The 121,896-nt window shown below is 40.6% G+C and overlaps 5 protein-coding genes across 7 annotated transcripts; 1 reads left to right on the top strand and 4 right to left on the bottom strand.

Moving 5' to 3' along the window:
• Positions 1-72,773: 72,773 nt before the first annotated feature.
• Positions 72,774-82,830, bottom strand: enc1 (ectodermal-neural cortex 1). Its single transcript, XM_030743217.1, has 3 exons — positions 82,536-82,830; positions 76,223-78,038; positions 72,774-72,909 (listed from the first exon to the last, which is right to left on the bottom strand). Exon 2 carries the CDS (start codon positions 78,030-78,032, stop codon positions 76,257-76,259), a length of 1,776 nt encoding a protein of 591 aa, XP_030599077.1. The 5' UTR covers positions 78,033-78,038; positions 82,536-82,830; the 3' UTR covers positions 72,774-72,909; positions 76,223-76,256.
• A 5,795-nt stretch (positions 82,831-88,625) lies between these two features.
• nsa2 (NSA2 ribosome biogenesis homolog (S. cerevisiae)) lies at positions 88,626-91,800 on the bottom strand. The gene is made up of 6 exons (XM_030742044.1): positions 91,642-91,800; positions 90,045-90,232; positions 89,778-89,928; positions 89,484-89,663; positions 89,157-89,349; positions 88,626-88,895 (listed from the first exon to the last, which is right to left on the bottom strand). Exons 1-6 carry the CDS (start codon positions 91,642-91,644, stop codon positions 88,828-88,830), a joined length of 783 nt encoding a protein of 260 aa, XP_030597904.1. The 5' UTR covers positions 91,645-91,800; the 3' UTR covers positions 88,626-88,827.
• Positions 91,801-91,843: 43 nt separating this feature from the next.
• Positions 91,844-99,395, top strand: gfm2 (GTP dependent ribosome recycling factor mitochondrial 2). Of its 2 annotated transcripts, none has more exons than XM_030742038.1 (21): positions 91,844-92,082; positions 92,165-92,279; positions 92,421-92,505; positions 93,163-93,208; positions 93,301-93,398; positions 93,505-93,630; positions 93,706-93,794; positions 94,264-94,352; positions 94,446-94,506; positions 95,617-95,802; positions 95,901-95,981; positions 96,086-96,234; positions 96,813-96,953; positions 97,073-97,172; positions 97,261-97,447; positions 97,538-97,614; positions 97,697-97,835; positions 97,935-98,120; positions 98,660-98,775; positions 98,856-99,038; positions 99,133-99,395. In XM_030742038.1, exons 2-21 carry the CDS (start codon positions 92,238-92,240, stop codon positions 99,259-99,261), a joined length of 2,310 nt encoding a protein of 769 aa, XP_030597898.1. In that variant the 5' UTR covers positions 91,844-92,082; positions 92,165-92,237; the 3' UTR covers positions 99,262-99,395. The 2 variants fall into 2 exon arrangements, with proteins under 2 accessions (XP_030597898.1, XP_030597899.1); XM_030742039.1 differs by having other exon boundaries at positions 91,844-92,034.
• Positions 99,396-99,426: 31 nt separating this feature from the next.
• Positions 99,427-107,985, bottom strand: hexb (hexosaminidase B (beta polypeptide)). 2 transcript variants are annotated; one of them, XM_030742040.1, is made up of 14 exons: positions 107,637-107,985; positions 107,348-107,499; positions 106,279-106,344; positions 105,104-105,150; positions 104,873-104,983; positions 104,684-104,785; positions 104,466-104,598; positions 104,140-104,320; positions 103,968-104,054; positions 103,793-103,865; positions 101,759-101,939; positions 101,283-101,373; positions 99,969-100,073; positions 99,427-99,791 (listed from the first exon to the last, which is right to left on the bottom strand). In XM_030742040.1, exons 1-14 carry the CDS (start codon positions 107,885-107,887, stop codon positions 99,728-99,730), a joined length of 1,644 nt encoding a protein of 547 aa, XP_030597900.1. In that variant the 5' UTR covers positions 107,888-107,985; the 3' UTR covers positions 99,427-99,727. The 2 variants fall into 2 exon arrangements, with proteins under 2 accessions (XP_030597900.1, XP_030597901.1); XM_030742041.1 differs by lacking the exon at positions 101,759-101,939 and adding an exon at positions 102,446-102,620 and having other exon boundaries at positions 99,429-99,791; positions 107,637-107,984.
• Positions 107,986-110,507: 2,522 nt separating this feature from the next.
• On the bottom strand, positions 110,508-115,122 carry tor1 (torsin family 1). Its single transcript, XM_030742042.1, is given in 6 exon segments — positions 110,508-111,884; positions 111,968-112,095; positions 112,525-112,630; positions 112,633-112,699; positions 112,798-113,063; positions 114,781-115,122. Coding segments are annotated over 6 exon segments (1,011 nt in total). The 5' UTR covers positions 114,980-115,122; the 3' UTR covers positions 110,508-111,639.
• Between the last annotated feature and the right edge of the window lie 6,774 nt (positions 115,123-121,896).

Genomic DNA, 121,896 nt, shown 5'->3' on the forward strand with positions numbered 1-121,896 from the left:
CTGGACAACGGTTAACTGGATCTAGATTTATTGTTCTCTGCATGACTCACTGTTTACAGTCCTACTATTACATAGATTTTTAAAAAGCCAAATCCCACTCAGACGTGACTGACCAACATCTCTATAAATGGAAAACAAAAACCTCCTAGAGATTAAATTTTTGGTCCCAGAGAGGGAACATTATTAAAAATGCTCCAGTGAATTGGTTTAGAAGTGCTGCTTTTTACAATGTCGCATTTTGAAAACACAGATTTATGATAGATTGCTTTCACAGATATGTCAGATATGCCTCTTCAGCAGTAACATTAAAAGGACAATTTTCTACATTATCTTTATATTCATGCTATCAGACCATCACACACTTTTGGATTATGGATCTTTTGAGTGGTTGCCCAGGAGTTACTGTTAGCTTTGGCTAGCAAGACACATTTATTACCCTATATATGCTGTTTAATGAAAGTGCAGACCTTTTCAAAACAGATGTCAGTGACAGAATCTCTGTTTTATGGTCAGCTGAATTAAAACACATAATATGTCACCACAGAGAGTGCGACTCCAGCAGTAATTTAGCCTCTGGCTGTGTCTGTCGGAGCAGCCTGATTCACTCCCATTGCCATGTACACTGTTGTTGTAAGAAGAAGAAGAAGAAAGGATCTGACTGTTTGTCTAGACATTAATGTGTGTGGATGTTGAACTTTAAGAAATCTAACCGAAGGCCAGTAAATGGAGACAGAAAATTATCTGAGATTTATTCACATGGACGCAGCTTAGGTTTCCACTCTTGTACAGAAAGAAAAACATCGTCCACGGAGCGCGATAATCCATCACAATAAGCACAGCGCTGTTATTGGGTTTTCTTCTTGGGTTTTCTTATTTGTTTCTTACACCCGAGCTACTTTCATAGCACGCAAAGATGTTATGCTCTCTCAACCGTCACAACGCCCACATATAAAAAAAAAAATTAAAAAAAAATCCTTCAAATCACCTGACAGGCAAATATGGGTAATATAAAGACATATTTTAAAATATGCTCATTAAGAAACTCAGTATATCTTATAATAAAACTCACCTTTTTCCCATCATCTCAACTGCAAGAGTCTCTGCTTAAACATGGTATTTATAAATAAGTTGCTCTTCACTGGGTGGGAATTTAAAGTAAGAAAGGCAACAAAACCTAGGCACCTTCTCTGACCTCCCAAGCAGTGTAGGTCACTACTCACAGCTGTTTATTGATGTGAGATTACTGGTGGAGAAATCGGAGCCCATTTTTCCTCAGCATAATTTAGAAGCATTACGAACATCCCATATGGAGCCAGTATGTGCTAACAGAAACAAACATAGGCTCTGTCTTGATCCTGCAGTATCAGTTCTGTCCAGTCATACGAGTGCATGTTCTTTCTTCCCCCACAGATCCAGTGGAGAATCCTGAGGGCTCGAGAAAGTCTGTATGTCTGTTTTCTGCTTCACTGCTGCTTTGATTGACACTTTTCATATTATTCTCAAAAATAAAAAACCCTGTTTCCAGTCTCTCTTGGCTGAGTGCTGTGCTGAGCCAGTAAAGTCTCTCCAAGTGTTTTTAAAGGATCAGTGAGAAAAATCTGCCTTCCTCAGTTCATAATCCCTTTGAAGCATTGTGGAAATGTGTTGAGAGGCTGTCATTTCCTTCGTTTTTGTTTCTATAAAAGGCGTGTGAGGACAAATCAGTCATCTTGCTGCACACATGTCTCATGGTTCCGGGAGGCCCTGCCTCTTTTTTCTCCCTCTGAGCACAATTCAGTGTGTTCTTCGGATTCAGTGGAAACACCGCTGACCCATTCTTTCTTCTTTGGCAGTCCTCTCGCACTTAATTGTTCGGCCCTTCCCCGTGTGCTGTGACATGCTTACCTGGGATCACTTACCTGAATCCTGATTGCATCCGTGCTTGTATCAAAGAGTAAAACTTGCATTGATCTCTTTGGGTCTTTCTATTAAATCCTCTCATTCTTGTAAATGTAACAACACGTCCAACTAATTCTGCGTGCTCTTTCTCAAATGACTTGCGTTACTATCCTCTCTACATTTTGGCTCACTGCTTTGAAAGTGATTGAAACATCTGGGAAATAGGAATGAGATGTTTGGCTCTTGTGATATTTAACACAGCTGCATACATTCAGTTTTGTTCTCATGCAAAATGCAACCACTTTAAGCTATTTTATAAAATTACATGATTAAAATAGCTTTCGCTTCCTCAAACTCATTACTTTTAACCTTTGAAGAGTTTCAAAGTTTTATGACCACCATGCTCATTAAAGGATCTTTGTTGTTGTTGAAAATGATAGTAACCTATGGTATGTTATGCACAGCATATACTGTGTAAATAACAACCTATTAGAAAAGTTTGTGCCTTGATTTATTATGTTATAATCATAAACTATTTTTATGTGTAACATTTTACAGTTGATGCACTGCAAGCTTACTGATGTAAACTATTGTTTATGTTTTGATCTGCCAAGGAAACAATCAGGTTACAACATCCCAACTATAATTCAATTTAACCTGAGGCTACATTACTGTATGAAAGTCTTGAGCTACCCCTCATTGCTTAATATTTTGCTTCCAATCTGCAAGAATTTCTTCTTTAGACACTGCCTTCTTTTTCACCCATTTTTAGTACAGTCCCTGTACCTGACCATTTTCTGAGGGATGTTTTTGTTTGTTTGTTTAAGCCATTTAACACTGACCTATGAATGAAGGGTGGCTGTCAAGAAGCCATTCTTAAGGAAGGTTAACAGGGAGAAAAGGCTGAAATATGCCATATCACACAAGAACTGGACTGAAAATCAGTGGCAACAGGTCTGATGGAGTGATGAAGTTTGAATTTTTTGTTCAAATTGTCATCGGTATGTATGGAGGAGGTCAGTGAGTGTCTATGGCCACATGATGGACAATCTTTCATAATTTGGGGCTGCATTTCAACCAGTGGTGTTGGGGATCTTGTTAAAACTGGTGGAATTATAAATGCTGAAAATTGCTGTCACATTTTGCTACATCATGAAATACTATCTGGAAAGTGTTTGATTGGCGAACGGTTAAGTTTTCTGCATGAGAGTGATCACAAACACATTGCCAATGCAGTCAAAGCATACGTGGATGGAAAACTATCAGTCATGGATTGGCCTCCCCAGAGCCCGGACCTCACCATTACTGAAGTAGTGCGAGATCATCTTGACAGAGTACAGAACAAAAGGCAGCCAACAGCCAAAGAAGAGCTTTGAACGTCCTTCAAAAAGCCTCGAGAACTATTCCTTAAACTACTTAAAGAAATTACAGGAAAGCTGCCTCATAGAGTTCAGGCTGTGTTGAAGAATAAAGGCGGTCACACCAAATGCTGACATTAGAACCTTGTTCCTGTATTTCCATTCAACTTATTTATAGTTGCACATTTCGCTGCATCTATTTCCCGGTATAGCAAAATATAAAGAAATGAGGGTGGTTTTAGACTTTAGCACAGTAACGTACACCCACATGTACACGGAGAGTTTCTGCTGTCTTTCTGAAAAATACCTCCATCCACATAAAAATGCAAAAAAAACCAAAAACCAAAAGTCAAGCACTGTCAAGAGCATGACAAAGCAACAGGTGGCAATATAACGATAACCATATAACTATCAGCAGGTCTAAAAACAATCACATGTGCAGAATTGAACATCAACAAAAACAAACTCTTCATTTTCCCAGGTGTAAACGGAGAAACGGAGTTTCGGAAAATCTTCACCCCGGAAGGAGCGACTGAAAACACCACATATGGATCAAAGGCCAAAAATCATAGAAAAGCATCATTTTCCAAGATACCAATGAGTGGACTTTGTAATGAATTCTTAAAAATGCACAAACAAAACCACTGAAATCGACATAACAGTCTATAATATCATTCCTCTTCTTTTCCTTCTCTAATTGGCGTTGCTGCATTTCATTCATGCTCTCCAGCTGTCTCTTCTGAAGTCAGTAGTGCTTCAAATAAACTATTCATCCAGGATGTCCACAAAGCGACCCTTTCATGTTACCTCGATACATTCAATAAATTAACATATATATCTATTTACTGGCAAGAGTTCAGAGAAATGTGGTTTCTTTGGAAACAGTATCTCATGCTTTGTACTCACTCATGAGGTTATCAATCTCCAGGTTGTGTAACACTCTTTCAGATCTGCTCCTTCATCACACCATGTATTACTGAGATAAATGAATACAGATGGCACATTCCTAAAATATGCATAGACAAATTGCCTTAAACAGATACTTATAAAACCTCATTTTTGCAAGAATATTCATCTTGCCATAGTCAACAGCTTTCTCATATTTTAAAACCAGCTTTTGGCTCAGATTTCCACTCTGAGCTTGTCCCCCTACATTTGTGATGTTCATTTTTAAAGAAATATCGCACAGTTACTTCTAAATATCAACTTAATTTTTTCAGGAAAGTGATATAATCTGGACTCAAACTGCTCATTCTATTTTGCATATCAAATGTTCACTTTTTCATTTTCTTGTTTGTCTTCCCGTAAGCCCCGGGTATGCAGGGTGAAAGATCATTTTCTGTCTGGACCTTGAATAAAGTAGATTAGAAAGAATCAGTAAAAGGCTCGCTGGTTTTCCTGGAGTCACTTGGTTGGCCCTTTAGGAGCACTCTGTGCTCAGGACTGTTGATGTCTTTGCTGTGTATCCTTGACTCAGAATTGCATTGTTAGTGGATGCACCAACTAAAACTGCAGGTCAAGGCACTCGGCTTAAAAGCGAGTGAAGAGCAGTCCAATTGTATGCTGGCTGAAATTAAATCTTTGGAGCAGAACGCCTCCCGACCGCAGAGGAATGAGATGAGACAGAGGAGAGCTCCTGCTCCCAACTGTAATAAAAGCTGTGCCCCCAGCTGTGCCCCACAAAATACCATTTAGTGTAATATAAGGACCAACTTGTGGATACAACTGGTTCATTATTCATAATTAATAACAAGGCAGCCACGTATGTGAATTTTAAACATTGCCCACAAATTCTGCTTTCTTTAGTGCCTAAAATGCAGATTTTATGTTTTAGCTGGCTGAATGGATCGACTTCTTTCGACCATTGTTCAGACAGCTCCATATTTACATGTATTCAAATTTAGAAGCTGCACTGTACAATAACAATGTTCACAGCGCACACAGGGACCTGCAGGCACGGTGAGAGAAAGGAAAGTGTTTATTGTCTACAGGCAGCCTGGGAAACAAAGTATAACCACGGCATGCAGTCTCTGGGCTCCCACTATCATTTTATTTACTACAACAATTTCTGCTCCCTTACGAAAGCAGCTTTCTGAGAGTAGAGCAAAGCATTATTTCATTTTTAATGGTTACTGCTGGGGTCAGGACTGAGTAGTCTTCACATAATTATTTGTGGGCATGTTTGTATTGTTTATAGATTTTTTTTTTTTTCCTGCCTGTGCTGGGCATCTGAGTCATTCATAGCAGCATACTCAAGGAGATATTTCTGTTTATACTGCATCTACTTAATGCTCTTTTTTGTGAGCTATTGATTAACAAGGGCGTAATGGTTGCATCACTGAATCGATACTGAGCTGGACAAAAGAGGCACTGAGATAGTTGTAGAAAAATGTAGTAAAGCATTCAGCCCAATAACCATTAAACAGGCGCTTGAGCACATTTACTTTTGGAACAGTGTTATTTCATTTCTCAGGCTATGAGTATGCCGCAGATGCTGTAAAAATCAAATTCCGTGTGTTTGCACAGGCAAGGAAAAAAAATGGGAATGGGAACAAAGAGGCGCCGCAATTTGCACACACTGTTCAGCTGTGCCTGGCAGTCTGTCACCACAAAACATATTTGCACCTTACTTATACTTAGTTATTTACAGTAATATACTTTTTTGTCTTGCAACACTGAATGCGCTTATATTTGCTTGTGGCACCTTATACACTACAGTTATTATATATTGTACCCACATGTTTTTCTGCTGGAGGAGTAAAAAGAAATGAATTAAAAAATATTAAATCCAAGCATCAGAAACATATTTGAACAGAAAAAAAAAAAACCATCATCAAACACTGTTTCTCCATAAACATAGCTCCTGTAGAAGTTGTCAATATGAGGGTTCAGTTATGCAGCAAAGTAGCTATCCTGCTCCTGTGTTTGCATTTTTCTCTCGGCGTTTGAAGTGGGTAATATGCTTTTGGTTGAGGCCCAGAGGCTTGATGGTAATTACCTTGTTCTTATTCTGACTCTCATAATTGCATGCCTCCAGGGGGCCATTACAGAAGCCTCTACATCTAATTCTGGTGAAATAAAGAAGGGATATGCTGGAAGCACTGCTGCCTAAACTTATTGTCAGGAGAAGAAAGAAATGAAATATTTACTTTTGACTGCTTCAGAGGAAGGCAAATGATTTGTATTTTTGATAAATGTATTTGCTAATTTGTACATAAGCCAAAGAGTTTCATTCTGATTTCAGGCAGTCATCTCAGCAAAGCACAGAGACTAGAAATGTGTAATAGGAGGCCTAGCTGAAGGTGACAAAGCTGAAGATGCTAAGAGTTTCTTTTGGGGGTGATCAGGTTGGACAGGATTAGAAATGAGTGTATCAGAGGGACGGCTCCGGTTGCGCGGTTGGGAAACAAAGAGAGGCAAATGTGAGATGATCTGGACATGTGCAGAGGAGGGATAGTGGATATACTGGACAAAGGATGTTGAATTTGGAGCTGCCTGGCAGGAGTAGAAGAAGAAGACCACAGAGAAGATTTATGATTATAGTCAAGGAGGATGTGCAGAGGAGGATACTACAGATAGGGTGAGATAGAAGCAGATGACCTGCTGTGGTGAGCAGCCGAAAAAAGAAGATCAAGTGGTGACAAATCTACTAACTAGCACATGTAAAGCTTGCTAATTATCACCATTATATCTTGTCTGCTTCATCCATTATAAGAAATATAGCCAGGGTCTAAACTTTTAGCATTTTCCAACCTCAAATGAGCACAGAAAACCACATGCATGAATTGCTGCATTGTTCAAACACTGGATCTTGGTGTTGAGAGGAGTCTTGCTGACCCGGCCACTTCACAAAAACTTGCATTTGGAACACTGTCATGAAGTTTCATGATTCCATGTCATGGCTGCAGAAAGACAGAAAGCAAGGTGCATCCAGATAGACAAACTTTTATACACAAATAAGAAATATTGTGTGTTAATTAATGAGCTAAATTTGCCAGTAGGTGGATTCTGTTACTGTAGGATTACATTTGCTGTAGGTTTTCTTAGAGATTTTGCACCAAATGGAAATGGAAAAATACAACAAACTATTTGGACCCCTTGATAGAAAAACATCCCATTGGAATTATGGTCTGTTAATTCTGTGGATTATGTGCACCATTGTACTCAGCAGATAACCCTACCAGTTATTTTCAAACTAGTAATTTTAGTGACCTGATCCTGTAGCCTGGAGAGGATGGAGTGGTGGTGTATTTGTGGTGACTGAAAAAGTTAATTACAGCCTCTGTGTTCTTTGTCCTCGCTGTTGTGTTTTGGACAAACTCTGATACTGTCATTTGGAAAAAGGTGATGTAAGCCTACTTAACCTTTACTGTTATTTTTGAGATCTCAAGATTCTCGCAGAGCCTCTCCAGCTAAGCTAAGCTAATGAAGTGCTTGCTGAAGCCTGAAATTTCTTGGACAGAAATCAGAGTGTTGTGTTACACAGGTTTGCGGCGTAGCAGCTGAATCACACAACATAACTGCAATGCATTGCTTTTTTAACAGTAAACTAACTTGGACCTCCTAAATGCCTCAGCTGCTTTAAAAGCTGATAATTATAGGTGTCACCTTACGCCAGCTGCTTTCAAGAAGGCAAATTTTCAAGATGACTGACAAGTGCTCAGGTAGGTACTTGATCAGACTGTGGGTGGGGCAGTAACCACTAATTTTGCTACACTGAAGTCAATTACAACCGTAGGTTTACTTTCAAGCTTCCACATCAAAACACAGTGATAGATGTGTTCCATTCAATGCCTCGGGGACACAGGCCTAGAAACCGGTCCTCGATGCCTAACCTAAAAAATGTGAAATCCCCAGCTGGTTGGCAAGTGGTTGTTGAAGGTTGTTGGGTGAAATTGGTGCTGCACTAAAAACCTCCCTTTTCATTAAAGTCGAATAGTCTCCATTTCTGCTTTGCTTTGCACTCTTCACAATCTCATTACTGATCAGTGAGTATTTGATAAGTGGAGAAAAGACTAGCCTCTCCTATTTCCATCCTTTATATTCAGTCTTTGCTGAGACACGGAAAGGAAACAGATCAGACACCATCACCCTCCATTTCACCAGCACAGAGTCATCAGGAAAGTTTGTTTTCTAATATGCTGAAGCAGTTCATATATCTTCATAGAGCATTCATCACGCTTGACAGGGTTATTATCCATGATAAAAGAGGAGAAAGAGAAGGAATGCAAATGCATAAATTATTTGACAGTGTCCAGTTTGGACCTCCCAAACTTCACCTCTCTGACTGTTTCCTGCATGAATCAGAGTGAGTCATTAGCAGTCCAGCTCACTGACCAGACTTTGTGAGAATATATCGGTCTGCTGAATAGTTTGTCAGTTGCATCTGACTGCTTTCAGGTCGGCTCAAACCTGAGTGAAACTTTGACGTAACTGTCCTACTAAGATATGTTCTGGTTCACTAAGAAAGCTTGTTAACATGTTAAGACTTGATATTTCAGTGACATTCTTGCTGCATGACATCAAGGTAGATGTGTAAGATAGAAGACTATGTGTTTGTGCTAATATGCACCTATCGTTCACCTAAATAATACGCTTCCAGTTAGTTTGCAGAAACTAAATGTGAGTTTACATGGTAATGGTACATTACCTTGAAAAGTCAGCCAGCCTTGTGGCTATGATATATTCATAATGCCTACTAATGATTTCACACTGTGTGACCAAGGTTGTTTTCACAGTTCAGTCAGAAAACTATAACAGAAGGATGTCTGTTTAGAAACCTTGTGATATGAACTCCTTTCCAATATATCCACTTTAGTATGTATTTGCATTGCCACTGCACTGTGGTCTCAGTGGCTCAATTCCTTAATTCATGACAAACCTCCTGTGGCAGGTTTTGCCTTTCAAGTTAACCAAATCTATGAGAGCAGCTATATTTTTCTGTTTGAGCACTTGAGAAAGCATGTCTTCTCCTAAATATATTCAAAATTTAGCATAAGACACAACTGCCGGTGCTGCTTTTTTCCAGAGTGTGTAATATTCTTGGTTAAATAGGAGGACCGATGCATACAGGAAGACCTTGCAAGCATGAAAAACAAAAATAAAACAGATGCATAGGAATCTAAAATGTATTGTAGGATATGGTTGCTTGGCCATGAGGGAACTTGTAGATCACTAATGAATATAAAATGAACCCAGAGGATTTAGCTTTCTGTCTGTATACTTTGGAATATCTGCAATGGCTCATTTAGTCTAAAATGAACAACACTTGGAGGGATTGTCTTGCAGGCATCAATTCAGGCTCTAATGGTCTCTCTGGGTTTCTTTCTAGTGACAACTCTGACATGTCTGACAGCAGTATTCTCTGAAGACCTAATTAGCCTGACCATTAAACTCAAAGGGATGATGGAAGGTGCTGAAGAGAACACTGCAAAGCAACAAATATTTCTCACTTTGTTTAGTGGCTAAAATGATTAAGACAGCTTGTCTATGTTTATTTTACCAGCTCTCAAGAGTCCAATTTTATTGTATTTTAATATCTAACTCTCCATGGTGTTTTTGTGATGTCCCATCCATCCATCCATTCACTTCCGCTTATCCTGGTCAGGGTCGCGGGGGGGCTGGAGCCTATCCCAGCTGTCATAGGGCGAGAGGCAGGGTACACCCTGAACAGGTCGCCAGCCTGTCACAGGGCCAACACAGAGAGACGAACAACCTTTCACACTCACATTCACACCTATGGGCAATTTAGATTAGCCAATTAACCTAACCCCAGTAAGTGGTGTTTTTGTGATGTCATATTACATATATTGCTTACAGTGCTCACCATAGGAAGGATTCTAAGCATGTGTATGTGCTTTTGTGTGTGTGTGTGTGTGTGTGAAGAGAAAGGAGTTGATACATTTCTTGAGGCAAATGAGGAGGGGAATTCAAGAAAGGAAAAGAAAAGATGTGATCCCTGAAACATGCGAGCGCTTGACATAAACAAACATACTGGGAGGATTTCAAAGCGACGGCCGCTCAATGGGAATCCTCTCATGCGCCGATAGCATATAAGGAGGCAAATGCACCGCGGAGAGGCATGAAGACATACTGTCTGCCCACACACACAGTGCCACTGCAAGGACCCTTTCTCTTTCATGTGTTAGCAGGCGAAGACTCAGTTGTTTGTTTACCGGCAATTTATGCTGTCAGCAGCCCACACACTATACCCATATCAATGCCAGACCAGGAATGTAACCATGTAATGGGGGGAATTTCCCCTAGCTCTACTGATAAGCTCGATGAAGCTTGCCATGTCTTGTATTCAGAAAACATCTGTTGAATTCCTCGGTCATAACGAAAACTGTTTGTACTTAAGTCAGTGTGAGAAATGCAAGTATGCTGTAAATAGCTGTGAATGTGTCTTACATCTTGGTGTTCTCTGTTTCTGTATCAGCTCTGTTTAGGTGATTGGATGTCACTTGTGCTGGCTTGCGGGCTGGGCTTAGAGAGGCTGGTCCTCTGTTTCTCTCTCTCCAGCCTGCAGCAGCAGCATGCTTGAGGTGTTTGGTATTTGACTTTTCATTGATGTAATTATCTGCCTACAATAAACAGTGGCATATAAGCTTTCACTGGGGTATTGTGTCCATTAATGCGTTCCGTGTTTGAGCCAGCTGTAACATAATAATGGAGGCTCGTCCTTGTGATCTAAATCTAGACCATTGCATTGAGCTTATCAAGGTCATGTATGTGTTACCACATCAGTTTGTCAGGTTCGAATGCTAGTTAAGATTGTTAGCTGTAGCTGTTTGAGGCCTACGGCTGCTACAGCTGCAGCTTCATCATTTAGTGGATTCCCTTTCTTGCAGGTTTGACGTCACATTTTCTTATAGTTTGATAACATCTATTGTTAGCACACTGCATTGCCTTGCTGGGTAAGATGTCTGTTCTGTGGAAGACCAGTATAGTGTTGGTGCTCAGGGTAGTTTAACGAATTTAAGGATTTTTGTCAAAATAATTAATGAGTTTGAGTTGCCCTGTGGACAAAGTGGCTTAACCACTGAAGAAGAGAAATACGAGTTGCAACAGGGTGAAAAGATAAAGGACAGAGTTGTAGGATTAAAGGAGCTGGAAATAAAGCTACAATTGAAAAAAAAAATAGAATTAGAAGTTGAGGCAAAAGGAAAGCAACATGAGTGAAAAAAACAAAGGCTTGCACATGAAAGAGAAATGAATTAGATGGAGCTTAGAGCTCAAACCCAAAGTGCTATGATGCAAAAATTTACTTCGAGTAGTGCTAAGTTTGATATATTTTTTTAAAACAATAATCTGGTCCCTCCTTTCAGTAAGATGTTGAAATGTACTTTCTGCACTTTGAACATGTAGCGAGCGCTCTGCAGTGGCCAGAGAATTGCTGGACCTTACTGTTGCAGTGTGTTCTAGTTGGTAGAGCTCAGGAGGCATATTCATCATTAAGTTTAAAGAAGAGCACAGACTGTGACCTTGTAAAGCTGCTATCTTGCAAGCTTATGAGCTGGTGCCAGAAACTTACCGGCAGCATTTCTGTTGTTATTCTAAAAGTGAAACATAAACTTATGTGGAATTTGACTGAGAAAAGTAGATATTATTTGAATGTTGTTCTGCAGCTCCAGCAAACTGTTCCTTCTGGAGGAGAAAAACTGTATTTGAAAGGTAGTTTCCACTTACTAGAGCAAAGAAGACAGCAAAAAAGTGTAGAGAAAGCTGCTGTGGTAGCCGATGGCCCATAAAGTCACCATTCTGATCCTAATGGTAGCCCTATTCCTTTTCTTACCGTATTTTGCGGACCATAAGGCGCACCGCATTATAAGGCACACGATAAAACATATGTAGAGCCAAACAAAAGCGTCAGGTAAGTCGAACTTTATTCAGTTCATTCACAATAACTCAGAATATTGTTCAGTTGTAAGAAATACAGAAAAATACACTCACATTTTAAATCATTCATCTTCCACACATCCATCAAATTCCTCATCTTCAGTGTCTGAGTTGAACAGTTGGGTGAATTCGGCATCAAGCATGCCGGGTTCCTTCTCGTCATTATCCGAGTCAGTCTCGTTGTTGTTACTGTTTTGTTTTGGTTGCGTCACACAGCAACCATTTAATTATTAATAAAAGGGCAACTTTTGCTGGCAATCTCTCGCCATCTTCTTCAACATCTTAACAGACGCTACAATATATTCTTTATTAATGAGGGTAAAAACAAGTCATTTCTTCATATAAGCCCTTCATAAATCAGGTGCACCTGAGTCATTTTGTGAATCGATGATGGCCTATTTTAATTCAATGAGGCCTTTGAACTGATCTGCCAGACCGGAGGTCATATCGCTGCAGACCACGCAATGGTGCAGTGGTGTGGATGCCTCGGCCATCGGCGGTCAGACGGCAGGCTCAAATTACACAGACCGACCGACATTTTCTAACTTTTTGAAAAGCGTGCGCTGGGTGTTACACCCCTCTCCTTTGTCGTACACTTTGTTCGCTCTGGAAAATGTCGATATTTGTGAAGCGTCCCTTTCAGTGTACCACATAAAATTGGTTCAAGGTCAGTAAGGACAACAAAAATTCATACATAAGGCGCACCGGATTATAAGGCACGCTGCCGAGTTTTGAGAAAATTCAAGGATTTTTAGTGCACCTTATAGTCCGAAAAATACTATAAGGCTAGCCTTAGCTAGCTTTACTTCTTCTACCTCAAACGGCAAAGCTTCTAGTTCCAGCAAAGGGAACTTGGAGTGGAATTGTTTCTATTCTAAGCTTCTATTGTTGAAGTTTGGTCATATTATTGCTGACTGCCCTGCTTTAAGTAAAAAAGCAGGAAGCTAAATCTGTGGCTTTAATTGCTTCTGTGCATTGCCAGCTCTCCACTCAGACTCAGAGGAGAAACCACGTTGCCCTAAGAATCCTGATTCAAGTTTCCAACCCTTTATGCTAACCCTTTATGTTTCCAACATCTGTTGTGACAGATAACTCTGTGATTTTGGAAACATTATCAGATTGATTCAACATCTCCTGGCACTGTAGTATACCCCCCTCCAAACTAGTGCCAACTGTCAGAAAGTTGAAATGCCAGACAAATTCTGCCTGACAAGAAGGGACAAATTCTGTCCGAAGTATTCAGTCAAATGCTTGAGGTTATGTCTATAAAGCACCAAGTGTCTAGTACTTTCCACCCAGAGAACCATGCAGCCCTAGAGAGATTCCACCAAATGTTAAAGTCCATGTGTGTATTGCCTTGAGCATGGTCCAGAGTGGGGTTAAGGAATGCTCTTTTTGCAGAGTGCTATTCATGATACAGTCCAGGAGTCACTGGGACTCAGTCCTGCACAGTTAGTATTTTGTCACCATTAGGGTTCCTCTGAAGTTGCTGCATGTGCAGTTGATGGCAGATCGTACGCCTAAAGTAAATGTGCTGGATTATGTGAGCTAGCTATGTGAAATAGCTATGATAAATTAAAGGATAAATTGTCCATCAAAGATGAAGCAGCAGTTTGACAAAATTGCAGCACAGTGCACTCTCCAGTCTGGGGAATCAGTATTGCCAGTACCAAGATCAGTATTGCATGCCAAATGTATTGGTTCTTATGCGATTGAGAAAAAAAGTAAGTGACTGACTATGTCATTTGCATTCCAGACAGAAAGCATAAGTCTCTGGTATGTCATACCAATATGCCATAGACTCTCAGGGCCAGAACAGGGACAGGTCCTCAGTGATGCATGTTATGTTGCTTCACTGTCAGTTGTCTCCAGTTTTACTGGTGATGATGATCTATCCAAAAAGTCATGAGCCTTGGCACAGTTGAAAAGTCATTTGTCTGATCTTACCAACTGTCAAACAAGTGACATCACCAGGATAATACAGTGCATGATTCAGATGTGCCCACAGACACATACACATGTACTGTACTAGAATATGACACTCCAATTAAGCAGCACCCCTATTGTGTTAACCCTATCAAACGTGCAAGGTTGCATACTTGCTCAAAAATGGTCTTGCAGTCCCAAATAAAGTTCCTGGAGCTCCCCGTCTCTAATGGAACCAAAAAGTGACTTAGCACCCACATTTTTTGCTGACGACAGGAATTTTTATTTTATTTTTTTTTTGGGCCACAGCAGCTTTTTTGTGACAGTGGAGAGAGACAGGAAATGGGGGGAAAAGATACAGGGGAAGACATACAGGCAAATTGGCGACAGGCCGGGACGCGAACCCGTGCCGCCCGCACCGCAACGCGGCATATGTATGTGGTCGCCGACTTCACCACTAAGCCACCCAGGCACCCCAACTACAGGAATCTTAATAATATTACCAAGCATGATGCCTTTCCTTTTCTTTAGTGCGTAGAGGATTGCATTCCTATACTGTAGGTTCAGGTCATTATGTGACAAAGCTAGATTTTCTAAAGGGTTACTTGCAAGTGCTTTTGACAGAGAGATCCTCTGGGAGCTGATCTGTAGAGAGAGGAAGGAGCAGGTGGGAGAGAGCCTGGAGAAGAAGAATGAAAGTCAGTAGAATCAAGCCTGCCATGATGCAGTGGCAAGGCTGGTTTGGACATATACAGAGGAAGGATTGTGGATATGTTGGACAAAGGATATTGCAGCTGCCAAGAAGAGGAAAACCGCAGAGGAGATTCATAGATGTGAAGGAGGACATGGAAGTTGCGCTGTTGTGGCCCCTGAAGGAAGCAGCTAAAAGATGGAGAAGATGTATGTTATTATATTGTTACGTAAATCTTTAAAAATATAACTAAAGTGACTGAAAGTGATCCTCACTTAGTTGGGCTAAGTCAGTTAAGATTTTTGAAGCAACAAAAAGCATCAAACATTGCAAGACTAATCTAGATGAACATACTGTACAGAGTGACAACACTAAACACCAAAAGCAGTTGGAACATGGAGTAGAGCCGATGACCTGGCAAAGACAGAGAGAAAATGCAGAGAGGGAGGGATAATAATTCAATCAAGGCCATAACAATGCTGGGAAAAGAAACAAAAGAGAGAAGTAAAAATACAGAGCGTAAAATAAAGCAAGTAAACAAAAGAGTACCAAGAATAAACATAAATGGACAGCAGTGAGACACTGGGACACTGCTAGGCTGGGTGGAAGTGTTTTATCACTACAAAGCCAATTCATCAGTAAATCAGAGATGCAATGCTCTCTGATTTAAGCCTCCTGCAAGCCTGAGATCCCCTTACGTTGGAATTAAGCCTTGTGCATTCAGTGTTTACTCTTCTACTCATCCATTATTCACCACATCACTGCATTGAAAATGATGATAAAGTGTCAAGTGCGTATTCCAAAGAGCTGAAGAACCACAGTACCAAGAGTTTGGTTAACTTTCGTTCCCCCAGAATGCTGACAGAGCGTGCAGAACAAGTCTTCTTTTTTTTTTTCTTGGTGGGGCAGCCATAAAGGGTTCACACAGTCAAATGGTTTGAAACCTTTTTGGTTATGTGGCTTTGAAATACCACAAAAACAAATTCTACTTTTTCATGTGTCCTACAGCTGGCTTTAAAGACGGATTACTCCACAGGACTGTTTAAATAGCACTCCATGACTCACACGCATAAACACATGGCAAAAGACTCAGTTAATAACCATACTGTTGGACGAGTTCTTCGAAAACTGCTGTCTCTTTTGCAGGAGAAAAACACAAATTACTTTGCCCTGAGCTATTCAGTGAAAAATCGAGCACAATGAGCGTAGGTGTACTGTAAGTCAATAATACAGGAACACAGGTACCCAGAAGATAAACTGTCAGGGAGAGTACAAAATGAAAAATGCTCTTCATACTGATAATGGTCTATAATGTTAAATCCAAACAAAACTGAACTCAAATACATAAAGAGTCTGTGGAATTGCCTTAGGAAAGGTAATATTTGCTAAATGTGTTGATCCTTTAAAAGATAAGTTGAAGAAAGAGAGTGAAAACTGTGATAATAAATGTGAATTCCATCATTCTCAACATGCCATGTGAGGGTTCACACATGGCAGGAAGGCTGTTAACCTGCTCCACCCCAAAGAGTCAGTCAAAAAGTAAACCTGAGAAATTATCAGTCGTATTGTTGCACTGGCACAAGTGTAGCATTAGAGCATATGACAGTTTCATCTTTGTGGCATATGTACTAGTTCTAGTAAAGCTGAAGGTATCATTTTTCTTGATTACTGTGTGCATGAATTTGTATGGCATGCGTTTGCTCATGGGATGAGCCAGAGATGTTGATCACTCTGGAATGAGCCACTGATGAAGCCATAATATTGTGAAGTCTCAACAGGTTTTAACATTTTTTTTTTTTTATTTATTTCATTTTATACCTTCTGGCTGCACATTTCAATTCAGACACACAACATCAGATGGAACAAAGATGAACCTGACATAACTTTTGTTGTGTATTAAAGGTCGAGCGTTCAACGGATCAGAAGCAGCGTTCTTTTTTTTAGGCTCTCTTTTTTTGTCTTTGTCAGCCAAAAACATTTGACACTATTTGTCTTCTGCACCATTCCTTCCTGATGTCTGTGCTCTCCTTGGCTGAAGGCTGCCTCCACAGTTCCTTACAGATACCTTCATATTTAAAATGGTACATAGATTTTTTTTCCTTTTTCTTGAACCGCAGTCATTCATCTTTCTTCTCCTGCCAGAGGATCTTTTCCTTTCTCTCTTTCCTTTTTTCTTTGTTTCATTCCCAACACCTTCCTCCTAGAGAAATACCCTGGGGGGGGGGGGGGGGGGGGGGGGGGGTTACTCAATTGAATTAATATGCTTCTCACCCTTGACCTTAATCAGCATTAACTTTAATCTTCTTGGTTACCCCACTATTTGTGTCATTCTTTACATGGGAAACTAGTAACATCCAAAAAAACAAAAAAAGATCACAAAAACACTTCAGGTGTGTCCTGCTGACAAATCAGTGCTTATTCTGTAAATGTTCTCAGATCTAATTTGGTTTTGCAATAAATATCACATGATTATATCCATACCTGCCCAGGGCTGTCCATTCGAGTAATCACCACTACAATAGAAACAGCCTACACAATGATGGCTGAAAAATCATTACACGACCATCATTAGGTGATTAATCTTAATGGTTATAATTCTGTGGGTACTTTGATGATATCTTTGGAATTATTGTGTAGTAGACAGAAGGAATTGCTTCACCCGCCTTGAAATAAATGGATACAGATTGAATTAACGTGTCTTGAAATAGATAAAGACAGATGTAGCAAATAGATGCTGAGGTCCATCATCTGACAAGCAAGACTTAAAAAAGAGACGCTGTCTGTTTGCTCAGTAACTGCACTTGAGCAGATGCTCATTGAGTCTTTTGAATGATGTAATTTGACAGGTGGAAGAAATAATTTTATGGGTATTTTGGTATGAGGTATGAAGCAACCTACATTTGGAATGGACAGGTGGGCCTGAGATGGTGGACTGCATGCATGTACAGTCTGACTACAAACAGCTTCCCTGCATATGTATGTTTAGTTTTCATGGCTTCAGTCAGCTAGTTCTCCAGCAGAGATGCAATGAATTGCTAATTGGTCATTTAGGCAGCCTGATAAGATGCCAGCTGACTGGTATGATAAAAGAACTGGATACTGTTTTTATATCCAGTGATCCTGGAATGAAGCATATGTAACTGATTAGCATCAAAAGTTCAGATTATGCTCCACAACAGTCAGCAGATTCACAACTAGAAAGCATGAATCATGTTTATGAAGGAGTACAGAGGTGTACAGTATGGATGTAATCATGCAATCATCCTTTTACTATGTTCATTTCCACACAGTTTGAGCTCCGTGTGTTTTGGCTGTTTGAAATCTAGATCGTTATCTGTCATAGCTCAGTACATGTTTGTCATGCTGGTCTAGTCACATAGAGTAAGCCTAATCTCTTCACTTTGGGAACAAAACAACATGAAATTACATGCAAAACATTTAAATTGCATTGCCCTGATGCAGAAACTGTCCTTTAAAGTGATGTGCTATGATTTAAATGATTTAAACCTGGGTCTCTCCACCTTTTGGTTTGAGAACTGAAGAAGCCTTTTAGCTGAGGTGAAAGAGGTGAAACATCTTCAAGAAACTTAAAGAAGTCCAATCACCTTTTTCAAGCTCCAAAGACTCCTGTGACCTGGGTGACTGAGAACCTACACAGACACACTGGAACTAGGACCAGGAACAGGGGGAATGTGACAAAGAATAGAGGAAATCTCAGGGCTAATGGAAAAATGGAAAACACCAGGGATCACAACTGAAACTAATAGGGAGAAAACAAGACAGTGGAAGCAAAACTGAACACAATGCACAAGAGACAAGAGACTGGCAAAATAAAACAGGAAGAACTAAACAAGGGACCATCACTAATGGAGACTTGACCACACATGGGGAACACCCAGGAGGGAGGGTAATATAGGAATACACAAATGATCAGACCCAAGTAACGAGGCATTAAAACAACCCATAAGAACCGATACGAACATGAAGTAAACAAACTTGAAAACACAAAGGAAAATACAAGTGAATAGCCTGGAACTAAATACTGAATAACCAAGGATAACCCAAAATTCAGGACTTAAAATAAGATAAGAGATAAGATAAGATAAGATAAGATAAGATAAGATAAGATAAGATAAGATAAGATAAGATAAAACTTTAATGATCCCACAACGGGGAAATTTGTGCATTACAGCAGCCCAATACAGAGAAAACATGAAAAGGATGAGTAAGAACAAGTAACTAAACTAAAAACTAAAATAGAATAGAATAAAATAAAATAGCAAAAATCTATACACATATACATAAGCACTATATACATAAATATATATATATAAGCAAAATACAAACCATCTACAGGCAAGGTAATGATAAATGACAAAGAAGCTGCGAACCACATACACCAAAGGGACAGCGAATATCCCTGAGCATAAATCATTCGCACAATACAAAAGAAACAACTTGCAAAAATTCAAAATCCAGGGTCAAAAGCCCAGGGGCCATGACACTATAAACCTCGACAAAAAAAAAAAAAATGTGTGATGGACCGTAACGTCCCATGCACATGTTATTTTTATTTCCATAAAGAACTGCTGAGCCTATAATGCATGATTTGGGCCCAAGTAATGAGTCTTTGAGTCACAGTCAGTTGGTTTTCATGGTCTGCAGATACACTCAAATAATCTGTGATGGAAGATTCAGGTCTTAGATTTTCCAAAAAGATTTTTTGATATTTGCCACTGACATTGGCTGTTTTTTGTTTTTTTGTTTTTTTTGGTTGTTTTTTTTTGGTTGAAATTGCTATTTACACTTGATATACAGTAGCATGACTTCATGCCCATTTTCTGATTTTCTGCATGGCTCTGCATTCTGATTTCTTCTTGTCATTTGATCATTTCCACATTTGGAAGTCACCAGAACAATGTTTGATATTTCTGGATTTTTCAGAGGTAGAGACAAACCCTTAGAAATCTGGCTTAGCAAATTATATCTGGCACCTTTCTATTTCTATCACAGCTCTTCTGTTTCTGCTTCTCCCACACTCCACTGCACCAAACTGATCCTCTCATTGGGGATTGCAGGAAGGATTTCTGTATTCACTGTGGCAAATTCTCCACAGGGTTCCTTTTCATTTTTCTCTGCTATGCACATGTAAGCACTGCCATCGCATTCCTTGTCTTCAGTGATAATTTCTATGCCGATGACACTCGACTCGACGTTTCTTTTCCTTTTTAAACACAGCTTGAAGCTTCTCTGGTTGGCACCTCCAGCTGGATGTCAGCCCTACAACTAAAGCTCAATCTTGACAAGGCCGAGCAGCAGCTCCTTTGCAGAAAAGCAGGTCTTTGCTTCTTATCACCATTTATATCACCACAGTGCCTCCTGTCAAAACTAACAAGTATCTAGGTGGGAACCTTGACAACTGTCATGATTTTAAAAAATTAGGCTTTAGGAGTTTTGGTAGAATTAAAAAAAAAACAGGATTTCATTTGTCTTAAAGAGTCAAGATCTGATCTAAGACTTTCAGTCAGTCTGTCTAGAGTTGGCTGTTTTTTCAAGTTCACTTGATTTGGGTACAGGAATCTATATTATAGATATCTTCATGAAATATATCAGAGAAGTTTTTATTCTTCACTAAAATGTTACCAAAAAATGCAACAAGACTTAAGTTCAAGACTACTGTACATACAGTTATAATTAGAGTGGATTTGCAAAATATTAGAGACTTTTCATCATCAGGATGATATGCTTATCATGTTACCATTTACATAAAGACTTGATTTGACAAATATACACCACAAGAATCTGCTGTTGTTTACTGTGAGTTTCAGGAAATGAAAATAAACATATTTGTGTTGATTGTTTTTTTGTTTTTTTTTACAGAATTTGCCAGCAATAAAACCTTTGATTATGAAGACCTGCTTTACCTTAGTTGTTATTAATTAAACACACTTTACTATATTGTTATTAAGAAGTACGCTGGCTAAATTGCTCAAGTTTTTTTGCTGCAAGCAGACTAGGTTTTCCATGTAAAAACTCTCCAATTTTTATGTTTTTCTAAGATGTGATGTGCTTAAAATTATGAGACACATTGCTAAAAACAGGCATCATTTATTGGCTTGTAAACCATTTGATATCCACTTTATTTAAATTTTCTGATGCAGAATTTAGAATATATGGAACACACAGTACGTGTTTCCAACCTGCATATACATTTGCTTGTAAGAGTTTCTTTGTGTGTGTTGCTTCACTATACATTTCAAGAACACACACCTTTCTGTATATATGGTGCAAGTTGTGATGTCCCATCAGTCCTTGAACACTGGCCCAATGTCCTGCATGTGAATTGACCATTTCTCCAGGCTCTGACAGCTGGGGGGGCAGGCAAAGCACTGCCTGCCCGGGCAGACAGCTGCTCCATCCCTTCGTCTTGCCCTCTAACAGTGGAGCCTTGTGCAGCGCCTGCCTCTCCTGAATGTCAGCGCTCACATAACCACCTCTCGCTCACATCAGCAGCTCTGTGCATTGCTCTTCAACCCCGTCTGTCTGCTCGCTCTTTTTCTCCCCGAGGGACGGCCTGTTTATCTGTTGCAAATTTGCACTTCTCCTTTGTTTTTGTTTCTCGTTTTCTCCACTTTCTGCAAGAATACTGGCAGGTTATAAACTTCACCACTGTAGAGTTAAACTTTGCTATGCTGTAAACATCTCGCCACATTCCCAAGCACAAATCTTCATCTTGCACTTTATTATATACTAAAATAATCCTTTCAGTAAGCTCGTAAACTGTTAATTCATGACACTTTCTCTCCTAAAAGATAATAATTCCTAAAAGAAATCTTTCATTTGAACATATGTACTTCTTCATCTTCAAAAATACATTGAAAGCACTTGTGGCATTGGGTAGGTGTGATATAACCTCATATTTAGGAATGCAGCCTGTGTGTATTTTCGTTTACCTTGGACAGGGTTGAACTTGTGCTCAGGAGCATGACTCCATGTCAAGTCCATTCAAGGAATGCTAATGTGGGAAGGCGCTTCAGCTGAGCTGGGCTTCCACATCAAGACGTGTAGGATGGGCCGATCCTGTCAGGAGGCTGCAGGAGGATCAGTCACTCTGGGCTTGCAACTTGACCGATATCTGAGGTCAGAGGGCGTTGCTGTAAAGACTTTGAGTGGATTGAAGATGCATAAACGCAGTTGTGTGGAGAGATGCAGTGATTTATTGTTTAAGATAAATATGAGCAGAAAAAGGAGCAGGATGAAGGAAAATGAAATTATCAACCAGGCATAATAGGAACAAATGAATCTCGTCACACTCAAAATGTTTTCTCAATTACCGCAAATGATCAATCTATAGAGGGGTTACTGATGAACATACACCTTCAGCTTTATTATAACATTCTTAATGGGAAAGATGACTATAAATTCAAGGGAGGTGCACAATGTCTTGCACAACATGTAATGCTGCTGTGTGATGGTGCAAAAAACACATTTTTTTTATGCATGAGCACATTTTTTCATTCTACTTCTGCATGCTACATGCACCCATGTGCTGAATTCACATTGGTGCAATCAGACTTCGTACTTAAGTTCTGCGAGTCTCCTACTTCTTCTTTTTCAATCTTATTCTGCAAAAAAGATTGCTTAATATCTGATTTCACTGAATGGCACATTTGTGCTCTCATATGAAGCCCTGTCTAGAAAAGCTCAGGGATGTGGTGCATGTGGGAAAACAGACTGAAGGAAGCCACATAGACATACATGGGAGAAGGGTAATGAAGCACAAATGAACCTTATCAGAAAATAAAGAGGGTGGGAAGGGAACAAAGGCAGAAACCATGCCCATGAGACAGTGAAAATAAAGCAATGAATGATGGACTATAACATAATTGGGAAAGCTATTTTAGCAAAAAAGTTATTTAGTTAAGAAGCTATGAAAGCCCATTAATCTATTTCATTTAATAAGACTCGACTTTAACACAGCACAAAAGTACAGTAAAGTAAATTTTAATTACTTCTTTAACTTGATCCCTTATCCCTGTATTGCAGACAATGCCCACTTCTGCTACTGTGCAGAAAACTGCTGCAGATAATTTTATAGCCACGTTTGTGGCATGTGTTTGTAAGAATGGCAGTCAGTCAAGACAACACAAAATCTGTGTATATAACAAAAAAACCTGGTGGATTGCAATAATGGTTGGTACACACACTTCTGGTTCCCTGGTTATGAAATCATATACTGGACACTTTATTAGGTATACCTACTAGGTTGGAACCACTTTAGCCTTCTGAACTGCCTTCACTCTTTATGCCACAGATTCAACAAGATGCTGGAAAGATTTCTCAGATTTAGGTTCATGCTAACATGATAGCATCACACAGATTTGTCAGCTGCATATTCATGATGCAAATCTCCCCTTACACCATATCCCAGAAGTGCTCTGGTGGATTGAAATCTGGTGACTGTGGAGGGAATTTAAGTGCAGTGAAGTCATTGCCATGTTCAAGAAACCAGTTTGAAATTATTTGAGCTTTTTGACAAAATATGCAAATATGTGAATGTGCAAAAATATCCTCCACAGTTACCAGCCTAAATCATCAATACAAGGCAGAAAGGATCCATGTTTTGATGCTGTTTATGCCAAATTCTGACCCTACCATCTGACTCTGAATGTCCCAGCAGAAATCAAGACTCATCAGACCAGGCAATGTTTTTCCAATCTTCAATTGTCCATTTTTGTTGAACTGGTGTGAATTGTAGCTTCAGTTTCTTGTTCTTAGCTAACGGGTATGGGACCCAGTGTGGTCTTCTGTTGCTATAGCCCATCAGCTTCAAGGTTTGTCATGCTGCATGTTCACAGATGCGAGCAGGGAGCAGGGATCGCTACTGAGCTCCTTGGAGAAACAGGATAAGTCAGAATGGTGAATGGGCTGGTTCTTATATAGTGGTTTTCTACTCTTTTTGAGGACTCAAAGCACTTTATACAACATGCCTCATTCGCACTCATTCATACAAGCACTTCTTTCTATGCCTAAGTGCTTTCTATCTAACATTCACACACATTCACACTCCAGTGAACACATTGGAGAGCAGCTTGGGGTTCAGTATCTTGCCCAAGGATTCTTTGGCATGCAGACTGGAGCAGCCAGGGATCAAACCAACAACTTTCCAATTAGTAGATGACCTGCTCTACCTCCTGATCCATAGCCACCCCACAGGTGAACTTGGTTTCAGGAAAAGAGGAGCTACGGAACAGATGGAGACAAGGCATTAGTAAACACTGGGAACTGATAACACAGGTTTTTATGAGGCGCCACATATCACAGAATAAGGCAAAATGATCTAACGGAGTTCAGCAATATGTACAAGGGCGGACCTATAGACAGCTCCAGGCCACTACTCTGTCTGCACAGGAAACTGAACTGTGCTCACTGGATATTTTTTCTTTTTTATTCTGTAAACCATAGAGATGGTGGGAAAATCCCAGTACGTGCCACGTTCAAAGTCACTTAAATCACCTTTCATCGATATTCTGATGTTTGGCTTGAATTTCAGCAGGTCGTCTTTACCTTGTCTACATGCCTAAATGTACTGAGTTCCTGCCATGTGATTGGCTGATTAGATATTTATATTAACAAGAAGTTGAACAGGTCAGTGAGTGCATGTTCTAGGTGACATTTTGGGCTTTTAGTGTCATATCATAACAGCTATTGTTCAGTTTTTTCTATTCATATACCTAAAAATACACAGATCTGTCTGTATTTAGTCATCATAATAATAATCAGGGCTTTTCACTTGTAGTTTGGCAATCTGTAATGAAATGCATTAATATTTACATTGCTGAATTCAGAGCAATTTCCTAATACGTGACACTTAGATATTCAAAGCCTGTAATCTTCCTTCCTTAATCTCTCTTTTTAAACCAGTTCAAAACACATGTAGCATAATTTACACTGCCCCAGCCCACTCATAAAGCTGAGTGTGAAAGAAATGATTAGAGAAGAATGAGTGCCTGGAACTGAGAAAATCCTTGTATGTCAGGCTGTGTCTTTAAACCTTGATCTCCTCAATGCAAATCCTTCCCAGAGGTCATGAGTATTTCATACATGTGAGAGCACGCTTCTGCAATTTCATCTATTCTGAACACTCTGAAAATAAGCTATGTCATATATGTGTGCGTGTGTGTGTGTAAGCGTCTGTGTGAATGTCGTTGTTTTGTTCTGTCTTGAACGCGTTGAACGTTTGGTGACTCGTTTGATGCCAAATACCAACTGGTTGATCCAGCTTTTTCAGACTGCTCATTTAGAGGACGCGTCTTTATGTGAATTCTGGTTTCACCGTCTCCCACGCATCGTTTAATATCGTGTTTTCTTTGGTAAGCAGCACGAGTTTTTTTGTTGTTGTTGTTTTTAAAGCTCAGAGTGGTTATTTAATGCTGCACTAAAACCTTCATGTGTAAATCTCCGTGTGAAAAAAAAGTACAGCTCATCAGAGCTGTGTGTATTATTTCCAGTAAGGCAGTGATTTATTGCAGTGGTAGTTTCAGCCACCACTCTTTAGATTTTATTCTTACAATCGCTTTCTCTCTTACCACACCTAGCCCTTCCTCTCGCATGTGAATTTGGAATGTAAACTATCACCCTCGGGGTCAAAAGGAAAAGGTCACCAATTTTCATGGAATACTCAATATGTAAATTTCAAGGCAAATATCAGGATCCTACAGCCAGCAGGCACACAATTATAACCTAGATTCCTCAGCAGGAGCAGTGGTGAAAAGATTATAATTGCTTTAATTCCTGAGAATAGAGCTTCTCACAAATTAAGAATTAATGAAGCACATAATTTGCATGTAACTGCAACAAAAAAGAAAAAAAAAAGTTCTCCTGTCTCCTGAGAACTTTAAGGTGCTGTAGCTGAAGACAGTTTACTTAGATTTTTGCTGTCACTCAAATTTATGTCAAATTCCTTTTTCCCTCTCAGGTGCAGGAAGGTATGTATTTGCGTGTTTATGGAGCTTCCTACAGAGTAGATTGGGGTAATTACAGATCTAAAGCCTCTCATATAACAACGTGCTCTTTGTCCCACCGACAGGGTGCCTAGCAGGGGACGGGTCATGGAGTGCGCTCAGACAGCAGCGTTCCAAGGATCAGATTTTAATGTCTGTTGTTGGATTCAAGATACACAAACAGGAATGCAGAGGTGGATGTGTGCATAAAGTTTAGTTTAGGTTTTTTTTTTTGTTTGTTTGTTTTGCTTTTTTGGGGGGGGGGGGTTCTATAAAGAGATGAATCTCAGCGATGCCTGTTTTTGATGTATTTAACTTTTCAACCACAAGACGTTGGAAACTTCACAAACGTGCATACAGTCTTGTTAATGTTCTGCCCTGCAGTCGTCAGTGGATAGCATTTGAATGTGCAAATGTCAGAGCTAGGGGTGTACTCAAAACAAGAAAATGGAAAATATACCCTGTAAAACTGAGCTATTCCAGCTACAATTCCCAGAAGACTTAACTTTTTGTTCTTTTTAAAGGTCAGGCTAATACTGGAGAAAGATGTGTTACCAAGCAGCACTTTAGTTTTTCTCTAAGCTAACAAAATGGTGTCCCTACTTTTATATTCTCCACTCTATATAGAAAATGGACACAGACGTTATGTTGGAAAAGGAAAGCCAAGACAGGAGTGAATTAATGTGATAGAGATTTGGAGGTGCATGGCTCAAGAAAAGAGAGAAAAAAATATCTCCAATTGACTTCCATTCAGAAAGCATCCCTTTCCCTCATGAAACACAAAGTCAATAACTATTACACACAGGTCATTAGAATGTCATTAGCAGAATTCCCTCCTAATCGGTGTGCCAGTGTGCTTTGCTCCTAAGAGATCTATGTTACTCCAATCAGGATTCCTGTGCCACTCAGCAGCTCCACCCTCTCATCCAAAATACCAAACTCAAGACTTTGGAAGTAGTCCACAAGCCAACAGTTGAATCCACAGTGGATATGTCCACGTCATTTATGCAGGCTATGCTATGCTTTGTGTTGTATATGCAATGGAATAGGAAATTATACTATAGATTGTAGCACTGGGTAACACTTTGTTGTTTTCTGTGAAAAAAAGCATATGTGTGTGTGTGTGTGTGTGTGTGTAGATAGATAGATAGATGGACAGATAGCTGCAGATACCTGTGTGAAGTCTGTGTGAATGGGTTTTTCAAACACTGTTATTCATGTAGTACTAACTTGCTGGTGTAACACGCTGACCCTCCAACAGTGAGGGGATGAGGCACAAAGTAGACTTAATCCGGTGCAGCACCCCCTCAACTCTGTGAGCTGATGCTGCTTTTAGGCACCTTCAGCCTGTGTGTCATCTCCCTGAAACTCAACAAAAAAAGTAGGAGGTTGTTTTTGCGGCAGCAGTCAGCACTTAATGCACACAGACCTTTACCCTTGGCCACTTTGAGGATGCTCAGTGCTGCATATGTACAAGTTATCCTGATCTGCATATTTATTTCCCCTTAGCTTTGCATTCATCCATTTATTAGCATATTTTCCGATTATCTATGCATGTGAAATGTAAATCACATATGCATTAGTGGATCTGCAGAAAGCCATGAAGAAACTATGTAGGCGTAAACAAGCACTGATTAAAAAAGGTCTCTTCAGCAAAAGCGTGCTGTAAGCACGCGAGTGCCGACTTCAGTTTGAAGAATCAGACGTTCCTCCCAGGCTTGAGAAACCTATGCCACATTCAGTCTTATAAAACTCTTTGAAATCCCACTGGATAAATTGGGAGTTATGCTTGTGGTCATGCTTAAATCAGGACAGTTTTTCTTTATTTTCTTTTTTCTTTATAAAGGCAAGAATTTTGGAAAGTGCTCTTCCAAACAAAAATTGGATGAAAGACATACCAATCCATAGATCCAGCATGCACAGAAAACATAAACAGAGAGTTCCTCATGCAGAGGTGAAATAGAAAAGGTGTTATCAGGTATTAAATTTTAAATGGTGGGGAAAACAGTTGCCGATAGTTTATTTAATGACTGCAGGTATCTTGCTTCATCATTCTTCCAGGTAGCCAATGAACAGGTTGTTATGAAAACTCCGCTGTCCAAACTCTCTGCCATCATGGTATCGATGGAAACACACTGCCATGCCGACCTATCAGCTGACACAAATTTGCAAAGATGTCAGGTTACAAGGTCAGTTGGTGAAAAATGATTCTGACATAACATGCAGGAGTACAAACATCTGTGTCAACAACAGCTAAGAACGTAGGGGAAAACTGGCAAAATGGAAAAGGGATAAAAAAAAATTAAAAAAAAAAGAATAAAATAGGGCAGTGCTGGTTCCTGGTGTGGAAAGAGCTATCTTTGCATTCATTACTCCCCTCCACCCTTCCCACTTCTGGGCAGGTGGTTCTCACAATAAGACCTGCTGAGTGAAGTGCTTGTGTGAGATTAATAGTTGTGATAAGGCTATAATGAGCGAGTGAGGGGGGAGGAATAAATGGAAAGAGAGAAAGAGAGAGAAGAGGACGAAGAGAGGAGACTGTGAGAAAAATGATAATAAAAAAAAAGGAGGGGGTAAGATTTTTTGAGAGGGGAACCCACCTGGCCATCTGCCAACAGGATGTCAGCGGTCTCTAGATTAGTTGCCATACATTACCCCAGCCTATTAAAATATTGCATGCACTGACTGATGCTGACAGCCCGACCAGAGGGTGGTTACTGTGTGGATGAATGTGTCTGTCTTCATTTAAACTTTGGTGCTGCCAAATTCAGTTTCCGCTGCCAAAGTCCTGCAAATGACACGTCTGTGGATTTCTTCAAGTTTCCCCGAGGAAATGAATGATTGTTCTTTCCCGTCCTTCACTGCAGTCCCTTTCTTTGCAAGGTATCACTTTGCTAGCACATCACCATGCTTTATCAGTGCTGTTCATTTTGCAGCCGAAACCTCGGGGGACGCTGGCACTGGAGCACAATGAACTCTAAAGACACACGACCGTCCTCTTTAATAATAACCCCAGGAATACCCTCCATCCACCTTCACACTTCCTATAGACATGCCCATTTGAACTTGAAGGCTCAGCTGGCCAGATCAGTAAATAATTACAGGCAGGCAAGCAGGCTGGTGCTATAATTGAATGTACAGCGAGGTGAGATATGGTGACGGGCAGATCTCCACTAACCGAATCCAGTTCATTGCAGTTCTCCTGAGGGCAGGTTATGTTCAAACAGAACCTAATTCCCCTACAGAGTACTCAGACACCCAGGCTGACAAAGTAAACCAAGAGATTGACAGTGTCATTCAGAGCAAATTTACAATAATGGCAGCCTGCGGTGTGGTCACACTTTGTCCTTGCTGTTTCCTCATCCCTGAATGGTTAGACGCCACCTGCATTAGGTTCTGTTGAGGCAGTTTGCAAGAGACACAAGGCTGAAGGAGGCACTTGCCTCCATTACTTCCCGCACACTATCATCAGTGCTGTATCTCACTCTAAACACTTTAACATGCGGCCATTGGACAAGATGTGCTTGTTTGATCTTGTGACCTTGTCCTGGCGTACCCATTCCGGTTGAGTGACCCTTCTCAGGGCTCAGTAGTTCAAGGCGAGGAGCGCAACACATCGGCCGTGAGGGGCATTTCATTTACTGCTAGGCTGTAGATTAAAATCCAGAGGCTGTCATGTACAATGAATTTATAAGCGGTGCAGAAAGTTGATTAATGTGAGATGTGGCCAACCAAGAAGAAAGCCTGACTTCATTAAGATTTAGAGGGGAGGGTAGACAAAATAATGCAGAACTCCGCTTGTAAAAAGACTTTGACTTGAAATGAAGGCTGAATAAATCACCTGTGGCAAATAGAAAAGTGGGTCACATGCCAAACAGCAAGCCTTGTCAACATCTCACATGTCATTCCTCTGTTTTGATTTCAACAGCTGTTGTTTTCACATCTTTCAAGGAGTATGGGTTGGATTGGTGTTCAGTCAAACGTGTAAAATGCAGTGGATCAGAGGACCTTCGGATATCCCAGTCTCCATAACAATGACCTGCTTATGGGGTTTTATTTATTTAATTGGTCTGTTTGCTTGTTTCTTTTACCATATTAAAATTTTGTTTGTTTATTGGTTTTTGTTGTGCTTTGTACTCAGATGATTTGCATAAGTGCCAAGTGCAAGACCTCCTTTATAATGACTGGCATTCAACCAGTGTTGTTTTTCATGCAAGTTAATTTATTCTCTCTCCCTGGTGTCGTCGTGAGGCAGTTTTATATATAGGCTGTGTTTATGTTTGTGTCATATGCGTATTTGTATGGGCAAATCCATATGTTTGCAGACACCAGATTGTTGAAATCCACTCTTGGAAGCTGTCTGAAACTGGATTCCAGTGGGTGACGGCAGTGAGGTGATAGTTGTGAGTCTCCTATTTCACTGTGCAATCCATTAGAAGAGACACCATTAAAGTCCAGAACATCAGCTTAAAAAAATTAGATCAGTTAGGCACACATCATGCTGCACATTGTCACTCATTCCTCCTGTAATTTTATGCAACTGTATTGAAAATAATGGGGAGTGCGATATTCACAGCAACACTCACTAACTACCCAGTTACTATTACAGATTAGTGTGCAGCAGAAGTTGGTGTTTAATTTGAGCCTGTTAGCATTTGAGTATCTCAAGTGTGTTTGTGTGTCTTTGTGAGTATTCATGTTGTGTGCCTGCTGAACAGATGCTGTTGCCTCAGACCGTCTTCAGTGTCCTGTGGGAGTCCTTCATGTTTATTTCATCAGTTCTAGTATTGCAGAAGTATCACCTCATCCAACTCTTGCAAGGATGATGTGCTTACTTCATTGTTTTTTTTCTGTACGTGTGCACGTGTGTGTGTGTGTGTGTGTGTGTGTGTGTGTGTGTGTGTGTGTGTGTGTGTGTGTGTGTGTGTGTGTGTGTGTGTGTGTGTTAACGCATACATCAGCATGCAACTTTATGCACAACAGGGAACAGTGTGAACAGTGACACGAATCAGCCACAGCATTAAAACCACCTTATTTTTACTGTGTAGTTACTTTGACGGGGTCGGGGTCTAACCTCTGGCAGCGTCAGAAGTCTCAGCCCCGCCCACTCGCCGATGAAATATTCTATTTGTGCGGAAAAGCAAATCAGAAGACAGTTGGCTTAAAGAGTGAGTGCCCTTGAAGAGAGAGTAGTTAAAATGGCTTACGACTTATACAAGGCCCATTACAAGACAGGATCAGAAATGAAAATATTGATTTGATTATATGCATAAATGACCAAATTGAATTTTGTCATCGATCTATGTGCACTTTACAAATAAAGTGTGGTTGGGGCAGCATAGCGTTCACATCCTCTATTGGTTTATTGGCCAAATTGCATAATACTGACATAAAAATGTAGCACTGGGACCTGTTGCAGCACTGTTAAACATGTGACACAGGTTTGCGTATGTGTTACATTTCCTTTCTGGATAATAGGATTATTCCTACTCTGATATAACTTTTTTGTCCCATTACTAAAATGCATATTGATTATGTGGTTCTGCAGTGTTATTGCAATGCATAAAAAAAAAAAAAAAAAAAGTGTGTAGTCAAAGCAATGGTGTCACAATATGAGCTGACCCTAACTCACCAAATTATAACCAAACACAACATAAGCACTATGTAATTGTGCCTGTCGTTGCCACCTTAGCATTTGATACGCTATGTTGCCAAAAGTATTCACTCGTCTGCCTTCACATACTTATGAACTTGAGCGACATCCCATTATTAATCTATAGGGTTTAATATAATGTTGGCCCACCCTTTGCAGCTGTAACAGCTTCAACCCTTCTGGGAAGGCTTTCCACAAGGTTTAGGAGTGTTCATGGGAATTTTTGACTGTTCTTCCAGAAGCGCATTTGTGAGGTCGGACACTGATGTTGGAACACCTGAATTCACTGATTTGGATGGGTGAGTGAATACCTTCAAACCCAGTTTGCACTGGCACATTAGTAAATCTGGCCCCTCGTCAGCTGTTTTACAGCAAGATTTATAGAAAAGATCATTGTGATTTCTCACACTGATTTTTGTTATGTGTGTCTCACTTGCACTGAGAGCCAATGAAATGTGCTGTTGTGTAATTGTTTTGGCAGAAGCGATGGAAAAAGGCGTGCAGTGGTTCTGTGGCCTCTGTTGGTTGGTCATATGCTTGAATCAGCCACGCTGTGAATCGGGTGGACCTGAGAAAAAAGAACAAGAACACAAATGAAACCTAAATTCCAAGCATAGCTCAGTCACGTGAACATGACTCACCACAATGGGTGCACACACACACACACACACACACACACACACACACACACACACACACACACACACACACACACACACACACACACTCAAAGCTAGTTAAGTCCCCACACGTTATTGTAAGCATTTGAGCTTCTGGCAGGAATTGCAGAGACTAGAAATGCACTGGAGAAACATTTATCTTTAGGCTGCAATGCAGGAAGTGCAGCATCATCATTATGAATGAATCATCATTATTAAATATTGACTGAAGAGCTGTTTGAGATGCTTGCAAAAAATTGTTTTTGCAAATAGTATGTGGACATACTGGTAGTATTTTTGTTTCTTTGTAAATTTTTCAACTGAGAATTAAAAAAAAAAAACTTTCAGTTTTACACAAAGTTGCAATCTGGATTTCCTTTTTATGTTCAGATTTCTAAACCTGGCTGCTCTCTCTCTTGATGGGTCCAGTTGTTTTGGCTCACAGCAACAGGATGTCCTCAGCACTCCATATGTTATCCACTGATTGGCTGTTTTAAAGAAGTGATTTTCCAGAGTTAATGCATAAAATTACAGTTCAGTCAGGTCCAGTGTCATCAAACGAAGACTGTTTTTTGCCATCTGAATGAATTATATTTAGCAGTATGGCTTTCTTCTGGGACAACACACCTTTTAACTCTTCCATGTGTTGCTTCTGCGAAATGTTGCACCACTCACACGTCTGCTACAATATGAGACTAGATTGCCTAAACCTGTATCTATTTCAGTTACAGTATATTTCATGAGAGGCCAGCATGCATCTGCTCAGTCTGTGTTTACACAGATAGAGGAGAGAGGTACTGTCAACCATCTGGAGTTATCTGCTCCATTTCCAGCCAGTACATTTAGGTCAGGAGAAGTCTGCACTCCAAACCTGCAGGGGCCTCCAGATAGCAGATCAACCTCTCTGCTGCACCTGAGGGACATATATGAGGAATTTAGAGGACTCTAATTATAGTTTTTTTTTTTTTTTTTTATCTCTCTGTGGATGTGCATGAACTCACCAGTGAATGTAGTGCAATGTACACACAGAGACAGGAAATGAAGGGCGGAAACATGAATGCAAATATGAAAAGAGAACAAAGGGAGGTTTGATTTGAGTTTTGAAGCAAAATCTGTTAAAGAAACATATATTAGGCATTTCTTTTAATTATGATATCAGTTTGTTTTTGTCACAGTTATCCACATCTGGAGGTGGGAGTGCGCTGCGCTCGTACGCCTGTGTAACTGAGGCCTTAATCTCCACATCAAGCTTTTTCTGACCTTAATACATCGCCAGTATAAAAGATAGGTGTAGCTTCTGAAAAGTGAAGTGCCTTACACCTGCTCTTTCTAATGGCCAGCAGGGGAAAACTCTGTGGTTGCAAAAAGAAACAGCCCTCAACTCCCTTCCAGTTGCTGATAAGAGGCAATTTTGCAAAAAAAATTGGCAACAGAAACAAGTTTCGAATTGTGATGTCAAGCAGCATTTATAGAGAGATTTTATTATGTTTCTGGACACCAGATGAATGCGAGCTCAGCATTGTCTCTTTCTCTTCATCACTTTGATTGTGTTCCATAGACCACCACATTAAAATGCTCGTCTTCACAGCAGAAATAATCATGTTTATGGCCTACGGCTAACTTTAAAATTTTCATTCTTACAGGCGTGACCCCAGAAGTGAAGTCGTGCTGTTTCATGCTCAGTGTTCAGTTGTGCAGAAAACGACACTGTGATCTACGGCTTCACGGCTCTACCTTCTAGTCTAAATATGGTTGCATTTGGTTTAAAAAAAAAAAAAAAAAGACGGTGACAGTCACAATGTTTACTTCCAGAATTCAGACTGCACAGCCTCTCAGTTACAGTTGAGGGTTTTTGTTGAAAACATCAGCTCCTGACAGTAAAGTTGCAAGTTGGACAGCTAAACTGTCAGCTTTTATAAAGCTTCATAAAACTGGGGGAGCTGATGTTTCAAATAAAAATAAGAAACAATGCCTTTCTTACTGTTACTTGATACATTGCTGTAAAAAAATAGTTATAGCAGCTTTGAAATACTCTGGAAGACTTAAAGACAATATAAATCTGTCTTTTATTTATGTGGATTTGTTGCAGTGGTCACATCCAGGTGGAACTCATGGGAAACCGAAGCAGCTTCTGCAGCTGTGGTATCTTGTGGTAGAGGCTACCAATTGGAAGGTCGGGACTGATCCTTGGCTCCTCCTGTCCGTGTGTCAAAGTATCCCTGGGCAAAATACAGAACCCCGAGACTTGTTGTAGAAAACACTTTTGAGTGCTCAAATTGTGTAAAAAGGTGCTGTAGAAGTACCACTCCATTTAGCATTTCTTCTATAAACTCTGTTCTTTTCTGAGTACTGTCCCTCACACCTACAACTATCAGCTCAGCTTTACTGATAGTAAAATGTTACAGAGAGCTTGATTGTGTTCCCTTCCAGCTACCTCTGCGCTTTTTTACTATTCAACCAACGCCTCGCTCTGGGAAGCCCAGCGTGGAAGGAGGATGGAAGAGCTTATTAGACTGAATCAGACAGGTTTTGTTTTGCAGCTGTCTTTGAAGACACAAAGCATCCTCAAAGATTCTGCAGTACAGATAAGGCAGTTTTTAGCCTTTGAATTTTTCACTAACCTTTCATATCATATTTCCTTCCAGAACACATGTATGTTTTTTTTTTAACAGCTCAGCCTCTGTTCTCTGACTTAACTCTGCATTTCTCACACTTCAAACGCTGCTCCCACCTACTGCTCTCAGCCAAACCGACTTTCCATCAATAAGAAAATATTTTTCTTGTGTTCCTTCTCTCTCTGCAGCTCTGTGGGTGTATGGATCTCTTGTGGCAGTGGTTTATAGGGCTGTTCTCCTCTCCTAAATGATATGAGGGCTGCCTTCTACCAGAGAGGCAGATAAGAGCTTAATGCATTACCCGTAAAGCTGCGTCCGACACTGGCCTCATAAATCACATCGTAGTTGTACTTGAGCGTTTGTATGTACTAGCGGTAGAGTATGTGTGGAGGATGGAGTGCTGCTGTGATTACAACATACAAAGCCTTTCATATGCTTGATGATATATCGCAAAAACACATGAAGCAGTTAGTTGATATTAGATAGATTTTTTTTCCCCCGCAGCTTTCTTTTGATTTGTTTTGTGTTGCAAAGACCAAACGCAATTGTCAGGATGTGGGTGAAGAATTAAAACAAAAATAACCTCTTACATTAATAACCATGCTGGAAGTCACTGTCTATCACCACAGGTTTTTACTGAGAAAGCATTTGTGAGGCCAACAAGGCCAAGGAATCCATAGGAGACAGAGGCAAACATTGTGGACATGGTCGAACGCGTGGCCTGAATGGAAATGAGCTGACTGGCACAGGAGGACCTGACAAGCATGATCTCTGTCTTTGCAAAATGCTAGTTTGACTGCAGGATATATTGTAACATGTCTAGCAAAGCTACATTCTGGATGTTTTTATGTGCTCAAAAAAGAAAAGACAAAGGAAAAATTGCTTTTGGCGTCACACAGCAGACAATGGCAAAGACAAATTTAAGGGGAAAGCAACATAACATTTCTCAGTAATGTAGCCAGGGAAATTTGTTTCCACACAGGACACAATAACAGGGGTTGTCGCAGCGCTTTAATGGCACACAAAAAAATACAGGAAAAAATGGGTGGGTTTGGATACACACAGAAATAAACGGAGGAACGACTTAATGCCAAGACAAAACCACCAAATACCAATAAAATGCCTACAGACACATACATTTCACAGCAGGTTTGGCTGACTTCATGTTTGAACACTGTGGAGACTGCACACTTAGCGTATTGCTATGCATGTGGCGGTCTTTAGCCCGTCGCTAACACCAACAGCAGCAAACATATACAACCTCCTGCTAAAATATTGCCTAACATCTTTCAAGCACTGACACAAGAATATTTCAGCACATTATCGGCAGATTTACCAAGTACTTCACAAAGCAGTTTCACATCACCGTCCTCCACGCACCTCCAGCTTCTTGCAGACCAGATGCAACCCCAATGTAAAACAAACGTGACATGAGTAACCACTCCATGTGTCGCAGTAACCGCTGTTCTTTGTGGTGCTGCCACCTTCGTGAGGGATGTTTGAACCTCTGCCAGTACATTTGCAATGGACCTTACAAGCACAAATGAACAACACCTTCAAAAGAAACTGACAAAGAACATGTTTACTGGCACCCCAACATCCCTAGAGAAAAACTCATGGTTTGATGATGGTAGAGTGCGCTATTTCACATGTTGGTCCAAAATCTCCTATAGGTAATCAGTTGAGTTAAGATCTGATGACCGCATCATTTTCATACTCATCAAAGCATTTGATGATGTCTTATGCCCTCTTCCTAGAAGAGACCTCTTCCACTCATAAATGCATCCCTCACAGGATAATAACAGAGGGACGTTACTGCAGGCACAGCCAGCCAAACACACCACTGATGAGTAGTCTTTCCTGTTATATTTCTTTGAAGTCCCATTGAAGTCTGCCTGCAGGGCACATGCCTAGTTAGTGCCCTGGTGGATGAGTACCAGCAGTCAAAAAAAAAATGGAGGGCACGCAAACATCTGCACGGAGTCTCACGCTCACCATCTGGTGACAAAAGCTACATCACTCAGACCCAAGCATCACACCAACATACTCCCAAACACAGAAATTCAGACACGCCTCTAAGAGTCAAGGGTTTGGCCATTTCCTTTAATTTGCAAGCCTTCCACGTGATCTGTCCATTTCATGTCCCACTGGCAAGCAGCACATGGTAACACATGCTCTAACTGATCTCTGTAACAATTTGGGCTTAGCTTGTCTGCTGCTGTAATGCCACTTTGATGGAGGGTTAATCGGTTTGGGCTCTGTTTTCTGCAGATAGATCCAGAATGTGTTAGCTTGGTGCAAGAGTTTGAGGTGGGGCAAAGTTGTTACCCTCTACCAAAAGAGGACACACGATTCAAACTGTGTGTTTTCTATATATAACACAGTGTGCTAATTAGAATAGTGAGAAGCAGTTAAGTTTCATCCACTCTTGCAAACATACCCATGCTGTCCTATCTAATGAATGTGTTGTTAGTATTTTGGCCCTCTGTGCATCTTCGCCCCCAGAAATGTTTTATAAAATCTGGTCTAAATTTGCTGTTATTAAACTTTACAACAATGAGCACATTTTGGATGTCTGATGCACTGCTGTGAATTATGCATTTTCTACATGCTGTGCGTGAATCTGAAGGACAGTGTTATGATGGAGAATCTCTCGATTTACTTCCTACTTCATTTTCAGAATTTTTTTAGTGGTTACTTTGTAGAACAGATTCATGAATACTAGACATGCCCTCCCAACTCTGTACTGTCCCATACGAGTCAACAACCCTATAGGTGATCCATTATTACTGTTCATGATTTAGTTTCACTGTCACAAACGACTTTGTGCTGGAGTCCATACGACCGGATGGCCTCACCACTTCATCATATTGTATTAAGTCAAATGTCTCCACCCTGGCTGCATGCCAGAAAAGGTCAGCCTGGGCGGCCTGCCTATGCAAACACAACAGTCTCTCCTCCTCTCTCAGTTTCTTTAGCAAAGACGAACACCGCAGGGGAAAGGATAGTGTGTTTAACTCGTGTGTGGCATTTTCAGAGATAAGCATCTCTGGCTGAGGCCCCATTCAATTCGAGTCGGATTGGTTAACCACGTTTATGTATGTGTGTGCATGTGTACATTAGACTGGATGTGTGCTTTCACTGGCTCATATGCGTGTGAGTGAATTATGACCTACCAGAGTCGGTCCATGTCAGCCTGGGTTAAATCCATCTGCTATCACTATCGCCAGCTCCACCCTGTCTTTAAGGAATGATCTCACCCTCCAGACGATTCATTGTTCTCACAGTCCCTCACTCAGTCTGAGTCCGAGTGCAGACACGCTGCTATAAACTTGAAGGACGCACACTCACCAGAATAATTTCACGATAAAAATTACAGGAGCACTTGCCAAACACTGTCCTTTTTTTTTTTTTTGGTCTCTGTAAAGGCCTATGTCTCATTATTTTATCTCTATAAACATAACCCAAATAGCACATCTAAATCAGAGCTTGATTGTTTAAAAGAAGCAATATATCTGCCATCTTGATACAATTAAATTACAGAGCACAATGGTGAAACAAAGCAAGTATGCATAAAAAAAACAATAGAATGCTTTTATGTAAGCTTCCTCACACCCAAAGAAATTCAAGTTACTGAAAAAAAAAAAATCAGATTACAGCAGAGTGAATCACGCTCTTGGGAATTTTATCTCATGATAGTGTTCATCTGAAGAGAGGGACTGGCATACACTTGATCCCCAAGCCTCATGGCATTGTTCAAGTGAGGAGATATTCATCTTGAGCTTTTTATAGCAAAAATGAGTGGAACTCTCCAATCTGATATCTGATTGTCATCTGTATGCTTGATTTCCAAGCATACAGATGCTTAAGAGTTCTAAAAAGCACTTTGGAGGCAGCTCTATTTACCTCCAAGAAGCATTCAGTCATAGCCTTTTTTTAACACATCGCCTTGTTTCCTGTTTTAATCATGTATTCATGCCACCGGCCCTTTAATGCCAATCAGTGCGTGAGGAGGAAGGCGAGGTTTCCTTCATACAACAATTATTCCATTCAAACCTACAAGTATAAAAACAAATAAAGGTTTCAGTCTGCAGCCAAAGATCATTTTTTCCCAGTACCAAACACCATGATTTGCTTTTGTCATGCATTTGGTGTGACAGGCACACACACACACACACACACACACATACACACAGTTGTCTGGCAGCCTTACGATAAGGTGAGCGTGTTTGTGTGTGGGGGAGAAAAAGTTCTTATCAGTCTATATTTCATTACAGGCAGGTGCGTCTCACACTCAGCCCCTTCAGACTGCAAAGAAAGTGAAGTTCACACGAGGAAGTGATATACATTAATGAAAAAATATCGCCATTTCACTGGAGAGGCAACACTGTTTGCAGTCATGTACACACACTCTCAGCTGTCTCTCTCGCACTCACACACACACAGAGAGCAGTATCCATTATCTTCTGCATCCGTTAAGCAGTTTAAGCTCTGCACACTTGTCATGCGGTCAGTTTCTAATGAATTCTCTGTGTGAGAAATGGAGGCAATAAAGGGGATGCAGATGAGAAAAGGACACTGAGCTGTGTGGAGACTGAGGCCTAATGAAAGCAGGGAAATGTACAGTATAATGTATACTCCCCTGGCCACGACCAAAGTCCTGACTCTGTATCATTTTTATGGCACGATCCTTCTTGGATGCCACTCGTCTCCCAAAGGAGAATTCAAGACAGCGACCACCAAGCTGAGGAATTACATAGCATCACTTTCGCCCTCTTTCATCCCTCTACGCTCGCTCACCTTTTTTCCTCCTGATGCTTTGATTCAGCTCATTCATTAAATTATGTCACGCTCTCACATCGACAGAAGGAGCAGGGAGGGTGTTGTAGGACGACATTTCATTAGCAATAAAAATAAATATATTTGTTTTGGAATGACAGCCAACTAATTTGTTTAGCAAATTACTTTTACACACTTGAGGTGCCAGTTGTGAAAATGGGGTTTACCCTTTGCAAAAGCAGCCGCTGGTGAGTTAGCAAGCCGGACACGCAAGCATTCAGTAGGTCCAAAAGTTTGTGGACAGTGACTGACTTTCAGCCTTGACTCAAAGGCATTTAACAAATGTGGCTTGAGAAACGCTTGGGTTGTTTTTGCAGTATGCTTTGGGTTATGCAAAAGGCTGTCTGATCATTTTGGTGGCATTTCACTGAATCTGAATCCTTTCCTTCTCCATGCTTTTCTCTTCCAGTCATTCTGGAACAAGTTCATCTTGAATTTTTTTTTTTTTTCTTACATTTACATCCACGAAGGCATTTCTTGATTATAGTTACAAACACATAACTTCTTAAAAGTGTTCTTGGCTTGTCGAAATTTTGTGAAGCTTTTTTTTTTTTTAGTTGTCATCTGTGGTCTTTCCAACCTTTTGGTTATTGCTGAGCTCAGTGTTGCGGGTTTTTGCTACTATGCTTAATTTGTCACTAGGCCATGAAACTGTTTGTCAATCAATTGTCCAATTACTTTTGAGCCTCTGAAAATGGGGGACTGTAAAAATGCTTGTAATTCCTAAATAGTTAATCAATACTTAGTTAAGTCCCTTGAATTGAAGCTGAAAGCCTGTCCTTCAATCATATCTTAGTTGTCTGATTTAAACAAAAATCACACAAAAATAGCTGTCTTTATCCAAAATGTTATGCATGTAACTGCATGCTATGTGTTCCACACATTTCTGCTTTGGTGTTTCTGGTTTTGGAAAGGTGCTGGTGAAGTCCAAAAACTCCATTAAACCTCCTTATGCATGTCGCAAATCTGTGACTTGACAATACTGTTGCTGTGGTTCAGGGAACAGTCCATTAACAGCATTTGGTGCTCTGCTTATTCCTATTTCACTTGTCGCCATACAAGTGACATGAGGTAATGAAACACCTTGTTTTCAAGATTTCTCTTTCTTGCGTGTGTGTGTGTGTGTGTGTGTGTGTTATATTTTAAGTCTAGAGAGTCTAAATAAAACAGGTTTAATAGGGTACTGGCTTCACTACTCCTGTTTAATAGATGTATTATTTCATTTTCAAAACAGGAGGTTTACGGTGTTGTATGGCCTCTCAGAGATAATTGCACAGTTAAATCTAACACAGTCTCCAGCGATTTGTGTTCTTAGCATTAGACCAATTTATGGAGACCTGGCAATCTGCCACAAATATTACGTCATGGACATGATGCATAAACAAATTTTTAAAAAGGAAAAAGGAATTGTTCACATCTAATAATATCACAATAATGTCACTTGCATGATAGAACAATGCAGAAAAAGGCAAAGCAGGATGATAACCGACTGTCTTACTGCACAAAAAGATTTGCACCTTTGCCACTTTTAAATGCTCCTTCTGTCACTCCATTATGGAGTAGCTTAATTTTCATCTCTTTTATGCAGCGTGTGGTATAGAATTATACTTTTGCTTCAAACAATGCTATGGAAAGTAATTTGTTGAATGAATCTAAATTCTATAGGGATTCTCTTTTTCTGTTTGACTATGAAATGCAGACTCCTGTCCCTGCTCAGTCATTATCTCTCCTGTGTCATCTTGCCTCCTGACAGTGTTCACTTTAGATCCCATCTTTTACTGTGAAATTCGCTGCAGTGAATGCATTTTATTGTGTGCACAGTAACAGAAGAAGTAAAGGATTCCTTTGTGGACTACAAATCATGAGTTCTTCCTCATTTTTCTCTCCATTCACATTGTTGAGCTGTGTTAACGCTGAGATATAGCACCTTCTATATGAGCTGAGAGTCTTTGTCTGCTACTAATAAAACCTACTCTGGATGATTATATCTTGTGAAACTTGGACTACAGACACCAACAGTAATGTATTGAAAATGGATAGCTTATCTACCATAATTAGTGTTAAACTGGCAGCGTTGTATTAACACCTAGAACTGATATTTAAATTTTAGATAAGACACTAAGATACAGAATTATCTGAATAAACTTGATGACATACAGATCACAGTGGTGTCAGGTTTAGCCCTTTAAAGGTTTGGCACTAACTCTTTTTTTTTTCTTTTGTTAGTGTATCATTTTTATTTGATCATCCTTTAAGGTATAAGAAGAGTCTAAACCGACACACGAGATTTTATGTCAGGTGACCCCGGTTGATACAGTATATGAATTGTCACCAGTGGGCCTTGGACCTCCAGTCAATTTCCCAAAGCCTCAAACACTCCAGAGGCATCCACAATCACCCCACCTGCCCTGTTTGGCACCAAAAGATTTGAAACCGAAGTTCCTGTTTCTTCATGCATAGATGACAAAATATTCCAGCCAGATTCACCCAAGAAAAATACCATCATTTACGATTCACATGCACAGGATTTAACGATCAACTCTTGCAAACTTGAAGCTTATTGCTGCACTGGAAACATACAGTAATAATGGGGGGGTGTACTGAAGGGACTAAAACTTTGAGAGGTCTGCTCTCATTATGTCAACCTTATAGCTGTTGTACGCACTCGAAGGCCAATTATAACAAAGACCTGACCTACATAGCCTTGGAAGATATATGAATGGTGCAGGTTGATCAAACAGTGAGGAACATCTGGAGTTCTTGTTCCTGAGAGACGTTTCATGCTGGGTGGGAGGCTTGTCTAGGATTTTTTTAAAACATTTAAAGCAATCAGAATGAGTCCCATGACAGATGCTAAATATTGCCAGTTTAAAATTTTGAATAGCTAACCTCTATAAGAACTAAATATATGTGAGTTTGATCATAAAAGCAATCATTTCTATTTTCAAATGTAGCTAAATTGCACTGTATCTGCACTGTATCCTGATACGGTGTCGGTGGTCTCATGTTTCAGCATTTATCAGTCAACAAAAGAAAATTCTAAAAAACCTCTTTGGAATAAAAATTCAAATTATGATCAAGTTGTGTGGTGTTCAAACATTCACATCTATTCTAAGTCAGTTTTCACGAGACGATCTGACAGATACATGCCTTTCTTTTTTTTCCTTCACGCTCGCCGTGTCAACCTGACATGTGCATTAATAAATTCAGGTACTGGAACCAAGCTTAGGCTAGAGTGAGACAGGTTTGTCATTCCCAGCTCATCACATAAAACAAAGTAATGGTCTTACTTGGCGTGACAGCAGAAGAAGGAGCACTGAGAGTAAAATGTGAATGAATCAGATTAAAATGATATATAACATGAGCTGACAAAAGCATGGGATTTTGATACCTTTGTCAGAGATTTGGATCTGGATCTGGATTAGTGATTAGATTGAGGCAACACAAGTACTGTGAATGTCTAAAGGAAGCCATCAAAACATGAATATGTACAAAGGAGATGCACTGTCATATTGCCAAAATCAAAAGCTCCAGCATGAACACTGTGTAAATTATTGTGCATACATTAAAAATGATTTCCTTATTATGGTCAACTTTATTCAGGCTGCATTATGTTTTCTTAGGTGCATAATCTAAATTCTCAAAATGCATAATACACTCTCATTTCATTTCTCAGTCAGCTTTCATGGATGAAGGCCAGACACAGTTTGAACACTTTTTTTCTGTAACAAAAAGCAACAAGACCAAAACAACAACAGCAAAGAAGAAATGATTTGATGCACTACAACTGCCAGGTATGTGGGATATTTCAGAATGGATCCTTCTGTTTGTGCTGGGAGACTTTTGGCTCAAATTGTGAATTAGCAATGCCTGATTGGAGCTTGTTATCTCAGATTGGCTACACAAAATGAGTAAACACGAATTAAAACTTAACGGAGTGCCAAGAAGCAAGAATTCTCTCACTCTTACACAACACAGACACACCTACAAACATGCACACAGTGAATTAAAGGTTGTCGTTTTGTTTAGTATTGCAGTTCTCACATCGTTTAACACTGTTTTACACTTTTGGGGCATTTTGTTCACATTTGTATAAGCCTGTTGTGAGGGTGTTAAGAGCAAACCTGAGTCTTAAAATATGAACTTTAAATGCCTAATAAAAGGCTGCCTTGTTTGCTTCACCATAAAATATTTCACTGTAACTCCAGATGCCTTTTGTCTCATTTTATTAGGCCTCTAAACATGGCTTTAATTATACAACAATCACAACATAGCAACATGAAGTAAACACAATAAAGGTACAACAAAGTTGCTTTGACTCCCATAATGAAGCTGAAAAAAATCTACAACATATCATGGAAATGCTTTAAGTGTTTTATCACTGTGTGTTAACTCTGGTTCCAGTGGAGTGGACATCAACAGCATTGCAACTGCAGTATGTGTGGCATTGCAATGTTGAGTTTGGCCAAAATAACAACAGTCTTATTTGCAATTACTGATTCTATCTACAGACAACTTGCTGCCGCTAGCAGCTGTGGTTACCATGCTGCATCTATAGACTGTGTGTTTATATCATATAGAAATGGATTCTTATGGTTATGGAAAAATGGTAAAGTTCAAAAACGTCAGGCAAGCATTAGTAGTCAGCATCTCTGCCAGTTAACTTTAAGCTTTTGCAAACCTTTAAACGGGCTCAGCCCACTCGTGATCTACAACGATTCACAGGTTATGTGTGAAGTTCAGGAAGAAAGTTTTACATTTTGCTGTGAGTGGCTGGCTGTATTGCGCAAAATAATGAGAAATTAAAATCCACTGACAAGTCACATCCAGGACAAATTCATCTTCTTTCACTGACCAATGCTCCAGGAGGGGCAGCAATTCTTGTGAAAATGGAAAATTGCCCAAAAAAACGACCAGTATAACCATGGTTTTGAGCACAATTTAGATGAAGACCCATTAGATGATTAGACTGCACAAAATCTGACCAGTACTCTCAGAAGTGTTGTGATTCTTGTAATTTTTTATTCTTTTTTTTTTTTTTTGCTTTTTGTCTCTGTAGCTGGAATTACAACCATTTTTATGCACATTCCCCCATTTTACAAGCTGTTTCATGGCCACCTGCGGCCCTTTTCATCCCTCATTATTTAATGAAAAATGAAGAAGATAAAAATGTGGAGTTGAATCCAAGTGTTAAACTTGTATTTGGTAGCTGTACACTGGAACGCTCAATATGAGATCCAAAGAGATGCTGAATGAGGACATTCGTAAAAAGAAGGAATGAACTGGCCACCTCAGCAACAGCCTGTGGAACGAGATGTCTTCATGAATGTAAAAATGTGCAGACCAGGGTTTACACTCAGGAAAAAGAAGGGCTGATTATACTTGCAAAAAAAAAATATATATATATATATCACATCATCTCTCAGATGTTGTGGAGGCTGTATGTAGCATTGGTGCGTGTGCCTCCAATAGACTGCCTCCATCTTATCAATAGAGCCAGCCAAATGTGGACAGTGCTTCACGGTACAAATTGATAACCCAAAGCATACTGCAAACGCAACCCAAGAGTTTCTCAAAGCAGAGAAATTGGATATGCTACAATGGCAACTTCAGTCACCTGATCTCAGTCCAGCAGAATGTGGTTTTCAGTTACTGAAGACAAAACTGAATCCAGAGACACCCGAAACAAGCTGCAACTGAAGGCCGCTGCAGTAAAGGCCTGGAAGAGCATCTCAAAGGGAGGAAACACAGCATTTGGGGATGTCTGTGCATTCTAGACTTCAGGCAGTCATTGAGTGCGAAGGTTTTTCTTCCAAATATTAAAATTAATGCTTGCATTTAAAATGATGGGTTTTTTTTGTCCAGTTAATGCAATATTTTTGCTAAACCTCTTGAATTATGACTGAAAGTCTGCATTTCAGTTGCCTATTGATTGTTGGAATGCTGGCAATTTTCTTATACTGTATAAAATAAAAGTATGCAACACACATGAGAAGGTTTTTTTTTTTTCCCCCATCTCATATTTCTCTGGCAGGTAGAATGGAATGGGGAATGGGCAGCTACCCTGAGGTTATGAGGGTTGTAAAGATGTTTTTCATGTCCTGTCCTCGTGTCTGTCTCACACAAGATTCATCTTGTTTCCTTTTTCTCATAACTTTGGCTTGTATCTCTCACATTTGAAGAAGAACGTGTCCTCATTCCTGCCCTGATTAGTTTGATACCGCTTCGCTTGACCTGACCTCAAACTTTATGTTCGCTAGCTTGTTTCTCCTGTTATATCAGCCTGAAGTCACAATCAAAGGGATCATTTTAACGGTTTCTTTAAAAACAAAAAAAAAGCAAATGCATTATCATAACTGGAAAAAATCTCACTTTTGTATAGAACTTATTGAAATCCATTACTGTGAGTCGCAAGAACATGTTTCCCACAGAAGTCCCAGGAAAGATTTCCCTCCTGTTTGATCTAATTCTGTGAGGGAACCTTAACTGGGTTAGCAGACGAAAGCTGCTCTGGGTCACACCAGAAAACATCAGGAGTTCATGCCAATCAGGACAAAATACAACCCTCATATAATTTATTACCATCAACTTTACAGATCAGTCACGGGACTAACACCTCACAGAAAGCTTTCCCCACTGACGAGAGTTTCTCCCTGAAATTGTGATACTGGAACAAGCGTGGATCATTTAAATGCAGAGGTCACAAGGTGCAAACACAAGTTTGGACAAAGATTAATCCCCATCCAGAACTAAGAGGTTCTATTTTTGCTGTAAGCTTCTCTCACATTGTTTATGTGCACAGTTTCACCAGGGGAGCATTAAAGTTTGGTCTTACGTATTATTTGTTGTTTTTCTTTGGTTGTTTTCATTTGTAAATGGAAAACTTGGCTTGAGTGACACAGATCTGAATAGGTGAAGTAAAGATTTACAATGAATTATTCATGATTTATCTGTGGGATGGGTGTGTTAAGAACTGATTACTTTGGCAGGCTGCTAAAGTGAAAGAAAATCCAAGAAAAACTTTTGACCTGAGACAGCCTGAATGAGTCTCCATCTCTTTCTTTCCCTCTCCCACATTAGTTTGATGAATAACACTGACACACGCAAACATCAGGGGTCATCCATCAGCTCTGCACCGGCTCACAGATAGAAAGGAGGACATCAAATATTAACGCCCACAAGTCCTCCCTGCACACAACAGAACTTTGACACATACAGTGCAGTGAATTATTAAAACTCTTCAGCAGCTATGCATTTAAAACCAGTGACGCACACCAACAGCGGTTAATAGACAGCTGGGGTAATACTGGCTGCACTCAAAAAACACTTTAAAATGTGATGGCTAAAATAGTGAAATCAGACATTACTGCATCTTCCTGCCAGAAGAAGAGCAGTTTCAGTGGTAGTTCAATGTTATAACCACCTGTCTTACTTACAATCCAAACATAAAAAAGCAGCAGAAATGTCAGGAATAGAAAAACTGTGCGTACACAGATAAAATGAGTGCAGCCGGTGACCCAGAAAATGGGTCTTTAAAAGATAAGCAAGAGCAGTGCTGGTCTGTGAGGTGATTATTACTGTGGCTAAAGTCAATAATGCATGTTTTACATAAACAATAAACAATTTCTAATTAAACAAAGGGCTTTAAAATCACCTCCATAAATTATGCTATTGTGGATTGAGCACGCAGGTGTTTAATCACCTGATTAGGGTCTGCCTAAGCAAAGTGGGCTTAGGTGAGAGGCCAAACAAAGTCTGATTCAAAAGACCACTATGAATAAAAAAAAAATGAAAGGACTGTGTCATTTCGGGGCTGGGTTACTGGCAATCCATACTGGAGGCAAGCTCCGGTATGGGGCTGGGTGCAAATGGATAACATGACCACATTGATGGCCAAGCCACCTGGGCAGGCAGGCCCGTGGTGAAAAAACCACAGGGATCTGGTGTGGATCGGGCAGCGGTCAGAGGTCCAGGCAATTTTTTTACAAGTCAGTAACAAAAGACAGCATCTGTAGGGCATAATGGACAAGATACATGGCAATCTTGTCAAGTTTGAGCAGTTAATGTGATTCTTTTTTTAAACTGGAGAGTAACAGTGACATTAGCAGGCCAAAGTTTATGTATCTATGATGATACTTTACAAGCAGGCACTAGAAACAATCATCTCTTTAGAAAGCTTTCTGCAAAATAGATTTTGTTTATTTGTTTAATGAAGATTTTGGGAAGCCCAAGTTGGTGTTGACTATGATAATTAATTCTAGTCAGCGCGTTAATTAGACATCAACAGATGGTATGATCAGCTGCATTATGTGGGTATAGCCATTTACTTATTGTAAATGCTCGTTTTTATACTTTGCCACATTAATTAGGTTTGAACAGTCTAACTAATTAAACTTCGCTCACTGCCTGTTTACTCAAAAGTATGTGCCATCAAGCAGTCATGTTGACAGTGTTTTTTAATGGTGGATGAGACATTCAAATGTCATTAGCATTTAATTTCTAGTCTCTTTCACTGCATCTTTCTCTCTCTCTGTCTCCATCAGCAGTTTTGGCTTATGCTGTACAAAAGTGAAGACGGGGTGTGCACCTTGAAATCTTCCATCTGACCCTGGAGTCTAACCACTTGTGTTTTGGTTCTCCAAACCTTTCAAATATCTGGCCAAGATCTAGCGACTACAAACTCCATGTACAACTGTTAATGAGCTAAATGCTAATTATACAAATTGCGTAGCACCAAACTCTTGGCAACCATGTTGCACTGTGAGACATATTTGCAAATGTGCGTGTAGAAGTGTGTATCTTTTTAGCAGTTCTTGTGCACTTAATGAGTGTTGTAACTGAGTAAATCCAGATTTGTCAGTGCATCAGGATTTATAGATGCATATACTCGACTCAACTGCATTGTAAATAATCCCGCTATAGAAACTGCAGCATCCAAAAAGGTGATAAAGAGATAAAGGAAAACAGTGATCTGTATGTGTGTAGTATACCACCTCACTACAAGACAGAGTTGAAATGACTAAGAAACAGGTACGATAGAGGCAGTCTGCAAACAGACATGATTCTCACCTCAAATCATGCTCATCTAACCCCTTGCAGGGTTATCTAAATTGGAAAAAGCTACTCCAGCATACCATCCCCCTTTGTTTTTTCCCCTTTACTCCTCCAAATGGGCACCTGGCAAGGAGCTAACAAGTAGATGACAGTCCTTCCCAGCAGGTGACACCAGCAGCAACAAGGGCGAATGGGTGAAGAAGTTAAGGGGAGGGATGTATCAGTGGGAGAAGAGGTGAGAGAATGCTACGGTGTGAGCACTGCAAACAAAACACTCAGCCACTTCCAGTTAAGTGGCAGCAGTTGCCAGGGGCTCTCTGAAGTACTGTAGGTGGTTGTTTCATCAAAATATAAACTCAGCAGTTTTTTTGCATAGAAGTCTTCCTTGCACTGTGACCTCTGCAAGCACTTACCTGATAACTCCAGATAACTGGAGTGTTTAGGTTTAATCAAGAACTCTGCAGGGGGTCTTTTATTTATTTATTTATTTTCTTTAGAACACATCCAAATAAATTAGGTTACGGTTTATGAATCATTATGGGTGGGCCCACCTTGATTGATAGGTAGTTACTGACCAGGCAACTAATCAGTAACTCCTCAATCACAGGTCATTAGGCAGTCCCGTCACAGACAGATCCACCTCTTGTCCCTTCAGGCTGTTTCCTTAGTTTAGGCCATGATGCATCATGGGCGACCTCTTTATGGCGGATTATCTGCAGAGGTTACGTATGTTTCTGTACCTTTTGGAGGCCAGCCCTAAACCCTTTCAAACACATGTAACTGATTTTTGTCAGCTGGGGGACCTGGACGGGGACTGGAGAAAAGTGATGTGTGCTGTGAAGCCAGGTTGTAGAGAAGCTGCTGTGATTCGTAATGTTGCTGATCTATTGGTGTGACTAATTCCACTCTGGGAGTGTGTTTTTGTTGATCACAGATCAGCTCTTACAGTATCTTTTTTTTCGAGCCGCCCCCATCGTTTTCTACTCAGTGCTTTACAGTCCTGCTTACAGCCATGTTTGCAAGAGACACATTTTTTTTTTTTCAGTGATCTATGAATCTCTACAAGCAGACTCACTGTATTCTGAATCATTGTTATCTGTCATTTTTTTCCCATCACCTGATTAAAATATCTCAACAGAAACTGCCTCACTGTGATGATATCGCTTTAAAATGTACAGCGCAATAATGTGGAAAACATATTATTTGCTGAGAGTTTAGATGAGATATTTAGTGTTACTCCAGTACTCTAACATGAAGCTGGAGCCAGGAGATAATTAACTAAAAAATGGAAAACTTTGTCCGAGAGTTAAAAATGGATTCACTACTGAACACAGTGCAGCATTAGTTTTACAGGTGCTGCTGTCTTTTTTTTTTTAACTCTCACCCAATAGAAACTGAACAGCTGGCTTAGCTAAGCTGGTCTTCTGGCAGTTATCTTAGCGTAAGATCAAATCTGCACATCTGCATTTATGCATTTTCTCATTGTGTATGTACATATGTGTTCCTTTTGATTTTATTCAGACTTTTGTTTCCCACCAAAAAGTTTCTGTGTTTTACATAATGTTTGCATTTGTTCCTCTTGATTTAAACCAAATGGGTTTTTTTTTAACCTCCTGCAGACAGCAATTTGAATTTTTCATAGAAATAATGATGAGTTTGGACTTATCTTAAAGTTTTGACAACTTGGCCGACATTTTGTGGAGGAAAAATGCAAAATCACGCATTCGTCTCTAAGTAGACTCATGATACGACAATGCTTTTCTAAACTGAATAAACACATGTAATGTTAATGTGTAGCACTCACTTTGCTCACTTTGAATGTTTGTCTTGTCGTGCACCTTCCTGCCCAGCAGCAGCACTTTTCATTTTGCAATTTGATAAATAACCAGATGCTGTGCTACAGTGCGGATGTGATATCATCTTCCGATATTTTTGCAAACTTTTCACACATTTAATATGTGTTAAAAATGCTCCTCTCCTATTTGCTGCAGTCCACTTTCATTTCATTTCACTCAGTATCCTGTATTGTTAACTGTGAACAGGAATTGGAAATAATTTCAACAACAAACAACAAATTAAACAATTTAACAAATGACAATAAGCTGCTCTGCCCACAGTGCTGCAGTATGACTCATTTTAGCCCATTATTTCTTCTTAGCAGAAGACTACCAGTAATGAGTAAACAAGGCATTATGTTACTGAGTCGTTTTCTCAGAGGCTTGAGTCCCAGGCACAGGAGAGTGATGCAAAACCAACAGTGCTTATTGTTATTCACCGTTGAGTTTTATTTCTGGGGAGAGCAGTTTCTCTGTATTCAAATGCGGCGAGAATGGTTTCAAAGCTTGGGGAAATGCAGTGGAAATCTCATTACAGTGTACACATGCTGGAAAAAAATGTTGGCTCTGGGGCAAATTAAACGCCTTCTCCTGAATGGCAATAGGCTTGTTAGGATTTTAGTGTAGAAATCTAGCACAGCGGGGGGTGGGGGTGGGGGGTGGGGGGTATGTTGGCTAACAATTGTGCCACTACCTGACTGCTTTAACAAGCAGGGTTAAACTGTAACCTGTGGTCTTCCTTGGCCCTCTCAGAAGCAGCTACACAAGCTGATTTGCATTGGATGTAACTGCTGGAATTTCCATCAGTTGACAAGCCAGTGGCCTGAGGCACATTGGCAGGTGAATGTGCATGTGGGTTCTGCCTAACAGATAACACTGATTTATATTTAGATCAGGTCACATTCCAGTGTTGTGTAGCATCATTCCTATGATTTTCCCATCATGTTTAGGCAAATACCCTAAATGGGATGAATAGCAGAGCTAAATGCTTGCTCAAACAACAAAGTGACTCTTCTGGAAGTGTGTTAGTCTAGAGAAAGTGTGTCCCTCCGAATCCAAATAGTAACAGTGCCGTATAATAGCATCCGTCAGCACGAGAGCCAACTGCAGCAAAGAGAGTTACAATAGAATTAAATGTAATCCGCTCTGTGACACTCTAGGAAAAGGACTTTAACAAAGACGTGTGGTTTTCAATGTAACATGCTAATGACATGCCAAATACTTCAATACTTCTACATATTTTTTTCAGGCTGACCCATTTTTATTTGTGACAGCAGCTAGAATTATTGTTATCTGGGAGGTGCAGCTTTTTCTATCATAAGTGAAATTTCAGTCAGACTGTTTTAGTTCGGTCATTTCTCATGCCTGAATAAAGCAGCAACACATTTATTATAATGCATCTGAAGCAAAATAGGAAAAACTCTGATTTCAAGGTCAATTAAAATTCTGGTGTCATTTCACAGACAGTGACTGAGGGCCCACTGGCATTTTGGTATCAGAATGGTTTCACAATCTGACGATAAAAATGCGGATTAAAGCCTTCAGGTTGTGGCTCCAGGACATCTGCTGACACATAGACACAAACAAAAAAAAAAAAACAAATCTTTTTCTCTCTGTGCTCAGATACAGGAAAGTGAAAAACCTCACAGTAAATGACCTGCCTGAGGGAATAGCCCTATAAGTATTGAACAGTGACCTTGAGTGATCTGGAGGACAGTGAACCAGCTCTATCAGTAATGGACCGCTGCATGGCCAGTGCCAAAGACGGCCAAAGTGGTGACTTATTAGCAGGTCAACATTACTTAGAGCTTGCTAATGGAGAGGAGAGGAGAGGAGAGGAGAGGAGAGGAGAGGAGAGGAGAGGAGAGGAGAGGAGAGGAGAGGAGAGGAGAGGAGAGGAGAGGAGAGGAGAGGAGAGGAGGGGAGAGGAGAGGAAAGGAGAGGAGAGGAGAGGAGAGGAGAGGAGAGGAGAGGAGAGGAGAGGAGAGGAGAGGAGAGGAGAGGAGAGGAGAGGAGAGGAGAAGAGGGGAGAGGAGAGGAAAGGAGAGGAGAGGAGAGGAGAGGAGAGGAGAGGAGAGGAGATTTTGGTGGCATAGTATTAAGGTATTTTGTTTTGTTATGCTTACTGTCATGTCTCTTATTTTTCTTGTATTTTTTCTCTTCATGCTTTAGTGTTTTTTCCCCATATCTTATAAGCTTCCCTATGTTTGTCTCTTTATTAGCTTCCTTGTCACTCTTTGTTGTCACTGTTGTTCCTGTTTTACAGTACTGTGAAAAACCTTTGAGCCACCACTCAATTTTTTATATTTTTCTTCCAAGGAGCCAGGCCTTCTTATTTTTTTTTTTTTTAAAGAAACAAAAAAAATAAAAACAAACCCTGCAACACTTTTTATTACGCATATCAGTTCTTTCTCAATTTTCTGAAAGATTGTGGTATTTGATTAGCCCGGTAATTATTTCAGCAGTTTTTCCATGTTGGGAAAACTGGGGATTTGCAAGTGGTGTGAGGTAATGTCAAGAGCTTAGCATCTGTGTGGGAGAGGATGGTATGCAGTGTTTTGGGAAGAATTGTTCCAGCTGATTAGTCATAAGGGAGTAGTGGGGTTGTGCTCCCTGCATGTAATGCAACACTTCAGGTTTCGTGATGGAGATTTCCTGCTGCTGCTGCTGCTGCTGCTGCTTTCACAGAAAAGTGGAGAGGAGTTGAAAGTTGAAAAGTGGGCCAGTGTCTCTTGAGATTTAAATGCTGAAAGAAAGAGGGGCCACGTCTGAATTTGAGGATAGAGTAAAAATACAGAAATTTTCTCATTATGTATCCACGCTTAGTTTCTGAAACACTGCGAAACAGTGAGTGCAGTGAGGCAGGATAAAATGTAAAACTCAGAGTATGATAATTTGCAAATAAGCAAACACATTTAATAACAACTAAGGAGATTTTCACACGTGGTTTACAAATTCTTTGCCTTCCAGCCTCACATGAATTGGTATGTTTATTTCTGCTAGCTAAGGATTAATGGGTAAGAAGTTTTTGAAGATGATGAGAAGGGAAGTGTTGTACCAGGGATGGCTTCATCCTGCAGCCACCTGCAGAATTACCTCAAATGCTCATATTTCCCAGCGCAGTTGTAGGCTGTCAAGACAATGTCCTTTCTGAGAGGAACCTCTCCGGCTCATGGCCTTTTCATGCAAAGAACATCTCAGGAAACGTGACATTTTTAAGCAGTTTTATATACTGGGAGACTGCCTTTTTACTCAGAGCATATAAGAAGATTAATACCACTCTCGTGCCTGTGTGATGAATCTGTAGAATCACGTGATCATTTTAGCTCTTCTATAGCTTATTTAGCACTTTAGGTTTCATGCAGATTAAACAAACAACATACAGTGTCTTCAAAATTGGGAGCATATGTGCAGATAAGCAGATTTGCTATGTGTAGACAGAACCAGGTTAGCTGTCCCCCCCACTTCTTTCCCTTGGTGCTAAGTTAAGCTAATTATTATCTGCTAACTGTAGCTACATGTTTATTGCACACATACGAGAGTGGTATTGATCAAATAAACTTAGAATAGTCTTTAATTTGGCCTGCTAAAGTATAGAGTGATAGGTTTTCTCACACCATGATCTTCAACCAGCTTAAACATATCACACATGAGGGAAATTACAGCTGAGGAATAAATGGTCGGGTGGACAGAGAGAAATGAGAGGCAGAGTGGAGGATACAGCTCTGGAGAAGATAAATTTGTGGGAAACAAGCAAAATAAGTAAGATAACAAGACATTCTTTCAAGCACATTAACCGCCTTAAGCTGCAGTATATCATGCTAGATCCCCCTCAGCTCTTCTGCCTATTAGCACTGAGGGCTGTGCGTTATCACACTCCAGCACACTCTGGCCAAGGTTATACCCCTGCATGTTTTATGGCAGTGCACTTTCCTGCAGTTTAAACACACAAGATTAAACACACATTTCTCCATGAAGACATGACAGTAGTCAAAAGGTAACACCTGAAGGCGCTGTGCATATGAGATAACAGAAATCATAAAACTCTTATCAATGAGCACCTGCACTATGGCTGCTGATGCAGCCTGTTTGTGCTCAGTCTCAGATAGGCAGCCCTATTGACTGTTTAGAGCTACTTAAATCTGGATCTTTTGTTTGTTGGAGGTGTGGTTTTATGGTTTACAAATGTGTGATTCAACCGTCAGAATTGCAGCTAGCCTGATGCTGGCCAAAGGTAACTTTAACTGCAATACCACTTGTAAAATGTGTAGAACTTGTTGATATTTTTAAAAACGGTTTCATCTTTATCTTATGGGCTCCAGTTACTTTAGTTCATCAAGGGGTAAACATATCCCAGCTCCTATTGAGAAAAATCAAAGGTATGAATCCAAGTGGTAAAAAATGGACAAGCAAGGAAATTGAGTTTGACAAAGGCCAAATTGTGACAGCTAGATGACTCACTGATGCACATGGGGAGCAAAGGCTGACTCGTGTGGTTCAATCAAATAGACGAGCTACTGTAGCTCAAACTGATGATAAAGTTGATGCTGGTTCTGATAGAAAGCTGTCAGGATACACGGTGCATCACAGTTTGTTGCACATGAGGCTGCATGGCTGTAGACCAATCACAGTGTCCATGCTGACCCCTGCCACCCACCCAACAATGGGCCCGTGACAAACAAGTCCAATCCACGGAGGCTCCACCTCACAGCTTACAGGACTTAAAGGATATGCTGCCAGATACCACAGCACATCTTCAGGGGTCTAGTGTCATAATACTTCCTCCACTGTGTTTTACTGTGGAGATGTGTTTTTCAGGTTGTACACCTCTCCCTTCTTTCTCCAATCTTGAGCAGCATCTCTGTGGCCAAAGAGCTTTAGTTTGGTCTCATCTGACCGAAGGACACACTTCCAGTATGCATAATCTTTCTCCAGGTTGTCACTAGCATACTTCAGTCTGGCTTGCAAGTGTCTCTTATGCAAAAATTACATTTTTCATAGTCTGCAACCGTGCAGACCATTCTTGCGTAGGGTTCTAGTGACTGTCGTCTTTGAGACTACAATTCCCAACTCGGCTAAGCCGTTCACTAGTGTCTTAGCAGTTGTTCTGGAGTCTTTAGACACATCTCTCACTAGTTTTCCTTCCAGAGTCTTTGAAATCTTTCACTTCTTATTCTGCCAAGCTTCTGTACTGTGTGGCTCTCTTTGAATTACTTGATGATTCTTCTCTGTCCAATTTTAACAAAAACTTAAACTTTCAAAGGGGAGTTAATAATTGTGCCTTTATCTATATATAAATGTTTTTTCTCAACACTGTAATCTTAACAGATACGGCATGTTTGTTCCTAAAACCTACTAAGAGAGAAACATTTCTCTTCTCCAAAGGTTTTTGTACAAAGGCTTGTCACACTCATGTTTAATCACAGAAAATATTAATCATTTCCTGTACTTCAACTCTCGCGTCTCAGAGCAAAGCAGCTCCTTGCACTTTATCACATTTGACTCTTGTCTCAGTTTCTGTGTTAACATGAAAAAATGCAGGGCAATTATGCCACATTTTTTGAAACATGACAAGACAAAAACAATAAAGTCATTACTCTAGCGCTGGCTGCCAGCAGAATTTAGAATTAAATCTAAAATTGTGGTTATTACTCATCAGGCTCAGCGCAGGGAAACTCCTGAGGGCACTTCTGATTTGTCATGTCTGTTCACTAATCTGAATGTGCTGACTTGACTTGAGATGAAGGGAGATGATGCTTTTGCAGCCTTTGCTTCTAAACTCTTGAACTGTTTAGGTTTTATGATGGCGTTTTCCAGTTTATCTGAAATGTTTATAAAAAGAGGAAAATTCTCAAAGTCTATCTATCCCTTGCTTCTTAGACCTAATGCACTGTTCCAGTAAAAAAAAAAAAAAACCATTCTGTTGCTTATATTTCTCATTTCAGTATGAAATGTGTTGTACTTACTATTTCTGCGAGGCTGAATTCACAGGTACACATTTCAGTTTTAGCAATCTTCCATCCTGTTTACTTTGAAAAGGCTGACGTCATGTGTTGCTGAACTGAACTGTGCATCTGTTGCTTCGGTTTACTTGTGCTGAAGAGCTGAGAAAAGCTTACCTTTGGAAGTGCAAGCCAATTAAATCACAGCCTGTCATTTAACATCAAAATGAAGGAGACGTTGATCATTGTGGTGAGTAATTACCCTGTTTTACCTCATCTCAGCATTTTCAGAGGGGTTTTCACCCACTGCAAACGTGCTCCTGTGTATGTTACTGGATGTGGATGATGCTGTTCATCGTCAAATGCTGATTGGTTGACAAGAGGACCAGAACAGCGAAGGAAGCAACAGCGAAGTTCACCAGTAATGGCAGAAGTATGGAAACAACATCAAAGATTAAAAAAAAAAAAAAAAAAAAGTATGAAAATTACAGAGAGTGACTGCAGTGGATACTTTTCATTATTTTTAACATTCTTTGAATGTTATAATTTCTCAGTTCTCCACAGCTGGCTCAACAACCAACAACAGCACATGCAAGAGTAGACCATAGACTGGTTATATGACATACTTTGTACACTGCCTCCATCAATAGCAGATGCTCTTAAGCAGACGGGCTGCCCATTGACTGCCAGTGGACTACCAGCATGCTACCACTGCTAAACGATACTTTCAGCTTTACTGATGGTACTCTGTGATGGTACCTTCAATGTCAAGCATATCACTAAACACCTCCATGTGAATTCACCCTAAGGCCTTGATTATGCTTTCCGTATCTGTGAGTCTGCTTGGGTCTGATTGGGTCTGAGTCACACAGAGTTCGTTATCGGAGGGTGAGCATCGGTGCCGACGTTAGCATGCCTGCAAGTTTTTTGCAACCACATGGATTTGTCCATGGAGACTTTACATTATAATGCACCAGCTATGCATGGGCCTCAGGCGGTGGACTTCAAACAGACTTAAAAGAAGTATAACAGGAATGACTCCTCGACCGTGGTGTCTCCAGCTGTCCATGTCCGCAACAGAGTATGATCAAGGTTTAACAGAGTATAATTAAGGTTTAACTCCTGTCACTGGGCTGGTCGACAGGTCAGTAAACAATTTTAATAAGGGGTGCGCAGGGCATCTCCCAGCACAGAGTTAAGTGTAACACTGATTTTTATGTAGTCACACAGGGTCAATCAGTGTCTGCTTCCAGCAGAAGATGGCGTTTTTGAGACACTGGACATGTTCTGTAATGAAAATAGCATTTTTTTATAAAACGATTACTGAGCTACTGTCACGGTGCGAGGGCACAGGCCGTGTGGCGTGTGAAGGTGGAGAGGACCCAAAAGCAGGACACAGGAGATGGTGGTAAAAGATGAACCAAAATGAGACTTTATTACGGCAGCAGAACATAGGGGATGGGGAAAAAAAACTAAGGCAGCAAAATCAAAGGAAACCTATACTGGAAAACAATTAAGGACTACTGGACTGGAGATCTGGAGAGCACAGTAACCACCGCCACAAGACAACAAGACTGACATCTGGCCAGGGGAAAACTCAGACAATAAATACACAGAGGAAAAGAGGGGTGAGTGGAAACAGCTGGGGCAAACAGGTGAACAGAATAACACTAAGGAGACTCAGGGAAGTAAAACAAAACACAAGCACACAGGACAAAGGACTGTCAAAATAAAACAGGAAGTAACCCAAACATGGTACCCGCAGACTTGACACATAAGGAGACTGGCACACAGAGGGAATCCAAACATGACTTAAACAGAATCCAACTACAACACCTAAGCTGACACAAGACACAGACACCTGAAACACAAACAGTGAAGACCTGACACGGAAGATACACAGAGGAGCACAGATACAGGAGCACAAGGACAGGGGAAGACGAGAACACAGAGAAATCAGAACAACCTATAATTAACAAAAAACCCCAAAACAATACAAAACTATAACAAACTGAGAAACTAGACTGTAAGAAAAACTAAGAAACACAACCAGAAAATACAACAAAACAGAACATCACTAAAAGAACTCAAAACAGAGGGCCACCGGCCCAGGACCATGACAGCTGTTGCTTCTACACAGAGCCTACGCATAGCTTTTCAGACAGTTGTCTACATGCTGTAGGTTTTCACTGTGACCAAAGAGGCAGTGTCAAAAATATGTGGAACAAACAGTCTGCGGGCTACTCTTGCTTGTGCTGTTGTTGGTTCATCAGTCCACCACTGAGAAGGTAGAAGTTATGACATTCAAAGTGCTAAAGTGAGACAGATTGTTAGAAACAATGAAAACTGCACTGCATCCACTTTCTCTGTTTTTCATGCTGTGGTGAACTCCGCTGATGCTCCCTTTCCTTTTCAGGCCCACTTTTCAAACAGTCAGCATTCGGCCCGCGCACAGCGTCATCCCCCGTCAGGCTAGGCGCTGCTGCTTTTTTGCAGGACTGCATGCATGCACATCTGCATATGTTGCACACCCATAATCCTTCAGTCTGCCCAGCCAAATATGGTGCAATAGGACACAAACATGGTATCACGCTTCCACCATGAGACATTAAATCCAATCTTATGAGGCCTGCATTGTCTCTTTCCTTCGCGTTTTCACTTCTTTGGTGAAGGGACCTCTTCTCAGGTGATAAAGCATAGCTATATTTCTTCATATCTTGAGTCTGAAGGTGCAAACACAAACACCTGCAAGTTCTCTTCTCCTCTGCCTTTGGTGTACAACACATGTGGTCGATCTCTAGCCACATACATACAATATGATAGCCAGAACAGCAAAATCCATCTCGTCCACTGTATTCATGCAGGCAGGAAAACATGGCGGCTTCTACAAACCGGTGCCCTCACCTATGTATTTTTAATGGATTAAATTTGTTGGACTTACACACTAATCAATCTATATTTATGAGTACAATATTCTTTTTTAATTAAAAAACCTCATAAAACAACTGACTGTACCTTTAAGCTTCTGGAACAGCCTCCCCAAAGTCCCGACCTCAATCCTATTGAAAATTTGTGGACTATGCTTAAAAGCCGGGTCTGTCAATTCTGCCAAGAAGAGCTCCAATATCCAGCCAGAATTATGACAGAAGCTTGTTGCAGATTAGTGCAACTTGCTAACTACTACTTGTTAAAAATAAATATTATTTAAATATTGCATATTAAACTTGTGCACCTAATTCTCGTTTTTGAAAGTCATTAAACTGTATGCTATACAATCATTCCACCCTGGAAAAAGAACAGCTCAAAGATGAGTGTGTGTAAAGTTCTCAACACAACTGTAAATAAAATCCGACTGAATTAACTGCTTTAAACTTTGATTCTCTTTGTTACAGTTAATCCACACGTGGGGTGTGTTTTATGTTCACCTCGTCTGGGGTAATTTTACAAAAAGGATTGGTGCTGGAAACAAATGTTAAGTACTTCTAACTAAAATATTTCTTAAATGATTAATCAAAAACCACAGTATGTTAGGTTGTGCCCCTTTCATGTGTTGCCATCTCCCTTCATAATATTGTTACAAATTATTCGAACCTCCCTATGCAGTCCGTTTTACATTCAATGTTATTTTTCTGCTCATGATATGACCCATTTCCATCACTGTCTCGGGAATCCACTGAAAGAATATTGCTTCTCTCTTTGTCGAAGGGCAAACTCATTTGGCACTATAATTGAAATTGTCATTTCACTCTATCACACTTCTTTTTCTTCACAGAGGAAAAAGAAAGGGGGGGGGGGGGCGAAGAAGAAGTAAAGAAGAGTCTTCCCCAAAGAGACATTTTCCTCCACATTGAGCATAAACAGATTTGCAGGCTTATGTAGAGAGCGCAAAGTCATGCCCACAGAGAGTGCTGCCAGCACCCATTGCTGTCTGCCTCCCCACAGACTCTGCAGCTAAATCCTCACACTAATCTCCAATTAAAATGGCGATAATAGGTGTTTGCCCAACTCAGTGCCCACCACTGCACCCCAGCTCCATCCTCCCTTCTTCCAACCTCACATCAAATCTGTCACAGGGACACACACACACACACACACACACACACACATACACAAACCCCCGTCAGACTCCTTCCAAAGTACCCAAAGGATTGACCTAGATTGAGCCCACTTCAAGAACTAATTTCTGCAAACACAAAGGAGGATTAGCAGAGATTAAGATGACAAGGTCTGAGGATTGAGTGGTAGCTGGCATAGGCCAATTATAATTACTGTTCGAACAAAAAGTGGACTGTGGCTAATCCATAGAGTGCTTTGGATCTGCTCTGCTCCCAAATTGTTATTTAGCTCATACTTTTGCCAGCAACTGTACCTTAAAGGCTCCAGATGGAACACAGCACTACTCTCCGTGTCTCTGCTGACCGCCCAAATCCTCCAAAAACAGCACAGGCACATTATTCATAAAGGTGCAACGATTAAAAGCCTTTGAACAGATTCTGAGTGGGTCGAGATGGGTTATAGATGCACAGTGTGAAATTTTCTGCAAGGTTATGTTAACTGAACATTTCGTCTTGCTGCTTTGGGCCCTGTGGTTCTGTTTGCTGTCCTCGTGCATTGTTGTGGCCATGCTTCCAGACTGTAAACAGGTTGTTGGCAAAAGCTTACCCCGTTTAGCCAGTAATTTCTCCAAATATATTCCATATGTGGATCTACTTTGCTGAAATACACATCTGCACAAACATTTTCAAATATTTCCAGTACCTACACACGTTTAAAAGTGGGATTCAGATATTGTAATGAAAATGGGACTTTAAAGATCACTCCAGTGATTTAAGTTTAAGTTAAGCTTTACAAAAGAGAAAGCTTCATGTTGCCATTGCTTTACTCTGAAAAGATGGCTTTTTCACATAGGCTCTTTTCTACCCTTCTCTCTATCTCCTTTACATAGACCAAAAGAGGCAAAATGCTAGAGAGGGAAACCTCTTTAAGGAACCCACCCGAAGCAGAGTTTGATGTGGCCACTAAAGCTGTCAGTAAAGCCGCATGATAAAGCTCCTCTGAAATGCCAGCCACTTTTCATCATTTCTGACGCAGAGCTTTGGGTGTTTTGAAAAGTTTTCACAGCACATTGGGGACTTGGTGTGTGAGTGACTGTGGCAAAAAAAAGAGTGTGTCTGTGGGTGTTTGGAAGTGTGCTCAAGCGTATGTGTGGTTTGCAGTGTTTATGTACATGTGTGCGTGTGTGGTCCGGTGCAGAACAAAAGCGGACACTCATCAGCAGAGTTGGCGTGCGCAGAGCACATTCGGAGCAGGAAAGAGAGGCAGGCTTTCATCTTGTATCCGTGCTTGTTGAGACTCCAATGGGGACCACATGCCCGAGTCAGGCAAGGAATTCTTTTGTGCGATTAATACTAAAAGTTTTGGGGTCCCCCACTGTCGGGCCCTGAGATAAAGCTTCAGAACCCCCATCAGGGGGGCCAGTGGAAGCCAATGAAATCCCTCTAAGGCACAGATAACAACCTGCCACGGGGGAATGCAAGCAACGGATAAAACAGTCAAAATCCTAACCAGCTGTCAGACACCCTGCATTACTGTGCTAATTACAAACTCAGTGGGCTTCTCGATCCCTCCCCACCACCGCCACCGCCACCACCACCCCACAACACCCACACCTCACCCCTGCCCCAGCCTCAACTCTGCTCCATCTGTGAGCCCGGCATTTAATTAAGGAGACTTTCCTAATTGATGAGAAATGCTTCAAACCCGCAGTCTGACTTGAAGTGCTTATAAAAATGCCTGAGAAATTGCAGTTCTGCACACCGCTCATGCTCATTCATTAGCTGCGGCTAGGCTACCTTACATCAGCAAACATTCTTTTATCAAGCTCATTGTGAGCACGCTTCAGTAAACACTGCTGTCAGTTCCTTCAGCTATGTTTTCTTTTCATTGTTGTCTTGATATATATATATTTTTTTTCTTAGTGAGGTTGTTTTGGTTTGCAGATTAAGGTCTCAGCCTGGAGTTGTTTGTACAGACATGCCTGTCAGAGTAAAAGCAGAGCTGACCTTTATCTGACAGGTGGTTTCAGGGCATCAGGGAAGGTCTGTCCCCAGAGCGTGACAGGTAATAACGAGTTTGAATCATGTCCGTCCTTGAAGATTGCAGAATTCCAGTCATTTTGTTCATCAGGAATGCGAGAGGTGCATTGTTTTCAGTGGCTGAAATTTTGAGCAATTTTTCCATTTTATGCTAGTCTGACTTCATTCAGTTCAGGAGAAAATACAAAATTTTCTTAAAACTCAAACCAGTGACTTCCAATCATTTCTGATTGTGAGTCCTTAATTAATAAGCAACATTAGCTCTTCATGTAAATGAGAATTTTTTTCCTCTAAACATGCATTTAACCCAAACCTAACCATATATTACCTTAAACCCTAGGTGATGGGCTTTTGCTCTTGTCCCCCAAAACAAAGTCACTGATTTATGTTCTTACAGTATGACATACATTCACCTGCCACTGTTTAAGGTAAACCTTGCTAGTACTGTTATGTACTCCCTTTGACTTCAGAGCTGCTTTCATTCTTGTGGCACAGAGTCAACAAGGTGCTGGAGACATTTCTCATGATAGCATCCTGCAGTAGGGTTAAGTCCTGCTGTTAGCTGACACGAATGGCACCTGGTGTGGTCTTCTGCTGCTGAAGCACATTCAGAGATGCTCTTCTGCATGCCTTGTTTGTAAAGATTGGTTATTTGAGTTACTGTTAACTTCCTCAAAGCAGTCTGTCCATTCTCCTCTGACCTCTGGCATTTTTGCCTAGAGAACTGCCGCTAACTGGATATTATTCACTGTAAACCCTGGAGATAATTGTGTGGGAAAATCACAGCAGATTGGCAGTCTGCTTTCAAATCAGTTTATTATTTTTTTTTTTTAACTTGTGCCTATATTGACAGTGATAGTGGAGGTATAGACAGAAAATGCAGGAATAGAGACATACAACAAAGGTCAAGCTGGCTGGGACTGGTTTTGTGACATGTGCACTTTACCATTTAAGCCACCAAGCGCCCCCATAAATGATTATTCTGAATGATTTCTACAAGTGCCCATCGTGTCAGATTGCTATAGGTCAACACTGACATGCCACCATACTAGTTCCTTCTGTTGTCTGTCTGAAAAGGGCAGCTGACAAGGAGAGGAAGAAGAAAACGGTGCACATTCAGACCCCGCCACCTGTGAATTCCCTCCCTTAATTAGAAGGCAGAAGTTAATTGATTGTTTTGGCTTCTCATTCACGTCACAGGGGAATAATGTTTACAGATTTCAGTCTGAGCTATGCTACTTTAAAGTTAAGTGATTTTACCCCATCAGCCCACCTAAACCACCAAGCCCTCCTTCATCCACCCCCCTTCCTTACCCAACCTCAAACCACACCCGGGTGAAAATCCATATAACAGCAGAAATTGCAGGGCAAATGCCTTTGAGCCACACTGATTAAAAGACCCACCAACCCCATTTCAAAGACGACGTAAACAATGTTAGGAGCACACTGCCTGCAGTGACTCACCCCAAACTGTTATTACATCTTATGAAGTCGTTCAGCACTTCATCTTTCTGTGGTTTTCAGCAATGAGATAAGCCTGAGAAAGCTGAGGTAAGCTAAGTGGCCTTAAAAGCCTCCCTGAGCGGTTAATAAGTATGTACTAATGACTCCCAAACACACCTTATCAACATTAAAAAAAAGGCCTGATAAAGCTCCAGCATGACCAAAGGGTAGAGTGGTGTTCTGATTCACAGGCTCATGAATCTTCAGCTGTCAGAAAAAAATGAGAGTAGGTATTCATGACAGTTGCGACATGCATTTACTGAGCTGTGGTAGAAACATATCAGTCTTATCTACGATCTTGCCCAAGCACAAATTCATCTCCTGATCACGCCCTTTTTGAAACCATTACACCATAGCTTAAGAGCCTTCTGTTCTCACCATCTATGCCATCTAAATTGCTTCTGTCTCACAGCTTTGAAGCAGCATGATGTGTTTTGGATCCATCAGAGGAGGATTTAAGAAGGGTCACGGGTGCTTCTGTTGAGAGATAAGGTGTCTCAGCTACGATTCAGATAAGATTCTGATATATTGGTTGCACAGTTGTTGTCAAGCTCCCATGGAAGGTGCGAGCGAGTGTGTCATTACACATGATGTGCTCTGTCCCAGAAGGCATTTTCTCCTGCACACGCTCACTGGAACAGGAGCAGCTGTGAAATGATGAATCCTCTCTGGCATCACAAACCATTCAAAAGGAGTTTAAACCACTCAATCTGATAATATTTGGAAAGTACAGACGAGCTTATTTTATTTCATCATTTGTGCAGGAACGTCAGCTGCTGGAAGTCTTGGACTGGAAAAGGGCGCTGCAGCTCATCTGAGGGCCCTGCTAAAATAAGGGAGGTCCTGCTAACACATCACTATATATATATTGATTAGTTTGCTGGTGTGTCCCCCACTTTTTTCCACACTGAAAAATCCAAACAGCTCAAAATTTGGATGTGCCGTATCTGAAGGGGTTTGTTTAGCACTGTTGCTTCAAAAAAAAAAATGTTTCGTGTTTGAAACTCCTGCTCAGCTTTGTCCTTTCTGTGTGCCTGTTCTCCCTTTTTTGAGGTGCACAAGTTTCCTCCCACAGTCCAAAGACATGCACGTTAAGTAGTGATTCTAAATTAGCTGTGGGTGTGGATGCAAGAGTGTGTGGTTGTTGTTCTCTCTGTGCTGGCCCTGTCATGTCCAGGGTGCCCCCTTTGCACTGTGTAGACTCAGATAGGCTCCAGCCACCTGCCCGGTGATCCTAAAGTTGGATAAGTGGATAAAAAAATGGATGGATGGATGGACCCCTTGACCTTTCCTTTTGCAGGCTGACATTTGTGTTATTGAGTGAAACGTCTCATCCAATAGATTTAACAATTTATGCCCCTTCGGGTGAATTCTTATTATTTGTCCAACAATTTATGTTCATTCACCAGCACAGCGAGACAGTACTTGGTTCAAATCCATGACTGGCTGGCTGGCTGGCTGGTTAGGTGGAGTTTTCTGTGTGGAATCTCTCTGGGCCCCAACGTTGTGATGAACCTGTTTAGTCCTTGTGCGTTTCCGGCCACTTTATCAGTAAGAGAGTAACAATCAGGAGCACGGTGGCGCAGTGGTTAGCACTGTTGCCTCACAGATAGAATACCATCTGGAAGGCCTGGGTTCGATTCCACCTTGGCCCAGGCCTCTCCCTCTCTCTGTGTGGAGTTTGCATGTTCTCCCCGTGCTTGCGTGGGTTTCCTCCGGGTACTCCGGTTTCCTCCCACATTCCAAAGACATGCACTTACTGGGGTTAGGTTAATTGGCTAATCTAAATTGCCCATAGGTGTGAATGTGAGTGTGAAAGGTTGTTCGTCTCTCTGTGTTGGCCCTGTGACAGGCTGGCGACCTGTTCAGGGTGTACCCTGCCTCTCGCCCTATGACAGCTGGGATAGGCTCCAGCCCCCCCGCGACCCTGACCAGGATAAGCGGAAGTGAATGGATGGATGGATGGATGGATGGACTTGAGGGAATGAAGAAAGTGAAAAAAACAGGGACAAATATGTTTGCAGCCAAAAAACTGAGCACAAAGAGCGAGGACCAAAAGAAGTCCCAGCCAGCACCGCATATAAAACACAGCACACGACTGTAAGGTAATGAACACACACAATCCAGCAACACAAGCAGAAGTGCGACATGAGGTCGGCCACATATCGAGCATCTAACCAAGCTAGCTCCAAAACAGAAGCTGTTGTTAATCTGCTGCACTGATGCTGAACTTAATTGGGAGTTTATTGTAGAAAATATTGAGTTTGGAAGTTTGTATTTTTCTTTGTTTCTCCCTGTTGATGTTCATGTATGTCCTTAATATTACACAGCACGCAATGCTGCTGTCTGTGAACAGTTGGTTGTTGAATAAATTAAATTAAATCAATTAAAAATAAACGGTATCTTTTGTTGAGTTTTTATTACACAATAGTCATTCTTGTACCTTGAATCTTGCACCTGACAAAGTATGAAAAACTAAAACTAATACTGAAACTAACGAAACTAAACTAAAACTAAGCAATAAACCAAAAATAAAAACTAATAAAAACGAGCAAAACCACTCTGAAAACTAATTAAAACTAACCGAACTAAAGGAAAAAAAGTAAAGACTAACTAAAACTAAACGATAATGTAAAATCCAAAACTATTATAACCCTGGTCTGTCTGTGTCAGTTCTGCGACAGACTGGCAACCTGTCCAGGGTGTACCCTGCCTTTCTCCTTATGGCAGCTGGGGTAGACTCATTGATCCTGAAGTGGACACACAGTGAAGACAATGGATGAACAGATGAAGCTACAGCTGGCAGCCAGTTAGCATAGCTTGGCACAAATAAATAAAATCTAATAAAATAAAATAAAAACTGTCTTTAGCGGGCACAGGTATCAGGTTTGTAAAGGTTTCCTCAAATAATAAACATTTTCTTTTTTATTAAGCAATAATTTAACAAACTAAGTTTGCTGTCTAAACTTGCACTTGGACTGAGAGGAGAGCAAAAATCAAGGTCAGACATGTATCAGTAGCTCCCTTGTGTTCTTTTAATTACAGCACTTTTCTTAATGTCCTCATCTCACTTCAGGTGATGTAAAGCAGTAAATTAGCTTGTGGCTGCAAAGCACCATAATCAGCAGGATGTCTTTCCGGGGATACCTACAAAATTTGAAGGACGGGGTCAGTGGGATTATCCGTGGGGAAGGCTGCATTTATGACACAAGCAATAGACAAAAGCACAGGCCAGAAAAATAAATAAATAAAAGAATGAGAAACAAGAGTCATTATGGATCTGAGGAGACTTCCTCAGACTTAATTACTGCCCATCCATTTTCATTCAGCTTTCTCACGACAATGCAGGGGGAAGAGGCCATGCTGTGGAGGATAAACAGAACTAAGATGTGTTAGTCATAGACTAAATGAACTGGAAAAAAAGTATTTTAAAACAACATGCAATGGAAATTTGAGTTACTGGAGACAAACAGCAATAAAGCCAAACCCAGAGAACATCTCTGCAGACATTCCTGTAAGTAGTTAAAAGAAAACCCTGATAAAGGGTAGAGGAAGGTTTTGAAAGTCTTCTGTGATCTGGGCCTTGTGTGGCCTTTTCTTTAGCAGTTCAGCATTTGACATTTTTTTTTTCCCTTTATGTTATCTCCTGAGTCTGCCTTGAGGTCCAGATAAGCAGCATCAGCTGAAGGGCTTTTGAAAGTAAATTAAACTTCACTGAAGGACACAGAAAAACAACATGATTTGAAAGAAATACCAAAACATTTCAATGCCGCAATTACATTTTCAAGCAATCTAGACAGTGCAATATAAAATTTCCAAAGAAAACATGTTGGACCGGTGCTATGAAAAGTTACAATAGAGGGTACTTTGAAAACTTTTTTAATTTTTTATGTAAAAGATCAACTTTGTGATGTGATTTTTTTTTTTTTTTTTTACTGTAAGCTCCATTTCGGGACATATGACAGTGGCACACTGGCCCCTGACACAGTCCCCTTGCCTGAGGCGGACTGGTCTTCAGCTGCCTGCCTGAATGCTGATGTAACTCATAGGTCAGAGCGAGCACAGCCCAGTGGAAAGCTCTCTCATTTCGAAAACATTCCCGACATGATCACAGTGTCTGTCTGGGTTGGTTTAAACCAGCTCCACCCTGAATGGTATGAAAATTTTGTGGGTGGGCGAAACCAAAGGAGCTTGCAGCTTTGTGTCCGTGTACCTGCACCTCCGTTCAGCTGATGAAATCCTCAGAAATCCTCAGGGACAGGGTCAGGTCTTGGATCTGTGCAACATGTGTCATGTTTGCTTGCAGGACTGTAAAATCAAGATAAACAGCTAAATCTGGATTCAGCAGTTTGAGCCCATTTTGCTTGAATAAGTTACATTGTTTCCCAAGTTAAGCTTACTTTAAATGAGGCATTTTTTTGTGTAGTTCAGCAATATTTGTTCTTTAGTCATTTCATTTTCAATAATTCCAGGACATATACTGAATTCTGAACTGTTAGTGTTTTTACTCTATGGCATTTCCTCCTGATACGATATTTAAATTGAAGAGAAATTACTATTTAACTCTCAAAATCCTTCCCCCAACTGTGAGCATAATACCAGTCTGATATTGTATGTCGTGATTCTTTGTACCATGGAGCTTTATTGTTTCCAAAGGCAATTAAAAACATCAATTAGCCAAATGTTTGCCCTCATTTTGGCTCCATCCCACATACACAGTGCGGCTGCTGGAAATACTCATCAGTGCATCAAATGTGTACTCATCCACAGCTGAAAAAAAGTCACTGTCGGAAAAAGCACTCTGACTCCTGTTTGAGTAACAATAATGTTAAAAACTACAGTGCCCATCTGTTGTGGGAAAATAAGGATTCCAAAAAATAAGGTGAAACTAAATATCTGTATATATATTTATGTCTTCCTTGGGAACCAAAGGTCTTGGGGCTGAGTACCACAGACAAGGTAGTACTGTGAGACTAATGTACTGCTTGTTTTGGCCTTTTGATGCAATTTTATGCAGAATGAATAATATACAGTGACACCAAAATGCAAAATAAATTTATTTTAGATAAGGATGTTTATTGTTCAAGAATATTAATGTGCTCCATCTCTTCTTTGATCATTTTTAATTCTTCAAAGTGTGCATAACTATTAATGCTGGGACTGTTTTTGTCTACACGTTCCAGATCATCTGCTGACATTTAAGGTTAGCTGTAACTAATGCACAGTTTTATATTTTACTGGAAAACGCCTGGAAAACTGTGTGCACGGGGTCTGTGCACATTACTGAGTCAGGGCTAATGCCTGCGTTGCCAGGCGACAGTGACATGTAGGTACATTGTTTTTATCACACTCGGCCACACATACAGGCAGCCCACACAAAATACTAGACTTTAGTCTGTTCAAGCCAAGTTCTGCATAAGCTTACAGCACCCAAAGGATTCACAGTGTTAAAGGGTCGAGCCACCCTCGGTATGTTCTGGGAGAGTGCGGGGAGGTGGGGGATAAGGCCGACATCCTGGCGGACAGGAAGCCCAACTTCCTGTCTTGATTAATGAAGGGACTGTGGAGGCACAGAGGGGCCTCCCACACACAAAGCCCCCACATTTAACCTTCAATGTCAGCTTGATTCTTTTCCCGGATCTCGGAGTGCTTGAGAAAGATATTCTTGTAATAAAATGAAAATGGTGCCGATGAGATTTTTTTTTCACAGCTTGTTTCAACATCTCAGCACATGCTGAGACAGTCAGAAAAATACTTGTTTATTTCTCAAGCCGCCCCTTCCCCCAGTATATGGGTGTATTTTGCTTACATGAGGGTCAGGATCCAGTAGAACTGGTGTTTCTCAGCCACATGTCACCGGTCAGGAGTTGTGTCAGGGCGAAGAATGTAAACAGCGAACAGAGCTGGAGGAATGCAGCCAGCAGCGGCAGCAGCGCTCTGCAGTCGCTCACTGATGGGATGTTAGTCTTGTTACAAACCAGGGGACGTCAAAAAGCAGCCAGCCTTCAACACCAGTGAGCTGCTTTGCAATGCATTTCATTGAAAGACAGGGGAGGGGAGGGGGTGTTAAAAAAGTGAGAGGGGAGTCAGGGCCAGGGAGGTGCTTTTTAAGATTTCATGTTGTCTTCCAGCCCCCACAGTTTGCAGAAAAAGGTTGCCGTTGCCAAGGTGACTTCACAGAGAAAGGGAAAGTATCTGGCTGTTCTTGTGCAGGAAGCTTAGAAGCCAGGGGCATAGATAAGATGATTTCAGTCCCTCCTCCACAGAACAAAAGCCGTACGCATGATATACTGCCTCAAATACCTCAGGACACTTTGGCTGCAGCATTCACCCCAAAGCTGCCTAAACATGTGAAACATACAGCAATGTGAAAGCCTCCTCCTATGCTGTGCTGAAGCTGCTTTGCCCTTTTAAATACATACTAATACATTAAAACATGCAGACGGACAAATAGTTCTGACACTGAGGAGAAAGACGCAACACTTTACAGTCAAGAGGAAAAAACTCTCATGTTTATTAGCCATGAATTTCACATTGTGAAAAAAATCACATGTACAAAATAATGCCATAAAAATAGAAATTAAAACTCTTACATGATGAAAAAAGAAGAACTGATGCACACTGACGGTTAATTTACATCAACACGTGAAGCGAGATGCTGCGCCCATTTCTGAGCCAGCTGGATTTCCAGATAAAACCGAGGATAAGAAGGAGGGCAAGAGCTGAAATGGGAAATGCCACTCAGCAATTAGGTGCAAATTGAAGGGGCATTCATTACTCGCTGTTGCCAGGGAAACTTGTGTTCTATGGGAAAGAAATACTCCCGTCTGATTGGTGGGGCCAGAAGCTCTGTGTTCAGCGGCTGGATGAGGTCAACCTAATGGAGCCACAATGGTTTCCTTAGGAGTCCTGAAATTGCCAATAAAAGGAACTTTTGGGTGGCTTGAAGAGCTGAACCAGAATTTACTGGTCTGTTGATCCACTGTTGATTTAATTTGACTGCACATGGAAGTAAAAAAAAACAAAACACACATATTCCACCAAAACATTACCTCTTACATTGAAATTCAATGATACCATTAATATTCAACTGTAAAATGCCAATGTTCAGGTCACATAGACAGACACACAGACGAAAAACACTCATTAATGTTACCAAGTATTTCATATGAAAGTGTTTAACGAGACATTTTTTTGGTCTTCAGGAACTTGTTTTTCATTTTTATCTGTATGAATGACACTATGGTGAAAAGCACTGTGGTGTCTGCCCTTAACAATGCACAGCTTACTGGAGTTCTTAACCTAATGATTACAAAGACTGTGGGTTAACGCTCATGAGAAGCCAAGTTAGCACATGTGACAGTCCTCCAGCTGTCCTTGGGACAGCTGGAGGACTGTCACATTCTGAACCATGTCAGGGTCATTCTCCCTTGTATGTACTGGGTCATGTGCTGCACCAATCTAGCAGCCTTATCTGTTTTATGGTTCATCAAATCTGTTTTTGGTCTCCTATTTAGGGTAATATAAGGCAAGTTTGGACCCAGTTTAGAGCTTAAAGAGAATTCAAATAATATTTCTTTGAAAGCCATTCAATCGTCTAAGCGTAGGGACCCTATGGTCTTGCTAATGACTGCTTTACATCATCCGTAGTGTGAGTCATCCTTCCTCTTGCATCCATGAAACCCTGGGAGAGGTACATTTCTCTTTCTCTTAAAAGAACCAAGTTCCTCACGGGAAAAACTGGACTGTGCAAAATGCAGCCCCACTGCGATCAAATTAAACACAACACCTGGCCATGCGCAACATAACCCAAACATACATTCACATGTGAATACAGGCAGAGAAGAAAATAAATACGGTTAAACATCTTAACATAACAGAGTATTCATTGCCATTTAAATTAAGACTACATTGCATCAAGTTTAAGAAGAAACTGAAAAATTCTCAGTTTGTGTTAAGGTGACGAGATTTCTGTAACCACAGAGGAGAGTTCATGCCAGTTTTTAGCGAAACACTACGAGCATGCTCAAAAAACGGGTTCAGCTATGACTCAGCAAGCGAGCCACTGCTTTTATCAGAAGCACAGCCAGTCTTTTACAGCATGAAGTGTGACAGTGTTCCTTCTGAGGTGCTGAATACTGCCCCTGTGTACAGTGGGTTGGTTCAGCGAGCGGTACATGCAAACATGTAAGGTCATGACCTCAAGGCACCTTCACCCCTTTGGCCATGCACAGATCCACCCTCCTCAAACTCAGCTGGTGTTGGTCATCAACACCTCATAACATGTAGTGACAGCACACTGCCTTCAACAGAGGAACACTCAAAGGTTTGTTTCTGTGTCAGAGCTGTTAGACGCACAAGCAAAAGAAGATACAAGCAGAAGATCTTATTAGAGGACTGAAGGGGGAATTTGCTCCTTCATTGTGCTTTATATAAATCATCTATATTCAGTCAAACTTTAACGCACCTATCATTGCATTTCCCCCTCCAGCCATCTAAACAGAACACCTGTCAGGCTATACAGTTTTTTTTTCTTCTTTTTTTTAATATTTAAAAACAACAATAGAGATCCTCACAAGCCTTTCGTGACTAAATGGGGAAAAATGCAGGTAGTGTGATATGTTTTCAGTACGCCAATGGCAGCATGAAAGCAAAAGTCTAATATGCCACACACGGTGGGAGTTTGTGCCAAGCAGCAGTTTGTTTGGTTTGTTTGCGTGAACTTCTCTACTGTACGTCTCAGCGTCCGTCTCACAAATGAGAGATGGCATCGTTCCAGAAAAAGCGTCCATCTGTACATGCCTCTGATTTTTTTTTTTTTTTCTTTTTTTTTTTGCCTCTTTGCAACATCAAAATGAATGTGGGCGTCTGTACATCACTGCTCGGTGTCTCGTTTAGAGGAAGAGAATGTGTGCTTCTTCACAGTTGGGAGACCAGTAGATGATGCAAAACAGGGAAATCTGCGGGAGAGAAAAGAAAGGCTCGTTAGACAGGCTAATGAGATGAAAATGCCTGAAAGCAAACAGCACTAAACAGTTTAAAGGTGACTTTTTAATTATTCAAACGAGTACAAAAGAGGATGAATCAGGAATAAAACATTTTTTATCTGTCTAAAGAGTCAGGGTGCACGAAATAAAACCAAACACCTGTCCAGTGATTGTGTTCCTGCTGTTAACTCAGCTCTTTGGAGACCCGTATTTGTGTTTACATGAGCACGTAGTATTGGATTGCATTTAATTCACTGACTTAATAATCACTACAGACACGAGTGGCACACAGTCTAAACAACAGTTTAGGAGTTGTGTTTTATTGCAGAGTCAGTAGATTCACTTCAAACTCAGCGAGTGTATTGCTGGGGATCACACTGAGAGGAGTGCAGTGTTTGGGGTCATTTTGGATAAGTGTATCTCACATGTTGGCTAAGTATTGTTTTCTGTTACCAGCGTTTCCTCTCTATGAGGAAGCACTTGGCAACAGTGGGAAGGAAAAGCTCGCTTTTAACAGGAAGAAACCTCCAACAGAACCAGGTTCAGGGAGGGGCAGCCGTCTGCCAAGACTGGCTTGGAGTAAGGAGAGGGAGACAGGACAAAAGATATGCTGTGGAAGGGAGGCAGAGATTAATAATAACTAATGATTAAATGCAAAGAGGTGCATAAACACAAAGAGATTGAAAAAGAGTGAGTGAAGAAGACTCGGTGCATACGTGTGTGTATATATCTGTTGGCTTTCGTCCTGCGTGTGAGGTGTGTCACGCTCTCCTCTGCTGTAGTTTACCTTAAAATCCAGAAACCTTGTTAATTATTCGGTTCCTGTTCAAAATTATTAGCAGTTCAAATACAGGAGTCCTAACTTGTGTTATTATTTGCAGAGATTAGCTCGAATTTGTCTGAAGTATTTAAAGGGGTTGGACATTCTGGGATATCCAATTGTGCACATTTGTGTTAAGAGTTTGTTGTTTGAAGCCTGAAACTGCACTCACGTTTTGCTAAAGATAACCCAGGGGATTATTAGCTGAGCTTGGTTTGGTTTAGCTTATCTAAGCTTAGCAAATAACTGTGGAAAACTGTGAAAATGCTAGCTTGGCTTCATCTGATGCTAACAAAACCTACAAGCTCCTAGCCCTCACTAATTAATACGCGCTATTATATATATGCTTAAAGCTGTTCAGGGTGTACCCCACCTCTTGCCTTATGGTAGCTGGGATAGCCCCCCCCCCGAACCCTGAATTGGATAAGTGGAAGATAATGGATGGATTATATTTGTTTAGTCCAAACAAAAACTGAGGTATAAAATGAAGCTGCCACATTAGGCGTTTTGGTGGTAATTTCCTCAGCCATTTCCCCCTCCTAAAAGCTTTCTGAGATGATAAAAAGGAGAACTCAAAGAGCAGTTAGGATTTTTCCCCTGGGACAAAAACACAGCAAACTTCCTTCTTTCCCCTCACAGCTACAATCTCCTCCTGTGAGGTCTAACATCCTTCATTCTCCTTTTATTCCTAAACAGTCAGCCTTCTTTTCTGTTCCTCCGCATTTCATCTTTTCGCCACGTTCATTGAGTAGACTGTCAGTTGCCATGACAGGCAGACACACAGAAAAACAAATTCTCTATTAAATTAGTGGCAGGATTATTCACTTCACTGAGCATTGTATTACACTGGCTTACAGATATTTCAGGCCTACAGTCTCCCTTTCAGAGATAAGTCACAGAAAAGAAAGGAAATAGTAAAAAAAAATATTTTCCAGTAAAGAGGAGCAACATCAAGCCACTCCAAGCAGTTTCCTGGCATTATAAAGTGGACACAGTCCTTTGCATTCATAGCTGCTAGCTATTTCAAAAAATATAGAAAAATGAAAGAGACTGTTTGCAAGGCTATGTGTGTGTGTGTGTGTGTGTGTGGGGGGGGGGGCATCGGTGTAGATTGCAGCGATTGTCTGATGTGATGTGATTGTGACCCTGCAGCCTGCAGTGCACAGAAAGATCAGGTTTGCCAGCTCACTACCCATGCTCCACATACGTCCAGCCTGTTTACCATCAGAGCCCGAGAACAGAGTTAAAATAAGCCCAAGAAGCCATAGATGGAAGCAGAAGAGACTGTAAATTTTCAGAGCGAGGCCACTACTATCAAGGATGAGGCCTGTTTGACTGGGCTGAGAGGGGCAGGTCTCACGCTGTCTAGCTTTACAACTCCTCACTTCCCTCCCTGCCACTTCTCGCAGTCACCTCATCTTGTAGCTGAAGATGAATGGTTTCCGACACGGCGTGAGTTGCTGGCCACCTCCCTCTCACCCAGTGTAAAGACCATAACCTCATCAAAAGAAGGCGACTGAGAGTGGATTAGCCTCGCCGGGGTGTTGCAGCCTGCTGTTGTGGAGCTTGTCTAATTGGTAGACCCCCTTTTCCCTCTTAGAGAGATTTCCCCCACAGGAGCAATAAAAGTATCCTATTCTCTTTCAATTACCCTCTCTGTCCTTCAGCCCATCCCCACAGCTGCATAACTCACTTAACTAAAGCACACAAGCCCTATCAATCCCCCACTGGTCTGCCCTCCACTCCACTTATCTTGCCAATGTAATGCTTATTGTGAAAATCCGAAAGCCTGAGAGACCTAAAAACTGCATCAGAACTTGAACTATACTGGGTATACAACAGTCAATAGTCAGCAGTATGTTGGTACAATTGTAAACATCTATTGCTCACAATAAATTTAGATTTTATTTAACTCAGTAGTAAATAAATTAATAGCTAGTATATTGTTATAGGTCTATATTCTTTGTAATGTTAAAATAATATTACTTCAAACTCTAAATCCAATTCACAGAGGCATACATCCATACAGGAGTAAAACATTAAAAATGCAATTCAGTATTGAGTGTTTATAGAAGAAAAAAACTCAAAACCTTCAAAGAGTGCTTCAAAGATTTGCTCTCATGTAACGCTGTCAGATTTGTGATGGAGAGTTCTTAAAAAGGGATCAAAATGTATGATTTCCCTTGGGAAAACCTGACCCTTGCACTGCCCATGATCAAACACGCATGCTGACAGATCAGTCAGAGTCAGGTATATTATAGTAGTGGCTAGTATAGCCTCAAGGTGCTAGTCTCCAGCAGAAGGGAAGAGAGATTTTTTTCATATTTCTAGTTACATTTCCAGTTACTTGAGGCAATTTATTAGACTTTATGCAGCTTTGAAAGAAAAGAAAAAAGCTTCATACAACAATTATCATATATCCCATAATACCAATATTCCCCAATGGCATGAGGAGAATAAGCTTACCTAATGGAAAGGGTGCATGTAGAGAGTTTGGAACTCAAGCGGGTAGATGTTTCCAGGTGCTAACGAACGCAGTAGGAATGAGTGAGTATGGCACCGTAGTTATGCTGTTCCACGCATCCAGTGTGGGGTCATAACAGTCCAGAGTTTTACACCGCTGTGTGCCAAAGTACCCACCGACCACATAGAGTTTGTTTCCCGAAGCCACAGCCTGGCAGCTCATCCGCTTGGCTGTCACGTCACCCACTTTAGTCCACTGGTAGCTCTCGCTGCTGAACTTGTAGGCTGAACATGCTGAGAACTCTGTATCTCCACCCATGACAAAGATCTGGTTTCCCAGGACGGCGGCAGCTGTGTAGCGCCACGGTTGCGGGCAGGATGCGGGCACCGTCCATCGATTCTCCTGCGGATCGTAGCACTGCACCTTGGGCAGCTTGTCGTGGGTGACACTGGTTCCTCCGAAAGCAAAGAGCTTCAGCTTGACGCTGACTACTGCTGCATTACTCACACCCTCTCTCAGAGGAGCCACCATTGTCCACTTGTTTGCCACGGGGTCAAACTGCTCCACCTGTTTGAGAGACACTGATGGAGATGCTGGAAGGCAGCCTGTTGCTGCAGTGTGACCTCCGACAACGTAGAGACAGTGTTTCAGCTCTGCAGAGCCATGGCCAAACCTGGCAATGAGCATGGGAGCCGCCTTTGACCATTCTTCATGGACAGTATCATAGACCCACACATCTTTGGACACGCCATTCTCTGACCCTCTCCCACCAGTGATGTACACCTTACAGCCAATGGCACAGGCACTGAACTCCTTCCGTGGACTGGGGATGTCAGCCTTTGGGATGATCTCTTTGGCCTTCTGGTCCACCAGGTACAACTTGTCACACATGAAAGTCTGCCCACCCAGAAGAAATAGGGCATGGCTCGTTTTTCTTGGTCGAGCACACGGGCTATTAACAACGCCATCATTCTGCAGGATCTTCAGCTTGCAGCGGATCGCTTCATCCACCAGCTCCTTGCTCTTGGCCTGGGAGTTAATCAGCTCTTCTGTTGAGACGTTCTCCATTAAAAAGATGGCTGGCAGCAGTGCAAGGCGGACCGTTCTCAGGAGCTCCGGAAGATGGCAATGCCTCCTTTCCAGGTCGTAGTTGATCCAGTTAAGAGCAGCTTCATAAACCAGTCTCTCATCTTCTGTCTCTAGCTCCTCATGTGATAAAAGCTGCACCACCATATCTTTGGGCAGTTGGAGGAAGTCCTCTGTCTTGCAAATAGCAGGGAAGTTGCTGAGACACATGCCCCAGGAGAGCTCTGACAGCTTGGTACACTGATGGGCATCCGACAGCAGAAGCATGCCAAGACAGTTGGACGGGTGAAGGTTTCTTTCTAGGAATTCTGCGCAGGCATCCCGGATGTCCTGAAACTCCAACATGTCCCCAGCCTCCAGCAGCGACTCTGCATTCTCCTCATTGATGACCACCCGTGACGAATAAGCATAATCCAGCAGGAGCTCTAAAACCTCTGGATGGATTGAGTCACGGAAGTCAACCTCACTGGCCTGACTCTCCCTCAGGCCACCACTGAACATGGCCTCAAAGTAGCGACTGCAGGCAGCCAGCACGGCGCGATGGCAGGGAAAGGAGCGGCTACCGGCATGGAGCAAGACGTCTGTGAAAAGCCTTTGCTGCCGCAGCGAGTTGAGGTGCATGAGGACACTGTCGGCATAGGAGGACTTGTGGAAAAGGTAGATGTTCATAGAGCCAGTGCTGGCTCGTGATTTTCGGTTTTCATGGACGCACACGGACATTTTCATTGAATCCTGAAACGGAAAAGAAGAGAAAAGAAAAATCTCTCTTTAATGTATTGCATATTTGAAGCCATGACACAGAACTATCATTCACCAACTAAACATTTCCCACACCATTTGTATCTTCCAAAACCCTCAAATAGTTTATAACATGGTGATTTTCTTAACCTTTTAAACAAACCCACTAAAATTTAAAGTTATATGCAATTTATATTGAAAAATGCAGCACGTAATTTACTGCGCAAACAAACTGTTCATCTGTACAATTAGTCATAAAAATGTAGATTTAGTTTCCCATTAGTAAAGTAAATGCAGTGCATGCACTATATTGTGCAGTTGACGTTGAAAATTACATCGTTGGGCACTAATACGCTAAAGAGATTAAAAAAAAATTTTTGGAGGACGAATTACAATCCTCCCCAAGAGATATATATTTATAAAGAGATCAAGTGATTACAAATTACAACACAGCACAGATCTGGGGGTTATGAAGGTCGAATAGATAACAATTGTCTTCTTGCAGAGACTGCAACGCCTTGCAGCTCTGAGCAATGCTAATCCTCCTCTTTCAGAGTTGCCATGATTAACAATAAGTTTCCCTTTGCAGAGAATTCTTGATGAAAAGAGAAAAGAAAGAGACAGTAGGACTCTTTTAAGCCTCTGAGAAATGCACCCCCCAGAAAATCACAGCTCCCACCCTCTCTGTCCTCACCCTGTGCTTGCTCAGAGCTCACTTTCATTCCAACCAATTTCTAGACATGTCAAGTGCCTTCTGCACTCTATTTACAGAGGGACTGAGTCCCTGTCTGACCCAGTAAATCCACGGCTGACAGATTTTTTGAAGAGACATTTTAACTTCTCAGCCTATCCCCAAGTCTTGATAGAATGTGATACAAGGTTGGTTAATCTTAAGAGTAAACCTGCCTTCACTGAAAATTCTGACTTTATAGTGTGAAAACAGGCCTGAGGGAGTTGGTTCAAACGTTTTTGTAATTTCATTATTGACTGCAAATAGCTCCACAACCTGAAAGTTGCTGTGAATTCTAATGATTATAAAGTTCTTATCGTTGTATTCATTTGACCTCCATTTCAGTGTTTGGTGTGTTAGATGTGTAGACAGTTAATGAAATCTGACTTTCTGTGGCGATTAAAGGAAGTGGTAGAACAACAAAAAAAAAAAAATCAGAAAAAAAAAATATTTTTGAAATTTTTCTGCCTTTCAAAGCCTCCTGCAAATGAAACCTGTTGTAGCTGAAAGAGGTCAAGCTCTGTCAGCAAGCAACTGTTTTACAAACCTACAGGTGGCCAGCATTTGATGTTCAAGTGATAGGATTTTTCACTTCAAGAGGAAAGGAGTTCAAAAGTTCCTGGCTGTCATAAATGATTCCTCCACAAAAAAAAAAAAAAAAAAAAAAAAAAAGCTACAGAGAGCTGAGGACAGTTTTCATTTTCCCTAAGTTGCATCATCTGCTCCAAAATCCTCAGAATGCAGTCTCATGAATAGGAAATCAAGCCCAGACCCTGCAGGTATAAATACAAGTCCAGTGGGGATTTCTGGTGAGCAGTGGCACTCATACCTTAGGCTTGATACATCAATGAATACTGAATGAACAGCTTTTGGCATTCAGGGATGCTCAAGAGGATGAATCCTAATGACCCCCGTGTCTTCCTCTAGAGCCTGCTTGCAAAACACTTAAGAAAATAATGTTAGCATTGCCCCTTTGAACATGTTTGCACAGGGATGTTAGCATTCAGCTCAAAGTACAGCGGCTGGTCTATCTATAAAGAGGAAGAATCTTACTTATCACAAGCTAATGAAACCCAAAACCAACCGCCACATTGGTTGAACAGGATGTATTGCATTCCAGCAGTGACAAAACTGGCAAACTGTCAAGTCCTGGCTCATCTGTAAGGAGAACATCCCTGCCTAATCTCACCTGCTGCAACACGCGCGCGCACACGCACACACTGCAGCTCGGGTTTTTCTAATTAGAAGCTGTAAGTCGCTTGATTTGAATAAGTGGTCCTAATAAGTCAGAAGAGGTTTCACACATATTAATCATCAGCGTGTTAATAAATAGGACCGTCAGTACTTCCAGGCACTGGAGCTGACAGATAAACACGTCAGTTAGTCCAGTAACTCAGCCGCATACTAGGTAGCAAAATGATTAAAAGCAATTACTTAAAACAACAGAGCCTGGTATTTTCTACCAGTAAACACTTAACTGAGCTACTATCTCTGTTATTGTTCTTTTACCAAACAATATGTACCCCCAAAGTATAATCATTTAGTTGCTGTGTAATTGCAGAGCATGACACAGGTTTGTTCTCCATTTAGTCTTACTGGAATATGTTCATTCCTTTAAACAATGCGGCTGCCCCGCACGATTATCAAAGGTGATCTGTTTGCACAATCTTCATTTTCCCTGTTGTCAAACGAATGAGCTCAGTCATACCCGCATACAGGGAGCGTGGGAAAGGTGAGCAAACAGCAAACCACATGCTCAAACTATTTGCATATTAAAGGACAAAGCCTGGATTACCTGCTCAAGCTGCTTGTCCTGAAACCAGTCTGTGACACACATATGCAGCTAGATTAAAAAAAAATATGAATAATAAAACAAACAAACAAAAAAATGAATGCAAATCTTTCACAATGTAACAAGGAGGAATAATTAAAGACTACAGCAGCACTTTTAAATGTTAGATTTGTTTCCTGATTATAAGCTCAAACTTAGACTAACCTCTGAAGCATGAGCATATTTCTTCTTTGTGAACATCTAAGCGTTGATTGCAGGGGAAATCGGATGCATATTTCACTGTTTAAATTTGCTTTATCTTTCATTGCTTTAATCTCGTTGTTCACAGCAAACAGGTACAGGGTGCACTGAAACATCCTGAGTGTGACAAGACTGTAAAATTCCTGACAACTGCCTGGCAGACATTTAACGCCTCGCGTTTCAAAATGTTCCTCACTTGAAAGAACACTGTAAATTACATGGAAGTTACAAGTGGAACGCCAAAGGAAAATGATTTAAAAGGCAGAGTTTCGCTGAAATTCCTTCTCAACTGCGAACTGCAGCACCGACTGTCTTATTCCCGCTCTGAAAGAGAGCAAACTCATGGATTTTTCCATCACACCGTCACATCTGGGATCTTGTTAAGGGTGGATTTTATGCGTTTCACATCAGATTACAGGAAAATATGATCTGTTTCAAAGTAAAAGCTAGAAATGTACTTCCCTTTTTCATGACTCAGTTTTTCATACCAGAGATTATCTGATGCTTGATTGTTGTTGTTTTTTTTTTGTTTTGCTTTGTTTTGTTTTCACCTGTAGGTTCAGCTTCGAGTAGTTTAGGTCCAACATTTTTAATAGTTTATTTGTAAGGACAGTATAGAGAAAGAGTCAGCTGCAAAGTATCCTGCATGCCTGAACAGAGAAGGCTAATTTCCAACATCAATCCTTTGATGACCATGAGAGTTTGAAATTAATGTTGCATAATACTGTATAAAGCAAATACTTAAAACGACCACAATAAAACAAAGCAGCTCACAGTGGCATTTGTTGCATGAGTTCACACAAACAACTAGACTAAAATAATAATTTGTCACAGCCCTAAAATGAACCATTATTATCAGCATTCATGGTTTACAAGCTGCTCTGACTTCCCCGCCTATCTTCTGTTAAAATACCACAATCGGTACACCAAAGGGTCCAGCCAGCAGTGCCAAAATGTGCATTTGGCTGAGAGAGATGTCTTCCTCATCCCCCTCACAGAAACACACAACCAGAAAGCCCACACTACAAGCCACAGACTCAGAGAGCACACAGGAAAACGACATGCACATGCAGCCTCTGGACTCCAGTCAAGGCCTGGCTGACTACAGCCTGCTTAAAATCATTGCCAGGTGTTCACAGTCAACCATGGACTCAGGAAGAGGGATGGGAGGGAGCCACTTCAAAAGTAAACACCGGGCTTTATGTGGACCTAGTTCTGTACATCTGCCACTCGGTGGGAAAAAGAAATTGAAGCAAGATGCAAAACAAAAGAGGAAAGAGCTAATGATCGGATATCGATCTGTTTGCCTGCATCAGTCTTGACCAGAATCATAGCGTATGGTCTCACCTCTGAATGTGCACAAACGAACACTAAATAAATAAATAAATAAAATGATAATCGCTTTATAACAGCAAGGAGAGCGTGTCACACCTGACGGCGCCTTTAAAACATGCAAATCATCTCTAGCATGCAGGAGTGTGCAAAAAAAAACAGCCGAGGACTGAGAGGCGCTCAGTTATCAATATCGTAGGTAAAAAAGAAAAAGAACAACATTAACATGATCAGCAAATGTAAACATCTCTGTTGCCCTTTCACCGCTCCATCCTGGAGTTTTCCTTTTCCTTCATTGTGAGATCAGAAGGGGATGGAGCCGTAGATACTATGTAACAATCTAGCAATACGCTTTAATAGCATACAGGGAGGTGATTTTGTATTATTTATTTATTACCTCTCTGGGTGAACGCAGGAGTTCAATTGTGCCCGCAGTTTCCCTCGAACATGCCACTTCTACAAGAGCCACGATGCAAACCTTGCGCTCGGGGAGTGCAACTCCTGGCTTATATCCGAAATGCTCACGGATACTCAGTCAAGATCCTCTGCTACCGTGGGTTATAGGCTATTTTCCGAAGGTTCAGTGTGCGTCTGTAAAGCCGGCTATCGACCGACGGGGCTGTAGTGTCAAGGATCAGCTGAGATGTTTGGAGGAGCTCCTCCAACCTTGCTGCTCCGCTGTTGTGTGACTGTCCTCCTCCTCCTGCTGCGCTCCCACTTCTCTCTCTCACTGAAGCCAGTGGGTGTGTCTACAGCGAGGACGGGGAGGACCGTCATCCCCGTGCACGGAACCCAAGTGAGAGAAAATAACGAGAACGCATCCCACATCAGGAGAAAATTACTAAATAATCCCCAAAGAAAATACCTGTTGAGGGTTACTTTTCAAAATAAAAATACTTTTTGACTGATCTTCACAAAAGCATTTAGTGTTGTTGCTACAACTGTGGATAAGGAAAAGTGGCGGCGGGGGGGGGGGACTTAGATTTTGAGCCCATTTTAGAGGGTTGAAAGAATATGAACTCGTATCATTCAACCTTTTAATGCGCTGAAAAGGTTATATGAGATAAATATTCATAAAGTTTTGAGGAGAAATAAGTGCTCACTCACAGACACTTAAAACCTAGAACCAGAGACCACAAAAAAAAGGAAAAGCAAACAAACAAAAAACGATTGTTGGACACCAGAATAGGAATACAAATACTTATTCTATGAGTTTATTTTTTCTTGTAAAATTTCACTACAATTACCAAGTAGGTCAGATGAATGGGAGTGGAGCATAAATGGATTTGCAATGCAAATCCTTTAGTAAAATACTTCAGTGTTGAGGGGTGCAGTGTTACAGTGTGCAGGATCTGATGGAAGATTGCGTAGTCCACGTAATGGTTTAGTGGTTCCCTATAAGGACAAACAGGATCCACCCAGCATTGCGATAGAAGAGCCGAGAGAAAATTAAAGGTATTGCTCCTGTTCCTGTGCTTTGTGGACTCGAGACTTTAAACAGCTACTCTAAGACATTTTGAAACAATAACATATAGGAAATGCCACAAAGACTGACTGAGTCACAGTGAGCCAGTGTCAAGTCCTATAGGATTATAAAGGCATTGTGGTTTTTAGTAGGGGGGAGAAGCTGGGAACGGGAAGTCCAATTTTATCCATCAACATCTTGTGTGAGTCACATCTGCGGTCCTCGTTGACGGCGCATTTGGCTGTGACTAAACTCTTCAGTGGACCCTGGAGGCTGTGATGTTGCTGTTTGGTTTGTTTTTTTGTGCAGAGCTGCTGCAGACTCCCATCGACTGTTCATGAAAAAAAGAATAATACAGTCAGTTCATGCCGAGGACAGTGAAGCACACTGTTGTTCACCAGTGAAGTACATTCTGAGGTGCTGAAGGAAAAACTTCTTTAGGCAATGACTGCGCTCTAACATAGCCTATATGTATGGCAAGAGAGACACCTAGTGGGCAAAATAACGCAAGTAGAACTGTAGGAGTAATAAGAAAGGTTATATATCAATAATGCATTTTATGAATAACCTTTGTTTATCTCTTTAGTCCTGCTGTATGCAGGATGTTACAGTATTTCACAACATAACTGGCCATAATTATTGGCAACAGTAGACTAGCAGACAAACAGGTTTTTGTATTGCTTATTTATCCAATGACAATATGGCTTTTCTTGTATACTAAGAACAAGAATGTTTCAAGGGACCCGGTGGCTCTTCATGTAAAGTGAAGAAGATATTGCTTACTGTTTAAGTGTATCCCCCCCAAAAAATAGTTGGGATTAAATTAAACACACCTCACTAAGAGCAAAAAAAGAAAAAAAAATGCATCATGTGTTTTAAACAAATAAAGATGACGTCTAAACAAAGTCATGTTAAGATACACACGTGATCATTTATTTTTATGATCATCATTGATTGCACTAACAATCACCAGTGGGTGCTACTACTTTTTTTTTTTTTTACGAAGCTTCAAGGTGGAGCCATAGGTTGAAAGGTGGGTTACACCCTGGACAGGTAACCAGTCTGTCACAGGGCCAACACAGATAGAGACAGCCATTCACACTTCACCAGTTTCACCAATCGCCAGCGAGCTTAGCATGTATGGGAGTTCAACTTGAATGCCTGGAGAGAACCCACGCAGGCAGAGGGAGAACATATAAACTCCACACAGAAAGAACCCAGGCAGCCAGTGGATTCAAACCAAGGGCCCTCTTGCTGTGAGGTGACGGTGCTAAAAACTGCACCACTATTCCACCCGGCAAGTGGTGTGATCTTCTAAAATCAGTGATGATATGTTGAAATGTGTGAAATGTTTTAACACATTTCGATGAAGATAAGACTCATTACAATGTGCCAAAAAGTGATCCATCAGCAGCCCATAATCTAACTGCCCCCATTCAGAAAATGTCTGTTATGGAGTAATTTCCCTGACACTCATTCTACATAAAGAAGGAGGTAAACTAAGGGGAACCAAGCAACTTTGCATGCTAGGAAAAACAAAGATTATAATATGTTTCCAAATCTCGGGGAGCTTCTGTAGATTAAGATTTACTGGAAGATGCTGGAGATAATCTGCATTAATGTTCTGCAACAGGTCAAAGATTTTTCCAGGCCCTAGAATTAGCAACACCACTCTTTTCACATCATCATCAAAGTGCAGAATGAACTATTTTCTTTTCTCTTAATTCAATTACTATTATTTTGTACAATAAAGTTATGACAGCTGGGATAGGCTCCAGCCCTCCAGGGCGAGAGGCAGGAGGGTACACCCTGTACAGGTCACCAGCCTGTCGCAGGGCCAACACAGAGAGACAACCAAACTCCACACAGAGAGGCCCAGGCCAAGGCAGAATCGAACCCAGACCTTTGAGATGTCATTTGAGCTGTGTGGCAGCTCATGAAAACGACTTTGCAAATATTTTCAGTTTTCATGAATATATTTCGACCTGCTGTGATATGTTGATATGCCATTATAAGTGTGTAACAGAATGCTATAGAAGGTCCTTCCTTCCCGCTGCTGTCAGACTCTACAACCAGCACTGGCCCGTAGCACACTGTTTCCCTTTTACCCATTCACCAAATTAAACAAGTGCAGTAATTACTCACTATTACTAATGTGTGTATATATTTTTTTTTCTTCTTACTAATGTACATAAATGTGTATAGTGTGAAGAGAGTTTTGTGGTATTCTAGTATTCTTTTATCAGATTTTATATATTATTTATTCTTGTATTTGTGTTTCTCTGCTGTCCCTCTGCTGTTGCAACATTGTAATTTTTCCACATGGTGGGACAAATAAAGGATTATCTTATCTTATCCATATGCATCTCTTTTAACTGTTAACTTATCTTGTATGTATCATTGAGAGTTGTACTGAGCAGAATTTGTGTTTTGCAGATTTATTCATCTATTCTAATTGTAGTAAAATGGTCACATAGGCCTTTTGAATGCTATTTAATGATTATTCTTTCAAGCAATGATTTTAATTTGTTGATTCATATACATAGTGTATGTAAAGGAACTAACTAAATGATGTGCTGTATTTAGGAGCAAAGCCAACAATAATGATGATATAAAATACATTTGTTTTGGTCTTACACTGCTGAATAAAACTGTGCTTAGCAGATCTGGAAAGACAGCATCAGTGATGGGTTTGAGTGTTTTTGGATAAAATGAGTCAAAAATGATCAAATGACAATGCAAATACATGCTAGCTATTGAAACTACCGCAAATGTAAATCAGCTAATTGTTTTCCCCAAAGTTTGTGCCTATATTTGAGTTTGAGTTAAATAAATATTCTACACTGCATAAATATTCTTTCACTTTGTGGAGTTTTATGATTAAAGGTAAAGAATGGGTGAATAAACACACAGTCATGTGGGGCATCACAGATATTGAGATACACAGTAAAACCTGTTGCTCTTGTTCAACGCTTACTTTAGAGTCTAGCGAGTCGGTTCGAAGAAGTGAGTTAGCAAACATCCTCTGTGACATGCTGTTTGTAACTTCACGCTTAAGGCTGTAAACATAGCCCCATCAAAATATTCTAGATAATATCATAACAATAGTTTACATCCTGGGCACATTTTTATTAATTTTTTTGTGACTTTGTATAAGAATAAAATCCAGATAAGCTTGTAGCATAAAGACATTAGGGGAGGAGTAGAGAAAGAAAAGTGGGTTCATGATGCAATCATATCCCATCGACTGTCAACATGCTGGCAGTAGTGTGATGCACTGGGCATGTACGGCTACCAGCAGAACTGGGTCAGGGTTAAGTGTCAGGAAGCCTGTCTTGTGTGGCCACGCTTGTAATCAAAATTGCAATCTGAATGTACTGGTGCCAAAAACATATTTGGTTTTCCCAGATGAGCCGTATATATTCTCCATAGGCTCCTCATGTCCTCCAGTTGCTTATATCCCACTGCAGACAGATCCACAGGCAACACCACGTAGGAAGGCAAAAAGCTCTCTCCAATGTTACACTTGAGCTCAGTGGGCCAACAGTATTCTCCAGGCTCTCCTAGCAAAGGAACTAGTTTATGAAGGCCCATCCACAAAGTGGCTCATAAAACAGTGCAACATAAAACAGGTCAGTCACATGGAACAGAACTACTTTAACCAGTTACGATGTCTCTGCTTTTAGCCCAGGAAACATACAATCATGTGGGCCGAGGAACAATTTTCATCATGAGGAAATTGCTGTTTTAAATTAGAAAAAGAAAAAAAAAAAAGTTATTTTTTTGTCTCATTTCTTCTGGAGATCAGCCACATGTATTGAAATCTATGAAAGTGGTCATTATATTTACACATATAAGAACAAATGAGAGTGCACTGGGAACATGTTTTTAAAGGGAAAAAAAGGAAGGGAAAAAACACACTGAATAATTTTGCCATGGTAATCAGAAATAAGAGCAGGGAGCGCTGCTGCTTCTGCTTCTTCAGGATGGAACTTCAGAGGACCAAACCACCCTCAGACATGTTTCATTCTCCCTCTCCTATTGATCTCCTTACCTACATTCATTCTGCTTCATCACTAAAAGAACCGGCCACTGTGAAATGCTGACAGGTCTGAAACTGCTTGAAGAATTTGTCCTTTTTTTCCCCTCACAGAAAGTCTGGTGATGGCGCTACACCTCTCAGACCGCTCTTAAACAACAGTCATTTGTGAAACAGAGAGCAGAAGTTTGAGGTGCTTCTCCTAGATTCTACTGACATTCTCTTCAAATGTAATAATATATATGATTGTGGGATATGTATAAAATATCTGTGTACACTATATACACAGTGCTCTAGGAAATGTTTATGCAAAGTTTCATCAACCTTGATCCACTCATCTAGGGGTACATAGGGAACACACACACACCCACATACACACAAATTATATATATCTATATATCTATATATATATATATGTAGATATATATATAGATATCTATATATATATATATATATGTAGATATATATATAGATATCTATATATATATATATATGTAGATATAGATCTATATATCTATATATCTATATATATATATATATATATATATATATATATATATATATATATATATATATATATATATATATATATATATATATATATATATATATAGATAGATATAGATAGATATATATATAGATATAGATATATATATAGATATAGATATATATATATAGATATATATATATATAGATATAGATATATATATATATATAGATATAGATATATATATATATATAGATATATATATATATAGATATAGATATATATATATATAGATATAGATATATATATATATATATATATATTACAAGCACTAATTTCAAGCTAGTTAAGATAGTTACTTTTCAAGCACTTTCAAGCACTAGATCTAAAATCCAGCACCTGTACGAACCCTGTATATTGTTGTAAACTGGTGAAACCTCAAAGCATGCTTTACTGTTTGCCATGTGTGTACACAACCAAACAAAATGCAAAAGTATCTGGTGTTTTTTCCAAGTTTATTTATTAAGTTTAAAGCAGTAATCGCCATACTTTCTTTCCTCTGAGTGTCCGTTTTGTTACCAAAAAAAATGCACCAACAATCTTCTTGGGAGTCCGGGGATTTGAATGTCATTGCTTATTGTGTATTTACGTGGATACACAACAGCTCCCAGGCACAGTTAGAAGGCAGGTTCAAAGTCTTATACCAGCAGAACTGCATTAATGCAGCCATCGTTCTCTGGGTTATTCGTCACCTGGGCATATTTACCTAGGAGTGAGAGCGAAAAGAGTTTAAGAGTTAAGATTTATCCCTCTTCCAATCTGAAATATAGTTAGTATACACACTGCATCATTCATCCAGCAAAATCTAATAGTTTTAATTTATTTAACACTTTAAACTCACAGTGTAAGATGTTAACGCTGATATTTTGTTATCATTTACCGAGACCAGTGAGGAACCTGACTGCTGCAGCATATGTAAATGACCTCACTGATGAGTTTAAGGATTCTTACAGATTTAAGCACTCACCCCAGATAACTTTTCCTCCTTGTGTAACCAGGCCCAGCTCACTGACATTGACTTCTACGACTGTTCCTTTTGTGATGACTCCCAGAGAGGTGTACAGGGGTGAGGAAGGGTTCTTCTTCACTCCCAGGATGGGAAGACAGAACGTGGCTTTCAGCTCCGGGTGTGTGACGTGTGCCTTCTTAAAACGCAAACCCTGAAAACAACCAAAAAAAAGGGCACAAAACAATTTTAACCAAGTATACATGAAGAAAAGTCACTTCTGATTATTTCAAGTGCAGACTGTAATGTTTAACACAAGCAAACATTTCAGCTGGGCTTCAATCTTACCATCGGTCTGATGAAACGTTCGTACTTTGGAGGTTTACGGGTAAAGCCGTCACCCACAAAGCAAACTTTTGTGACCATTCTCTTCCAGGCTTTCTTTTGTCTCTTTCCAGTCCTGATAACTTTAAGGACCTCTGTCTCTCCTTGGGCGCGCACCTTTGGCAGAGGCACTTCCCATTTGCCCTGCAGAAATAAAGTAAGGTCGTGTTTATAAAGTGACCTTATTTCAACACCACCACCATGAAATATGGCCCTGAAAATGCTGCAGCTGATGAGCAGATATTAGCGGACACTTACAGCCTTCTCCTTCCTCTTCTGTTTGATCATATTGGACAGAACTTTAGCACGGGACTGTCCCTCTCTGTCCAACAGGTAGGCTGGCACTGCTCCCTCAGGGGTCTTTTCATCGTTCTTCTTCTTTGTCTTCCTCTCTTCGTGCATTTTGATGCTGTAAAGACACATCAGAAATGTTTATGGAAACAGCTTTTTATGTTTTGCATTTTAAAAAAATAAACCCAACATTTATAACATAGAAGTTTTTTTGTTTCATCCCTCCATACTCACGTCTTCTTCATCTGGATCTTCTCTGCATATCTCTGCTTGTGGTACAATTTGGCCTTCAAACCAATCAACTTCTTGGCTTTATGAGATCGCTCGTGGGCCTCGCGGCTCTCCTTCTTCCTTTTCTTTTCATGGTGGTCTAAGCGGTATCCGTGCCGCTTGCGATGTAATTCGATGTGCTCGTTCTGGGGCTACAAGAGAAAAGAACACATTCATTGAACCTGATTCAAATTTACATTGAGAATATGGCTTCTCTTTGCAGTTTCAAGCAAAATCTACTGTACAGAAGCTCCAACGTGGACCACTGAGCCTGTTCAGTGATTGAACTCCATTAACTGTCAGATTCTGAAATAATCTATAAAAAGTACTAGAGGCTATGAGACAGGCACATCTACCACAGACACCTATTTTGAGGTAGAAAAGTTTCCCCCTCCAGGATCCCCACAAGCAAATATTAATGTAGTGCAGTTAATGCCATAAGATGACACTCTTGGAGTTGAGGCAATGTAAATGCCATAGAAGGACTGCCATCTCAATTCATTGTGGAGCCATAAGAGTATCTGAATGGAAAAAGCTGTCTGGTGGTGTTTCTACACCTGTCAAAAGCACAAGTCTGAACTGCGCTACCAAAAACAAGAAATTCTAAGCGTAGGGTTAGCAATAAATTAAAAAAAGAAAAAGACGGACATTTTTGTGCATGAGTCTCAGTCAGCATTTTTTTTTCTTTATTTTTTTAAATGAGTGTGTTTTCACAGGCTGGAGATGATGTTCCACACACCTCTAAGCAGAGGATGTCAAAAATATTGCAATGATTTGATTTTCATGATTTAAATAAGTGCCCTGTCACGGGCTGACAACCTGTCCAGGGTGTACCCTGCCTCTTGCCCTATGACAGCTGAGACAGGCTTTAAATAAGTCACAACCAACCAACTGTGTCAGCATTGACTCTCCAAGGTTCAGAAGCAACAAGGTTCAGATGGAAAAAAAAAAAAAGAAATAGAAATGTGAATAACAACATCAGAATTGAATGGTTTCATCACATATTATTCAACTTAGAATACAAAGAATACAATTGAGTGTGGAGAACCTGCTTACATTTATCTTTAAAAAGAAAGAAAAGGACTGGAAAGAGGAAAAAATTTTGATAACTGATTGTTTACATGATACTCTTAAGTCCTGGGAGGATGAGGATCTGATTTCCCAATCTGGCATATTAAAGGCTAAATAATGGATTTGATTAACACTTATAATGACTGGCAAGGAGAGATTACTACAACACAGAAATGGAGAACAGATGGAACATTTCAGATTAACCTCCGTCAGATTCACTGTCTAAAACGTAAAATAACGTGTACAAAAACAGCGAAAATGCCATTACAGCTTCAGATCATTTCCAGTCATGTACCTCTTTCGCAGCCAAATGACCGAAAATGTCACTGTGATGGCAACAGAGGGCCTATAACATACTTTGGTGTTCGGCCATAATAAGAACCGCAGCTTCGCCACATGTGAACCAAAGCTAACGCTAGCTCAACATGCTAACGCGTTAAACTCCCCGATCAACACTAATTCATGTCATTTAGACGAGGATCTTTCTTACCATTTTGTGTGCACGGCGTTAAGTGTTACGATGAATATGTCGTTGGTAAGACACAGCGGGTACAGACACTAATAGTTGGTGTTTTTCTGCTTCAGGCTGGGGTCCTTCTGATGTTGTTTTCCCCGGAGCCAATACTAGAGGAAGGACGTCATCATTCTGTGACGATTTGTCCCTTCGTTTCAAATGACCGGCTTTTGTTTAATGTAACACACGGTCAGATAAAGTACACACTGTGAAAAATATTAAATAAATGGTACTGTAATTTGTAAAATTGTAGCAAATGATCCACAGTCGCTAATAATGACGGAATCAATTGTATTCTTCCCCCGGAACTATACGTTACGACCTCCAGGGTGTCCCGGGGATGCATTTTGACGTACCCAAGAATGATTTGTGAGATTTAAACATTTTTCATTTCTGCAGAGTTTCTGTCGTCTTGGGGTAAAGTTTACTAAACATCTGATTACACTCACAGTCTTTCCGGTTTTCTCTTTTTTTAATTTATTTATTTTTTTTAATGAAGGAAGCGTTTCTCCAGCATGGCTCAAGCTTCCCCTGACTGAAGAAGAAGCTCGGGAAGTAAGCATATATTAGAGATGTCTGTCAGAGGCTTGCAGGCTTTTACCAGGATGATTTGGGTGAGATATTACCCCCCCCCCCCCCCCCCCCCCCCCCAAATAAATAAATAAATAACATAAAACAAAATAAATAATAATTCTGTGCTGCCAGTGATTAAATATGTTAAGCTGATGATTTGATAACCTGGTCGGGGTTTACAGTGGAAGCACTTACTCGCTGCGGGGCTGCAGGGCTGCAGATGTGGACCGAGCTCTCAAGTAAAGAGACATTACAAGCTTCTTCCAGGTAAGTTCTTTTATAGATTTGAGTGATTTGCATTTGATTAATTAGTCCAGCAACAGGTAATGACTCATATTAACAAGATATTTTTGTAATCATTTTTATCTCTTATCTTTTTATAGCTATATATATATATATATTTATAAGTATCTGTGATTGTGTTTTAGTTTGAGCTTGTTAAATCCCTGCATTTCAAAATAATTTTAGCTATCAAATAAAGCTATCAGAATAATATGATATACTTTGATTTGCCTTAGAGGAAGGATCTCTGTACATCAGTACAAAGTTGCTCTCAGTTTGTCCTGCGATGAAACATTTCTATGCTGATGGAAATCATTTCATGAAAATGGACCCATCCATGGGGTATCAGAGTTCACCGAATGGGTTCATGAGAGTGAAAGCGATGTGACTCATATGCTACATCTTTCAAATTCATCAGCTCTCAACCTCCTTGAGCACCTATGGAAGAATGACTTGTTAGACTGCACTCTCCAACACCAGTGTTTTTTTGCAATCTGTCATTTTGGTCATTATTTCTATGTTTTTGTTGACTAATGGATTAAATCTGCAATCAGTCAGATGCAGGATAACCTAGTCAGCAATATATACTTGTACACATCAGCAGTCAAATCCTCATAATTCTGCTTCCTGTTCCTTTCATAGATGATGTCAAATCGTTGCGGGCTGTCGTCAGCCCTGAAATATCCAGGTGAGTAATTACATGCATTCTGCTGCCGCATTATAAAATACTCTGCAGATTCATATGCGTTCTTAGAGCCATGTCAACTCGTGTATCTGCAGAATCCGAAACATCGGCATCATGGCCCACATCGACGCAGGGAAGACAACAACCACAGAGAGGATGCTTTACTACGCCGGTTATACCAGGGCATTGGGAGGTGTGTGGGAAAACAGCATGCAGTGATGGTGTTAATTTTTTTATTATCCAAAACTTGTTTTTTTAATGTCTACCTACTGACTGAATTGTGTCACTGTTGCTTTTAGATGTAGATGACGGGGATACTGTGACAGATTTTATGGCTCAAGAGCGGGAGCGTGGCATCACCATACAGTCAGCAGCGGTGACATTTGACTGGAAAAATCATAGAATAAATCTCATAGACACCCCAGGTTAAAAAAAAAAGAAAAAAAACAATTCCAGTAGAAATGAAAACGAACAACCACTGAATGACTTTGTCATTACAGGACACGTTGATTTCACTCTTGAGGTGGAGCGTGCGCTTCGTGTTCTCGACGGCGCTGTGGCAGTGTTTGATGCGTCCGCTGGTGTTGAGGTTATTTCCCTGTTTTTAACCCCTTAACTGGCAGCAAAAAAATCACCTGACAAAAACTACATAACGCCTTCTGGTTATTATTGGCTCTGAAAAACCCATTTCATAGCCTATTAATCGGCTGCGTCTGGTCCGCGGGCCGAATGAAGTGCATTTATATGGCAGGCTAGACCCGCCCATTTTGACTGACACCTCATTCGGCCAATAATGTTAAGAAATGGGTTTCCCAGAGCCAATAATACTCAGAGGGCGTCACGTAGCTTTGTCAGGTGATTTGGTGCAGCCAGTTACATGATTGGCCGAATGACGTGTCAATAAAAATGGGAGGGTCTAGCCTGCCATATAAAAGGGACTACAAACGGCCCGTCACCGGGCCCTTGCCAGTTAAGGGGTTAAACAGCTTCTTGTTCTCATTTAAAAATGAGCTTCACCCTCTAATCAGTTGCTTCTTTTTCCATTTAAATGGCCACAGGCTCAGACTCTGACTGTGTGGAGACAAGCAGAGAAGCACCACGTCCCCTGTGTTTGTTTCCTCAATAAGATGGACAAGCCTGCAGCAAAGTGACTGACTCAACATTCAGTTTAATACAAGTTTTGTTTCATTTGTGTGTTACAGCATTGAAATGGAAACTCTCTTTCATTTTTATTTTTCAGCCTGAGTTTCTCCATTGAGAGCATCAAGCAGAAATTGAAAGCCAATCCAGTTCTCCTGCAGGTAGGTCATCAAAAAACACTGTAAGTAGGTCACAGAGGTCTGGTAAAGTCACTTCTTTCTAACATCACAGCCTCATTTCTGTCTCCTATATACTGTGGAGGATCACAAAGGCCAGAGTTAAAAAAATGAAATCTGAGAGAAATGTAGGCAATAATTGACTTATAAAATGTGACAGTGTGTTATATTTTTTCATTTTGCTTCTTCGTTCATTTAGTGTATTTGTAATAATTGCCCTAGCTGTTTGCTTTTCTGGTAATTTTCAATTTTAATTTCATACAATTTTGTAAAGAGTTTTGAGTCATCTGCTAACTGGTTCCCGATGGGACCATCATTTTAATTTGGAGAATAAAGCAGAAATGCATAAACAAACATGCAAAGAAAATAGAAAAATATCTATATCCTTCTGAAAGGACCCACAGCCATCAGAGAATACTGTTTCCTACTGTAGCTTGTCTGTTGATTGGACCATACGAGCCATCCTTTGCTCCCCACGTGCATCAGTGAGCCTTGGCCACTCATGACCCCGTCGCTGGTTCACCACTGTTCTTGCTTTGGACCACTTTTGATAGATACTGACCACTGCAGACTGGAAACGCCCCATAACAGCTGCAGTTTGGGAGCCATCACAATTTGGCCCTCGTCAAACTCACTCAAATCCTTACAACTGCCCATTTTTCCTGCTTCTAACACATTAACTTTGAGGATAAAATGTTCACTTGCCCCCTAATTTATCTGTGTTATTCACTTCACCTCTCAGTGGTAATGATGTTATGCCCATCATAAAGTGAGAGGTGGAGTACACTATGAACAGGCTGCCAGTCAATTACAGGGATAAGTCATAGAGACAGACAGCCGTTTACATCTATGTCCAAATTAGACTCATCGGTTAACCTAACACAGACGATTACCTGGAGAGAACCCACACAAATACAAGGATAAAATGCAGACTCCACACAGGAACGATTCAGGACCTAAACAGGTTTAAACACAAATGTACTCACTGGATGAACTGAACATCCAACTTATTAGAGTGTCTTTTAGTACAGCAATACGATATATAAGCATTTAACAAGAATATGTAACAACTTGTCTTATGAACCCGTGTCATAGATTCCCGTCGGCATAGGCAAGAACTTCACGGGTGTGGTTGACTTGTTAACCAACCAGAAACTGATATGGAAGATGAAATCTACGAGAGATGATGGACGAGTGTTTGAAGTGAAAGGTCTCGAGCAGTCCGACGATCCAGAACTTCTGCAGGTGGTCCGCGATGCGAGGGCAGCTTTAATTGAGCAGGTACTTGATGACGCACTGAGAACATTTATCAGGAATGATGGAATCTTAAGGTGCCCCAGAGCTTTACCTCAAGTTTACACATCTGTTTCAAATCACAGGTTGCTGATCTGGACGATGAGTTCGCAGAACTGTTGCTAACTGATTGTAGTGACAATTTTGATGTTGTTCCCTCTAATAAAGTAAGTCTTGTGATGTGTAGTACCACAGTATGAGATTTAACATATGTCAGTCCTGCTGTTGGTACTTGTGAATATAGACTCAACAGTGTTGAACGTGTCTCCAGCTACAAGAGGCTGTGCGGCGAGTCACTCTCGCCCGTAAAGGTGTCCCTGTCCTCTGTGGGAGCTCTTTGAGAAACAAAGGTGTTCAGCCTCTTTTAGATGCCATCACTGCCTACCTGCCTGCTCCCAACGAACGGCACCATGACCTGGTGTAAGTGAAACCTTTTAACCTACCACTAACCCAGTTTGAGCCAAGCTTTAGCTGTGGGATAGTTGGCCTCACATTTGGCGAGAATAGACTCTAGTATTCAGTGTAATTCATGGTTGAATCAGTGGCTGCAAAACAAGCCCAAACCCTCACCCCTCCACCACCGTGGAATGAGGCGTTTATGCTGAAATGCTGTGTTTGGTTTTCACTAAACGTGGAGTTGTGCATTGTGGCTAGACATCTCCACTTCAGTGTCATGTGTCCAAAGGACATTGTTCCAGAAGTCTTGTGGTTTGCTCAGATGCAACTTTGCAAACCTACTGTCATGACCTTTAACCCTTAACATGTTAACTGAGGCCTGTAGAGTCTGGGATGTAGCTCTTGGAGTGATGTCCGCTCCTCGCTCCTAGAGCGATTGTGGCATTATGATGTATGAAGAAAGGACAAAAATTCAAAGCATGCCTTAAGTGTTGCTTGATGATCTTTTGAGTTAGTCAGTGCATTTATTAAAATAGGCTTTTATGCACAAGTGATAATTTTCATCAGACCATAAGCCGTGTTCATAACTTGTCACTTCACAGGCAGTGGTACAAAGATGACTTGTGTGCACTGGCCTTCAAGGTTCTTCATGACAAGCAGCGAGGCCCTCTGGTGTTTCTTAGGATCTACTCTGGTACTCTGAAACCACAGACCGCTGTCCACAACATCAACAGGAACACCACGTGTGTGGTTCTGAACCTCTAATCTCCACAGCTGCTGCAGTGTAACATATTATTTTTATAAGTATTCCATTAAAGTATCATTAATATGGCAACATGTGTCAAATTTTGTATATTTGTAGCGAGAGGATGAGCAGGCTGCTGGTGCCATTTGCGGATCAGCATGTAGAAATCCCTTCGATGACAGCAGGAAACATTGCACTAACTGTGGGACTCAAGCAGGTAGAGCTCATCTATTATTTAAATATTTGCTTAATTTTAAGATTTCCCTCCCTCAAAAAGTTTTTTGTGGTTTCTTCATTCACTTAAGACAGTCACAGGAGACACGATTGTTTCCTCGAAGGCCTCGGCAGCAGCCGCGGCCCGCCGAGCCCAAAATGAGGGCGAGGCAGGAAAGAAGCGGAAAGAAAGTGCCAGCGTCCTCCTCTCTGGAGTGGAGGTCCCTGATCCCGTCTTCTTCTGCACCATAGAACCACCCTCTATGACCAAACAGGCTGGTCAGTGATTTGAGGGACACATGAACTAGCGTTTAGCTGTGCTGCAGCAACTTTGTGCTCACTCACGTTTATTTATGTTTTCCCGGCAAGTTCTTGATCACGCACTCAGCTGCCTCCAAAGAGAAGACCCCAGTCTTAAAGTTCGAGTTGACCCTGACTCTGGCCAGGTGATGTATTGGATTAACCAGGTCTTTTGTTCTCCAGTGCTATAATGAGTCACCTAAACTCATGTTTGCTCTCCATCCTCAGACCATTTTATGCGGGATGGGAGAGCTGCACATTGAGATCATCCACGATCGAATCAGGAGAGAGCACGGCATTGAGACTCACCTCGGGCCGCTACAGGTGGCTTACAGAGAGACAATTCTTCACGAAGCTTCAACTACAGGTACAAATACTTCTCACGCTGTCGCACCGGAGGAGTAGTTTTTGTCAGCTTCGTGCTGCCGTTGTCAGATTTTTTTGCTCCTTTACGAATCTGATGTAGATACGCTGGACCGGACAGTAGGGGAGAGGAGACACGTTGTAACGGTGGAGCTGGCTGTCAGGCCTGTGGATATCGCCACTGTGGGCGGTTCATGTGAACTGGCTTTCAAAGAAGAATTAGAGGGACAGCTTTCACCAGAAATGAAAGAGGCAGTTGAGAATGGAGTACACAGCTCATTTCTTCAAGGTAAATAAACAAAACTCATTTTTCCCCTTTCTTAAAGCCTCTGATAAGCATTCAAACTTGAGCTTTATTACTTCCTTTAGAATAAGATGCACCGGAGCATCCTTTACAAAGAGAGCGGCGATGATGCTTTAATTTTTCTATTTTATACCATAAATTATTCAAATGAATAATACGCTTTGAACTTTAAATAGTAAATTAAGAAATTTTTCTACTCTATGTTCTTGTTGGCTGAATTGTGACATTTTGCACTTTGTGTGAAGGACTTTGTAACGTAGGTTTTAAAAATTCGTTCTACATGATTATTAGCTGTATCAAAATGAAGTTAACGTAGTTTTCCTACAGCATCTTATGATTATGATTCTCTTTACAGTGCAGTTGTCTCCAAGTCATTTATCCTTTTTCCCTCAACCTCATGTTTTTATAATATGAAGGAAAAGTATTTTGGTAAAGACATAGGAGGTATTCTTACTATACACTGTATATTTATTAAAATTTGACTTTAATCCGTTTTACTGAAGAGGTCTCCCTTAACTATTCAGGTCCACTGCTGGGTTACCCTTTGCAGGGCGTATCTACACTCATCCAACATGTTACCATGGAACCTGGAACATCGCCTGCCATGGTGTCTGCCTGCGTATCTCGCTGCATGCTGAAGGTTGAGCATTATTGGTTAACTGTTATTGGTTAATGTTGTGACTGTAAGCCTAAGTTGTGGTTCTCTTTCTTTGGATGCAGGCCCTGAGGCTTGCGGGTGGGCAGGTCCTGGAGCCGGTCATGTCATTAGAGGTGACCGTCGGCGAGGAACACCTCAGCTCTGTGCTGGGGGACTTGGCCCAAAGACGAGGAACAGTCAGAGACATCCAGAGCCGTCATGACAACAAGGTGCTGTTAGCAACCGTGCCCCTGGCTGAGATGATGGTGAGGTGATACTCAAACTGTTAGATGAGATATTTTTTTTTTTTGTTTAAATTTGCGAGTGAAAATTATTTACTGTTTAAATGTCCATGTAAAGGGTTATTCCACTGTTCTACGAACACTGACATCTGGCAATGCCACCTTCTCCCTGGAGCTGGATACCTATGAGGCCATGAACCCTCAGGAGCAGAACACCCTCCTGAAAAGACTGTCTGGCCTGCTGTGATCCCTCTTCAGTAATGGGACTAAAGCCCTTCTGAAAGAGACATGAATTTTCCCTCAGACTACCAATAAGTAGTCTAAATCAAATATTATTTATTCTGTGAATATCTACAGCTGGTTAAAAGGTGACAAATAAATGTATGCAAAAAAAAAAAAATTTTTAAATCCTTGGTTTTTATTTCATAAACCACCACCACCACCACCCCCCAAAAAAACTAAAATGTCAACTTTTTACTTTGACAAGGGATTCATTAAAAAAAAGAAAAAAAAAGCACAATCTTAACTGTAAAATCTTTGACATTTGATGTGATTGAGTTCCATGAAGCAAGTTCATTAGGACAGCATTATCTCCAAAGGCAGTTCAGCATTTGATTTTTTTTTTTTTAGGTTTCAGACACAAGCTTTTAGCTGAATGGAATATGGTTTTCCTTCCCTTTCCAGTTCCCATTTACTGGGACCAGCCTTCATTTTCAGACACCTTTGTACTCATGGGGACAGTAGCTGGAAAACAACGGCTCAGCTGGAATGCCGCGCCTTATGTAGAAAGAAAAAAATAAATAAATTTGGTTAGGAGTGGAATATTCTTTGATGCAGAATTTAGTTTTTAATCAAATTAATGATCTCTTAAACAGGAATGCACCTGTTTATATGATAACAGAAGGTAATAGAAAGTAGATGCAACTTAGTAGCACAAAGACTCCTAATACTTACTCTACCATACGGCAGCGGTGCAGCGACAGTCTGTTGAAGGCATCGTCGATGTCAGTCACGTCTGAGGCGCTCCATAACCGCTCTGCCACGGCACTGGCACGAGGCCTGGAAGCAACAAAGAGAAATCAGTCTGCTGTCACGTTAGGCTGACACTTTCATTTCAACTTTGATTCCAAAGTTTTTGTTTTTTTTTTTTAAAACTTTAACTACAATGAGTGTCTCGGGAAATGATATTCAGCACTCCACTTATTTCAGCCTGAGGGTCTTATTTTTATTTATTTATTTATTTTTTTAAACGGTCATCACTTCCATTGAAGCACTTTGGAAAGCTGCGCCTCTTCTGGCTTCCTCCTTGGACCTCAGACATTATTCAATTTTATACAGTCAGAATTTCCCCTCATTTCTTGCTTTAGAGGAGCAGCTTCTCTCTTATAACAGTCACCATTTTGTCTGCTTCACCTGGAGGTGAATTCATTTCCTTATAGATAAATGGGGGGGCGGGGCAGTGTGCAGATTGCACAAGACGGTTGGTTCCAAATGATTCCGATTTACTGACGTACAGATGGTGGACACAATAGACCGGTACGCACATTTCATAAAACCTAAGTTACTTTTTTGAGTGCAAACCCACCCATCTGGACCAAAGTGGCCATAATGCACAGTGCTGGACACATATCAGCACAAACACCTCATACCAACTGTCAAGGTTGGTAGATGTGTGGAAGTGTGCTGCCTTGGGCTTGTTTTGCAGCCACAGGACCTGGCCACCTTGTAGTCTTTGACTTGACCATGAACTCCTCTGTATACCAAAGTATTCTAGAGTCAAACATGAAGGAATCTGACAGCTAAAGCTTGGCTGAAGTCCAGCACATCTACAACAGAATGGCTGAAAAAGATAAGAAAAGTCAAAGTTTAGAGCTCAATCTGACTGAGATTCTGTGGAGGACCTAAAGAGAGCGATGTTCCTGCAAATCCCAATAAACTGAAGCAACTGTAAAGCAGAGGTAGCCAGAAATCCTTCACAATGATGTGAGAGACTGATAAAGTCAAAGAAAATGATTACTTGAAGTTAAATAAAAGTTGGCTCTACAAGCTATTGATTCATGGAGTGGGCTTAGTTTTTCATACAGTGCTTCTGCATTTTGGTTTCGTTTTTATGAAATAAAAACAGTGTAGTGCGTAGTATTTACCTAATTCAAAACTGTGTGTGTGAGAGTTTATTTATCATAGAATTAAAAGAGGGGCCTGCTTTCTTCTTTTAACTATGACTGTACATGTTTTAGGTAATCATTTATGAAATCATATGAGCCTTACCAAAGTCTGGGTGTAAGGTTTGTAGCGTCCACATACTCGCCCCACAAACAGGCCTCTCCACCAATCACCAGCTTCTTCTGCTCATCAGTTCCTATTTTTAAATATACCATTTGATCAGGTCACGGAAATTCAACAATCAGATATAAAAACTGCGAAGCAACAACAGCAATGAGTAAATGCTGATTAACTATGTAAATTACAAATACATATTCTCCCCTATGACAGTGAAATATTTTCCTCTCTTTACTCAACAGGCTTACAAGCGTATTTGCACAGGAGTGACATTCCTGAAATTTCAGATCTAGGCCGAAAGTTGAATGCAGCGTGAGCCCGACAACAGCAAAGTAATAAAACAAGATCACATAAGCGAGGCCAAGTTCCATACCTGTAATTAAATATGAAAAGGCAACCAGCCAAAAAATGAGCAGCACAAAAAAACAAAAAAAACAACAAAAGTCATTCATGTAGACACAAACCCTTAAAATCCTGTGGGTCGGCTTTGTAAAAGCCCTGCCAGTCCTGGCCGTAGGAGATACGGTTCAGGTACCAGGGAGTGGACAGCAGGGTCTGGTACCCTGACGCGGTAACGTTTGCCATCTCATTCTGGTATTGTTGCTGGTTTCCCTTCCAAACGTGGATAAGTGTGTCTGCTTTCAGCTACACAGCACACACAGACCCACACACACACACAAGCGCGCAGAGGTGTCAGTGACAAGTACATAAGAATAAAGTATGGAGAGGAACAAAGACAAAATCTATTGGTCCAGCTTTATGGAGAACCAAACCTGTTGTTACGCACGTCTCAGTTTTTAGAGTATCATTTCAAATATGCCAGGATTGGCCCTACATAGCAGTGAAATACGTCAACTCATGAAAGCAACAACATCTGAACCACCAACCACAATGCCCCATGTTCAGTGTGTTGGCCTCCTGTCACAACTGTGCAATTTTGTGTTGGCAGTAACAAAAATATTTTGCCTCCCAAAAAAAAAAAACAAAAAACAAAAAAAAGAGGAAAAAAAAAAATAAGGCTTAAATTAGTGTATTTTATATATATATATATATATATATATATATATATATATATATATATATATAAATAAATAAATTCTAAAATATGACACCCCCCCCCCCCCCCTTTTTTTTTTTTTTTTTAAACTGACCGTTGAAGTTCAGTGGCTCAACCTTGTAGTACTTCTGCCAGTCCTGTCCGTAGCCAATATAATCTAGGTACCATGGAGCAGAGAGGATGGTGGTGTATCCTGCTGCTGTCACTTTGCTCATCTCCTCATCACTTCTGCTGCCAATCCACACATGCACTACTGTGTCTGGCTTTAGCTGGAATTGTTACAAACCAAACTATTGTACTTGAGTTACATCGTGCACAGAGTTGACTATGATTACAGGAATAGTGCAACATCGTTAGTTTTGCTTTTTTGCCAAGAGTTAGATGAGAATGTCGATACTGATTTCATGTCTGTGTACTAAATATTAAAGCTGCCATCTGAGAAGTAGACTTTGACAACCTTCCTGAGAAAATGGAGTTATTTCATGACAGATTAACATAATTATACAGTGCTGTTCTGCAGTCTTGAGCCATCCTTCATTTTCTTCTCTTTTGATTCCAAAGAGCCGGAGTTTCTTATATTTTTTTAAGTGATTTTGAGCAATGGTTCTCTTCTGCTTTTTTTTTTGTTTGTCATCATGAATATGTGAGGGTCTACAGCCATCTACAAAACATGGTAGAGGCTCTATCATTTCTGGGGCTGCATTTCAGCCAGTGGTGTTGGAGATCTTGCCAAAACTGATGGAATTTTAAAAGCAGATTCTGAAAAACCACACAATGGATAACTATAAGTAGGCCTTCCCAGAGGCCAAAGCAGTGTGGGACAGAGCATAGCAAAAGGTAGTGACCATCCAAAGAAGAGCTTTGATGTCCTTCAAGCAGCCTGGTGAAGTATTCCTGAAGACTAAAAGAAGCTGGTTAAGAGAGTTCAGGCTGTGTGCTAGTAGAAAAGGTGGCCATACTAAGTTTTGACTGTTTGTCTTATATACTGCATTTCCATGTATGTTTGCACATATTTCAATACATCGCTGCACCTATTTCCCATTTTCCTAGCAAAATATAAAGACACGAGGGGTGGCTCAAGAATTTTGCACAGTACTGTGTGAGATTTTCTATTGGCCCAGAAATGTGGGAGAGAGTGATGTACATAATTTTTTTAAAATTATTATTTAATGCTAAAAAAAAATACAGCACAATTATTATTACATTATCTTGGGGACCCCTTGGCTGTGGGCTGCAGAATACACTGCACAAAATGACTACAGTGATTTGTCTGTGGTGATAAATAACATAATTATGGCCCCCAGTAGCCTTTAGCATTTAAAAAAGTGGGTGGTGTTTTTTTTTTTTTTTTTTTTTAAATCTAACTTTTAGCAAGAAAGCAAATAAGCATATTTTTCAAATCTGTCTAAATCCTGATTTAGCTCAAGTTTAAAGATCCTACCTTAACACCATTGTCAAAGACCTCCTGCCAGATCAGGTAGCCCTTCTGGGTAGCGCTGACGATATCCAAGAGTCTATCAGATCAAGAAAGGCCAAAAAAAGAAAAAGAAAAAGTAAACATCTTTGTATGGTTTTCAACTTTTGAATAGGAAACAGAAGTTTGGTGGGAAACACACCTCTGGATGTAGAACGATTCCAGTTTGCTGTAGTCTTCTCCAAATTGTTGCTGCTCCATGAACTTCTGAATGTCTGGGTTGGACTTCCTGCAGGAGAAAACCAGCAACTAATATCTGCTGTCTGACCTCTGAGGTTAAAGACAATTTTCTGACAATGCGCGCACATCCTCACCAGCACGTGAAGTCCACCTCATCACCTCCCAGGTGAACGTAGGTGTCGGGGAACACAGTGCTGACCTCCTTGAAGAACTGAGTCATGAAGTCGTACGTGGTGTTCAGGATGGGGTTCACCGGTCCGAAGGTGCCGGAGGGTTTGGAGCCAGAGAAACACGGTGTGAGCAGATCTGTCTGGCCTGACAGGGAGAAATGTGGAGAAAATATCAAGAAAACATACATATATACACATATATATATACACACACACACACATATACATATATATATATTTTTTTTTAATTAAATAATGCACACTAGAAAGCTCTCTTCTGAACACCTCACCTTTACCCCAAGACTGTGTGTGTCCTGGAGTGTCAAACTCCGGGATGACACGAATGCCTCTTAATCGAGCAAACTCGATTACCATCTTCACATCGGCAGGTGTGTACACATGGGTGTATGGGTGGTATGCTCCCTGTGATCGTGACAAATAAAATGTCTTAATATGAACGACTCTGCTCCTCTCCGCTGAAATTTAACACCAGCAAATACATACTGACCTGCTGGCTCAGCTGCGGGAACGTTCGGCTTAAGTAAGGGAAGGACTGATCGTCAACAATGTGCCAGTGGAAGACATTAATTTTGTTCATAGCCATCGTTTCCTGCACGAGTGAACCAAACAAGAATGCATTTAGAAAGTCAGTTAAATGATTTAAAAGGCAAAAATCAAAATCGGGTCCTCCTCATACCAAATTGGCCAAGATGACTTTAATGGGAAGGAAATGCCGAGAGCTGTCCAGTAAGACACCTCTGTGTGCAAACCTGGGAAAGTCGCTGATTTTTGATGAATTGATATTTTTCTGAAAAAAAAAAAAAAGATGCAAAACTAAAATGAGCTTCAACTCAAATCTGGCACACACAGAGTTCTTTAAGGACTAATGAGGTAGAAAAAAAAAAACAGTCAAACGTCTTTAACTTACAGCTCCATATTCATCTTCATACACCAACTGGCTGAAAGTTTCCAGGCCTAAAAAGAGATTTCACAATCCAAAATGAACACATGATGCATAGTTCTTCGCAGACATGACACCGCCATAAAACTAAATGCCTATCAATCATATCATAAAAATGTATGATTGCGTGACCAAAGTTCCACAGAAACACGCGCACTATCTGGGATCGTGCTGCAAATCGGTCACAATCATTGTTAAATCAACACAACACATGTTGCATATGCAGGTACATGCAGAAAGATATTTTGCATATAAGCTTTAGTTTTATGTCTTATCTATGATACTGGATTAGCTGTGGTCCGGAGTAAAAGTGAAATTTTTGAATCTTTTTAATTCTAAATTGCCCATAGGTGTGAATGTGTGTGTGAATGGTTGTCTGTCTCTCTGTGTTAGCCCTGTGACAGACTGGCGACCTGTACAGGGTGTACCCTGCCTCTCGCCCTATGATAGCTGGGATAGGCTCCAGCACCCCCGCAACTGTGAACAGGATAAGTGGAAGAGAACGGATGGATGGATACCAGGTTTTTGTACAACTCTCATGTTGTTGTTCCCAAAGTGGTGTATAACTCTGTGTGTGGTTGGGTGAATGACACTTGTAGTAAAAAGCACTTTAAGTGCTCAATTAGAGCAAAAAAGCACTGTATAAGTACCAGTCCTTTTCCCATTTACAACCAGGGAAAACATGAGCAGAGTATTTATGAACTTGCAGTTAAATAAATGAGATGCAACATGTTCATTTATAAACCTGAGAGGTGCCGGAAGACATCGTTTACCCTGTTTCCATCTAACATCCCATTGCTCTAGCAACAGATTTAACATGCATTTGAGATGAAAATCCTCCCGTCTCGCAGCCATTAATCAAATAAACAGATTTTTCAAAAAACAAAATAAGTAAAAACACAAAAACTATTAATTTCAGCTAATTAATCAGGAAAAAAAAAATGTACTCTTCTTAGACACAAGAACTGTTTTTTCCTGTTTCGTTATCACTGATCATTCATCTTCAGCTCTGAGAAATCTTGATAGGCATTTCTTATTTTCCTACTATGACACAAAAAGAAAAAAAATATATACAAATTAAGAATATAAGTGTGTTGTTGCCACCATGCTGCAACTGATATTAAGAAATAGATGCATCCTACCGTGCAGAGCTCCCCAGACCTTTGGGGCCTTCAGGACAGCAAATGGCTGATCCACTGTCAGTTCATCTATGAGAAGGAAGCAACAACTGCTTACTGCGTATGCATGCATCAATGTGAAAACTCGGCAGGCGGTTATCAAGGTGCTCGGAAATGGTCAGGGATTTCAACATTTAGACTAACGAGATTAATCCAAGTATTTGCTGTCCAGGTAATCACCAAGTCCACCAGAAAGTCTGCAGTGTGACCACTTTTTCTGTCATTGTACTGTAAGGAAACCTTATTTGAGTGAAAGTACCAATTAAACAAGCTCAAAATGCTCCAGTACACTGAAAATTTTAGACTTTAACCTTTACTTTTTCATAACAAGTACATTGAAAATTATTTTATTTTAAAAAGGAAATAAATAGAAGATGGTGGAACTGAAGTTAATAGAAAGTACTGAATTCTAAATGCATTGTTGTGTCACTCAGTCATCGTGAGCAAACCCACGAGCAACAAGAGATGATTATACTTAAACAGCAGATAACGGCATGCGGCTTCAATTTCTGCAGAAGCATGAGTGGGCAAAGTATTTATATCATCTACATACAGTCATGTGAAAAGAAAGTTTTCATGGGACTCTACAGTCCTGTTATGGAAGCAGTAAGGATGTAAATAGCTTTTCACAGGCTTGGATAGAGTCCTGTGAGAATTGTATTTTTCACTGTAGTTAAAGGAAGCAACACTTTTAGATATAGTCAATATAAAAATGCAAAATAACACTTGAGTAAAAGTATGTACCGATTGTAATTATTGAGTGGAAGTGCTCTTAACGCACAAAAAGGTCCATATACTGTTGGTCCCTTCTTATTACATAATAGTGGTGAAGCAAACAGTTGTAACTACTTAAGATGTTTATGGAAAGTTCCATTTTCATTGTTTATCAAGTGGAAAGTACCCGGGAAAGCTGTAAAATAAAAGCATTTCCCTTTGTAACGTAACGCAGCACAGTTTACACTTAGCACCTGAGCAGAAACACCTGATTAGACACCGCGGTTCAGTATGAGATGAGGAAGAGAAACGGACTCACATGACTCGTCAGAAGTCACACCGGGGTAAGCGTCACATTCAGAGTCAGGTGATGTGATCCAAACATGCAGCTCGGTCAGATCGGAGGGATCTGCTCGCCTGTTTTTGCCCCCCCACTGCTTTTTAGCACTGCCAAACATGTACTCATAATACCTGCGGAGAGACACAGAGGAGGCTGAATCTGATCCATGAATGTATCACGGCGCTGCAGTGGGATTTCGCCACACAGAAACGGAAACTGAAAAAAAAAAAAGCGCCTGAATTACGAAAGAAAAACCACAGCTTCTCACCTCCTGTACGCACTCTGCAGAATGCTGCAGCTCGGTCCAGCCGACGACTCTTTGGCGTCAACAATTTTGAAGCTGGTGCCGCTCAACTTGAACGAAATCTCCGAGATCTGCACTTTCTGCGGCAGAGGCCACAGGGAGCTGTACTTTGACGCCTGGAAAACGGGCACTACCTCATCATCGTTGTTAATGTTGTGGTGCTGCCGTCCCTGGCAAAAGCCAAGAGCCAGCAACAGTGATGCAAACTTCAGCATGCTGCTCTTTTTTGACAAAATGCAGTCAAGTCCTAAGACCGGGCGACAGTAGCAGATTTATGTTGCGAGCGCGGGGCGGAGCTTCCCAATGCGGAAGTCAAATTGATCCCAAAGAGAAATCCTGCCTCCTGCTTTCTAAAATAATAAGGAAGTACCTTAATGTTTCTGTAGTCCGTCCAACTACTCTGAACTCTTATTCATGAAATGTTATTAAAGAAAGCCGACTTAATAATGTTAATAAAAGCAATGTAAGTTATGAAGCCTAACTTAACATAGTCAATGCTGAGATACCTGACACTGACCACGGTCAAAATTGTTACGCTTCCCCCGTTAACGCACCTGAATAAATGAACCCTTTCCCATATAAATGCAGTAACTCATAACATAGACCCCTAGTCTCCAAATGCATGCAATACAAACAAAGAGAAAATATACAGTGCATGATGAGATTATTATTACTCAGCACTGAAACTGATACAGTTTTCTGGTTAAGACCAGGAAGTCTAATATTTTGACTTGAAATGTGTCAAATGAGTCTGACATGTGGATTGCAGGGTCAGAATTTAGGGTAAACAACCTGAAAACATGGGTCCATTCTGCTTTGCTTCAATAGCAGTGAGGCAGACCCAGCCAAGTCAAGCTGACATTCTCCGGCGCTCGACACCGCGGCTCTGCAGCCTCTCCACCATGTGAAATGAAAGCGTGCATTGGTGTGTGCCGGCTGATTAGTGAGGTCGAACCCAGCCAGCCCACAAGCTAGCAAAAATGAGCTGCAGAGGAACAAGTTCCGGGTTCACACTGATTCAGCGTAGTGATGAGAAAATGAAGTTTTTGTGAACCAGTTGTTTCGCAAATGGGTTAATTACGCGAAGCTTCAATTATAGCGCCCTCTCCTGGAGAAATGCAATGCTTTCAATTACACACACGCATGCACACGCGCACAAAACTCAATGATCTGAAGCGTCTTTGCTTGCATTGTTTGAGGCACACACGTTATGACCGAATATCATGATATCAGGTTCTGTTCACAAATAAAGATGGATGAATGTGTGTGTTACTGATTAGACTGCTGGGAAAAACATGGCATTAACTGGGTGAGCAAAAGTCGTCTTTAATTCAGAACTCAGCGGCAGTGGCGCAAAAAGTGAGTATGCACTATATGCAATGCACATGGGCGTCGCATAAAAGGGGGGGGGGGGCGCCAAAGCGATGCGGGGAAATATTTAGCAGCTGTGCATATATGATCAATAACAGAGGCACGGCGCTGATTATGCGCCCCTGTGCTCCTTCACTTCTCCTCCTCCTGTGCTTTGGACACAAGCTAAGATGTACAAAGCTGTCATCTCAGTAAAAGGTGGCTACACTGAAGAATCTAAAATGTAACCCATATTCTGGTTTGTTTAACACTTTGTTTAATAAATAATTCCATATGTATTTCTTCAGAGTTTGGATGACTTTAGAATTAATGTACATTGCAGACAATTATTAAATAATGAAAAACCACTGAATTAGGTGTGTCCAAACTTTTTATGTGATAAGCCTTTTGTGCTTATTTAAGCTTTATTATAGTATATACAATAACACACGTCACTCACACTGCATTAATGCACTTCTGCTGGTATAAGACTGTGAACCTGCCTTCTAACTGTGCTGAAGCTGGGAGCTGTTGTGTATCCACGTAAATACACAAGCAATGACATTCAGATCCCCGGACTCTGAAGAATATTGTTGGTGTTTTTTTGTAACAAAACACACCAACACTCAGAGAAAAAAAAGTGTGGCAATTACTGCATTAAATGTAATAAACTTGAAAAACACGAGACACTTTTGGACATTTGCATGGTTGTGTTTTCCACTGTGTAAACAGTAACATCGTTGCTAATACTGAGGGGTCAGATCCTGTGTTTAACAAAGGAGTATTGAGTGTGTGATCCGAACAAGTTCAGCTGTTACATGAAGCCAACTCAAAGCTATAATCAGACTTATTCACGTCTGCTTTAGCCGCAGCTGTTTGATCGTTTGAGGTCTCACCAGTTTACAGCAACATACTGTAATAAGTACTTCAAATCTGAAGTCCATTTTATTTATATGGCATATTTTAAACTAAAGTACTTTACACTAAAAATGCCCAAAAAATGAAAGCACAGTATTTCATTTATTCCAGTTAAAGATGCATTTCAAAACTCACTGTCACAGTTTCAAGTATGTGAAACACACTAATGCTTTGAACTTTGCAATTTTGTAAGTTGCATATATGCAACATAAAGCTTTTTTCAGCTGCACATTTTACTACAAACGTTATACTGGCACAAGAACAAGGTCTTCCTGCAAAATACACATTACAACTGCTTCATGCTGCTCTTTATTTCACCCATTAGACTTTGCACAGTCAGGTTTTGCAAGCTATTTGATCATTACACAACTCATGTTTCAGCTCATAATCAGCTGCTATTCCTAACTGAAGGCCCCAAACACTTTAAGGAATGACTTCATGAAGACTTTGGTTCTGATAGTGTGCCACAACAATTAATATTTGGCTATTTTTATTTTGTTTTCTGCAGGGGTTTTAGATACACTTTGTGCCATCTGTGTCCCAAAAAAAGTGACAAAGAAAACTGGATAAACTGGATCATTTATTTGTGCATTGCTGCTCTCATGGCATTTACAGATAAGCTTATTAATATCAGCTTTCCATCCACACCAAAAAATATCTCAGTTAGAGGGAGCCACAAACAGTTGTAGAGAAAATGTGTTTTTTGTAATGCTCAAAACCCAACAAAGTGTCAGATTTTGAAGAACCAGCGGTTCACTTCCTCCTGTGGAGGTGCCACGATAACACCACACTTCCTGCTTTTCCTTCCCAGACAATATTGTGCTTTGAGGAAAATCCTTCAGCTGAATTTTTACTTTCTTTAAATCAAAATAAGAAACACTAATATGCAATCACATTTTTGAATTGGATATTTAAAAAAAAAAAAAAAAAAAAAAAAAAAGGTATCCTGAGTTCATGCAGGGCCCAATAGCAGCTCAAGTAAGGCAAAAAGATCCTTAGTATCCTTTCAGGTAAGATTATATACATAACAAACATATTGACAGTATATTAGTCATGATATATTTGAAATGAATCATAAAGCAAATTAGATATTAACAGGACAAAATATGTTTAGCAAACGTTGATTTTAATATGAGACATGTAAAACTATTCTGCATCATTACTTTTTGGACCGCACAGTTCTCCTTTTCTATAAGCAGTTCTGCTGCGATGATCTTACCCACAAAGTCCTACTTTGACCTAATAGAATCACATGTAGAGTGGGCAAGTGTGTAAAAAGGTTTTTAAAAAAGTTCAAAAAAAAAAAAAAAAAAAAAAATTAAATGAAGACTTAAGACAGGTGTTTTCCAGTAATATGAATGCATCACACATTCATAAAAAGCAAATGCACAACAGTGAGTTCCACAGACTAAAGGACAGCCTTCACCCATAAGAAGCTCTCAGGAAAAAAAAAACACAGACATCAAGCTCCTTAATCAGTTCAGCTCACACCGCTCTTCATCAGCCCCGTCATTCAGTGTGAGTGAAACCTAACACTACAGAAGGCTTCCCATCATCGCCATGGTAACAAGGCCAGACAAATAAACCCTCACAGAGACTTCATTGAGTTTGCCTTCCTCTCCTTAGTCATTTGGCTGAGTGTTGTTCTCAGAAAAAAGTGCACACAGTGACCAAACACAGCGTCCTTCACGTGCTGACATTATGTGAAATAGTCCAGCTTGCTCTCTATCGTCTTGCAGCCTTTCACAGAGAAAACCCTCTCAGATTTGGGGAAATACACTAAATCTCTGGCCACCTTGTCTGCCACGTCCTGGTCTGGCTCCAGATTTCTGGCTCTCATCTCGGCCACGGCACACTGGACGACGTGTCGGTACTCCAAAGGCAAGAATGGGACGAAGAAGTCCACCAGGTTCTTGTCTATTAAACTCGTATGAAAAAAGCCACCTAGAGAGAGATTTCCAGTTGGAACAGTCAATCATCAAAACAACTTATAAATCATAATGACAAAAAGCTAAATTTACACTTACTTTGGTTGTTGTTGAACACAGACAGAGAGAGCGATGTTTCCAGGTCTTTGAGCTCGATCTCTTCTCGATCTCGTCCTCGTTTCCAGAAATCTAAAGCTGTCTGTATAATGCCCTCCCCTCCAGCATTACTATGAGAAACATTAGAAACAGGCAACATATTAGATTTGGCCTTCAACTGTGTTGTCACTTACAGCAGCGACCATCATTCCTCAGTTTACCTCACTGTTGATAAGTATACTTTTTCTTGCTAGAACCCACAGGGTTCTAGCAAATTTCAGGCAGGGATGTTGCTAATCCAGGGGAAGACACAGCAGGTCAGACATGAACCCGGGCCACCTGCACCACAGCCATGCACCTGCTCACCCACTGAGCCACCCTGGAACCCTCCTATTGGCTATTTTTAATTCAGAAAAGAGCTCCTTCCCTTTCTCTCCAAGTCTTTTGTGAATTGCAGGAGCTTCTCTGGTTCACATACTGCAGCATTGTTCAACATGACTTAGTGGAGTAAAGTGCATATTTTATAACAGCATCTTGTGGAAATGCTTTCAGCTTTTCACCTGAGAAAGATGAAGATTGATTTCCGATAAGAAACCCCATCCAGCTTGTCATAGTAGTCCAGGTAGGGCTTGATGCTGTCAATCAAGCCGGGATGCATCTTGTCATCTCGTCAAAAATGAACATGGAGCGTTCACAGTTTGTGACGTTGCCTTTGATCCACCGCTGTAACTGAGACTGGAGAGAGAGAAGCAGCAGATTCAATCTGTACAGCTGACCAAACAGAACAATGCTGCTGGGTTTCACTTGAAAGTAAAATGCGTGCCTCTCCGTACCTTGTAGGTCGCATTTTGACTTGGATGCGGAAAGTGAAGTGTGGACGTAAACACGTGAACAAAGCTGCTGTCCATTCCCTCCTTGTAAATGTTTTCAGCAATCAGCTTACTGACAAAGTTCTTCCCAGTGCCGGTCCATCCGTGCAGAGAGAGCACCAGGGGCTTCTTCGGGTTTGGATTGGTCATGAATCCTTTCACAGCTTTTAAGATGATGCGTGAAGCAAGGTGCTGCCCAAACAGCTTCGTATCCAGGTCGTATCTGAGACCTGCAAAGCAGAATGTCAAAGGAATTAGTGGTCGAAGGAATGTATCTAAACAAGTTTCACACACTCCTCACTTGGATCTATTTATATATTTATCTGTTCACTTAGTGGCAAGCTCTATCAACAGGTATCTGACAAGACGGTACAAACTTTTGGAGGCTGACGCACCACAAAGCAGAAGTAATCAAAATTGTAACAAAAAAAAAACAGAATTCTAAAAATGTAAATCAATAATTAAACAAAAAATTAAACTAATTTTCCCCTGCCATGAACTAGTAATCTGACCAAAGTGTACTCTGCGTTTTGCCCACTGGGAGCTAGGAAACTTCCAACCCCCTGAATTGGATAAAATGTGAAGAAAATGGGCAGATGCAATAATTAATTTTGCATGATTGCCATAAAACATCTGGATCAAACTCCAGTTGCAATTATTGGCTTAAGGTTTAAGGACATTAAGCTGCTTTCAAATTCTCAAGCTGACCAGCTGGGAGGATTTAAAAAAAAAAAAAAAAAGGACCAAAGGCTCGACTTTGAGAACTTCCACTGGAAGACCGTCTTTACTCATACACAGCACACATTGCACTCATTTCAGAATAGCAGACCATCCCTTCTACATACTCTTGGTTCTTTGTCTGGCATGCCTGCAGAGCCTTTTTTTTTTTTAAATGGCACTGAGACTGAACTTTCATTTTTCTTTTGCTGAAGGTATTTTTTTCCATTCAAGTGCCCCTTTTAAATTAGCTGTTCAGACAAAGCGGGCATTTTCATAATTTTTTAGGCTGATAAAAGCTCATGTAAAACATTCACAGCACATTAATTCACAGTGTGGCCTTTTCAGGTGCATTAGACGCCACCTGAAGGGGCCACGCATTGTTCACCGCTGAAAAGCGATTTAAAAATCTTATGTCTGTGTAGGTTCTCAGTCATAATAGTCTCTGGAGCTTTGAAAAAAGTCCAGTCGCCTTTTTTCAAAGCTCCAGAGACTGAATATCTTGTACTTTTCAGTTTAAGATTAACCCTCAGTTTTGAGGGTTAATAATACTCGTGCAGTGGCTTTAACGTCTACGCTGTACGGTAACGTAAATAATTCACGTTACGGCTGTCTGCACCGTTAACCGAGGTCAAACAAACTGTGTGCAAGAAACAGAGCTCTCCACACTGCACGGGGCACCTGCTCACCTGTGGCGTTGAAGGCGATCCATCTGGAATCACAGCTTTCATGGAAATAATTAAAGAGTGTCCGCCCCAGAGTCGCACCTACACCGACAACCACCGTTGCTGTGATCGGATCAAACGCGTTAACCAGCACACCGGGTGCTAATAAAACATGTAAAAGCAAACATGCGTGTCCCACTTTCATCGTTAAAAGCAACTGATTCCTGATATCAGTCGTTTTCTTTGGTAAAATCAAACACCGCAAAAAACGCGCTAAACATGCAGACCAACTAGCTTCTTGCGCTATACACGAGGAACTTCCGCTTACGTCACGAACACGTGACGACGACGCAAACAAAAAAAAATGTTTATCCTCTTAAAAGATGCAGCACCGATTAATAAAAACTACACAAGTTGCTTCTTACGTGTTCATACAATTAAAATAGTTGTACAGCTGGCTTCTCATGTTGCTAATCCACCCGCTCGGCTAACGCCAAACTGCTAAGTACCATAGCAGGAGTTGTTTGTGATTAGGTGATTCAGGTGTGTTTTCTGGGTATTTTACCTGTTTCGTTGAAAGAAATCCACTCCGGTCGGCAACACTCGTGAAAATAGTAGAAAATGTTCTGATAAGAAGCTAAAAAGCCTGTCAGAGCCGCAGCCATGCCGACCGCTATAGTGGTGCTGATGGGCTCTATCGCCTGCGTCGTGCAGGAACAAACCAGCATCCACAGCAGCAGGACGTGCCACGTCCTCGGCCTCATTTCGCACAAATGTCACCGTTTCATAAAAGTCAAAAGACAAAGGCAGAGTGCCGGAGAGTGTTTATAATCGTCCCCAGAGGTGAGTGAAGCCAGTCCGAAGGGATGCTGGACTAGGAAGCTTCACCTTTGGACTCTGACGTCAATCTTATTCTTCGTTAGAGCTTAATAGTGGGTGACAGCCAACTTTTGCAGGTGTATTACTGCCACCTACTGGACTGGTACCACATGGTGGTTAAAATCTGGTAAAAGACAAGCCGTCGCTGCTCCAATACCTCCTGCTTGAACTTCCATTGCTGTAGATGAGCACATCGATTTACTTAAGATTAATCACTACATACATACAGGGTACTGACATACCATCGTACCATCATACGTACCATCAAATTCAGAAGGTATTTCCTCTAGAAAAGACTGAAACTGATGGTGATTTAAACCTTTGCCTCTTATAAAGTTCACTGTCTGTGCTATGGTGCTTTGATACGTTCTGTCTTCAGGACCTGGGTGTGCAGAGTTACCTGGTGTGTGATGCACTGATGCACTGTCAGCTCACCTGTGCAGTTTGCCCTCTGCATTTGTAGTATAAGCAGTGGCCAGGAGTTTGACACGTGTTCTAGTGTTTAATCTCTGTTGGAGACTGCAGATTTACTTCTATGGTTGATTCTAGCATCACAGTCTGATAAAATATAATCTCAAACTATTGCTTTAAATATCTGTTATAAACATGACAGCCTCCATAGAGATTCAACATTAACAACCTTATTGCATTACTGTGCGGAGCACATACGTAGTCATTCTAGTAATCCACAGTTAGACAATTTGTAACCATTCTCCTCACATTTGAGAGTGGTTTTCTCCATCCACCCTTTCTCTTCTGCTTATCCTGTTTTTTTTTTGTTTGTTTTTTTTTTCGGGGGGGGGGGGGGGGGGGGGGGGGGGGGGGGGGGGGGGGGGGGGGGGGGGGGGGGGGGGCTTTTTGTTTTTTTGTTTTAAGAACACAACTCCACACCATGCTAGAGCTGACACATTTTCAGCTAATAGCTCTTTGGAAATCATCTTGCTGGTACAAAAGTATTACTTTATGTCTGTACTACTTGTACTACTACTAGCTAAAGAAATTAGAATAAATGTGTTTTTGCAACAGATTTCTGGTATCAGACTCAGACTCAGCTTTATTGTCATTCAGACTATGAGACATAGTGTGAACGAAATATAGATTCTCAGGTCTCGGTGAAAGTCAAACATAGGATTAAGTAATAAATAAAAATAAACGTAATTTAAATAAGTACAGGAAAAAAAAATAAATAAGTGGCTAAACTTGGATAGGTAAAAATAGAATATGAGGTGGGTGGGTGGGCTCATGGAGAATGCAGGTAGCTCTTTCCCTGCATCTGGTGGTGTAGATGTCCTTGATCAGTGTTAAACTGCACCCGATGACCACGGAAAAATTATGAGGTACTTTACAACCTAGTTAGCAACTTAACATAAAGGCGCGGTTCATCTCCACACCACCATCTGCTCAACTGTGATGCTGCTCTGCTGCATGCGCTGCATTTGTTACACAGGAAAATGCAGAAATACATGTAAACCAATATGAATATATGTACGATTGGCCAGCATTGAGTGATAATATAGCCGACTGACACATAAGGTTCGCTCCAGTCTACTGTCATGTTAACAGATCTATGAGACTACACCTCAACACAGTGAAATGACCCAAAGACAATGATCTCTATTTCCATATTAAGTAAAGATCACGGCATGATATTAGTGTCCAACCAAATGTCATGACAATCAATCTAATAGACATTTAGATTTGAATCAAAACCACTATTGACAATGATGTCATTAAAAGATACACTGACTCGGCACAAAGATTATTCATATTAAATTTTGGGCCACCTCCACCTCAGAGTTAATGTGATATATCAACCTGGACCAAAGTTGTGGACTGACTGACTGACAGAACAATACCATCATCGCTGGATGACTTTAAAGGGCTAAAAATCTACAGGACTACAGGGGGTGGACTGGGGCTGAGTTATCGATGCTTCGTTGTCTGGCTCTAGAAAGCAAAATTAATGATAACTTAATAACGATAACAGATACATGACTTAATAACACATTATATAATCACTGTAGTCCCGCTGGTCTTGTGCCTGAGCTGTTGTTACTTGGGACTTGACCTTGCCCTGTATTAGATGTCTGGTGGTTTTCCTGACTTTGGACTTCAGTGTTTTGGCTTGGTGCCAACTGCTCCTCATCCTCCCCCCTCCTCAGCTACTGTGTCCACACCAGCATCTTCATGCTTAAAGAACCCTCCTTTCTTTAAGCCTCTCCTTCTCAGAGATCACTGGACCACTACTGATGTCGCCCGTCCCACCTGTCCATGACCTGACCCCATCACACTCATCCTGGATGAGTAGCTTGATGTTTAAAAGAAGGCTTATGGTCGAACAGTAAAAGTGACCAGAAGAAGCATTTCCTGTAGACAATGCACTATGCACTGTGAATGCTGAACACTGAAAGATTGGATCTGAAATGTCTAGAAATGCTTAAATTAGCGGAACCTTAATTTACTGAAAGCGTTAAACCAGTTTGAAAAGCCAAAATAAATAAATAAATAAATAGAAATTAAATGCAAAACAGCTGAAATTCTCAAGAAAGTACCTAAATGGAGGTTGATTTGCCCAAACTGCTGTTTAGATAAATAGGGAAATAGCAAAACATGAAGCTGAAAAGCATCAAAGTATGCTAAAATAGTTAATAGTTAAAGAAGTTTGAAGAGGATTTAAAACTTTCCCCATTCATTTCAAACATTCCAATACATTCATAAGCAATTAAATATTTTTAAAAACTACAACAGTTACCAAAAACAAAAGTAAAAGCATAATTCTTCAGAAAAAAAAAACTGTTATTATACCAGAATAGTTTCTGTAGCACAAAGAATGCAAAAAAAAAAAAGATTTGAGCAGCAATGCCTAGAAATTCATAAAATACCTAAACCATAATTTGCTGAGTAAACGGAGATGAAAAGGAAAAAATGAACAGTAAAAGAGCTGAAATTGTCATGAAAGTACCTAAATTGAACTTGATTTGCCAAAAGTGGTTTTAAAAATAGGGAAAGAGCCACACTTGGAGCTGAAATGTATCAAAATGAAGAAGTGAAACAAATGCAAAATCTAAAATAAAAACATATTCTGCTTTGTTTAATACTTTTTTTGTTTACTAAATAATTCCATATGCATTTCTTCAGAGGTTGAATGACTTTGGTAATAATCTACATTGTAGACAATTTTTAAATAATGCAAACCACTGAATTAGAAGGTGTGTCCAAACTTTTTGTGTGATAAGCCTTTTGTGCTTATATAAGCTTCATTAGAGTACATACAATAACACATGTCACTCACACTTTAGTGTTCCATGTGGAGGTGTAACTGAGAAGCTCAGCAGCTTTTAAAGGGAGGGGGGGAAAAAAACCCTAGTAATGTTGCCATAGTAGCCACATTGTTACCAGTGTTCCATCATGCTCCTTTGTGATGTCACCAGAATTCAAAGTGGTAACATCTGAGAGCCTTTGATGTTTGGGTTCCTTGAGCTTTGAAAAGCCATATATAGGAGAGAACTTCAGTGAGCAACAGATACAAACCGATCCAAGCTGAACTTGCTTTAGTAGCGAAAATGCCGATCTCTTCGATTTTCAGCAGTATTTCTAGGAGTGTGAGAAATGCCGTCAGATCTGCCTTGGGCACCGATGAACAAGGTTTATCCAGAGCGGACCACACAAAATTTAGGCAATTCAACATACCTCCACCAAGGTTTCATGCAGACAGAATGGAATTAAACTTCAAGGATACCAGGTATCAAAAATTGAGGAATCTTAATGAGATCAGAGGTTTGGAGCAACTCAGTGAATCTCAGAACAGGGCAGAAAAACCTGCCTCTGTGATTCACAGAAAAGATTTACCTCCAAAAAAATATTATCCATCTCAAGCTGAGTTGGATGATATTGCTAGAAGATTCTCCAAATTGAAGTATCCTCCTGAGATCACAGGTTTGGAACAACCAAGCAAAACTCAGAACACGACAGAAGAATCCACCTCTGTGACTGAGAAAAATGCCTGTGAGCCAAATGAGGTTTCAAGGAGTCCAGCCTCGGCCTCTGTGAAGGATGGAAGACAGAGCCAGGAAAATACTGACCAAGAGTTTGCTCACAGAGATTTAGGAGGAGCTATTTTATCTACAGCTTATTCTGGAGTGAGAGCTGTTGTTCTGTCTCTGGGCCGAGGAGTATGTTCAATCAAGAGGACATTGATCAACCGCAGGAATGCAACAAAAGAAACTCCTCCCACAGTCCAGGAAAGAGCTGAAGCTATCATGCAAAGACTGAGAGATCCAGAAAACCTCAGAAAAGCTGCTAAAATTTGTATTGCTTTGATTGTTACCTGTTTAATTTCTTGTGCATTCCCTGGATCTTTAGCGTGGGAAGGAAATCTCATGAGATTTCTACCGTATGCATATCCATATTAATAAGCAGAATTCTTATATGAATAATACAAACAGCAGCCGTTCTTAGTTGTTGTTTGTAGTATTCAGAATTACAGAAGATCCATTTCAATGGATTTGCAATCTAAATTTTAAGATGTAATTTCTATAGAACCAAAACAGCAATTGCCTCAAGCACATTAACCAACCGGTCGTGACAGATGACCGCCCCTCCCTGGGCCTGGTTCTGTCGGAGGATTCTTCCTGTCAAAGGGGAGTTCTTTCTTCCCACTGTCGCCAAGTGCTTGCTCATAGGGGACCATTGGATTGTTGGGTTCCTCTATAATACTGTTGGGTCTCTACAGTATTATAGAGGCTTGAGGCAATTGCTGTTTTAAATAAAATAAACTTAAAAAAATAAATAAATAAATAATTTTTTTGTCTCATTCCTTCTGGAGATCAGTCACATCTATTGAAATCTATGAAAATGGTAAATTTATTTATATGTACATAATTTAAGGTGCAGAAAAAGAAATGAAAGTGCACTGGGACATGTTTTTAAAGGCAAAAAAAAAAAAAAAACTAAATAATTTGCCATAGTAACCAGAAACAAGAGCGTGGAGCGCTGCTGCTTCTGCTTCTTCAGGATGGAACTTCAGAGTACCAAACCACCCTCAGACTTTTAAATGTTCCCCCAGCCATGTTTCACTGTGGTTTCATTCTCCCTCTCCTATTCATCTCCTTACATTCATTCTGCTTCATCACTAAAAGAACCGGCCACTGTGAAATGCTGGCAGGTCTGAAGCTGTCCTTCAGACCTGCCTTTGTCCTGTTTTTCCCCCTCACAGGACAGTCCCAATTTGACACAACACATTTAGTCTTGTTAATTTAAATATTTATTTCTGAATTACTTGAAAATAAAACCTAGTGTTACACCAGCTTCCAGCTTTGTTGGACAGTGTGCAGACCAAAGCTGATGGCACTAACCCCCAGAAAGCTTAAAAGTCAAACAAGCATCCAAACTTTGAGGGATTTTTCTAGTATTATTGAACCTTTGATTTACAAAAACATTTATTTTAAAAAAACAAACAACCCCTTAAGACTAGAGCAAACATAATGTTGACAAAGAAACTCAGGTTAGTCATTTTTTCCTTTTCAAAAATACACTTGATGCTTACCTGAAATCACTGCAGTTTTCATCAAGTCAAGGACATCCTCTTGTTCACCTCAGACAGCTGTTGCATGGCTGGAAAAGATAAAGAGCAAATTATTGTAATTATTTGAGAGTCAAAATTTTAAATGCATAGGAAACAACAGCTTAGTACTCCGGGCAGGGTGCTCAGTTATCTGTTCAGGAAAGCAAAGGCATTACAGCAGCCTTTTGCAGCTTTCACATGCCAACCAGGGTCACAGCAGCTTCATGTAAAGTGATGTGAGCAGACTTTTGTGTGCACACGGACCTTAAACATTAGCTATTTTATGGTTGCTGGTGCTAAACCTGTTTGCTATTGTGGTTCATAAAGTCTCCCCATTTTGATTGCTAATTAAACCCCCTTAACCACTTTGACAGAAGTGAAAAGCAACGGGAAGCAACTCCCTGAACGTTCAACCGCGGTGAAGTTAGTTTCAAGTTGGATATTGGATATTCAAGCTCCGCAGAGTTAGCGGCATCTAGCTCGCAGTTGATCCAATTCAGGGACTCAGATTTCGTCCAGCCGCTCTCTGCCACTCCCTGTTCTCTCGCGTGGAGGTTCACTTAGAGACTATCAATAAATTTCCGAACCAAACATTCTTGAGAAACAAAAATCAATAAATTCCTTATCTTGTGACCACCTGTGAGGAAACTAGTATCAAATCATGCCAATAAATTACATCGGTGAGGTACACACATTTTTATCCCATTTTAAGCCTTTTTATATTTTTTAGCATTTTTTTTAATCCAAAAAATATGATTTTTCTTCAATAGCTTCTAGGTCATGTGACCCACAAACTCAAAATCCATGTGAAATTATTCTGCTACACTAGACAGATGAGGCACACTCATTGTCTTTCCATTTTAAGCCTTTTTACATTTTTTAGCATTTTTTAATATGAAAAATTGTGATTTTTCTTCAATAGCTTCTAGGTCATGTGACCCACAAACTCAAAATCCATGTGAAATTGTTCTGATACACTAGACAGATGAGGCACACTCATTGTCTTTCCATTTTAAGCCTTTTTACATTTTTTAGCAATTTTTAATATGAAAAATTGTGATTTTTCTTCAATAGCTTCCAGGTCATGTGACCCACAAACTCAAAATCTGTCTGAAATTATTCTGCTACACTAGGTAAATGAGGCACACTCATTGTCTTTCCATTTTAAGCCTTTTTACATTTTTTAGCATTTTTTTTATCCAAAATTTGAGATTTTTCTTCAATAGCTTCCAGGTCATG

The sequence above is a fragment of the Archocentrus centrarchus genome, chromosome 12 (assembly GCF_007364275.1).
Source record: "Archocentrus centrarchus isolate MPI-CPG fArcCen1 chromosome 12, fArcCen1, whole genome shotgun sequence".
NCBI lineage: Eukaryota > Metazoa > Chordata > Actinopteri > Cichliformes > Cichlidae > Archocentrus > Archocentrus centrarchus.

Bases quoted from the DNA above. Each gene is read 5' to 3' on its own strand.
- enc1 (XM_030743217.1), bottom strand. From the start codon at position 78,032: ATGAAAATGTCCGTGTGCGTCCATGAAAACCGAAAATCACGAGCCAGC.
- nsa2 (XM_030742044.1), bottom strand. The intron at 89,929-90,044 runs GTGAGTATGGAG...GTGTCTTTACAG, and splicing joins AAGATCCAGATGAAGAAGAC to CATCAAAATGCACGAAGAGA. The intron at 88,896-89,156 runs GTGAGTGCTTAA...TCTCACTCCTAG, and splicing joins AGGAGGAAAAGTTATCTGGG to GTAAATATGCCCAGGTGACG.
- gfm2 (XM_030742038.1), top strand. From the start codon at position 92,238: ATGTCTGTCAGAGGCTTGCAGGCTTTTACCAGGATGATTTGG. The intron at 94,353-94,445 runs GTGACTGACTCA...TTTATTTTTCAG, and splicing joins ATGGACAAGCCTGCAGCAAA to CCTGAGTTTCTCCATTGAGA. The intron at 98,121-98,659 runs GTAAATAAACAA...TTAACTATTCAG, and splicing joins ACACAGCTCATTTCTTCAAG to GTCCACTGCTGGGTTACCCT.
- hexb (XM_030742040.1), bottom strand. From the start codon at position 107,887: ATGCTGAAGTTTGCATCACTGTTGCTGGCTCTTGGCTTTTGCCAGGGA. The intron at 104,984-105,103 runs GTAAGTTAAAGA...TTTTTTTTTCAG, and splicing joins ATGAAGATGAATATGGAGCT to AAAAATATCAATTCATCAAA. The intron at 104,599-104,683 runs GTCAGTATGTAT...TCACGATCACAG, and splicing joins TCCCGCAGCTGAGCCAGCAG to GGAGCATACCACCCATACAC.